The sequence below is a fragment of the Chlamydotis macqueenii genome, chromosome 1 (assembly GCF_036417535.1).
Source record: "Chlamydotis macqueenii isolate bChlMac1 chromosome 1, bChlMac1.mat, whole genome shotgun sequence".
Taxonomy (NCBI): Eukaryota; Metazoa; Chordata; class Aves; order Otidiformes; family Otididae; genus Chlamydotis; species Chlamydotis macqueenii.
Genome location: NC_141556.1, coordinates 203,659,659 through 203,803,837, shown reverse-complemented (window position 1 = coordinate 203,803,837; position 144,179 = coordinate 203,659,659). Strand labels below are relative to the sequence as shown.

Genomic DNA, 144,179 nt, shown 5'->3' with positions numbered 1-144,179 from the left:
AAGCTTTTGTGTGTAACCACAGATTCCCTAATTGTCATGACAGCTATTTCTTTTTCTGGAGGTTTTGATTACAAATAGCTACAAAATAAAGAAAATTAAATGGTGGATTTTTTATTGTATGTCAGATAGCCAGAAAACTCAGCTGTGTCATTCCAAAAATACTGGCACATCCAGAATGAGTCCATGGCAATCAATATTTGAGTGGAAGTCGGGCATTTCCTTATCAGTTGTGCCTTTGTAACTTTATTATCAGTGACAATACCACTATCCTCCCACACAGCAGGACTTGTCTGACAGTGCGCTCAGGGTTTGCTGTGACATTGCAGTGCAGGTCGCAGCCTGGCCCCAGCATCGTTTCTGCAACTAAATCAGCCTATAGGCGTTTCTCCACTGATCTGAGAAAAAACCCTAGGTTGGAAGGGGCCCCTGGAGATCTTCTGGCCCCACCTCCTGCCTGAAGTAGGGCTAGCCTGAGAGTTCAGACTGCTGTGCTCACATGGCAACCACTGAGATGCTTTAGATGGACTCCAAGAAAGAGACCACCAGTGTTTAAGCCAGGGGCAGACAACATATTGTATCGAGTTCTCTGGCTAGTGAGGAGATAGGCTGATGGGGAGGGAGCTGGGACTGGGGATAGGTCTCTATTCGTATTTCATGTATAAGTCACTCAAGGTAAATGCCTGTGGCAGCACTGAAGCTGTAAGCATCCAAGTGATGTCCAGAGCTGATATAGACAACCCAGTATATGGATGTATAGTCATGTCTCTTCCGTGCACATGGGAGGGAGATGTTAAAGCTGAGCATCTCCAAACAAGAGTTGACCCATTGAGCAGGGATTCAGGCAAGCAGCACTGCTGAGAAGTGGAGTGTCTCTGAAATCTCACCTTTCTCTTGGGTTCAGATTTGTTGGTGAGGCTGAGCCTTTTCACTTCCTACATCCCCTGTGATGGCACGGAGACAGGCACCTTTTGCAGCATGGGTTATGAAACACGCCCAGGAAGCAGCAGACGTGAACTCTAGGCTGCCTGGAGGCTTTGAACCCACAGCTCCCTCATCATATGGCATGCTCCAGCTGCTGGGGAGAGGAAACCTGGGGTGCTGGGGCCAGACTGGGATTAAATAAGAGGGAACCCAAGACTGTGGACCAGCCACAGACTAGAGAGAGGTGTCTCGAACATGGCAGACCATGCGTAGATAGTGAGGGTATTTTCAGGACATTACAGTAAATAAAGCCAAATTAAACTTATCCTACTCAGCAAAACTCCTTCTGTAAGCAGAAAAGGTTTACATGAGTCCTAATAGGACAACTGTTGAGCAAGTGATGAAACATGCTGACAGATATAGAGAATTTATCTGAAACATCTGTGACGAGAGCATCCTCATCCTAGGGCAAGCTGGGTCACCCTTCGCGTTATGTTCACTTCTAACGAGCTGTTACAGTTTTGGGTTTGTTTTTCTTTTCACAAAGACTAACAGATCAATAGGTTACCTACAGTAATGGCTTGCATCTACCTATAATACTATCTACAACCTGTGTAACACATTTAACATCTCCGTACATGTTTGTAACAGACATTAATCATCAGCTAAGGCTCTATAAACTATCTGTGCCCAGAGCCTTAATATAAACAGCAAACTGTTCAAGCACAGCGTAACTTGGAGTGCTGTGATCCATTTCAGTCGTGTTCACACTTCTCATGTGTTTCATCCATATCAGGGCTTCAGGGCTTCAGTCCTCATGAGGTTAAAAGACATGTCTAATTTTTTTTTTGAGGTTTTAAAGATTGTGTAAAGAGTCACCTTGGCTTCCCTGCAGAGACTGTATCCCATTATTCCTGTGTCTGTTTTGAGTTACCTTTCCTGTGCTCTAGGGAGGATCCCACACAAAGATAAATAGATTTGTATGAAATGACTATGCAGTGAAATTCAGGTGCATTTATTGGTAATGTTGTTGCAGCCTTGATAGTTTAAGGACTTAGACAAGACACTTCTTATAGGTAGAAGCAATATTTTTTATTAGGTCAAACTCCTGGTCTTTATGACTTTTTCTGTAGTTGAAAAAGCGGATTAGTTCACAGGCACACCAGCCCTTCTCCAGGTGCCTGTTTACACTGCTCCTCTGGGTCAGGGCACGTGCCGGGACGTGCTGCCAAGTGCCCGGGCACACGCTGCAGTCGTGCCTGAGCGTGGTGCAGCACAGCCTTGCTTTTCATCCACGCCTGCTCAGCAATTGCAGAAGGAACTGTCCTTGTGCTTCAAAAAAGGATATGGCAGAGTGTGCCCACTGAACGGCACCTCGACAGGCGAGGGCGGGTGAGCCGGGGGCTGAGAGTGATGGCGAGGGACAGGACAGTGCCCTCCTCAATGCGGTGCCATCCCGCAGCACCCAGCCAGAGGAGCAGAGCAGGGACGGGGATAGGGACCAGGGTCCGTTTACCACCCTGGAGAGAATGGGCAAGTCAAAAATAAGCATCAAGTGTAGCTTGAAGCACTACTGCCGTCCATGTGGTGAAGTCAGGGCGGCCTCAGCCCAGATCAGGTGTTACCGCAGTGCGGAGATGAGCACCCTCCCAGACACCCCACACAGCAGCCCCAGCCAGCATCTCCCAGTCAGGATGGAGGGCCTGTGCTGGGCACATCTTGTCCTCTGTAGGTCACAGTTTCCACATAGCCCAGGTCACAGGTGTCATCGTGTGGAGATCAAAGCTGAAAAGGCTCCTGAAGCGCTTCCAATGGTTTACAGATAAGTCGTTCTCAGAGAGGACTCAGGGAGACAACTGTGACTTGTACTACACAAGCCAGGAGCTGACTTGGTTTGAAGAAGTTTGTCAGTGGGTAACTTCCCACCACAGGCTGCCATCAGCTTGTGTAATGCTGAGTCTGATCATGCAGAGGTGCCTTGACAGGTCTGTGCAATGTTATTTTTCAACTCATTACTCAACGCCGCAGCTGAATCCTTCAAGCCAAAGGTGATTTTCCTGCCTTTTGGATAAGCAAGTCAGTGTTTATTCAAAAGGCAGGCTTTTCAGTACGGCTGCTATCAGCCCTTTCACTGAGTCAAACTCAGAAATTAAGTGTTTCTTCCCAGCAAATTGAAAAGGGCAAAGTCAGTATTTCCCCCGAGGACCCGGAGCTCAGCGCCGGCAGGTTGCTTCATTACGGTGTGGTGAGCAACTTCCAAGACACGCGTGTTCGTGTGTGTGTGCGTGCATGCCTGTATGCCCTCACACACAGAGCAAATGTTGCTTTTCTCCTTCCAATACGCTTGACAAACAAAATGAGTCTTTAGAAAACAATTCTTCTACAGTTTTTGAAAATTTTAGCCTGGCTACACAAAGTATCCAGCAAGTCAAAATACCTACCAGTTCTCCCCTCTTTGTTATATTAAGTGTTAAGGGTTCTCTTTGCCAGCTGCCAAAAGTAGCACTAATAATAATTTGCTGCCTTGTGGTCTAAGCTTTTGTTATTTTAGTTTGTTTTGTGCAAGCTTTTGTTATTTTAGTTTGTAAGAAAATGCCTTGAACAGTTGATGATCTAAAGAGAGAAAATAGGAATGAAAGTTCTCCTATTTTCCAGATGATCCGCTGTGGTTTAGATACACAGAAAGTGAAATCCTCTTTGTGCTGAAGTCAATGACCAAGCCTCAGTAGGACTGCAGGTTTTATCCCAGTTGCTTAAACAGGACATTAAAAAATCTTAAGGACTTCTAACCTTTCCTCCTGAAAAAGCTTGAAGGAAATCTGCACAGAGGCAGACAATGAACATGTTTCTCAGGTCCCATATTTGTATCTTAAACCACTGAGTATGTTTTAGTTTTTAACTCCAAATGCTAAAAAAATACAAGGCGCAAAAAAAGACTGGCTGTGATATTGAACTGAGCAGTGAAATGAAAAAAAGCTCCGTTGTTGGTTCGTTGAGAAACTGTTCTAAGCAAGTGCCTGGTCTTTATGAAGGAGAGTAGTACCTCATGCTGTGCGGCAATGAAATGTTCTCAAGAAGAACATAGGGCTGATGGTTTGAAATGAGATAGAAGTAAAGGAAGGATAAGATGAAGATGAAGGGGAAGGACCGGACTAAGCCATGACAAGATGCACAAGGCACCAACTGGACCTCTTCCAGCCCCCATTCTCTGCACATGAATATACACTATCTCACATGCACTTAATGAGTGCTCCTTCATATAAACCAGCTGCAAAGGTCTTGCCTGCTCTTGGATTATTTTCTGAGGGCTGTTTCAAAGGCAGGCTGCATGTGAAAGAGGGTGACTGGAAACGGTTTGGCCTTTCACCAGAGTTTAGCCTCAACACAGCCTGAAAGGACTGCCATTTGATGGCTGTCTCATTGTTTTCGGTAGATAGAATGAGACAAAATATGTCGGTAGTAAAAACGGGAAAAGCAGAGGAGAAGGTGCTTGCCAGCTGGACTAGGGAGAGGCAGCTTTTGGTTGCAAAATGGCTGCTTTGGGTCTGGAAATGCTTCGTCTTGCCAAACTTAGAGAGAAATCAAAGGGTGTGCAGGGAAAAGAGTCTCATACTTCAAATAATAAAATAGAAACTACTCTCAGGTTATGATCTTCTTTAAGGTGTGTTTTTGAAACTTTACAACCCGAGTACGCTACTTAAAAGTGGAAAGGTCAAATTAAAGCTTTCTCCAGAATGGTTCATGGCTGCTGATTTTTTGGTTGCATTAGCTTCAACACTGAAGCTGAGTGGTGGGATGACATAGATAAATCCATCAAAGTCCATCAATAAGATTATTTTTTACCTCAGATAGGCCTATTCCCAATCAGCCTCTTCAGTTTCCCAAACACGAGACTGGACTCCCAACTTTAAAATCCGTTACAGACTGACAGCCCAGCTCCTGCAAGTTTCTAGTTTAATCGAGCTTCAAATGACTCCAGCAACTACAGCAACATTCTCAATTCTAACTTTGAGATAAATTCAAAAGCCCCACTAAAAACCCAAACTGCAACTTAATCCCCCCAAAATTTTAAAAATTCAGTTCAAGTCCTACAGTAGAATGTGTCAAAGCCCTGAATAATATCCTGTTCCCAAAATCAAAACAACAAAAATAATAATCAAGCAGGACAATTTAATTTTTTCTTATGATGCTCACTGCTGGAGAAAATTTTTATCAGCAAATCTGTAGTATCCTAAATTCATTTTCACCACTCAAGTCCATAGTTTTTTATTGCATATGACATGCTGACTCAAGACATCTCACTGTTCAACATAAAGCTTGCTCTGTCTGATTAGCTACCCAGCCCATAGGGAAAGCATTCAGCTTGATGGACACCATGTGGCACAGAAATGTCTCAAATGAACAGAAACATCAGGAGGTGCATTCTTCTGCTCAGAATGAGTCTTAACAGCAGCTGTTCACAGTTTCAAGATAAACTTCTTCCAGTTTGGGGCAGTTATGGCAACCCCTTCCCCCCTCCACACACACGCTGTTGTCATGTTGTTATCTGTTGTTGCCTACTCAGAAGCTGAGAGTAATGATCTTGACGCAGTTTGTCTTTTTAAAATATATATTTGGTGGGAGCATGTATCGAATTAAAAACAACGTGACCTAGTTACTGATTTAGGGGGAAAAAAAAGAAAAAAAGTAAAAAGCACTCAAGCTTAAATACATCTTATCAGCAGATCAACCACGGTCAACCAAACCAAAATTCGACACAAGTCAGAAGGTCTTCACGTCAGGGTTGTAAAAGAAAACAATACCAGAGATAGGGATAATTTCTTTTGATCTTGGAGAGGAAATGTTTAATGTTTCTGTGCTGTGACATCTGCATTAGAGCCTTTGAGTGCTGTGTATTCCAGTAGGAGAGAATTTTTCACAATACAGTCTTAGTGAAAGACAACGCAGCCTTACCACCACCACCAGCTCCTGGACTCTCTGTTAGGCTCAGCTAAGGCAGCAGCGGTGCAGGCACTGTTCCTCTGGGTGCTGCTACCTGTTACCTCATAATATGTGAGCCAAAGGACATTAGTTGACTCTGTCAGCATAGACTTTAGTGAGAAACGTGCTGCTCGTTTCTGTGGCTCTCTACGATGCTATTAATTCTTCTGTCCTTGCATCAGTTCACTTAATATACAGATGGATTTGAAATACGTGCACTGAATGTGAAAGCAACGTTATTTTCAAATGAAGTACGGTAGTGAAGATATTTAAACAAGAACAGGCTGCTCTAAACAGAAAACATACTGAAAGAATCAGCTCTAAAACCAATATGAGACAGAAAAGTGTATCTTAATATAAAGAGACATTGTTTATAATTTGTATGGCTAAAAAGAGAATGCAGAGCAACATCTGTGTCCTCTTTGCTAATTTTCTTCTACAAATGTACTCCAGCAGCACAAACCACAAGAGGGTCTTATGGAGTAAGAACTGGTGCAGATTAAATAAAAAATAAGTAGACACCCTTCTGTAATTGCAAGGTATAAGGAAGGTAAATGGGTAAGTTCTTCCCTATGGATATCCCCAAAGCTTTCTGTCATTCCAACAATGCTATTTATTGTTGTTATACAGTATCGTGTTATTTACACAGAAAAAAATCCATGGCATCAGATATATTTTACAAGGGATGGTAAGGGCTGACTTGAATTTTACTAACACTGCTTCAGAGCAGCAGTACCTCCACTCAAGTGTGTGGACCTGCATGGATGGAAGTTAAGTTCAGGAGCTGTTCCTAGGATGGGCAAGGATCAGGATGATGGCATGGGGCCACCCTGCTTGGAAGGACCAGCTAGCCTGATGGTAGGGACCCAAGCTTCTCGGTTCTTGCTGGCATCAGACTGTGTTTAATGCCCCATTAAAGACATATTCCTGAAGAGAAGTAACAGAGGCTGTGGGAGGATTATCTTACTTTCCCAGATGGGAAAGCATCACAAAACAAGCAACATGAAAGCTTCAGGTGAGGATGCGCTGCTGGAAACCAGACAATATTTCACGGCCCATTTTTGGTGCTGAGCAGCCTGCACAGAGGCACTCACATGGGCAGCCAGTGGCAGAGCCAGTGTTATAGTGGGGGACCTCAGTTCCCTGTTCAGGTTACCCTGGCTCATCCTACTCCTTCATGATGGTGGCTTGGCATATCAGCAAGGGCCAGAAAAAAAAGGGAAAATTCAGATGAAATGGGGTGACAGCAGAGTTAAGCTGACCAGCCCCAACATCCAGTCACCTAATCCTAATCAGACACACCTACCCCACAATTAAACAAAAGATGATTCCCCTGTCTGACACCAGCCTTCAATTTCATGCTGTGATGTTGCATAGTTGAAGATGTCCCTACTCCTTGCAGAGGGGTTGGAGTAGATGACCTTTAAAGGTCCCTTCCAACCCTAACAATTCTATGAAAATCCAAGGAGAATGTAGGCCCCCTCCGGAAGGAAACTGGTGTCCTGGTTACCCAGGACATGGAGAAGGCTGAGGTAGTCAATGACTTTTTTGCCTCAGTCTTCGACCGATAAGGGCTCTTGTCTCACCACCCAAGCTGTAGAAGGCATAAGCAGGGACTGCGAGGATGAAGAACTGCCCACTGTACTCGAAAAGCAGGTTTGGGAACATCTGAGGAACTTGAAGGTGCACAAGTCCATGGGACCTGATGAGATCCATCTGCGGGTCCTGAGGGAACTAGCAGATGAAGTTGTCAAGTCACTGGCCATTGTATCTGAGAAGTCGTGGCGGTCTGGTGAGGTCCCCAATGACTGGAAGAGAGGGAATATAACCCCCATTTTAAAAAAGGGGAACAAGGAGGACCCAGGTAACTACAGGCCGGTCAGCCTCACCTCTGTGCCTGGCAAGGTCATGGAGCAGATTCTCCTGGAAACCATGCTAAGGCACATGGAGAGCAAGGAGGTGGTTGGTGACAGCCAACATGGCTTCACGAAGGGCAAATCGTGCCTGACCAATTTGGTGGCCTTCTATGACGGGGTGACACCATTGGTGGACAATGGATATCATCTACCTGGACTTGTGCAAAGCTTTTGACACTGTCCCACACAACATCCTTCTCTCTAAACTGGAGAGGCATGGGTTTGATGGACGGACCACTCAGTGGATAAGGAGTTGGCTGGATGGCCGAACTCAGAGAGTGGTGATCAACGGCTCAATGTTCCAAACCTGGAACAGTTACCTGTTAGCTTCCACTTTTTCTTTGTGGATCTTGCAGGTAGCCAACATACTTGTTTGCCCCTTTGTTCCCCTTGGGGAACCCCACTGTAAAGGTAGATTTACACCCTTTCTCTCCCAAACCCTAGCCCTTCTCCACGCCTCAGCCACAACACCTCCAGCCATCACGGACTCCGATAAACCCACCTCTTCAGCTCTGCTGGTGCCATACCCTTACTCTCCCCTGCTGACATACTCCAGAAACAAACATCTGCAGCCTCCCTAGTCCACTACCTCATCTAACCTTCATACTGCAAACACCAGCCGGAGACGTAGCCCACCGTGAGGCCCATGCCAGCGACTCTGCTGCTGACCCTGCGCGGTGACCTCACTGTGTCACTCTCCTGAGCCAGGCGATGGATGGGTATTGCAGTCTGCACAGAGAAATCTCCTACACTCTGCATCACAGGGAAGTTGAGTGCTGTGTCTGCATGTGTGTGCGCGAGCTCCATGAGCACAGAAGGAGATTTGAACACCATGATCCCCTTTATTGACTTCTCTTATACTTAAGACACGTTAGTAATGTGCTTAACTAGAAGCCAAAGAACTTCTTCCTCCCTCCTCCCCAATATCAACAAATAGCTCATGGCACTGAAGTTAAACAAAAGCTTTGCATTTGCTTTCTCTATTATTGCAGTAAATCATGCTGTTGCGTTGCCGTAGAAACAGCAGCGATCACAAACATCACTACATCATGGCATCGGACCAGCTCCAGCAGTCGGGTCTTCTGTTTTCATTCTGGGGCCAGTCCTCCTTCCCCTCACCCAGCCCCATGTTTCCAATGCTTTTACAACATGCTGCGATTTTTTTTAAATAAAAAAAATAGAAATTAAAGTTTCATTCTCGTGAGTGTAAAGTTTTATCAAAGAGAATTAATTGTAAGAAATGTACTTTTGTTAGCTCTGAAATACCTAGGCACAGTTGGACAACTTACTGTGGAGAGTCGGGACGTCAGGGATATAAATTGTTAAGTTTAGTCACATTTGAAAAAGACAGTGAAGAGCAAACAAATTCATCACAGCTTGGTTTGAAATAATTTGTAAACAGGTTTGGCAGAGAGGATAGAGTTTTTTTCCTCAAATACTTGTGAATCTAAAGATACAGATGGGTAGTGGGTGAGATTTTTAGGAGCCATGCTATGCTAGTTTATATTTACCAAGGATTTTGTTTGGAATTTTCTATAGCAGGACTGGAAAGCATTAGAACCTTCTCCTCCAATCCTCCACCTCTCCCTGGGACAACTATCCATTAATTTAATTGAAAACTTGATATAACATCATTGTTTATAGTTTATTTGGGCGATATCATAGTATTCCCAAATAAAGGGCATAGGAGCAGTGGTTTAACTAAAATGAGCAGACTGATGAGCATCTGATGGGATGGGCTTGAAATATTACCAGTTTTCACTCACAAGAAAGTTTTGCAGCCACATCAGCATGTGTTTCATGCAGTGAGTAGAAAAGAGAATTTAAACTTTTTTTTTTTCAGGGGCCAGTAACATAAGTTTTCAAAGACACTGGATTTTATTATTAAAATGCCTGTCTTCTATTTCATTTATTCTGCTTTTGTTAGCCACATAGTTAAAGTTAGGAAAACAAACAGCAGATACTTTCCAGTGAGGAGTGTTTATATTAGGTCTAGCTTATCTGTGCAAAGAATAATCTATGAACTCTCTCTGGCCTTTTGGATAAGCAAACATAAACCTCATTTCCCTTTATTGTCCACTCCACGTAATAACTAGCCTTCACAAAGGTCTTCCCAGAGGTTATTCACTCCAGGATGGCTCCTGGGGATTTCCTTTAATGACTAAAGGGATCACTGTATGCTTTATGGAGTAGTAATATTGGAGCTGTAACGGCTGAAGGATAAAGCAGGCAAGTTTGAAGGGAGAGGTGTCAGCTTGTATCAGACTAATCGATACAGCTGGAAAAAGAGAAGCCTTCAAGCATGAGTCCTCTCTCGCATCTCTGAAGGTAAGCTGATATGCTCCACAGGTTCATGCGTGCAACCACACAGTCCCATCTCTTTCTTCTGAGTATTAGTACAAAACCTTTCTGAGCTAATCCAGCTCAGTAAACTAACACAGAACTACTTCAGCTAAAACCAGTGGATTTTTTAGGGTGGGTCAGCAAGTTGATTTGGCCCCTTGCAGGGTCACGCTCAGGGTCACAGATGCCAGGAGCAAGGGAGAAGAAGAAGAGGAGAGCCAGGCTGCCCTTTTTGGTCACCACAAGATGCATTATTGTGCAGTTGTTTCATCTCATGGTGGCTCGGCTCTGTTTGGAGATTTCAAAGGGCTTCTTTATCTCTGCTCACAAGAGATGTGCCAGAAAACAGCAGTCAGCTGAACCATCATAAAGGTACACTTAAGCTCTCAATAGCAATCAAGAGGTGGACAATGCTGTTAACAAGGGCTTGCTCTTCTTGACAAGGAGGCACTGAGACCGCAACCTTCTCAAGGCACCCACGTGGCTGGTGCCACCACTAGGTTGGGTAAGATCCCTTGGTACTGACCGTGCCCTTTCTCTATAAAGACACTGAAGACGAAACAGCCTGAGCAATGTATGCTTCAAGGCCCTCTTCCCAAGCACACTGAAGGTACTGAAATTGCTCACGCTGGTTTCAGTGAGATTTGGAGCTAGTCTCACGCGGCTTGACAATTCAAAACATGCTGAGGAATCTTGTCCTGTTGCGGAGAACACGGGATGTAAAAGGCAAGGTAAAGCTACCGAGTCTGCGCTGCAGGCTAACACATGGCAAACGCCTTTATCTATACAGATTGTCCTGTAAATCTTTATTGGAGTAATTAGATAATTTATTTTAAGGAGATATAGAGTTCTGATGTGAAAATACAAGGACGAAGAATCTGCCACACTTCTTCATACTCAGTTAGTGACACAAACTGCAAAAAATGCAATATATTTTTTGCTTATATTTGTGCAGGCTAGTAATACATGTTTTAACAAAGCTAGTTAATAAATGTATGCTCTTAAGAAAAAATATCATTGAAGTAAAGATTAAAATATGAGCTGAGAGACTTGGAGTCCATGTGTAGTTCTAAAGGCTCCTGATCTTTTCATTCCATTAAACCCCAATGTATTTTACATCTCCCACATGAACGCAATATGTGCATGAGATGACTGGAGTGAAGTTGCTGACTGGGTTATGAACGTGAAATGCCTCACCCTTATCTCATTTTTGGCTGCTTTTACCTGCTGCAGACTTCATGGTAGTTCCTTTGAAATCTACTCTTTTCCAGTGACTCACTTGGAAATTATTGGTTTTCATGCCTAAGTGTCCTGTTATGAAAGACAGAAAAAGAAAGATGCTTCACTGTTCTCTCATTCAAGTAGATTTACGCAGTTACGATCAGGAACCAAGATTGTTTTTCAGTAAAGACGTGACTCCAGGGCTTTACCTTCATCTGTGTCCTTCAGAAATCTTCCAGAGAAATCACTTCCCTAGGAAATCTTTTTTTTGTCCACTCAGGTTTTCCATGTATTTCAGGTTTTCCCTTTTCCTCTGTTGTACTGCAGAGACTGCGCAAGGCATGGAAGGCTGCTGTCTTCCTGGGCAAGCAGAAGCTACTGAGGAGTTCAGCAATAAGTGGCGGCAGCCTGAGTTTCTCCCGTAGCCTGCGAACGGATAAGCCGTGCAGCCGGTTTTACTGAGCTCAGCCATGCGTGAGGGCTCTTGCACCTGTGTAATCACACGCCAACCCAACAGACCCGTCGATCACACATGCTGCTCCCACGCTGCAAGCCGTATGACACTTCTAACAAACTTCAGTCCTAGCAGAAGATCAAAAGCTGCCGCTATAACGGCCACAGGGAGGCAGCAGAAGAAATGACTGGCATGATCAATATCCTCTGTGCCTTTTGGGTTCATTACATAAAACTCAGGCCGGTCCTACAAAGTGAACCCTGCCCCACACTATGGAGAAAGGCAGCTCTTCTCCACCCGGTCATTGCCAATCTGAAAGAGAGAAAATTCCTGGTCCCAAATAATAATATTGGACAATTGGCTAAATGAGCAAAACCAGGCATCTGAGATAGAGCAAAACACCTGCACTTAAACACTGCACCAAACCATCACCTGTCTCCAGAGGAGGAAAACCCTGCTTCCTACTCTTTGTGCAGTCAAATTTTGTAATAGGAGAGTGAAAATATGCTCCTTGATCCTGCAAATGGTAAAGCAGAGGGTGTATATTAATTGTTGGGACTCGAGAACACACCCCTGATCAAATGAAAGGATAGACAAAGAGTAGACTTGGCTGTGAAGACAACACTTTAAGTACGTTCTTCACTCGTGCTAATGGGCACTTAATGTCAGAAAGTTTTTCTCAAGATTTGAGCAATTGGGCCATGAGAGTCAGATTTCTATCATCTTCCATGGGCTTTTTTTATCTCTTGACGTTAGGCTTCCTGCAACCACATAGCAGATGTTTTTTCTCCCAAGACACTTTTTCTTTGGAAGAAAGTGCATGTGTTTCTGATTATAATGGTTCCACCTTGGGGAACCACAATAGAATCATAGAATGATTTGGGTTGGAAGGGACCTTCAAAGGCCATCTAGTCTAATTGCCCTACAAGGAGCAGGATCATCTTCAACTAGATCAGGTTGCTCAGAGCCCCATCCAACCTGGCCATGAATGTTTGCAGGGATGGGGCATCCACCACCTTTCCAGTCAACCTGTTCCAGTGCTTAACCATCCTCATCGTAAAAAAAAAAAAGTCTTCCTTTTATCTAGTCTGAATCTACCCTCTTTTAGTTTAAAATCATTACCCCTTGTCCACCCACCTCTCTGGGCAACCTGTTCCAGTGTTCCACCACCCTCATTGTAAAAAATATTTTCCTTATGCCTAGTTTGAATCTGCTTCCTTCTATTTTAAGACCATTACACCTTGTCCTATTGCTGCAGGCCCTGCTAAAGAGTTTCTCTCCATCTTTCCTGTAGGCCCCTTTTAGGTACTGGAAGGTCACTAGAAGGTCTTCCCAGAGCCTTCTCTTCTCCAGTCTGAACAGCCCCAACTCTCTCAGCCTGTCTTCAAGGGCTTCACCATAAATGGCAACAACAGGGATGAAGACTTACAGGTGCCCAGAGTCAAACCAGGTTTATCAGGCATGCAAATTGGTTATCTTACCTTGGCCCCAACTCACTATCATACTCAGCTTTTCAGACCTCTCAGCTTTCTTCTGATGAAACCTGGAAGACTGAACCATATCGTGTCTTGGGGAAGGTCTGTGTTGGGTCAATGTTTTGGAAAGAGATCGTAGTACTAGGGTACTCTGTCCCTCCTAACGAAAAGTATGCACTTTTCCAACTTCAGTGAACCACCATCCCAATCTCTAATATAGGTCTCCCCAGCACTCCTAAATCTGAACAACATGGAGGAGGTTGAATGTCGCCTCAGAGGACCTCACAGAATTAGTGCTCTTGTCTTACAGAGTTTTTTAAAAACCTCATTTTCCTCGATTTAATGCTAAATCCTGCCTTTTGCTGAATTTTACAGTTTAGCCTTCCTTTGAACATCCTTTTCACCACTTCTGAGACTGTAAGCTGCTTAATTACCTCTGTTGAAAGACCTTTGCACTTAATTTCCTCACATTTCCTCACATTTTTTACAAAAATGTAATTTAAAGAAATTTAAGGGGAGAGTAATGGGTTCTAAGTAATAGAATACAGAAATCCAGTGGGGTTTTTTTTGCCCACAGATTCCCTTTGGGGTCTGCAGGCACTCATAATACCAAGAGACTCATTACATTGCCTTTCTTAAGTTGGTTATCAAGTATTGCCACCACTCCCATCACATCACTACACATTGCTCTAGGCAACCACCACCATGGAAAATTCTCCCTGGAAAATTACCTGCTTGGATTTGTAGACTGTGTTACAATGACATCGTTTCTTCTTTTTTAATCCTTCATTTGAGCTTTGCAATTGCTTGCCGTAGTTTTCATGCCCAGGGGATTCCTGTTTCAATCTGCTGTTCTGGGGGAAATTAATATTATCAGTGACACTGCACTACTTTTCTGCTACTGATTTCTTGCCCACGCACTGGGGAGAACATTGTCTCAGGATAAGCATTTTGCATATGCCATTCATTTAGAGAGTTGGTTGTTGGAGCAAAGATCAATGATGGACAAAAACAACCCTGTTCCTCTGCAGGGCACCGAAATGTGTAGTCTGAGCTACAGGAATGGTCCTGGGGACAGCTGTGGCATGAGGCTCTTCACACAGCCACAATTAATTCTTGCGTCTCCCCTGTCCCATGATGGTAGCAAGTAGCAGCGAGTCCGGACTTAAAGCAATTAGAGACTTGTTCATTATCACAGCTTTGTTCTGTGGGCTGATTCACAGGAGCAAGGGAGGAAGCATCACCAAGGCTGCTCATGCAGAAGCCAATTTAGCAGGAGCAGGGCCCAAGTTGAGATCCAGCTTCTCATCCAGAGCACGATACTCCCATCAGCTTAGCCCCACAGGTAACCCACGCAAAGGGAAAATGGGAAACCTTATCTCACTGTCTTCCCTCTCTAAGTGAGCAGATAAATTTAAATTCTCTCTTTCCATGCAGTCTCACAGGCTCACTTCTGATTTAAACACTGTCATTCTAAAAATCTTCGCTGGAATAAAATCTACACTTTAATTCATCTTGGATTGTGAATTTCTAAATAACTTGAGTCAGATTCTCCTCAGTTACACTGGTTTGGCACTGGCTGTACTGGAGTGATGTCCATCAACAAGGAAAAGTCATCTCACTTACTGTATTATTGCTCCATACTTGACTTTTTTTTTTCTCTCCAGTTTATCCCTTTGCAATAGTAAAGAGATCTTTCACATGATTGCTAGCTAGCATAACTAAGCTCCATAGCTATTCATCACTTAAATGTCCCTGCTCTGAAATTCCATGCACAAAAGAGAAAGCATAGCAAAAGCTTATTTGGAAAAGCAAATATTCCATGTCGGTGTGTTCATTAATGACTGTCTCATAGTCAAATTCTTGGCATATTACCATTGTATTTTTTCCCAGCAAGACACAGAAATTGCTTGGCAAAGCATTCATCAAAGAGCATAAGCATATGTCTTAAATAGATGCTTTAAGTTTGTCATATGGTGAAGTACTTTGCTAAACTGGGACCTGCGTGTTACATAGTGGCTGCTTCCAGAGATCTGGCCTTCTAAAAAGTGCAGACAGACAGACAAGACAGTGTACGGTTGACAAAAGGAAAGGCAAACTTGAAATTATATGATGACTACCTCTGCTCCAGATAATACACAGCCTTAGTGACATAATGAAGTGTGAATTTAAATAAAATAATGAAATTATTTTACCAGTCATGACTTGCACACAGCCTTGTCATCATCAGCCCATAAGTATGGAAGGACATCCATGAAAAACAGGCAGAGCCCACATGGATAGGAGAAGTGTAGGGAAAGGCGAAGGTGATTTTTGGGAGATAAGGACAAAGACATGTCAAAGCTGATGCCACTGGCAAACCATAAAGGATGGCTGCAGCAAGAAGATGAGAGGTATGGATGAAGCAGAAGTACAATACTGGAAGACGGAGAAGCTTTAAGTGACACAAAATTAAATAGTAAAGACCTAAGAACAATTAAACCACATGCCACACTTCTGATTTGACCTGCTATAAGCATGGCTTGACATAAATATCCTCTCTCCAGCCCATTCCACAGCTCATCGCTTCAACATAGAGGTGGTGGATGCCCCATCCCTGGAATCGTTCAAGGCCAGGCTGGATGGGGCTCTGAGCAACCTGATCTAGTCAGGGATGTCCCTGCTTCTTGCAGGGGGGTTGGACTAGATGACCGTTGAAGGTCCCTTCCAACTCTAACTATTCTATGATTCTATGATTCTATAATCACCTCTGCATTGTGAACACCTATGGATAGGCATTTTGCTCCATTTCCATACACATACATATTTTTAAATTCTATTCCTCTATCCATTGTTCAAAACTGTTTCTTTAGCCTACCAGCCTGAAATTCTATCATCACAACAGTTTTTTAAGTGTTGTCCAAATGAAAGGTAGGCACAGACATCTAAAAGCACTTTAAGGTCTGTAGTTCCATGAAACATGAAGTGTCCAGATAACAGAGCGATAAGGAACGGATCGGAAGATTCCTCTGCGCCTTCTGATAGGGAATAGGAGAAAGAAAGAAATTAGCTGTAAGAATCACAGAATCACAGAATTATCAAGATTGGAAAAGACCTAAAAGATCATCCAGTCCAACCATCACCAATACTTCTCAGCTAAATCATATCCCTCAACACAACATCCAAACGTTTCTTGAACACCCCCATGCTCGGTGACTCCACCACCTTCCTGGGCAGTGCATTCCAGTGCCTGACTACCCTTTCCGAGAAGTAATATTTCCTAATGTCCAGCCTGAATCTCCCCTGGCGCAGCTTGAAACCATTGCCTCTAGTTCTATCACTGTCTACACGAGAGAAAAGGCCGACCCCTAGCTCACTACAACCTCCCTTCGGGAAGTTATAGAGAGCTATAAGGTCTCCCCTGAGCCTCCTCTTCTCCAGACTGAACAATCCCAGCTCCCTCAGCCGCTCCTCATAAGGCCTGTGCTCCAGACCCCTCACCAGCTTCGTAGCCCTCCTCTGAACGTGTTCCAGGGCCTCAACGTCTTTCTCGCAGTGAGGGGCCCAAAACTGAACACAGTACTCGAGGTGCGGCCTCACCAGTGCCGAGTACAGGGGGACAATTACCTCCCTGTTCCTGCTAGTAACACTGTTTTTGATGCAAGCCAGGATGCCGTTGGCCTTCTTGGCCACCCGGGCACACTGTCGGCTCATGCTCAGCCGAGCATCAATCAGTACCCCCAGCTCCGTTTCCTCCACACAGTCCTCCAGCCACTCCGCCCCAAGCCTATAGCACTGCCTGGGGTTGTTGTGGCCGAAGTGCAGGACTCGGCATTCGGTCTTGTTGAACCTCATCCCATTGGCTTCAGCCCAGCTCTCCAGCCTGTCCAGATCCCTCAGTAGGGCCTCGCTACCCCCAGGCAGATCCACACTCCCAGCCAATTTGGTGTCATCTGCGAACTTACTGAGGGTGCACTCAATACCCTCATCCAGATCATCAATAAAGATATTGAAGAGGACAGGCCCCAGCACCGACCCCTGGGGAACACCACTTGTGACCGGTAGCCAGCTGGATTTAACTCCATTCACCACCACTCTCTGAGCCCAGCCCTCCAGCCAGCTCCTTACCCAGCCAAGAGTGTACCCATCCAAGCCATGGGCTGCCAGCTTCTGCAGGAGAATACCGTGGGAGACAGTGTCAAAGGCTTTGCTGAAGTCTAGGTAGACCACATCAACAGCCTTTCCCTCATCCAGCAGACGGGTCACTTGATCATAAAAGGAGATCAGGTTGGTCAAACAGGACCTGCCCTTCATGAACCCATGCTGGCTAGGCCTGATCCCCCGGCCATCCCGCACATGCCGCATGATCTCCCTCAAGACTATCTGTTCCATAACCTTCCCTGTAACCGAGGTCAGGCTAACAGGCCTGTAGTTCCCCGGATCCTCCTTACAACCTTTCTTGTAAATGGGAGTCACGTTGGCAATCCTCCAGTCTTCCGGGACCTCACCAGTCAACAAGGAGCGCTGATAGATGATGGAAAGCGGCTCGGCTACCACCTCCGCCAGTTCCCTCAGCACTCTTGGGTGGATCTCATCCGGCCCCATGGACTTGTGGCAGTCCAGTTGGAGTAGTAAGTCTCTGACCGTTTCTTCCAGAATCACAGGGGGGTTAGCGTGCTCCCCAGCCGAGACTACCAGGTCAGAGAGAGGAGTACCCTGAGGATAACTGGTCTGACCTTTAAAGACAGACGTAAAGAAGGCATTCAGAACCTCCGCCTTTTCCTTATCCTCAGTGGTCACATTCCCAGCCTCATCCAGCAAAGAGTGGATATTCTCCTTTGTCCTCCTCTTACTGTTAATGTATTTATAAAAGAGTTTCTTATTCCTTTTCACCCCAGTGGCCAGGTTAAATTCAAGCTGGGCTTTTGCCTTTCTGATTTCACCTCTACACATCCTAACGACTTCCTTGTATTCATTCTCAGTTGCCCGTCCCTCCTTCCACAGGCGGTAGATTCTCTTTTTCTCCCGGAGCCTCAAGAATAGCTCCCTATTCATCCACGCCGGTCTTCTTCCCCGCTGGCTCATTTTGCGGCTCAGGGGGACCGCCTGCTCCTGCGCCCTTAAGACTCCCTTCTTGAAGAGCAACCAGCTCTCTTGGACCCCTTTGTTCGCTAAGACTGAATGCCAGGGGACTCCCCCTACTAGTCTCTTGAACAATTCAAAGTCCGCCCTCCGGAAGTCCAAGGTAGCAGTTTTACTATTCGCCCTCCAAGCTCCACCATGAATTGAGAAATTTATCATTTCATGGTCACTCTGTCCAAGGCAGCCCCCAACCTCCACATCTCCCACCAGACCTTCCCTGTTTGCGAACAGCAGGTCTAGCGGGGCAGTTCCTCTCGTGGGCTCTCTGACCAACTGCATTAGGAAGGCATCCTCTATGCACTCCAAAAACCTCCTAGACTGCTTCTTCTGTGCTGTGCTGTACTCCCAGCATATGTCAGGGAAGTTGAAGTCCCCCATGAGGACAAGGGCTGACGACCGTGCAGCTCGTGCCAGCTGCTTGTAGAATACCTCATCTGTCTCTTCATCCTGGTTTGGCGGTCTATAACAGACGCCCACCAGGATGTCTGCCTTGTCAGCCCTTCCTCTGATCTTTACCCATAGGGATTCAATGTTATCATCCCCAGTCACAATCTCAGTAGCAGAAAAGGATTCCCTAACGTAGAGAGCCACACCACCACCCCTCCTTCCTTGCCTGTCCCTCCTGAAGAGTTTGTAGCCATCCATTGCAGCGCTCCAGTCATGGGAGCAATCCCACCACGTTTCTGTTATGGCAACTAGGTCATAGTTTGCCTGCCGCACTATGGCTTCCAACTCTTCTTGCTTGTTCCCCATGCTGCATGCATTAGTGTAGACACACCTCAGCTGAGCCCCTCGCCTCTCTCCTAATCCCAATACCACTTCCCCAGGCCGATCTCTAGCAGGCCTGGCTTTATCCCCTTCCCCCTTCCTATCTAGTTTAAAGCTCTCTCTATAAGTCCCGCCAGCTCCTGGGCAAGTATCCGTTTCCCTTTTGGAGACAGGCAATTCCCATCAGCCGACCTCAGGCCAGGTGCCGAGTAGACCGCCCCGTGATCAAAGAATCCAAAATTTTTGCGTTTGCACCAGCCTCTCAGCCATGCATTTATAAGATGGCTTTTTCTGCTTATCTCAGTGTTTGTCCCTGCCACCAAAGGAATACTGGCAAACACTACTTGTATGCCCGCTCCATCAACTAACTTCACCAGCCTCCTAAAATCATGTTTTATAATCCTCAGGCTTCTATCAGCAATCCCATCGCTGCCAGCCTGAACTATCAATAAAGGGTAATAATCAGAGGGGCGGATAAGGCTGGGGAGTTTTCTAGAAATATCCCTGACCCGGGCCGCAGGAAGGCAACACACCTCCCTATGGGTAGGGTCAGGCCGACATACTGGACCCTCTGTTCCTCTCAGAAGAGAGTCGCCCACAACTATCACCCTCCTTTCTTTCTTGGAGGAGGCAGTCTTCAAACGTGGAGCCGTCCGCCTCACCTTGGGCAAGCTTGGCGGCAGCGCTCCCATGTCATCATCACTCACCTCTCCCTCTGGTTTCAGGGCTTCATACCTGTTACAGAGAGGGATCAGGGGAACCGAGGTAGGTCGGGATGGGGGTTGCCTGCGACGCCGGGCTGAGACCTGCTGCCATTCCTCCTCTCCTCTCGAGCTGTCTCTCCCTGCTTGACTATGGTGAGAGAGAGGGCTAGCTTTTAATGTCAATGTACTTTTCCAAGAAAACAAACATCGTCTTCCACAAAGTTCAGGGTGTGCATGTTTGTAGTGGAAGTAAACTATTCATTACGATGCAAACAAAGTGCTCAGTCCCTATTGTGAGCTAATCACGCTATTTTACAGTGACAGCTATTATGGCTCCCCTGACAAAAATGTGTTATGAGAAAGAAATAAATTTGAGACAAATTATCACCTCTAAAAAACATAATAGCAAGCGTGAGGACTGCTTTTGTTCAAATGTGTTTTCTGTTTTGGGATGCATGAGTTGTTAATCATCACTGTACGGCGAAGCGACTTCTTCCACTCCAAGAAACGAAGACTAAAATTAAAACAAGGTAGGCCCAGACTCTTATCTTAAACACATGGAGTTAACAGGACAGTGTCTCCTCTACCTTCAGCACAGTCGCTCTGGATTTAAACAGGTATAAATCAGATAAGCACATGATAACCTTTCAGATACCCACAAGGAAAATACTCAAATAGCAAAACATAATTTCCAGACAGTTCCAGTAAGTGCATTATGCTAGTCATTTAATGACTAATTGCAAAATCTATTATCTTGGAGATGAAAAGATTTTGGAAGATTTAAGATCAGATTTCAAGTTCAAGAAAAGCAGGAAACAAAAAAGAATAATAAACTAAATACTGGAAAACACATGCATGACTCAAAGTCCTGCAATAGAAACTGCTGTAAGCTTTCATACACATTAATATGATTCAAAAAAATTACAAGGGATGTGGGAAAAGCTGAGCTCTGTATCGAATGCAGATTAGGAACTTTCAGAAAACCATCAAAAATGAAAAGTAAAGGACAAAGAAGCATGAACCTTGCATTGCCAAAACTGAACAGCAAATGACTGAGAGGCCAAAGCAGTGACACTTACCAGGCAAGACATCTGGACAAGCAACATCTGGACAAGGCTTCAGAGGCCACCATCTTCAAAGGCCAACCATTATAACTGCAGTTGTGTGAAGCGTCTGAGGCACTGAAATGTCTAAGGCAATGTATTCAGCAGCATACAGCTGATGGAGTACGGGGAACAACAGCCCAGGAGAACCTGGGGAGCAAACCGTTATCTTAGATGTGAAAGAGCTTAGAAATATTGTCACAGGGATCTGGCTGTGTGAGAGACTGATGGTTACACAGTCAGACAAAACCTTAGCTCTCATCGAGTAAAATTTACATCTGTAGAAAATGCTAATTTTAAAGACTCAAATGAAACATAAATAATGCAAAGGTCTTATGACGGCTCCTCTCAATGGACTGAATTTATCCTACTGTGCTTACTCTAATGACTAGAAGGAGGAAGAGAATATTGGAGGCAAGAAAAATAGAGCTGAGATAATCAAGGGTTTTTATGATTTTTCAAATAAGGTTCTGGGCCAGGGTTTCATGCACATTTTGGTAAGTTTTGGATTATTTTCCCTGTCTTTTACCTCAATGTCTGAAATGAAAATAATCTTCAATTTTCCAAACCGTACATAAGAGCTTCAAGTGCCCAGGAGGCATAGAAACACAAAAATCCTTGGCTTATCTGGGAAAAATAGAGTCCTTAGAGCAGTCACTGAAATGCTGGAAACTATGAGCCATTAGTGGTGTTGGAGTAGATACAGACAATGTAAACTGATAGCACGGACTCAAAACATTAGTACCCAAGAAAAATGAACTCCACACACTTGTACGTGCAAAGAAATGTCAAGGAACTGCTTTGCAAAGAGTGGTAAAAAATGATGCAAAGGAGAAAAGCAAATGACAAACCCTTTAAAGGAAATAAAAGTTGTGAGACTAACCTGTTGGTGCCTCCATTTTCTTCTGACATTGTTGACAGGCAAAAGCACGGCTTATCCCTTGCAATATATGGATGTGTTCACTTAAATAATGCCAGTGCTTTGGAATCAGGAAATCAAGGATGATGGCAGATCAGTTTTGCAGTAGTGATAGGCAAACAAAGGTTACACACCAGCCAACTCAAGAAGATCACAGAGGACTGGCACAAAGAAAGTACATCTGATTTGAAATGAAGTTAGCATACCCTTCTCCACTGGGACATGAACGAGATTCCCAAACTATTCTTTCTTACGTCACCACCAGAGGATGACAAACTTCAAGTAGTACCAACAATTACACATACACAGGCAATAAGAGCAGGAAGGATCTTCTGCACATGCAATTCCTACCTCTATACAATAGACTCCATGGTATGATGCCAGCCATCCTGTAGTAAACTCTAGTCACTCAGGTCTCTAACTAGACAAACCGTCAAAGCTGGGCCAACATGGCCTTTTAAGAAAATCAAACTGGGAAAGAGAATCATGGACGCAATCTCTCAACCATTCAGGTCACCCAGAGCCAGGGTGGGAGGCAGGAAGAAGGGCAGGAGCGAGGCTGTAGGACAGTGGTGCACTGAGAAATCTGTGTGCAGAAAGAGAACAGAGGACTTTCAACACCCCTTAGCCTCTCACTGCTATGAAGTTGCTGAAAGATTCTGAAAAGCACTGCTCCATTTCTTCCTTACACCCCAGGCCCTTCGTACCATCTGATCCCACCTCCATAGGACCCTCTGAGCTACACCTACTACTCTGCTCTCAGAGGCTTCTTGCAACCACCTCCTCACACATCCACCCTGGGCAAGGAGGGGATGAACATCCTCCTCTTACTATCCTCAAAGAATAGGAGAAAACCAGAAGGAAAAGGAGAACATGAAAAAGTGTGAGCATCTCTAGTCTAAACAGGCAAGGAAGACAAATGGAACACAGGAGAAAATAACCTGAATTCCACCTGTAGAAGGGGAACTAAAAGGAGGACAGATGAAGTCCAGAGAAGGTTGGCAGAAGAACCAGAAAAGCAATCCAGCTCTCCTAAAACTATTGCAGTATCAAGCTCAAATCTTCCTTCCATTACGTTGGATTTCATACCACAGAAAATAAGTACGTGTCTAACACCTGGCACTCAGCAGGTAGTGCAGCTAGGCTTTAAGGCAGCAAATATGTCTAAAAGCCTCCCTAATTTCCTACCTTCACCAGCAGCAATTAAGGCTAATCAGTATAATCTGAGCTTTGAAATTCCTTTTTTTTTTTTTTTTTTCTCTCTAAATACAGTGCAGGTGTTAAACATCAAAGTTGTAGATTTTGCTCCTGCTTTGTTGAATGGTTTTCCCCCATTGCAATGAAAGGAGAGTAATGTCAGATATTTACTGAGATCTATTTCTTTTCCTTCCTATGCTTCTCCGTCCATGTATCTACCAAGTCTAAGGACCTGTATTTTGCTAAAATAGCTGTGTTTACTGATTTTTTTCCCCAGTATCTTCTGTTCTCTCTGCCTCATCCATGTGCTTTTCTAGTCTCACTATGTGAAAATAAAAACAAAATTAGTGTCCGCGGACAAGTGAAATAGTGGTGCAATTCACAAAACCAAACCTAGAGAAGGATAACCAGAAACTGCCTCTGGTGTTGTCTCACATGGCATTCATTCCTCCCTTAATGCCTCTTATTCCCTTAGAATTCCTTTGTCCATTGATAATTTCTCAAAACAGCTCATTATTCCAGCCAGCTGATTATATTGTTGCTTTATAAAAAGCATTTATTCTTCGTCATCTTCAGAATTCTTTCTACAGCCTCAGTGTAGAGACAAGATGTTTTGCTCTTGTTCTTTCTGAACGGCTTGCATTTTAATCAACTCACAACATAATTACAGTGTTTTATATAAATATCAACATAAAATCTGGATCTTAACTACAATATTCTCTGTTAAGCCATTCAAGCACTTCTGCGTTCCCCATTACTTTAGTGTTTGACCATCTCACGTTACTTAATGTCTTTTCACAGGGCAGAGCTCTTTGCCTGGACAGAGAACCGAGGCAAGGCCAGAGGGTTTGTGCGTACGGCTTCACCAAAAGAGTAAACAGATCCAGATTTGCGTTGCTGACGGAGAGGCTGAGCCTGTCTCCCCGCGTGCCCAGCCGTGCGTGCCCTCAGGTTCCCTGGCGCAGGCACCGGCTCAGACACAGCGGTGCAGTCAGCCGCTGCGTTACACAGCTGCGTTGTCTCTGGGCATCAGGACCACCTACTTCTGCCTGATAAAACCTTTTGATGCCTAAAATGGCTTCTACAATGCTCTCTTATGAAGTGCTTGTAATTTGATAGGGAGTAATTTTTTTTCCACAGAATTTAATTCAACCTGCAGGATGCAGCACGCAGTAATACTCCTCCTCTAGAAGTCTGCAAGGTGCTCCTGAGGACACCTGCCAACTCTTCTTGGATCTTGGCAACAAGCTGGACCCTTCTCACAAAGCCAGGACATGGATCAAACAGGAGCAGCAAGCAGCCATAGACTTCCTCTTTGCCAGGAGCAGGTACTATAAATCCTTAATCAAGCTCCTAAACCTTTTCACACCGTTTGACCTAACCGATTGTGGACTTTGCTATTTCTTTTTCTTTTGCCAGAAGGGGGAAAGAAGGGTAAGATTACACAACAGTCATGTCACACAGTTCTCTCAGGATAGCCCAGGACAGCAGTTCTGCCTGTGTACCTGGCACGTCGGTCCTTTGCAAGCTCAACCCTGCAGGCATGGGGCTGGAAGAGTTTACACGGCAACATAGACTGAAATGTCAATGGTAGTTTGACTAGACGTATTTCCACAGGGTTTGTTTAGATCACTGTAAAGCGGCATGGATTGGAAGAATATGGGAGTGATTAAGAAGTAATTTAGGGGGAAAGAAGTTCTTCTAAAAAGCTCCTTGCCACCAAACTGGGAGGGAGAAAAGATCCTTAAATCCTTAAGATGGTCTGCAGCCTGATATTCTTCACTAGTCTGAGGTTTCCAAATCACTGTCATCATGGAAAAAATACCATGGCTATCAGTATCTGGTTCCTCTTCTGGGATCCTGTCTTGGCTAGAAGTGAGCTAAGTTTCCAAGACATGTTCTCCCTCCCCAAATACAACTAATTTTTGTTTGAAGGCTAACATTTCGTCCCTATTTCATTCCTGTTTCAGGATGAAACTGCTTCCCTAAGTACACCAACCTGGCATTCAGCTACATCCCACCATGTCCTGAAGGCTGATATCTGGAGAGAGAGAGGGGACCAAGGAGAGCTGTTTCTTCAGCTTCAGGTCTCTGGAGATCACTGACCCAAACAGCCTCTCCCTAAGTTAACAGTGGCTGCCGAGAGCTGGCACTGGCTGTTCTGGCTAAATGATCAAATGTCAGGGTAGGAGGAGGCTGACTTCTTTGGACAGAAGACTTGCCAAAAAACTTGAAACTTCATCACCAGAAGAAATCAAGATAGTCGTGACTCTCGTGCCTTCAGAGGTAGGCAAACCCTCCCCCCAGGCAACCACTTTGGAAAAAACAGATACATCGACAAGATAACAATGGACAACCAATTTGGTTTCCAGCTGGTGGCTGGCGGGGAGAGGCAAGTACACCTTTCAGTACTCCAAGATTTTGAGAAGTATTACCTGGGCACTAGCATGAGGGATCATATAAGACCCATATTAAAAATATAGGGGAAGTAAAAGTTATTACATTGTGTTGATTTAGAGTATTCCTGTGATTTTGGCTCTACCACTATTAAATTCACTACTTTTTTTCATACTAGTATGTTTTCATCTACTTGGCAAAACCGATGATAACAACAAAGCTTCTATCAAAATGCACTGGATCACATGAGAAAGTAAGTACTTACAATAACGGTTTGGTTAAGTTATCTCCTCTGGCCTCTTTGGAGGTAAATCTGGATTACTGGGCTCTAAGGTAGAAGAGGCTTTGTAGAATGCCATGCAGCTAAAAACATAATGAGCTTTACTGGAGGGGAGCATAATTCTAAAGTTCAGCAGAAGGTGTATGTTTGTATGCAGTGACTAAGCATATGCGAGTAGGAGGCAATTACAGATGGCTGGAAATATGCTACTACTGCAAAACACATCTGATGTTTTGTATCCCAGCGCAGAAAGCAGAAAATGCTCTCAAGTACACAAGCTGGGCTACTCGCTGATACAGTGATGCTGAATTTGGGTCATTTAGGACCACAGCATCACACTCAGCTGCTGCAGATCAGCAACAAAAGGTTGCTCACCTTTTTTTTTTTTTATTTAAATTTAAAAAAAAGTTAATACAATCATGGAGAATTTGCAGAGATAAGAGGAATGTACAAAGTGGAAAACAGTTCAGTAAGTTGCATCCAGTAGAAGCTCCATTAAAAACAAAGGTAGGAGTTAACTACGAGACAGCACGCTTGGGGCAGCTAGGAACAGAAATCTCTTACCTCCGTTTGCCAGCGTGGTCAGCCTGCCTTCCCTGCTCCATTTGGGGCTGCCTTATCTGCTTTTTGCCATCCTACAGTTCAGAGATTGGTTTGGGATTAATAAATACTTCTGGTGATTGTAAAATACCAATTTGAGGTGTATGAATTCTCTTCTGTAAACTTTACCTGTGTATTTTTCACTTTTATCTAAGCAGGCACCCATGCACTGAGAGACCAGCCCTCACAGCACTTACCAGTTTGCAGCTTAACTGGGGAGGTGTCCTGGAGGAGGCTTATCAAGGGGTCACTTTGGAAGTGTTGAGTGGGAACTGTCATGAACGTGAAGTTTGTTGGAGAGGCCAGGGAAATAACCAGGTCCCAGTCCCTCCCCGCCTATGGGGAGGAACAGAGGCATGTTTCTATTTGGAAAAGAGGTATTTACAAAAAAACCCACAACTTCCAAACCACTCTTCACTTCTTATTCCACCTATTTAGGTTTCAAACCAAGGAGCAGTCCTACTGATGTCTACCGACTGATCGGAGGTGAGCTGTGTGGGAAGAGCCACCCTGATTTTAAGAGAAAAGAAGTCTGCAAAGGACAGAATGCATGACCAGGACCCATGCTACTGATCCCACCAGCTTTGTATTGAATAAGAGAAAAGACAGGTAAACAGACATTTTATATAGATACACAAATATAGTTTATAATATATTAGTGTCTAATATTATAGTATTTTATATAATTTTTTTATAATTCATATATAAAGTATACATATTGTTTATATAAGTCAGAGGTACTCATTACTTTCCCCTCCTCCTTTAAGGTCTGTTATGCAGCCTTATTGTAGGGTCAGCAGGGCACAGAATTCTGCCTTTAAGCCTGGGAATCGCATCAATGAGTGCAATTGCATGTTGAAAGACTGGAAAAATAAAAAGAAACAAGGATTTCCTGCAGGAGTATAGACAGTAGTACACATTAGCATGCTCTGGCCAGAATTTACATGTGCAGCAAAGCTCTAAGAAATAAGTCAAACTGAGACCTCTTTTGGAAATGTTACTCTAAAAGAGTTCACACTTCGTCTGTTAGGAAACTAAGACCCATATACAACCATGCAAAATAGGCTTATCCAGAGGACAAATGTGATAATTCATTTTTTTACTCTAAATTGCTCACTAGAAGAATCTGGTAGCTTGACAGGAAGCCTAGGCTCTCCTCAGAGCCTTCTCTTCTCCAGGCTGAACAGTCCCAGCTCTCTCAGCCTGTCTCTCAAGCCAACATGTGGAGGCTTGATGTGTACAACCTTCACCGGCCTCTTGGAGAATGACCGTAGGTGGACATGGGCTGGACCTCAGCCAGCCCAGTGAGGTGGATGAACTGGAGAGCAGAGTCACTCCAGAGAGGGCCAGAACAGCTCCTTCACTAGCCCCAGCACCCAAAACTGGGCATTTTTACTGTTGGCAAAGAGCAGCACTAAAAGAAGAGTCAGGAAGATGATAGAGTATTCTACATTAAGGAGCTGAGGGTCCTTTTTTTTTTTCTTTCTTATGCACAGTGACTAACATATTGACTTCTGGAAGAACAAATCTTACTGCAAAGAGGAAAAGTCAGTGGTGCTAATTATCAACAAAGTAGTTTAATTAAACAAAAATGCTAGGAAAACCTCTGAATATGCTGATCTTGGAGGGCATAGTAACAGCTTTTAAATTCTAAGCCAATAAATGTACTACCTAAGAAAGAACCATCACAGAAATTGAGATAAAATTGATTAATTTATGGAACTTTTTGCACAATATGCAGCTGAGGTTACAATGTTAGTAAGATTGAAGAAACAGAAATTATGCTACAGAAAAACTTCCAATGTGCTTAAAAAGAAATCTTATCTGTCAAGAGGTTGTTTTGTACCAACTACCAAAAAAAACCTTTCACGTTCTACTGAAGCAGCTGAGATATTTTTAGACTAGATAAATTACTGTTTTTATAAGCTCTGCTACTATTCTGGTAAATAATATATCAATATCTGTGTTCCTAGCTATAGCTCAAGAACAGAAAACATGTTGTTTTGTTGTTTCGTGAAACATACTCATTTTTTGTTTTTATGAGATAAAACGTGTTTATCAGCCTGATAGCAATCTTGATAGCAGAACCAAGTTTATGAGCGCACTCTGAATCACCATGAAATTTCTATTTACTGCTCTTCAAAATGATCTGGATTAATTCTCTTTTTTTTTTCCCCACTATCAACTAGTTTACTCAACTTAAAATGTTAAGTATGACAGCATTATAAATGGATTAAGATGCCGTCTGGTTCTTGCTATGATTTCTGTTTGCCCGTATTTTCACTGAGCAATAATGTTCTGTGAGTTGCTGCAAAGATACGTTTCAGGAAAAAAAAAAAGCCTCTGTTAATGTCACAGCAACAAAACACAGGGAAAATTATGTTCCTCACTCAACTGCAGGACTCCCAACACAAGGAAAGAAGTAAGGAACTACTCCATACTGTGAGTTTGCTTTTTTAACTGAATGTATAGACTAAAAGTACATAATAATGTAAATATTGTGCTTAAATACATAACAAACCCCAACAGCGCCAAAATACTGCTTTTCTGACTCACATGACTTATTATTTTGATGCACATGCAAAATAAGTTTAAATTAATACGCAAGGCCTGATCCAAAACCTCTTTTAAGAAAATCAAAGTTGTCTTACAAGTACAGCGCTTGGGGCTTTACTGAAAACGGAGGACACACACCGGATGTGACACACAACTTTACTTCAACCTCTACGTTTAATAAAAGGTAAGACACGTGACTAGGGATAAAGGGAAAACAGCACTAAACTATACATATTCTTGATGTTCTGCACACTCCTGGGACCTTTGCTATTTTCAAACAGACTTCTTCCGATTGTGCGTAGTGTAAGAATCCTATCAGGCAACAGATTAACAGGAAAGAAAGAGATGGGAAGTTACTGCTCCCTGCTCTGTTTACTTGAAATATGCTACCAAAAATAGCTTGTAGAAGTGCTTCTTCATGCAAAAGTATTTATTTTACAAGCTCAGCAAACTGTCTTGATGATTATGTAACAATCATCCACCTCATTTTAAAAGTTTCACAAACACAGCGCTCTGCCAAACAGGTGAACTGCCGATACACAAACTGTGGAGGTTTTTTTCTGTTCTATTCAAATGAACTGGGTACAGTGGGGGAAAAACTGGAAACATCAAAACATTGCTTGTGTATTTTTTTCCTGAGAAAAGACTGTATTTTAATAGATGAAGGACAAGAGGTTTGCCCTGTTGAGGTTTCAGAGGCACAGGACAGGTGAGGTTGGAAAGCACCTCTTGAGATCATCTGGACCAACCCCTGCTCAAGCAGGGCCACGTCCAGACAGCTTGTGAATATCTCCAGGGATGGAGACTTCATCACCTCCCTGAGACACCTGTGCCAGCACTCCGTCACCCTCACAGTACAAAATTGTTTCCTGATGTTCAGACGGAACCTCCTGTGTTTCAATTTGTGCCTGTCACCTCTGCTCCTGGCACTGGGCACCACTGAAAAGGGCCTGGCTCCATCCTCTTTGCAGCCTCCCTTCAGGTATTTATAGACCTTGATGAGATCCCGCTGAGCCTGCTCTTCTCCAGGCTGAACAATTCCAGCTTTCTCAGCCTTTCCTCACAGGAGAGGTGCTCCTGTCCCTCTCACCATCCTTGTGGCCCCTCGCTGGGCTCTCTCCAGCATGTCCATGTCTCTCTGGTACTGAGGAGCTGACCAGTCAGTAGTTACCTGCGTCTTTGTCCTTAAGATCACTCATAGAATGTACAAATAGAACCCACAAAATGACTATAGAGTACAGGAATGAAAACACTTTTCCCCTCTCCTACAGTTACACCTTTGTGAATCCAAGACTTGTTAAGAAAAGCCAGATTTTTTAACTGGTGATGAAAACTCTCACTAGGAAGTCACAAGATTCCAAATACAACTACTAACAGAATCAGACTGGGAAAAAGCTGTATTAGAAGTGCATCAGACTCAGAGAAAGAGGAAAACACTTAAGTCTCAAACCTTGTTCCAAGTCAAAAGCACATTCTTCTCACCTTTGTATTGCTACCCATACTATGAATAAATCAGTTACACTGAACAATGGTTTCTAAGGTTCAGATGCTAAGCCAGCTAACTAACGCTACAGATTCATGACACATCTGTGGAGACTGAGACAACCTCAACTTATCCATGGCAGCTCATTCAAAGGAAAAAGATACTCTATCTCCACATTACTTGGGGAGTCCTGGAGTCTATTTTCAATTCTAACAATGTCTTCTGTGTGACAGCAGTCAAGCTGCATTATTCTGTGGGTCAGCCTCCTGACCTATAAAACGGAGATTTTTCTTTCTTAAGGTAAAGCAATCAGAGAAAACATAATATAGTTCCAAATAAATTTAACTATATTAAACATGCTTAATATTGTTATACTTGATTTTCCAATATATCTTTCAAATTTTCTGAAATATATGCCAAAGTACAACTATTTCAGTGTTTGGGATATTCACATTTTAGCATCAGTGTTGTATTTGAGCAGGAAGAGCTATGCACTGTGGATGCCAGACGGTGCGCAGAAAGCACTTGCACCCATCGGCTCCTCAGAAACTGTGTGGTTTAAGCAGCATCTAGTGGCTAAACTTATGTAGGCAGCCATTCCTATCTAGCTCTAGTTTCTCTTATTAAATTTAGCATTTAGGATGTAAGGGAAGAGGTTGCTCCCAGTACTTTTGTTAAACAAGATCCAAAGGTGTGTTTACTTTAAAAAAAATATTTATGTATCATTAACTTTAGTGCAAAACAAGCGAAAAAAGCACTATGGATTACTAATCTCACCCTGGAAACTGGAGCAGATTTATTACACAATAAAGACTGAAGTATCTTAGAGTCATAGAGTGATTTGGGTTGGAAGGGACCTTTAAATGTCATCTAGTCCAACGCCCCTGCAAGGAGCAGGGACATCTCCAACCAGATCAGGTTGCTCAGAGCCCCGTCCAACCTGGCCTTGAATGTTTCCAGGGATGGGGCCTCCACCACCTCTCTGGGCAACCTGGGCCAGTGTTCCACCACCCTCAGTGTAAAATATTTTTTTCCTGATGTCCAGTCTGAATCTACCTCCCTCTATTTTAAAACCATTACCACTCGTCCTATCACAACAGGTCCTGCTGAAGAGCTTCTCCCCATCTTTCCTGTAGGCCCCCTTAAGGTACTGGAGGGCCACTATAAGGTCTCCCTGGAGCCTCCTCTTCTCCAGGCTGAACAGCTCCAACTCTCTCAGCCTGTCCTCATAGGAGAGGTGCTCCAGCCCTCTGATCATCTTCGTGGCCTCCTCTGGACCCACTCCAACAATGGTGTATTATGCTGCAGTGGAATTTTGAGCATACAAATACAAGGGGAAATTAACACAGGTGATTCTGCAAGAAGTACATCAGTATGCAAAGAGTTGTTTAAAAAGTTTCCCAAGGAACATCTATGAATAAAACTGACCTTCGAGTTTTCCATAAAATGAAAAGACATGAGTTGAAGTGCCTGATGAAGGCTAAATTGTGAATGCACTACATCTTTTACTGAAACAAAGCAAAACACATTTTTCTGTTGATTCAAATAAGGGAAAACATCTTCAGGGTTTCATCATTCAGTTCAAAATAAATTGCTGGAAGTTACTAAAGGGGGGGGAGGGGGAATGTGTGTTTACAACTGGAGCTAAAAATCAACTTAGGCTGCAAATTCTAATACCTGCAGAAGCCATAGTAGGAATACATCACGTTCCTGTGACCCAACCTGTGATAAGATCACCACGGTCCAAAGCAACCCTGACCTATTTGTTGGTCCAATTGATTTTTGTTTGTCCGCAAACCTTCTGCAATCAAAACAAGTCACTATAAAAGCAGTCTTCCACTTATGCCTCCAGGACTGACCTTTTGTATGCAAAGATGATGCAGGTTTATCTTCAGCCTTTAGTTCTCTTCAGACGCTGGAAGGCTTCTTTTCAAACTGCCAATTAAAAATGAATGAACTTACCCAAGTACTCCAAGAGTCAGAAAGCCTTAGCAGAAGGAAAATTTATACTCTACAAACAAATCTTTGCTTTCACCTGGCTTGTTTAATACAACAGCATCTGTGGTATTTAAACCTCATTCAGTCAAAACACAAAATTGCCTTTACCCACCAGGAGAGATACTGAAGTGAAATTCCCAGGAGCAAGAAGGTCAGTCAGAGCAGTGCCAGTACACTGTAATGAGAATTTTTAAAGGTAAACGGGCAAATCCAGACTTGTTTTCTCTTTGAGTTAAAGCAAGGGGAAATGTCAATGGTTCACATGCTGGTGACTGACATCTTCAAAGATGATTTCTGTCTAATGAACAGACAGAAAGTTCAAGTCATATGATGAAACCTGCATCATTACCCAGCTGTGGCAACGGTATACAGTCCGCTGTTACAATTTCACCTATTTTTTTTCTAGGCATAAAGAGCATGACTAACTGCTTGTAAGATGGATTTTGCATTGTATATCTTTATATTTCAATTTAATCAAGCTGTTTGTTCTGTTTATTTCTCAAATTTGGACTCTAGTATCACTAAAACAAACAAAAAAAAACTCCCTTAAGCAATGCTGCATTTTACCTTAAATAATTGCCATTTTTGAACAGACACAGATAATATGTCTTGAAAAAAACCCAACCATGTGATTCAGCACATCACTTGAATGAGCAACATGGTATCTCAGAGGTTCCTCTTCCCCATTAGCCATTACACCTCCATTACTCTGCTTCATTCCGCAAGAGCACCTCAAACATCTCCTCTTTCCACCTCAATAATCCCCTTGCCTGACTCCTCCTGCTTCTTCTGTGGGAGTCAACAGAAGTCATTTTATATATTAATACATTTACCATGAGAAAAGCTAGGAATTGCACATAATACATGAGAAAATGTATCTTCTATTGCAGTATTTTCAATTGAACCAATATTTTAGTAACTCATTTGAAGGCACAAAAATGACATTAATTTGAAGGTTCAAAAAAATAATATGATAGCTTTTGCTCCATTTAAAAAACTTAGTTAACATTATAGTTTGCAAACAGAAACTTCAGTGTTTTAAAAAAAAAAAAAAAAAAATCAGTGTGGATTCAGAGCTTCTGAAGCCACTGGTACTGCCTAAGTGCCTACACACAGGTTGTATCAATTTAAATCTTCTTTAAGGAAAATGATGCAAATCTCTTCTGGGGAGTCGATCTGTTACATAGCCAGTTATACAAGTTTTGCATGCATCACGCAGAAGCCATATCTAAATTAGGTACCACACATGCTTTTGATTTGTTCTAAGCTTAAAAAAAATCAATGGCTTCAACAAAGCCATTACAAATTTGCATTAAAATGAAGCTAAGAACAAATCAATATTAGAATAGCACATTATTCGTCATTATACCTTACATGAAATACACACTGCTCTAAGAGAAGCGCTCTGAAACTCAGATTCTCCTCTTCTAGAAAACTGCCTTGACCTGAAAGCTACAGACTTATTCTTTTGTTGGTTTGAGATTTTTCTTAATTTCTTTTTCTTTCTGAACTTTAGTTCTTAAATGAGAAGTATCTGCTAGATTGTGGAAAGATAAAGATTGATCACTGAGAAAAACAAACTGAGATCTATAAATTGCAGCACAAAGTGCTCTGAACATCAGAAGCAACTGTGACTGACAGCATGTTGGTGTGGGCACCCAACTCCTCCTGACACAACAAAGGGAACAGACATGGAAATTATCAATGTCACTTCAAATCTCAGAATCAAACTTGTATGCAATGTATGTGAAGAAAGAACCACCTTATGGTTAACAGACTAAGACTGAAATTCAGGCACTTGTAAACATGAGCGCTGATGTTCATTAGAACATAAAAAACCTGTCAAAGGCTTTATTAAATGTCACTAGATTTCAGTTAAACTTTAAGGGTTTTTTTTTCTTCTTCTCTAAGAAAATATTTATCTGTATTATAATCCTGCTGCAGAAAACCAAAGTATTTTCTTCAGAGAAATTAATCTGAAGGTCTAATTTGTTATAATTTGTAGACAGGTCAAGGTGTCTAATCTTCCCTGAAATCTAAATACTAAATGCAAATATTAAATTCTGCCTCTTTTTTTGGCCACAGGCTTAGTGAGTCTCATAGTGTGATGGATTAACATGAAATATGACTTTCTGAATAATTTTAGAAGGACAGATGAATGTTTTGACAAGATTTTATTGTGAAACATTGGATTTAGAAAAGGTACAAAATGTCAACGGTCAGATGTGTGCCAGTACAGTATTCCAACAGTCTATACAGGTGGACAGCTGAATAGCTTCACTACAGAACGCGTACTTAGACATACTATCTAAAAAGGGGCTGCAATATTCACAGGCTTAAAATACATAAATAATTTCAGCCAAAATGGCCATGACTGGTTAATGCTAATCACCATCTGGAAACAGGCTAAAAACCACAATACAGTACAACAATCTCCTCGCAGATCCACGTTTAAAGAACATCAGTTTATTGTGTCAATAATCTACAGCTCCAGGACACTATTTTCAGACTGGGATTCAGTTGGCTAGCTTTAAAAAATTAATGTTAAAAATTAGATTATGGAAGAAAACCTGCAGGTATTTAGAACTAAGTACTGTGAAGTCCATAAAAATTTTTTCAGACTGGGATTTATAAAGGCAATTACTTCTAATACAGAACTTCAGTTTGTTCCTTTAAAACGTCCTCACTGCAGCTTGAACAGGTATCACTAAGTGATTTTAATTCAAACATTTAAATTTGATATGCTTTTCTGTGTCTTAAAGCTAATTTCAAACATGGGTTGCCATTCAACTGGAAAAAAAACCCAGTATCAAAATACTACTCTGAATTAATGAAAGTCTTAAGTTTGTAATATTTAAAAAAAAAAATCACAACATCCCCAAAGGATGGCAGCAGTCTCTACTCTAGTTTAGCAAGTTTAAAGAAGAGCATTTATAAACATTTATAAAAAGCATTTATAAAAATACACGTATACCATATGAAACAAGCTAGCTTGGTTTTTTCAAATTCTTCAGTAGTCTGTCACTGCTGGAACTTGTCTGAACTACTGAAAAGGAGTTCACAGTTCAGTACATGGGTGGACAGCCAAGGAACCTCAGATTTTAGCTCTTTAATTAAAAGGTGTGTAGCTTATTCTACACAGTTAAGCTTACTGAAATATAAGCAGTTACCTTGTGACCAACCAGTACCCAGAGCTGAACTAAACCTTTACTAATGTCAGTCTACTTCACTTCATGCTGATTTGTAACTTGCCTTCCTGAACAGAGACCTTGGGGTACACTCAATTATGTGTAACAGAAATTGCTAAATATCACTGAAGTCCATTAGGAGCAGAGCTAAACTTAAACTGATGTAATTTACAATCAAAATCTGCACAAAACATTAAAACAACCCACCCTTTAACATCACATAGACTCCTTTAATTAAATTTCAGGACTATTAATTTTGGCTACTCTTTTCCTCATTGTGTATCTTTACTAGGGGACAAGAATCTTGTAATTCATTAAGAATCACCTTAAGTTACAACGAAGTACATTAAATCAGACAAGGGGGAGTGCATTTTTTTAAAACTTTGAGTGTATATCACTAATTAAGGATGTAACATTGAGAGCACAATGTCTGCTATGGAATTAAAATTTGCGCTTTGCCAAGTGGGAAAAATAAACAAACCACTAAACTCCAGTGTGGCACAAAAGATTTCGTTTTTTGTCCAGGAAGCGTTTGGCATGAGGAGCACTAACAAAATTCTACACCTCACAGACACAAGCTACAAAGGTTATCTAAAGCCAATACTCACTGTCCATCAAGTAGCTAGCTCTTCATGCTGCTTCGAGCATCGCACCAGCCACTTTGATCTTTGTTTCAGATTCCTCTGTACACACATTTATATTTACATAAAACATTTATTAAACATTATTTTAAAACATAAAAACCTTATGTACAAAATACCAACATTCCTATAAATAAAGAGTTGGAGAAAGGCACTTGCAAGAAAAATCTACAGTAAATCTTACAAAAACCACACTGCCTCTGTTACTGTACAATAGATAATCTTTCGGTAGATCCCTATCACAAGAATGTAAAACACTGATTACTTGTTATTAACTAAGAATATAACCGTTACAGTTGTATTTACACATACATATATGTCTTTTTTTAGTTTCACTTGAGAGCACCATGATTTTCCATTCTAAATTTGTATCTTGATACAAAGTAAAAGAACAGTTGCCAGAAACCAGTGTTCAGTGTCACTGCAGATTCATAAACTTTTGGCTGACATCAGTGTAGTTTAAAACACTCAGTTGCTGCTTTGTAAAAAGTACACCTAGTTTGTTATTGCATGTTGTCCTTTTAGAGAGAGCACTGCTATGTTCTCTATGCAATTGTTTAATACTATTGCTGGCAAAAAGTTTCCAATATCAAAAAAATAAAAACATTCTTCAAGCCAGTTGAAGTATTTCATCTGAACAGTAACTAAAAAAAGCTGCACATTAATTATAAAAACGTGTAGGAAACATGCCAACTCATCTGGTGTGCAAAAATATTTTTTCCACGACACAGGATTTTAAGGGCTTCACAGAATTACTCAAACCTACGTAGAGTAGCAAACCCCATGGACAACCAGTTCCTCAAGGAGATGTCAGTATACTCCCGCTTTTATCAAACTTTTTACCCTTTGACAATGCTGCAACCTGTTTGAGCAGTTCTCTGTTTTTGGCCTGCAACACAGATAAGAAAGTTTCATGAATTACTGAAACGTCTCAGATAGTAGCGCCATGTGCTCATTTCCCATTGCATTTATGAAACAAATTCTCAAAATGTACCTGCTGAGAACATTCAAAGAAGACAATGATTACTTTTCAAAGATTTTGTACATGCTTTTTGATATGCGTGTTCCATCTTCAACAGAAAATATAACCGCACCTCCTGATTGCAAAATTTATTATCTGAGGTATTGCACTGACTATCTGCTCAGTCTGTGATTTACAAGGCAATGAATTCAGGCTTTCTTCCCAATAAAGAATGCTTTCACAAGAGACATTCAACTGTCAATTGCGTTACGATGAGCCGTTAAATCAGATCAATAGCACACTGACAACTGATTAAATAATAAATACAAATATATAAAATAAAAATAAATAAAAAATAACATAACATTTGAGAAAGCATGTGAGGTAAGTATTTATCTCAAAGTTAGAAAGCAATTCTTACAGTGAGTCTAATTCACATGGAGATTGTATGGTGACTGCAGAACCGCTGTACAAGGCATCCGAAATTAAACGCAGTAATGACCATTCAAGAACCCCGTACTGTTTCATTGCTGGATGAACAGCCTGAACACATAATTCCATCTGAAGTATTTCTCAAGTACTGATAAGCAATTGCTCACCTGCAACTGTTCCACAGTTTCCTTGTGAGCTTTCTCCATACTGTTCATCTTTGTCCTCAAGTTTGACTCCTGGTACTGGAAGTCCGCCTTCAGTTCTGTCAACTGAAAAAAACAAATTCTATGAAGATTTCTTGGACTGCTACAGTATAGATCATCTAATCATCTGTGAAATCTTTATGGAAGCCTCAGGAAACACTGTATTTATTTACTACTGTAGTATTGACAGATCAGCACTTGAGAAGTAGCTGGAAAAGTAAGTATGTCTAGTTATTCAACAATATTGCTCACTCAGGATTTGGTATAAAGAAGGTTAATCACCCCCCCCTCCAATCAAATAAAGGACTAATAATTTCTAATCTTAGCTGTTCTTTCAGGTGGGAGAAACTTATCACAATCTTCAGGTATTTCTCTTCAGTTACATGATACGGCAATATATGCCAAATCTTCCATACAAAGACAAGAGAAAGGATTCCTTTGTGTCCTGTTACAATACAATTCATCCTAAACTTAAGTGTACATTCCAGAGTTTCACTGCTTCTCGATCCACCACAATAGTGAATTAAACTGTGTTACTAGAAAGGCATTAATTAAAATGACTTATGATTTAATTCAGAGTGTATGGTGCAGTATTGCTGCCACTGGCTCTCTCTGGAGCCAGGCAGAGATCCAGATGACACACGCCAAGGCAGGTGTTTCTAAATTGTGATAGATCTCTCTGTCCAAAGAGTTGAATGCTTCTTCTGGAAGCACATGCAGCTAAGCAAACTATTAACAGTTTGTTGTATACGGACCCAGAAGTTTTAGGAACCACTTCTTTAAAAAATTTTAGTTCCTCAAAGCATCCCAAATTCACCTGTCTATTTTGAACCTCTCTGGTCAATCGGGATTTATCAGGAAATGAAGCCTCTCTGCTAGCAAATAAGCCTGCTATAACAAACCAGAGCATACATTCCTAAAATGACTACCAAGGCTGCTATTACAAACCTTAGCATGTGTCAAATCACACAGTGAAACAAAGTATTCAAAGGAACTGTCAGTCAAATGGTCCTAAATAAAGTGCAGGTACCTTGACACAAGGACATAAACCTCACTGTACACTGCTCAAGATGTGTACTTCGGGCTGTGCACGGGGGCTGTGTACTTCAGGCTGTACTTCGGGTGTGTACAGGGGATCCAGTACAAAACCACATACCACAAACTAAACATCAAAAAAACCTAGTGACAGTATTGCACCACAGTGAAGTATGCCACAAGGTGAGCAAACGCACTACCTGTGAACATTCAACAAATTGTGCTCCCTTCCTAATGATCAAGTCTCAGGGTCCCACGACAATGTCTTGGTGTCTCAGTAATATTTTGTCCAGAAAGCCAAATAAGGCTATTACTGCAAACAGTAAGCACTGGTAATCACACGGCTGAGATCTTGACTCATAACAAAAAATGATGAATGAGAATTGTCTGTAAAGCTGGTGTACCGAGTTGTTTTTGTGCCACACATTATACATTTCAGAAGTTTTTCTTCCAGAGCACTCCAAACTGCTCAAATGCTGTCCCTACACAAACCTTGGGATAAGATCTTAATAGGAATCTCCCACACATCTGGCTCAGGCTTTTATCCCAGTACATGACTTTACATTTACTATCTCACAGTAAAAAAAGAAAGCTGCAGTATATTCATTTGTTGTAAATTTTTGAGCTATGCAAACACTACGATCTGTTCAGCTTTTCTCACCCCCCGCAGCAGCTGAAGAAAGTAAGTGACACTCTGAAAGTGAGTAATTCCTGCCTGAAGGAGTCTTAAGTTCAAAGAACTCTGAGGTTAAATAGTTTTCGCAGTGGGGATATTAAATTTATTAGATGCTTTCCCTATGGAAAGAGCACAACAAGTTACTGCAGTGGTTACGCAGAAGCAGGTGACATGTCCTTACCTAACCCTTTTGTTAGCTTTGCCAGTAGATCAAATATAAAAAGAGATAAGTGAATTTCCTACTGATTCATGATCTTCTACTCGCTTTGTAAGAGAGACATCAGGGCCTTAATGTCTGACCTTTGAAGAAAATACCTAAAGAGAATCCATGACAGGCTCTTCAGCTCTTTCACATTAACTGCTTAAAGGCTTGAAATAGCAAGTACTTCCAACACTAGGTGTATTAGAACAGTTATATAAACGAAAAAAAGGGTCAATATCCCTTACACAACACATTTAAGTGTAGAAACGAAGATAGTGAACTATGGTTTAAAAGTGGAAGCATTTTCCTTTCAGGATCAATGAGCCTTTCTTAACCACTGATGTTTTGATAGGCCACCATGCATCTATAATAAAAATTTTACTTGAAAATACAGTAAATTTATTTTAAATACAATTCCAAAACCTACTCAATCCTGAACATACACTCTAGAGCCACCGTCTTAAAAACATCTAGTTAATCAGATGGCAGAGAAATAGGTTCTAATAAAGGAAGAGCAAAGTACATATTTGTACTTCTTTCTCTTCTCTTGTTAGTCATTCGGCTGTTTGAAGGGTGAATCTCTTGCATGAGTTTCACTGCAGCCACTTGGGCCTGAATGCTTTGCTTAACTTTTGTTGACTGCCAGGCACCTAATCCAAGCTTCTCTTCTAGTCTCTGACCACACAAAAGACTTGATAACCTACACTACACAAATGCTACCAACCTTCTAAAATCAAAACATTTCATTTTCATAGAGTGCACATGTAAATTTGGACATCAACTCATTAATTACAGCTATAGTTGCTTTAGTTTAAAGCTAAACAAAAACTATGCTAAACTCTTATTGTCCTCTAATCTCGTGTGCCCATCAGCCTATGCAGGATCTTTACCGTGACTCCAGTTTAGAACACATAAAACATATAAACCACTGTCTGGCATTTTATCCATCACCTGTGTCATGCAGCCTGAGTAACAGTGAACCAGATGGCTGAATGCAAGGTAAGATGAATCCCTCTTTGACTTAGAACCAAAATATATTCATGATACAAAAGTTCCAAACTTGTCCTTTAAATGGCAAGATCTTATTAGTTGCTATATATATAAAAAAAAAAAGTATCTGATTCTTATCTCACCATTTTGACACTGTTACCAGTCTACAAAATAGAAAACAAAATTACAAAGTTCTTATTAAGCAGGTGCAACTTTTACCTTTTTATCTTTTTCTAAAATAGTCTGATCTCTTTGCTGCAGAAGACGTTTAAGTGACATTACTTCTTCTTTCAGCTGACTTATGAGGACAAAGTTGTCAGTTCCTCCACTGTCTGCTGACTGATTTATTGAGCTACTAAAAATGAAATAAAAAAACCAATAGTTACTTGCAACATCAATAGGAAAAAACAGTAATTTTGTAAAAAGTTCAAATTGGAGACTTAATAATTCCACAAACATCCTTAAGGACCAATGCAAAAAAAGTATGTACCTGACAGCAATGGATGCAACTGGCAAATTACCTTACTAATGGCACACATTACATACACCTGCAGAAATATAATTAAGTATTAGCTTTGAGGGGGACAAATACCTTTTGACTGAAGCAGCCACTTTTACTTTTACACCAACTGTTTGGCCAGAGACAGAATAAACATAATGTCTCACACATTATGGCCCAAAAGACCTCTCTAGGTACTAGAAAGGCTTAAAGCAGCAGGTTCAACCCTGCAGCTCATCGACAAAACACCCATGTCACAGAATACTGCTTTGTTGATACCTGTTGCCTTATACGTAAGCTTTATTTACTTTTGCCCCAAACAGCTTAAAAGCAGGAATGCAGTGTCAGTTTTCTGCTAATAAAGTCATTTAGCTGACTGACAGCACTAAGATGCCACCCAATAATCTGCCTGGTTGGACAACAGTTTCACCTCCCTCATTCTTCAGATTGTAAAGGAAAAAAAAAAAAAAAAGAAAAGAAGCAAATGGCCACAAATCACTGCTCTATTTTGTTGAAATGGCTCAGCTTTACAAAAATATAACTTTACCTATCTCCATTTGATGGCTTGGATTCCAGTTTGGGTTTTTTCTTTGGAGTTTCATTCTGAATAGCTGCAGAGGATTTATGGCTGAAATCAAACAAAATGTAAACCTAAAGCCTCATACTATATAACTCTCTAGTATCACCACTTGGTACATGTGAAACAACTAACTCATGCTCCTAGCTGGAATGCTAGAGACTAGGCAGAAATGCATGAAAAAAAAAGTCCTTTAAATGAAAACTGCAAGACAAATTAAAAGGAAATTAATAAATAGTATTATATTTACCTCTGTTTCCATAGTCCCTGATCTTGTTCTGGACTCAGACTGCTGATTCTGAAATATGTGAAATGTATTTGGTAACCGACCAAACATGCCATTGTTTCTAAGTTTATGTGAATGGTATCTGCACTTGAGAAAAATCCACCCCCCTTTTTTTTTGTAAAGAAAATTACCAATTATGAATCTTCAGTTGGAGAGTTGTACTATCTGTCAGATTCATGATCACTCTTTTCTATGTCAGGATGCTATAAAAATATTTCTTAGCGAAATATTTATACTTCTGTAAGACACATGGGGTAGACTTCAAGACCAACAGCTAAATCTTTTTGTTGGTATCTCTCAAGTTTTGTGAGCCTTATATTGCTAATCTTGTACTCAGCAAGCTGGTCTAAAGCAGCATTCCTGGGATTCCCATACTGCAATACGAACATTGCCTAAAGTGGTGCTTATCTGGTGGCATAAGAGCAAAGTGAAGTTTTGGATCCCTGAAAATAACTGTTTCTCAGGTCTAAACATTTGTTTTCAATAATTTAAAAAGCAACTAATAAACACCATTGATAGAGGAATGGTAGTACATAGAACATTACACTGAATTAAATATTTCAGTGAATCTGTATTTCTACCTCGCTGTCTCACCTTAACACCAACTGAAATGGACAGGGAAACAGAGGGGTATTTATTGGGCCAGAAGCAAGGGACCAGTGGCAGCCTATAGAAAAAAGATGCCAAACCAGGAACACTGTGATCTGTATACAGATATGCCTACTTCTACAACTCCTGAGTATATTAGAAGCTCTATGCTGTAGTAAAGAGCTAACTTTTTTTTTATTTAATCCTTACTATATCTCTGCCAAATGCATTAAATTAGATTTAGCTTGCTGTAACTCAATTTTCAGCAGAGACTTGAGAGAACAGGAACAGTACAATAACTCTCTGCATGCCAAGAATAATTTTCTTCCTCAAATTCCTAAAAAATAACCTTATTTTTCTATTTTTTTTTAGGTGAAAGGATGTGCATTTCTCTTCTCCTCATTTCCAATACCATTCCAGCTTATTTTGCTTGTATCTTTAAGTCACGCTTAGTCAGGCAAGTTTCAGTCAAAATAGAAAATTATAAGCACTAGAAAAGTGAAGCTTAGAATTAAAGTCTTTCTGTCTCTAGAGTCAGGGCCATTACCACTGCAGCTGTAGTATTCACTATCCAACACCAAAATAAAAATAATAAGTAGTTCTAAAGTTGTGCTGCCATAAGCCTACCAATGAAAATAAGAACCATGACTACTATTATACTGGCATAAACCCCAAATCACTTCTGAGATTTATGACTAGATAAACTGGATATGTGTGTTAAGGTTGGTACTCTGAGTATGCCGTGGCCAGGGCTGGCATGCTGGGAAGAACTGCAGCAGATGGGACAAAGTGGTGTGAACTGTTATCAAGAGCGCCAGCAACTGAACCGCCAGTGTTCTTTCCCATGTCTGTACCACAGCCGCTCACAAACGGCCTATTTCAGCAGGATGTCATTATAAAAACTGTCACAGAGATACAAAGTGGTCCAAGACCGAGGGCGACGCCACACTGTTGCTTCTGCTTCTCCATTTAACTGCAAGTACACGCACGCAAGTGAGGATGAAGTTAGGGTGAGGATTCTGACTGAAGTAGCTGCTCTGTCCCGGCCCAGGGCAGGGGGGTTGGACTAGATGACCTTTAAGGTCACTTCCAACTCAAACCATTTTATCAGTCTATGCTGCTCTCACCACTTTTTAACCCAAATAGAGTAACAGTTATCACACAGCAGTTACTGCTTAGAAAGCCAAATTCAAGTTTATTCATAAGTAACTTGCTCTGTAGCCATTCTGTGGGTTTCTTTTCTAGACTCGCTACCACTTCTAACATCAATTCTTTTGATGATCACCAAGAATTTCTGCTTTTTGCTGACTTCCCTTCATTCAAACTGTAAGAATTCAGGGATTTTGACAGACCATGGAAGAACAACATTCTGCTACCGCTTTTGATGTGATATTGTAAACAGTATTTCTTATTTCCTTTGATTTGATCTCAGTACTAAGAGAACACTGAAAAAGAGGTACCAAGGGCTAGTTTAATTTTTTAAATACGTACTTATGATGACTGCTGCTGTGACGATGATGGTGGTGGTGGTGGTGTTTTGAATGATGCTGGTCTTTCTCAGTAAGAGATGAGGATGAGGAGTTAGAGTGTGAAGATCCTAGGCTCTTCCTCTGTTCTTTTGTCTTCTGTAGCACTCTCTTGTAGGACAGTGTGCAGAGCCAACACAACAATTTCCCATCAACCTTTTGGGAAAGAATTCATAGCAGGGTTTTTTTCCAAGTATATATGCACTAGAAAGATGTACTTCAATATTCACAAGAAATGTTTTGTTTCACTTCATTTGTTATATTTGGGAAAAATCCAGACATCTCTTTGGTATGAAACAGCACTACTGTATCACCAACATATGCATGTTATCTTTTAGTAAAGTGCCATTTCTTTGTGTCATTTAAAGTTATGCTAGAAAGCAGTATCAGCAAATGTTAGACTCGCTCTATATCACAGAAGTGACAATATTTGTCATTTAAAGTTACGCTAGAAAGCAGCCTTAGCAAACGTTGGACTTGCTCTACATCAGAGAAGTGACAATAACTTTTTAAAGGGACAAATCATTTTTAGTTTAGACACCATGTACCCTCTCTCAACCCATCGTATTCCAGGCAGAATCAAGAAGTCCAGCCAACTTGTTACTTGTACCAAGTAAATTCTTCTGTAAAAACAGCACTATTCTTGGGTTCAGGCAAGAGGCTTTTGAGGTCATTTCCTCAGCACCTTCTGGAATGAGAAAGTGGCACTCACCAAAGCTATTTAAGAAAACAGAACACAAAGGGCTGTTGAGAGCAATCCACCTCTCTGGTGCTGTACTTTAAGGCAAGGCAGGCAAATTGGAAGAGGTAAAGCGATAGATTCAAGTTACACACATACGTAAGATCCAACAGATGGGGGAAAAAAATAATTAAGAAATTAAAGCACCAGGAACTATTCAGCTCCTTAACCTTGGGTCCCCAGCTACGACTGTCAGCTTACACTCAAGCTTATTTTTAAAAGGAGAGATTTAATTTAAGGTAAGTTAGCTCAGTAGCTAACATAACAATTGCAAGTTGCAAATTTAATTCAAATATCGTAAAACACAGCGACTTTAATCTAATAGTAGTGAAGTCAAGATATACTTCTGTTAACCTTTCTCTTGTGAAGGAGGAACATTCTCTGCTGTCAGCCTAAGCCATTACAGCTGTGGAAGAAAGCTTACCTTCCTTCTTCCCTCCTCTTTTCGATCAAAAGCACACTGCTGTTTGCACTGTTCACACGTCTGAGGTGGGCCGTACTTCTTCTCCGAGTTGGTGCAACGCTGACATTTTGTGCCAATAAATGCTGCAATAATGTTACAATATTGACAAGGCTTGGGCTGAAAAATAGATAAGTTGAACTGAAGTTAATACATTTACAGTTTCTGTAATGAACACCGGTATTTCAAATCACACAATGATGCTTCTAAACTACTGGGGCTTTATACAACCTATCTTAAAGAACCTTTTCTCTTACCATTTCTATCCTCAGTACTAAACCCTACCTCTGAAATGATGCTACTTCAGTTGTCAAAAATTGTCTGGACTTTCCATGACAACCCAGGAACATTTTCAATGCAAGAAATACATACAATGTGTAACTGCTTACCACTACCTCTGCCTCTTTTTTTCATTTTTTTAAATATGATTTTTTTTTTCTGTCTTACTACATTACTAAAGAAATCACTTAAAACCTTTAAAAGAAGAGTAATTAAGTCATTTTTTAGACTTTGGAAGTTTCTGAAAACATCCCTCTCCCTTGCACTACTCAAGTATTCGATAACCCTACAGCTCTAAGACAGTATTCCGATTCCTGCAATTCTGCAGGAAACTTAAACCCCAAACCCTTCAGATACCATAATGTCAGATTATCAGCTTTTTATCCTATGCTCAACTGGAATAATACACTGCTGGAAAATAAAATTGCTGTCAGTTTTCATAGGTCAAAATTTGGCTGATTGTCTTCAATGCAGTTGCTTTTTTTTTTTATGAACTACTGATAAAAACATTGTTGCATCTGTCTTGCACTTCATTTTGCTACATTTTCAGCTTCTGAAAGAACGTTCTTTGTTCAGTTCACATTTACATTCACAAAATGCCTGACTACATACCAACAGTTGTTCTGTTTCTCAAATGAGCTGAATTTTATCTAATATGCATTATGTCAAGTACATAGAAGTTACACACTTTTGTTTCACAACAAGGTTATCTTGATACCTTCTATAAATTAGTATCTGCAGGGCACTCAGAAACAATGTGCATATTCATATATTAAAAAAAAAAATAATTTTTCTAATAGAACTGAAGCTGGAATTCAGCTTAATGAGAAAATGCAACGTAACATGCATACGGCTAACATCCGTAACATCTTTTCTACTTAACAGTTTAACGTGATTAACATGCATGTAAAAATTTTATGACTTACGTAACATAAAGTACTTGGTATTATTAGATTTTCACATTTACCGTTCATTAAGAACACAGACAGCTTACAGTCTTTCTGCTGTCAAGTATGTGTTTATGAAAATATGCAAATAATTACATGCACGAAGTGAAATAAGCCTGTTTTGACTATGAATAACTACACTGCAGTTAACTGTAACTGTTAAGCTACATGTAACGACAACAGATTTCAATTTGAAAAAAGGAACTGTAAGCCACAAAGCAAATCAAGAGCTGCCAGTAACTTTCATCACCTTTCTGAAAGGTAAACTACTCTTTTTTTTTTTTTCTTTCCCCTGAAGAAAACACTAAGCTTAGCAACAAGAGAACTTGTTTTCAATTTAAATCATGAATGACCTGAACTTCAGTGTTTAAAACTAAGAGTTTACTCACCGTTCCAAACTGCTTCACGTTTTGGGCACACTTCTTGCATATCGTGTTAGTTTTGCTAAAGACAAAATTGCATAATGTTGAATTCAGCGACAAACACGCACCTTCACATTCTTTCCCACGCAACGACTGGAAAACCCACACGCAAACACGCGCTGCGGTAAGCGGTTAACGGCAAGCGAACAAATCTAACGCCGTGCTGCGTTCCAGCGACACACCGGTGCCGACAGAGCGGGCAGGCCGGTTTATTTCCCTGCGGTTCTGCCCTCCTTCCCGTCGCAGGGGTGTGAATTTCTGCCGCTACCGGCGGCTCTGCCTGCGGGACCGCCGCTCCTCCCGCGGGTGGGCCGGCGGCAGGGCTCCGGCGGGCGGCGGCACCCTCCCGTACCTCTCCTGCTGGAACTCCGAGCGGCAGTAGGTGCATTTCACGATGGGGTGGGCGATCCGGCACTCCTGGGGAGAGAAGAGCGGCGTTACCCCACCTTTTCTAGGGCCACCAAACCCTCACACCCCGCCGGGCTACCGGCTGCCTCCTGCGCCAGGGCCGAGCCCCCCCCCCGCCCCTCCCGGGAAGCCAGGGGCTGTGAGAGCCCCGGCCCCGTCCCGGCGAGCGCTGCCCCGCGCCTCAGCCCCCCGCACCTTGCACAGCTGCTGGCCCTGGGAGAGCTCTTCGAAGGGGTAGCGCTGGTTGCACTTGGTGCAGGCATAAAGAGCCGGGGCAGCCGCCGCCGCCATCCGCGCCGCGGCCGGCGGGGCGGACACGGGCGGGCCGAGGGAGGGGAAGAGGGAGGTGCCGGGGCGAGGGCCGGAGCGGCCGCCTGGGCCGCCGAGGAGCCGCCGCCGCCGCCGCCGCCCCCCCCCCGCCTCCCGCCTTCCGCCGCCGCGCCTGGGAGCGCGCCCCGCCGCCGCCCTAGGCCCCGCGCCCAGCCCGCGCCGCCGCGCCGCGTCCCCCTTGTGTCGGTGTCAGCATCGGCGTCACCCCGCGCCCCCCGCCCTTCCCTCCGCCCCGGGCTCGGGCTCCGGCGGCAGCCAATCACCGCCTCGCGCCAAACCTGCCTTCAAAACTCGTCGCCCAATCGCCGCCCCCGCTGCTCCCCCTCCCCGCCAATCCCGCCGCGGGCGCTCTGCCCTGCGCGGGGCGCTGATTGGGTGGTCTCGCAGCCGCGGCGCTGATTGGGCCGCACCGAGCCACTTCTGCTTCTCGATTGGTTGACGTGCGGGGGCTCACTTTGACAAAGACCATCCTCTTCCGCCGCCTGCCCTCCGCGCGTGCGCGGCAGGCGCCGTGTGCCGCACACGAATCCCGCGGCCGCTCGCTCCTCCCCGCTCAAGCGATTGGCCACAGGAGACCGCATCGCCTCTCTTGCCTTGTCCCCTTCGATTGGATGAGAGGGGCCCTTGTTGTTCTTTTATTGCATAGCTCATGTGTCACTCAAATCTGAGTCGATGGAGGGCGCTTTTACGCCTTCGGGGTGAGGCTTACCCCTCGTTTCTCCCTTTCCATTGGCAAGCTGGGCTGTCAGTCAAGCGGGACTTGATGGGCGCGAACGGCGACGCCGCCGCACGGGTGTCGCGCCTTAAAGGGACACGCACGCGCGTGGGGCCAGCCCGGCGGACATGGCGGCGGCGCGGAGCCAGCAGCGCGTGGTGAGGCTCGGTGGCCGCCTCTGGGGGGGGGGGGGCGGCGGCTCCGGGGGGATGGGCCGGCCCCGGGGCCTTCGCCCCGCCGGCAGCCGCGGTGAGGAGAGGGGCGGACGAGCCGGCGGCGCGGGCGTGGGTGGGGCCGGGGCCGGGGCCGGGGCCGGGGCTGTGGCGGGCTCCGGGGGCAGCGGCCGACAGGGAACAGCGGGCCGACAGCGCCCCGGCCCGCAGGGAACAGCGGGGCCGATGGTGAGAGCTGTCTGGTCTTTTAAGTGATACATAAGTATGTGTATATATATAGTAAGCACCACCGTATGTGCACGTGTATTTTATAAAAGCGGCAGAGAAGGAGAAAGATACTCCACTCTTTAAACCGGCTCTCTTACTGTCTGCCAGTGCCTGGAGAGAGTGTTTGTAAGCGAATGGGAGTAAATGCGATGTAATTCGGTTTGTTTTCAGAAGTAATTTGGGGTCACGACTTCGGAAATGTCTCTTCCAAAGCCAGAAGAGGCTCAGTTAAGCACTGGATGGTGCGACTCTGGATCAGCCACGCTAGCTCAGCCGGCTGCCGCTTCCCTTTCCATTTGTAAGCTTAAAATGTTACCTTAAACCTCGGTGTGACCTTGGTATGTACCCCTATCCCTCGCGTGTGCGTGGGCACCTGGCTGGTTCGGAGCTAATTTGGTGATTGCACACAAGGGCCCTGAGTTTCCCCACCCGCCTTCCTCTCGCGGTGCGTAGAGAAGCAGTGCGACCCGTGTCTCAGCTTTTGGCAGGTGGAACGAAGACACGGAGGCTTGGCTGGAGCAAGCACAGTGAGCTGTGCTGAGCTGGGTGCCTGCCTCCACCAGATCATCACCTGAAACAGAAGTTTCCGGTCGGGTTTCTTGTTCGACGTTTTGTCTGGATGCTCATAGTTCTCTGAAGTCAAGTGGGGTTTTTTTTTGGTTGTTTATTTCCTTTTTTAGTGGCTATGTCTTATGTAATACTTTGGAGGCATAGAGTCAGCGAAAAGGGTGCAGAGTGATGGTGTGCGAGGTAGGTCTTGTGAGGATTTGTGGTTTAGGGTCTCAATAGCTGCATGGTGAGCACCCAGCTCGGTGTTCTCTATGTGTCTCGTTTTCCTCTATTTACACCTGTACCAGTAAGAGTGGCGACAGAATAATTTGAGGGCTCCTATATCCCTCCTGATTTGGTATTTTTTTTCTAGCATGCATGGAGAAGGATGTCAGAAAACTAGTTTTAGTCTTAAGTAGATTAATGTAGGCTGTTTAGTTAGTAAAAAAAAAACTTTTAGGAAAAATGCTCCTCACTGAAGACTTTTTGTATGTGTTGAAAAAAAAGGAAAACAGAAAACTTCACACTTAATGAACTTTGAAAATACTTGCTTTTAATACTTCTGGCACACTATAGCAAAACCAACAAAAAGTACTACGTTATCCCAACTTTTTTTTTCCCCGATTTGATGTAATGGCTTGACTAAGTTAACTTTTTAATGTCTGCCCTTAACTAGAGATGCTGTTTAAATTTAGAGCAGCCCTGAGTCAGTCTGTATCAGGGAGGCACAGACAGCACTTAGGTTGGCCTCTGGGTGATAGGGGCTGTTCTTTCCTCCGCACTTTCCCAGTGATGCAGTACCGAGAGACAAGAGCAGGCTGCTAATTGAGATTGTCCCTCCAAAATGGCTCTTGCGAAAGTTTAAATAACTGAGTACTTGCATATTTTATGCTTAGTGATCTCAAAACCTGGTTATTCTGTTTTATCACAGTCGCTACATAATTTTCCCCTATTTCTGCTTTTTGGTTGGGTTTTTTTTTTGGTTGGTTTTTTTTTTTTTTTTGTCCAAGTGTGAGGACTACAGTGTGTTATTTCGAGCATTACCAAGCATCAATTTTTTCTTTTTTTTTTTTTTTTTTTCTATCCTGAACACCCCTATAAGGATTTTCAATACACCCACTCTAATCTACTCCCTCTTCCCAGTGCCAAAGTGCTGGTACCAAAGGCGTTGACTTGGTGCCTTCATCCTTTCCTGCTGCAGTTGTTGCCTGAGAGATTTTCTGCAGTTTTCTGCCTCTTTGGTTCTACAGTTTGTTTCCAAATCATTGTCGTTTTCACTATCTAGTGATCTGTCGAAATTCTGCATGATAATAAGAAAAATATACAGCTTTTTGTTCCTTTTTCTTACTGAAAACATGGGTATACCACTGAGATTAGTAGCTGTCTGTAAAGTTTTCCATGGTGTGTCCTAGTTCTTTGCTGCAACAGAGCAGTAACCATGTTACAGTGGGCCATTTTTACCATCTACACAAGGTTCTTGATTTGAAAAGTGTCCTTCTGCCTCAAGTTGCTGATTCTTATTTTAAAACTTTACATATGAGGCTGTGTCTCCTTTTTTTTTTTTTTTTTTTTTTTTTTTTTCCCCCCACCCACCTGTGTTTTAGTCTTGGGAACTTCAGGAGGTCACCATGTGCTACTGGCGTGTGAAGCTACCGCTGCTCTGTGTTTTTAATGTTTCCTTTTGGATGTTTGAGTAGGCAGGTGACAGGCAGTGGTAGCAGCAATGGATTTTGGACGGTAGCGTCCTCAGACCTGTGAAGGTTGAATGTGCTCAGCTCACTACCATTAGATAATGCTGGTGCTCTTAGCTGCTTGTGGGACTGTTAAGCTGCTTCGGTTACTATGATGAGGCTTTAGCATGGCTCAAGGAAGGAAAGACTATAGGGAGTACTCAGAAAGAGAGGAGGCTTAGCAAATGTGGCCTTGTTGAGATTCAGAAAAAATACATAGAGTTCCCTGATTTTCATATTTTTTAATTGGGTTTTTGTTTGGTTGGTTTTTTTCAGGATTTTTCTGAGCATCACAGCATGATGCTCCCTCTGAGAATTTCCAAGAGCAGAAACAGACTTAAATAATTCTGAATGACTTGAGGGCAACTGAGGAGAGGAGTAGAGAATTGATGTGGTATTTGAGTCTGAGATTTGTGATGGGAAGTTCCTTGATACTGTTTCATAAACTTTTCAAGTCTTTCACTTGGGTCACTTAGAAGTTGCTATTTGTCGAACAGAATATAAACCAGTCTTTAACATATGAGGAAAATATACTTGGTAGCAAGTTATTATTGAAACTGAATCAAAGAACTATTGCCTACAAAATAGACAGGATTTCAGCACATTTCTTTCCAGTATTTATTTCAGGCAGATATCTGTACTGTCTATTACACTTTTCAAGTTAGTGCCCGTACCCTGCACCCCGGTGAAATTTAGAAGACATGCAACTCCTCGAAAGCCTTTTTGTTTTGCTTTGTGGAACGTGGTGTTCAAGTGTTTGAGTATGCTAGCTTTTTCTTTGTTAGTCTCCTGTCAGCTCGAAAAATGTTACTTATGCCACTGAAAACAAATAGCTGTAGTTTGGGTTTTTTACGTAGCTATTTTTAGCTCACAGAGGAGAGTTTACAGGTGAAACATAGACATCTAGGAAAGTTGTTGTATTGGCAGCCCTGTTTTGATTTCAAACTGATTCGCCTTTTCTTTTGACTGTTTCATGGGATACCTTTGATTTGAATCAATAGCAGGTAATATATTGATATTTTAATCAACAGTTACTGTTGTTTGGGTTGTTGAGGCTTACATTGTTGCTGTTATTCTGTTACCTGCTGCATAAAGTACTGTGTTTGCTTGGTTCATTTTTACTTAATTATTTGGTCTTGTTCATTATTCTGTGTTCAACAGTTCAACACTCTGCAACGCCGATGGTATTTTTGCAGGAGTGAGGTTAGGTTGTGATGTTAGCACCTAACAGGCTTTCGTTTGGTTTTAATTTCACACGTTTTAGTTAGATCATTATGGCTGCTGAGCATAAAATAGTGTGCATACACATGCATTCAAAAAACTCATTCAAAATATTTTTATTAATTTATTCTTAATTGAGGATTAGTGTTTTAATTGGGTTTCTGTGGTAGGAAGAGTTCTTGTGCAAATGCAGTTATTCCAAGAAACGCAATTATGTTGTGTAGGAAAATGTTATAAATACAAAATGCAAAGCGTTCATAAAACTGCTTAGAAACACTAATAGATATATTCAGAGTGCTTAGGGTCCTAATTTTCATGTCCACAATGAATCGCTTCACTTATAAGAGGAAATTAGCTATGTATGGGCTTTAAATAACTTAGAAATTTTCTTGAATTTTCTTCCTTATATTATTTTTCTTCCTCATAATGTGTTTTGAGCTGTTGTCTAATATGCTATGAGATACTTACATTAAAACTTTCTGTGTTTTACTTTAGGTCACAATATGCTCCCAGTAACTGGTATTTGCAAAAGCTTAAATACCCTGCCAAGATGAGCGGTTGCTCAGCTGACATATTAGCAGAGTAAATGCTCTGTGGAAAGCTGTAGGAGCATTGCACCTGCCTGCAGCCCACTTCTCTCTTACGTTGCCTTTGAACTCTTGTTATTGAAATGGGTAGTGGTGGGTACAGTTGCACATTACATATAAGCATTCATATTTATTGGAAATATGCTTTTCAAATCAGAAAGCTTAGGCCAGGTGACCAGTTTTTGAGTCCAAACTGTAAAAACAGTGTACTAAGTGTCTTGGCCCTTTTGCTTAGAAGAATCTTGTTAGAAAGCACATGGTTTAATGGTGTTCTGACTGCATGGCATGTTCACAGCTAGGTGCTTCCTTCTGGTCATCTCAACATCTGAAACAGAGCAAATATTTGGAAAGTTGATGTGCTGGGAAATCTGTGGTCTCTGTGGCTGTGTTTTTGAGAACGGTCTCAAGCTGATATAACAGCATGTTGCTGCTCAGAGGCAGCTTCCTCTGCTGCGGCTTTTCTTGTGCTGATACCACTAATGAGGTGTAGCTTAGTCATCTAGATGTGTCTGCTGGTGAGGTTCGATCTATTCATGGAAGGATAGGGAAGATGAAGCCAGTGGAAAAAGAAGGCTTGGGACTATGCAGCTGGGAGGGTGAGGTGAGGAGAAAGTGTCTCTTCTGCCCAGTCTTCAGTCAATGAGCTGTTAGATGAGTGGATGTAGAACTGTGGTCCTGGCTGTGCTTTATCAGGTTTGGCCACCTTAGTAGAGTATCCCATGTGCAGTAAGTATAATCAGTAGTTAAGAAGGCAGCTAATGTCCAACGGACTGGTGTGTTACCTTCTCACAATAAGCAAGAGAGAGTATAAGTAAGTAGAAAACAAAAGTGAAAATTGGAAACTAGTATAGAAAAGACATTTTCTTTTTGATACTGTTTTTAGTGGAAGGGAGTTGGATGTAAAAATGACACAGCGTAAGGCTGTAAGGAAGGAAATGCAGCTTTTGAGGTATTGCAATCTTCTGCAGCAATACTTCTAGGCATCATCTAATTGGATTCTACGGTTGGTTTTTTTTTTTTTTTTTTTTTGCTGTGACAGAAGCAAATGTGCTGAATAACAGCTTTGTTTTGTTTTCAGGATGATCTGCACAAAACTCATAATTCTACATCAGCCACAGATGGACTTTCTGCAACTTCATTTATAGAATATCCAAAGTACAAGCCATTTATTAATTCAGATTTGCTGCGCTCCCCACGGAAACCAGTAATTCCATATCCTGAAAGCAACAGCAGAGGTAATAGTTCAGTGAAGTTATTTTCTTACCTGTTTCCAAGTCATGTGGTGAAATACTATATGTTTACATTTACAAATGTTTGCAGTCTTTTTATCCTTTTATCGCTTCCCAGTGATCATAGAATCATTAAGGTTGGAAAAGACCTCTAAGATCATCAAGTCCAACCAAAAACCCCACACCACCATGTCCTGAAGTGCCACGTCTACATGTTTTTTGAACATCTTCAGGGATGGTGACTCCACTTCCCTTTTGGGCTTATTCCAGTGCTTGACCCCTCTTTCACTGAAGAAATTTTGCCTAATATCCAATCTGATATGCAAGTCACTTGTTTTGTAGGTCCTTTGCACTTCTCTTTCTGAAGAATACCTAACAAAAATAGTCATCTTAGAGCTGGAGAAAGATGCTTCTCTTCAGTAGTAGAGAGCTGTAAAATTGGCTGAGTACTTTGTAAACTTGTCGTGTCACATTTTCTTTGCCCCTTCTCCAGTCCTCCTCTCCCTCAGTCTTTCCTCTCCTGAGTTCACAGCTGAGTTTGAAATAAGGAGGCGTTAGTCCCCAGAATGGTTTGGAGCAAAAGAGGAGGTTTGACGCTGTTGAAATGGGAAGGTTTGTCGTGGACAAAGGGTGTGGCGAGAATATTTATCATATCAGTGAAGACTTAGAGGATACAGAAAAGAGTTCAGCGTGGTGCTGAACTGAGAGCTAACAGCACCCAAAAGGGAGGTGATTTTACACCCATTTATTCTTCCTTGTTTCTAGGCTATTCCTGCTCCCTCCTGTCCCACTCTGGTCCTGGTGTTCATCTCCAGATAAACAGATGTGTCTTGCCTCACCTGACATAAACAAAAACATTCTTGGTTAGTTTTCTGTTATTTTAGTGAACTGACTTCTCACGCAGTGAGATGTACTCCGTAGCTGCCTTGGGTTAAGTACAGGAGGCAGCATGGGGAGTTGGAAGGCCAGAGCAGGACCGAGCCTTTGCTGTGAGCTGTTTGGCTCGGGGTCATTGCAAAAATACTCCCTTTAAGACTGGAGTTGCTTGGAGACTCAAGGGTATGAAAACCTTGATATTTTTTCCTTACAGGCAGAAAAGTGAGAAAGATTTAGGATGAATCCTAGTGTTATTCAAACTAAATAAAAAATCAGCATGCTAGACTCAAGTCCCTGTTGCAAGAATATAATTCATGTCTGAATTGCTAGAGTTTTATGTTAATGACTTAGTAGATAAAATCTCAGTTCTTGAAGTGCTATTTAAAATGCAGTGTATGTTCTCGTATGCTCCATGCCATCAGTTCTGAGAGTGCTGTTAACATAAAACTAAAGAATCTTTGTGACAGATAAAAAAATTGGATGTGCAGGAAAGAGCTTCCTTAGGACTTACTAATGCAGGCGTATTTTTGCAGATTGTGTTGTGTTAGTGGCAAACTTTTGACTTCCATGTTTTCATTTGGCAACTTTTTTCAAGCAGGGAATCTGCCAACTGAAAGAAGTACGGGGGAGGGAGATAATTTGAGAAATTATATCCCTTTTTAAAAAAAATATGAAATGCCTTTATTTTCAAAAAGTGTTTAAGTAAATATGAATATATACTGAAAATTAAATCCAGCAGGCAGGTGATCCAGTATGTTACTCATTTTCCATAGCTTTTAAAAATGCAGAAATATTCTGGAGTGTATATTTTAGTAAGTTTAAGGGTGTGGAGTTACCTTCAGATGGGTAAATAGACTGGATTATTCTTGTGGCTCTATACTGCTCCTCCAACCCCCCAGTTTAGAAAAAATATATTGAAAAATCCTGACATTGAGTATAGTAAATTCTGCTTATTTTTATTTAATTTGCATTGTATGTGTGTATGTCCCAGCATACACAGTTGGTTTTAATATGCTAATATGGATGACAAATGATACTTGGCATCATGTTGGGTTTCACCTTCATCCATTCATTGCTTGAATTGCTTCATTGCTGTATTTTCTAGTCATTATTGCAAATAGAGATTTCAATTTAAGGATAACAGTAACAAAGCTGTTGATGGTTTCAGCTATGCCCATGTCAGCTGAATCCTGGTAACAGTAACATAAATAAAGAGAAGAGGGTACAGTTGGTGATTCGGATCCTGCAAACAGGGCCAGGCTATCTATAACTTCTCCTTAACTGTGACTGCTGTCACTCACTTCTTGTGTACTTAACAAGTACCTTAAAGCAGGTAGTTTGTATCGATACAATACTCTAATGTGCTATTCTGCATTTCAAGATTTGATGAGTTTTTACTCTGGAGAACTGTGATAATTATTACATTCTGTAATAAAGGTTCGTTCTGTCTTTACAGTGAGTTTAAGCACAAAGGAGTGGGCTAATGTCACCGCACAGATTAGTCTGGTATATGAGCTGTCTGTACAGGTGCCCCTGTGTTTAACAGGACTGTATAGGGGGAAGGGCTTATCATTATGTTTCCCTTTGCAGAATTAAACAGTGCAGCCAAGTGACGTAATTCATCAGATTACCAGCAGATGGTCTAATTGCAAGGTGATGAGTTGTATTACAACTGCTTTTCTTTTTGTGGTGATGAATATATAAAGGTTTTTTGAGTAATTGTTAAAGCAGGAAATGGAGCAGAAAGAGGGAAAGTTGTTTGGCGCAAAGGAGATACGTGTCTGGGGGAAAGGAGAGAACACAAGTGCAAAAACAGAAGAATCGAGAAAGAGCTGTCAATTAGAGAAATACTGTTTTTATAGCCTGTCTAATAACTAACCTTTATTCTGCTCTGGGCCCATTAATGGGAATGTTGTGTTTGTGTACTTGTTGTGCTAGCATGTAGAGGAATAATAATGTACAGAAATGCCGCTGTTTGAACTATCCTGTTGTGACCTTTCATTTCTTCTTGGCAAAGGGTCGGAAGAGGCACTATTTGCACTTAATCTACAGAATATTTACATGCCTTGTTCTGGGAAACAGATGCATCTTTCCCAAATGTTTTAGATGAGGGTGTGTACCAAGGGCATCTATTTGTTTGAGACTGGTTTTAGAATCAGTTGTGGTTTAAAGGGAAGCAGGTCTTAATTCTTGGAAGGAGTCTTGGATGCTGCTAAGGAACACTGACTTTCTTACATAACATGCTTTTATAAACATTTTTCAAGTTCAATGTTATCTTGAAGTGGTGATTTCATGGTATCTAACAAAAGGTACTTGTTCAATTACAGCAATATTTTCTGCTCTGAAGAATCTCCAGGAAAAAATTCATCGATTGGAGTTGGAACGGCTTCAGGCAGAGGAGAATGTAAAACACCTCAGCAGAGAAACAGCAGACTACAAAAAAGTACTAAGTGAACAAATGCAACACAAAGAGCATGACAAGACTGAAGTGTCGAAGAAAAATCAAGGTTATTTGCAAACTTTGTACAGATATTGCAGAACACTGATGTGGATGAAATTTGAGTTTTGTCAATGCATAAAACTTCTGGTTTACTTTGTTAGGCATGTTTTACTTTGCAGTAGAACATGGAGTTATGAAGAAATATTTCTAAAAGCATACTTTGTTTTAGGGATTTGCATGCATACAGAAGTTCATTAGGCTTAATTAGTGGGTTTCTTTAGATGGTCTCTTTCTTGTTTGTTTTGGAACTGGCTTGAAAACATTTAAAAAAAAAATCCCAGGAGCAGGCAGTGCATAATTTCACTTTGCTATCTTCTGTTGTCTTCAGAACTGGCTTCTCAGCTGGCAGCTGCTGAGTCTCGGTGCAGCCTTTTGGAGAAACAGCTGGACTACATGAGAAAAATGATCCAGCATGCAGAAAATGAGAAGTCACATCTCTTGGAGAAACAGGTATGTTCTCAAGATTGTCTCTGGTAAATTATAAAAACCGTGAACCATGTCATGATTTTTCGTAGTTACTGTGATTCTAATATCTTTAAGTTTCAGCTGGCCTTTATATACTTAGGTGTGAATAATTTCCCTACTTAAATTTCCCGGTCTTATCAGGATGCTGCTATTTTCTGCCTTTGTGCACCTGTCTCTAAGGCAATATCATAGGCTCCAATATTAAGAAGAATTGTTTGCTTCTGTAGTAGCTCGTCTTTATCCCTCAGTGTGGGGTCTCATGTGCCACTAGGGGAAAAAAAAACCCTTCCCTTTTGTGTTACACTCTTCACATCTTTGGGGATTTTCTTTACTAGTACTGCTTTTAGTAAACTGGAGTTGAAATACTGATTCTGTAGAAATAGTAGTAAGACTTTTGGTTCCCACCATCAGTGACTGTGGAAATTTGCCTTTTATCTAAAATGAGCTCGAATTTTGTTTTACACAAGTACGGATCACCTAGAGCTCTCTGTTCATTGGTCTCTGTGACTGTCCTCTTTCAGTCTGTTAAATATTTACTGAAGGAAAAAAAAAATATGAAGAGAGCTGTCTCTTAGCTGAGTAATGAGGGTTTTTTTTTTTTTTTTTACTATGTTGGATTCAGGGAGAGGAGAAACTGCAGAACTCTCTCATCTGAATCTGGCTGAATGTGAGGTTCCCAGCATTGATAGACCAGTGGCACAGTTGCTCCCTAATCATAGCACCATCTAAAACTGCACAGAGGGAGGAGTAGTTCCTCTGGACTGTTTATGGGCCTCCTTTGTGCTGCAGACACAAGGCTTACTGAAGATGGTTTTGTTTTATTGTGCTCATAATTGTTTTGCTTTTCACTTCTCCCCTTCAAGGGTTCGTTGGAGAGAGATCGCCTTCTTGATCAATCACATGTTCAGTCTAAATTGGAAAAGCTGGATATGCTGGAAAAAGAGTACAGCAGACTCACTACAATGCAGTCCGTAGCAGAGGTCTGTCACTTGCACTGGATATTGTCTCAGATTTATCTTGTTTATTGCAATCGGCGGTTTATAGCTATATGTCAATAATAGACCTGAGCAAAACTTGATGCTGTAGAGAAAGACAGCCACTAAACATCCTTTTAAAGCTGAAGCATTGTAAAAACTTGCAGTTACTGCTGGAAGTCTACATGGCCAGGTAGGCTTTTGGTCACCGCACTTTGTTTAGCCTTAAAGGTGTCTGTTGGTGTTCCTTTTTTGTGGTGAGCTGGTGCATAAGCATGTAGGATTGTGGGCATTCCCGAGTTCCCAACTGCTGAGTTGCCTTGCATGTTACTGAGTGCTAGCAATTACGTTCTGTTATGACCCAGATTTGACTTGACTTGTGTGGGTTTGATGTGTTTGTTTGTTCTTTTAGCCATCTGCCCTTCACCTTAAGAAACACAATTATTACGAGTTATTTTCTGTGCAGAGTTCTGGAGCCTAGTATTGCTAGGCCTCTGGTGCTGGCTGGCTGTCAGTGGGTTTGAATCAGTCTGTCTCTTCAAGATTCCTTTGAATTTGGTAGCTTTTAAAAGTTCAACGTGACTGTGTTTGGTCAGGTTCTTTCTGTGTACCGTCTGTGGTTTTGGCTTCTGAAGTCTGGTCCACATCCCACCTCTTTCTGCTGCTGTAGAGAGACCACAAGACTCCCAAGCATGGGAACTACAGTGGGCTTAACCAGGGAGAGGCTTCCACCTGCAAATTTCTCCCCTGCCTCCCTGTGTTTCTAAGGCTCTGTTTCTACGTGAGCATTCATGTGCCAAGTGTTACCTTGAAATCTTGCAAGGATGACCGCACACTTTGCTCAAAACAGTTGCATCTGTTGCCTTTTCAATTTCTGCTTTAGTTGTGGCAAGACCACGAGAACATTTGCAAGTTTAATATGAAGCATGAAATAGGTAAAGCTATTTCTATATGTCATGGTGTGCTGAAATGGATGGGAAGTGGTGAAATGACTGCTCTTGAGCAAGCAACGATTAAACTACCTCTGATTTCAGACACTCTGCCAGAGTGCAATTTGTGTGTGGGTCTTACTGAGAGCATTTAATCTCTACAGAGACGCTACCTGGCCCTATAAGTATTGCCTTCAAGCAATTTGCCAATGTTAGTATTGCCTGTGAAAATGAAATGCTGAGGTTCTTATTCATGTGAAGGACTCCTAACTGGGGTACTTGCCTCAAAAGCTTTTTCTGGTGTATGTTTATTGCTGCTGTAGTCCTGCAGTGCAGTCTCTGGATAGCTGAGTGAGAGAGTCTGAGCATGTTTAGCTCTGAGGATGGAGTTAGGGGATGGGTTTGTACCCTAAAAGTGTGGTTTGGGCTCTGGTCTTGTGTGCCCAGATGGCCAGAATTTGAATGTATGTGTAGATGACAGTTTTGAAAAACTGTTGTTGGTAGTAATCAAACTGTTCTTAATGCTAACAATGAGACTTAAAAAAATCTCCCACCAATCTGTGATCAAAAGAAGCAATGAATCCTCACATCCTGTTGTGGCTGTGTGCTAACTACACCTCTAGTTTTTCCTCTGATCTGTGATTGCCAGGTGGTGAGAAGCAGCACCTGCCCTGTTCCAGCTGGGTATACACTGACTGCTCAGCTGTCAAGCAGGTGTTAATTTGCAAGTTAGTGAAGCACAGAGATAAAAGCTGTCTTCACACTGAAGACATTTCCTCTTTGGTGGAACTAATCTGGATGCTTATCCCAGCAGCCAACTTTTAGGAAATTTAGGTATTCTGTGTCTTTTGAGGTCTCATACCTTTCTGTGTTATTTGGTAAAAGTTGTCTTGAGGGATGGAGTGCCACCCAGACAGACCTCGGTAAGCTTGAGAAGTGGGCCCATGTGAACTTCATGAGGTTCAACAAGGCCAAGTGCAAGGTCCTGCACTTGAGTCAAGGCAGCCCCTGGTATCAGTACAGGCTAGGGGACAAAAGAATGGAGAGCGGGTCTGTGGAGAAGGACTTGTGGGTACTGGTGCATGAAAAGCTGGACATGAGCCAGCAATGTGTACTTGCAGCCCAGAAAGCCAACTGCATCCTGGGCCACATCAAAAGAAGCGTGGCCAGCAGGTTGAGGGAGGAGGGGTGACTCTACTTGGAGTACTGCATCCAGCTCTGGAGCCCTCAGCATAAGGATGTAGAACAGTTGGAGAGAGTCCAGAGGAGGGTCATGAAGATGATCAGAAGGCTGGAGCACCTCTCTTATGAGGACAGGCTAAGAGAGTTGGTGTTGTTCAGCATGGAGAAGAGAAAGCACGAGGGAAACCTTATAAAGCGGCCTTCCGGTACCTAAAGGAGGCCTACAGGAAAGACGGGGAGAAACTCTTTAGCAGAGCCTGTTGTGAAAGGATGAGTGGTAATGGTTTTACAATATAGAGAGGTAGGTTCAGACTGGGTATTAGGAAAAAAATGTTCACAACGAGGGTGGCGGAACACTGGCCCAGGTTGCCCAGAGAGGTGGTAGATGCCCCATCCCTGGAAACGTTCAAGGCCAGGTTGGACGGGGCTCTGAGCAACCTGATCTGGTTGGAGATGTCCCTGCTCCTTGCAGGCGGGTTGCTAGATGGCCTTTAAAGGTCCCTTCCAACCCAAACCATTCTATGATTCTGTGATACTTTTGCTGTGCAGTTTGAGCTGCGCACTGCAGCTAAATACCTGGCTGCAATAATACTCTTTCAGTAATAAAAGCGTTGGCTGAGCTTCATGTCAATCTTCAATTCAAACAGAATATTTGCTTCAGTATTTTCATATTAAGAATTCCATCAGACTTAACAGATTAAACAAAGATCTTTGTGAGACTGACCACTGAAAAATCAAGTATTGTGCCACAGGCTGTAAAGGGCAGAAAATTATTTTAAGTTACCTGGAATATATCTGATTTGAATGAAAAAGAAGTAGTCAAAAGGGTTTTTTATTCAACAGGAAAAGTTGACTCTTTTATATAGTGCCTTTGTCCTCAATGTTTATCCAGGGTGTTGCCTTTAACACTTTTGTGTAACAGCTGGTTACATGAATCTTGCAGTTGATGCTTAAGTAGAGCAGAATTGAAATATTTACTGCCTCAGGGTAGTGAGTTTATAAACAAACAGAAGTGTACAAATATAACTGGTACCTTCAATTGCATGCTTTTCTAACAAGTTTGATTAGTGGCTCTGAATAATCAGTCTTTGAGGGAAGAGAAAGGAAGTTGGTTTGGGTCCTCAGGCTCTCAGTTGTTTTTTTTTTTCACTGTGCTGTATAAAATCAGACAGTTATTTGGTAACTTTCACAATGGGAGTTGAAGTGTATCCTGCTTAAACAGGGCTTTAATCTTGTTGGAGGGTTTACAAAGAAGTGTGTGCCTTTGCCCTTCACTCTTTTCTTTGAAGAGGGCTTTCAAAAGAGTTCTTACAGATTTTTAACCATAAGAAGAAATCACTTCAGTTTTGCTTAAGCATATCTCAGAGGCATCATATAAACTTTCCCCTCTCTTCTTCAGTAAGAAAACGGCTAGATGTTCAAAAATCTGTCTCTTCTAACAGTTTAAGTTATAGATATTAGCAAACATACTTTTAGTGGTCTAAATAAAGCAGCTCTTCTCTCGGCTTATGATGATACATGATATACTGCTAATAGCCCTTTTGTAGTACAAAATTTGTCAGGATAATGTACACTAAACAACCTGTTTTCTAGGGTCTTTTTACAACCCAAGAGAAAGACAGCCCTGTATATTGCTCTCCCTGTAGTCTGCAACTTGAATTCAGGTACCAGTTGCGGAAGTAAAAATAGAGAAATCAATTAAGTTTTGAGCATAAGCATTTGACTGCTGTATTTATGCCTACGCCAGTCAAAATGTCAACAATTATTCTAATGCTGGAGTCTTTGCTTTGCTTTAGGTCATAATTTGAACTGATATACTTTAGCTCATGCTCTTAGTATTTATTGTGGGATTTAGGAAAAAAAAGAATTGTTTAATTAGTAATGTTGTTATTCAACTTTGACTAGAAAAAAATGAAAGAGCTGGAACACAAGCTTCAAGAGGAAGAACACGCGAGGAAGCTTGTTCAGGAAAAAGCAGCTGAGGTAACCAACAGGAAATGTATTTTGTACCGGAATGCATTGTAATTAGTTCTTCCTTTCCATCAACTTTTCAACTAAACTTGCTGGAAGTGCCTCCTGTTTAAAGAGCAATGAAAGCCTTTTTTGGGGGGAGGGGGTTCCTCCTGTCTGAAGTGTGAAATGTTCTGAAGTTCTCTGAGCTTTTTGGAAACCTTTTTCTAACATCACCTGTGCACTGAAGCTTGATTTCTTCAATAAAAGAAGCTAGTTGGAAAAGAGGAGTAGAAGTTCAGACTAATTCCTGGTTGAGGATGTACAATGATCTCTGCTTGAAATAGATCAAGATCAGCAAGTGTGCTCCCTTGTTCATGATTTAACTAGAAATATTATAGAGGGAGGCAAAAAAAAAGGCAATATACTATTGGTTATAAGTCCATAAGGACACTGGTGTTCTCCTAACCTTGAAGTGTTGTGTTCATTAAATATTAATTGTGTGCTGAAGAAGTATGTAGGTAATGTGTTAGGCTCAAGCATTAATCTTTGCCTTTGGACTTTGCCTTTGGAGGAGAAGAGTGTCTCAAATTCGTTATGAATAATTATTCTGTGAATGCTTCTAGTTGAGATTGGTTAGGAGATGATTTCTAAGCCATGCCATAGCTTCCTCTTGAAAGGAACAACAAAGTGTATAGAGCTCACTGTTGACAGTGAGAATCCTAATCTTAACTCCTACAATAGATTGTTTGGGTTTTTTTTTTTACTGACAAATTTAATAGAACAGAAAGAATAGTTGCCTGTTAACTATATGCCCCAGGATCAATCAAGCAGCGTTGGGTGGCTTGACTTCCCTAATATTTTGTCCAGTGTAAAGCACAGCTGATGTTTTGGCACTTGCCTGCATGGGAGTAATGCAGTAAGGCTAATTCTCTAACTTAGCAAGGTTAGTGATCAGTAGTGCTAGCGGTGGAAGTATTCTTAATGTTTAAATTGACCTTGGACTGAAGAAACATGCTAAAAACATTCAGCTCTTGCTTTCAGTGAGTGTGTATTTTAAAAATTGTTGTTTTGCAGTTCTCAGCTTACTTTGCCTCTGATTATCTATTAATATAGCTCCCCTTATTCTTTCAATTAAAGCTTCAGACAGGCCTGGAAACCAACAGACTACTCATTCAAGCAGCATCACCATTGATTTCTCCAAAAGCAAGAAAATACAGGAAGAAAACTAAGCAGCCGCAGAAGGTAACATGGGGGAAAGAGAAGGGCAGTTACTGAGGAGTAAAATAAGGGTGCGTGCATGCAATCAGGAAAGTAGATTGCCTCTTTTATTGCATAGCAAATGGGTTTGCTGTAGTGTCACGTTTGATAAACTTTTCTCTTCTTTCCTTCCAGAAATGTGCTTTTACACGTCATCTCACTCCGCAGCCCCATTACAGACTGTGTCTGGACGATGTACCTTTTGTAGCTGGGAAGGTGAGCTGCTTAATCCCAAAGCTTAATGCTCAGTAGCTGCAGTTCCTGAAGTGGCTTTGGCTTGGTGCACTCCTGACACCCAGTGGTCAGATCATCTCATGTTCTTCTGACTCATGTCTTCCAGTTTGTCTTCAGAAGGCTTGTTGAATATTGATAACTTGTTGAACTGGCATTTCCAAAAATGGTTCTTCTCTGTGCTGCTTGTCAAGCCGCTCCTGTTAGTGCATATTCATTCAAACAACAAATACGTTCTTGGCAGCAAATAAAAACTGATTGTTTTTATATGTTCTCTACTGTTATCAAGGAGGTTGTCGACAGTGCCGTTTAAAATAAGTGTCTCTTACTTTTCCTCCCAGTCTACCAGTCCCAGTCATTCAGTTGGCGCCAACGTGCAACATGTTCTGCACCTGATGAAACAACACACGAAAGCTTTGTGTAACAGTCGTGTGGTAAATGATGCTCCAATAGCAAAACCCATCAGTACTGGTCATCCTGCCAGCAAAAGCAGAAAGTCATCTCTGCCAAAGGACTCCTCTTCATCCCAGGAGGAGCTCTCAGAAGTGCTGCTGACTTTACAAGATGAATTTGGACAGATGAGTTTGTGAGTCTGGCATATTCTCCATTGCAGATTATGAATGTAGATGCTTTATATTTTTGCCTTTTGCTTTAAAGTGGAAGGCTTTGTCTGAGAAAGGAGTTAGTTTTAGGAAGTCTCTAGCATATTATCTCTTGTTCTACTGGCTGCAGAGGCTATCACTTCTCCTTGCAGTTAGATTCTGATGAACAATCTGGACTCCGTATCTGTGTTTATATGCGACAGTATTGAATTTGTAAGAGGTAGAGGAGGAGTGTGGTAACAGCCCTCCGTTAAAGGACAGCTTTACTAGTCATTTGGCTTGTCCTGGTTAACAGAACATGTATTGTTATCCAATTGCACAGCTGCAGTAGATACAGATTCACAAAATAGTTAACTGAATGAGTGCTGAGATCATGCCCTCAAGGGGTTATTTGGTCACTTTGAATGCGTGATTTGAAGTTTGAAGACTCTTATGTAATTGAGATTTAATGTTGCAGCAGCCTGCCACCAGGATGTGCTACTGAAACTAATAACGCTGCTAACCAGCAGAACTGTTCTTACTGGTTCCTTACAGTGTGTTGAACATGTTTGGCTGCTGATGCCATGGCTTCCTAGAAGTGTTATTTCTGAACTGGGTGTACAAGCACTAGAAGCCAAGCGAGCCTGATGCAAGCTTTGTTCTGTCTGAATTCCATGCTAGTGATCACCAGCAGCTGTCCAAGCTTGTCGAGGAAGCCCCAACCATTGCAGTGAGAGAAGATCTGGAGAGGGAACTCGAGGCACTGGTGGGAAAGATGGAAGCAAAGGCAGACCAGATCAGCAAAGTCCGGAGGCATCGATTGCAGGTGAGCTACTTTTGATTATGTTCATGCTTCTGTAGAGTATCTATCTTAAAGGATTTTATTTTGTTATATCCTAATCTAGCAGCAATTGGATAAAGCAGAAATAACTGTTGTAGAGCAGGAGTGCCTAGCTTTAGCGTTGATGTCCCGAAGTTAGTCTGTAGAAGTATCCTTTGTCTTCCATGTCACCCTTGTGCCCGCTCTTCATCCTGTCCTGGGCAGAGCTTTCATATCTGTTCTTGCATTGCATTTTACACTCCTCTCATCCCCAAAATAGGGAAGAGATTGTCTACTGTATGATAGCAAACCCCACAGCTGTTGAACTCTGTAAACACCGCGTAAGCTGGTTGGGCAGTACATGAGCTGAGAAACAGCTATGGCGCTGAAAGGTGAGAGTCTACTTCCTGGGCCCCCAGCGCTCTGCCTGGGAGGTATTTCTGGTCAGGTATCTGATGTATCTGGAGAGACACCTGTATGCTGATCTGTCACAGTCACCCCTGGCACGCATCAGACAGCTGTGCTGAACCAAAGCAACCGCTTTGCGTGAGGTTCGTAATGACAACTGGCTGCACTGGCTTCACTGGGGTGAAGCCCTTGTGAAACACTGTTCTTCATGCTGAGCTTAGAGTAATACAAACTGTATTTAAAGAGATACCTAGACTGCCAAGGGCTTGCACCGTTGAGATGAATCTTCTAACAGTTCTCCTTTGCTTGGAGTAAATGACCTATTTATGTTTTGATTTGCCTTCTATGAAACCTGAAATAGCTGTTTCAGTTTAAAACAACTTACAAAATGTTTTGAATAGTGTAGCCTGTTCATTCAAAGCTGTAAAACCTACTGATTCCCTGTTTTCTCTAATCTTCATTCATTTTAGTTAAATTCTTTCAAAGAGCTTAACCTAAGTTGTTTAATCTGGCTCAGTTCATATGAACCAAGAAGATTCACCCTCATCTGGCGTAACTCATATGCAAAATATGCTCTGCTGCTGACATCCAAAATGGACATGTGAAATGTTTTCACTTAGAAACATTACTCACCTTTTGATCTATTACAATCTGCAGAGGAACTCTTGCAGAGAAACAGATGCGTAGCAGTTCCCAGTAGTAATGATTCTGCATGTACTGAGGCTTCTGTACTAAGGCTTCTTTACCCCACCTGCAGTACTGCATCCAGCTCTGGAGCCCCCAACATAAGAAGGACATGGACCAGTTGGAGCAAGTCCAGAAGAGGCCACAAAGATGATGAGAGGGCTGGAGCACCTTTCCTATGAGGACAGGCTGAGGGACTTGGGGCTGTTCAGCCTGGACAAGAGAAGGCTCCAGGGAGACCTGATAGTGGCCTTCCAGTACCAAAAGGGGGCCCACAGGAAAGACGGGGAGACACTCTTCAGTAGGGCCTGTTGTGACAGGACAAGGGGTAACGGTTTCAAAATAGAAGGAAGGTAGATTTAGATTAGATACTAGGAAAAAATATTTTACAGTGAGGGTAGTGGAACACTGGCACAGGTTGCCCAGAGAGGTGGTGGATGCCCCATCCCTGGAAACATTCAAGGCCAGGTTGGATGGGGCTCTGAGCAACCTGATCTGGTTGGAGATGACCCTGCTTCTTGCAGGGGGGTTGGACTAGATGGCCTTTGAAGGTCCCTTCCAACCCAAACCATTCTGTGATTCTATGATTCTGACTAGCTATTGACAGAAGTTGTAAGAGTCAGGATTTAGGAAAACTGCTGCATGCTATAAACTAGGAGGAGGGAGCACCACTACCTGAAGAGAGGGGAACTGTGGAAGCCACCCATTGTGTGGTCTGAGAGTGTGAATGTCTGCACCTTGGACTGTCCGGTTCCTTGTTCAGGCTTACGCCAGCTCAGCCTCTGTTGCTGAGTACTGAGTCTTACAAGCTGGGATTTACGGTGCTCTGTGGGGATACCAGCTCTTCACCTCCACAGAGTTTTGGCATTCTTAAAGCTACATCTCTGACAGCAACTACCTATTGAAATCGCTAGTATGTATGTAGAAAAACTTGTTTCCTGTTTAGTTTTTTTAATCACTGGATGGTAACAGTAACAAATCAACTTTTTGTCCTCTGTAACTTTTTTTGATTACATTCATAATGGAGATGCTCCACCATAATGAACTTGTCATTTTTTAAAGAGATAACCCAGTAGTTCAGACTAGAAGCTGAACACCATTCTAAAGATGTGAGTATAGCCATGCTGTGAGAGGAAAATAAAATATTTATTATTCAAGGTGACTTGGAAGCATCCATTTGCTTAGTTGGGTGACATGAATGGTGAGATATTTCGGCTGTCTGGAAGAATTGCCCAACATAAACTGAAACAAGGTCACTGCTTAATGTTTTCTTTTGTGTTTCTCTTACAGCTAGAGCTACTTAAGAAAGAATGCAAGTCCAAAAAGACTTCTGCTAAACAAATAAAAGACAAGTTCCCTGTTAGTGAGGTTAAAGTAACAACTACAGTAACCACAAAAGGAAAGAACGCTGGTCCCATCAAAGTGAAACCTGGAGAGAAGAGTCGGAAGAATCTTCAGTTGTTGAGAGACATGCAGACCATACAGACTTCACTACAGAAAGATGATATCAGCTGGGACTACTGACTGTTCTGCAGGAGATGTTCTTGAACCATCAAACTTCCTCACGTTCTGGATATAAAGCAGCTGCCTTTCTTGCTATGTGGAAAAGACTACTGTATGCTAAGTGCACTTTTGAAATGGGCCCTTAGTTCTCCATCCCTGAGTTTGATTGTATATATTATGGTCTAGCTTAAAACATATTCCATTTTTAAGGTACCCAGCCACTGAATCTAACCAGGTTAGGTCGCCACCCCATTCCTTTCGTGTTACAGTTCCAGCAGTCCCTCCATTTTCTTTCAGCACACAAAGGCTGCACATTTATGTGGGCTGGTGTGTGTGAAATACCAGTGTGACATCCCGCTGTTGTTGAACTGTGCATTGGGTGGCTTCTCAAGATGCATCTCGTTTGAAAATGACACTGCAACCCTCAGTCTTCAGGGCTTTTGTCAGTTCTGTTCTGTGTGCAGCTGCAGTCACTCAAACTGCGAGTGTCCAGGGAAGAACAGGTGAACCCTTTCAAAGGTGTTCTGTGGAGCTCTCCTCAAAAAGCTTTCCTAGTTCTTGTTCTGCTGCGTTGCATTAGTCAGCATTAATGGCAATGGATGAATGAGGAAGCAAAATAACTATTCTGAATTATTTTGCTTAATGATTGATTTAATCCAAGTCTGAAGAGTGAAATTTTTCTACAGCAATCCTACTTTATGAAAAAGCTATAGGATAGAGGATAATATCCCATCTCCTAGTCCACAGCTTTGGGTGGTAAAGGAGTGAGATAAACCGGAAATGTTTTAAACTGCAAGTGCCTCAATTATGCCATTCAGTCCTGGCATCTTGCTTTTAACTTGAAATGTGTGCTTTGAGCTATCTACTTTGGTAGTGGTGTGATTCATTTTGCACTCTGACTTGCACAGCTGAGTAAATGTTATTTATTATGTTAATAATGTAAAGAATTTCCTATTAATGGAATGTATAGAAGACCCAGATTATCCCTTTATACAGTTGAAAAATAATAAAGCCAGCTTGCCTGTTGAATGAATTGTGGGAAAGCTGCACTCCCTCTAAAAACTCAGTGTTTACTGCAGCCCTGTGCCCCGTCCAGTGTGCTCTTTGTGGTGGTGAGACATCTCCCTGGGCAGGGAGGTGACTGAGCTGCTAGAAAACTGCTGGTAAGGTGAGAGGCAGAGCTGTCCGCCCTTGCCTGTAGCTGAACAGGCAGAGAACTCCGTAGGGTCAACGCAGGCAGAAGGGATGGGAGTTTTAGTTCTCTGTAGGCGATCCACCCTGCTTGCCTCCTTGCATCTGAGGCACAGCAGGTCTTAGCTGTGAGGAGGGAAGTCAGAAGCTGTTAATCAGGCCTGGAGCCATCCCCCTTCATCTGCGTTAGGGACACGGGCTCCAGGTAGCTGGAGTAACCACTTGGGGAGCAGTTCATCCTGGAGGTTCCTAAAGATCTGTAGCTGAAACTAGACTCGGGAGTTTTGCTTGGGAAGGAACCTCTGTGGATCAGCTTGCACAAACACAAGTTAACTTCAGCGTGACCTCAGGCTGTCTTAGATGAGTTGAAAGTGCTGCTCCTTACAAATGGAGGGGCTCAGGAGCATCTTGGGCTCCATAGGCGCTGCGTGCAGTGAATGAGGTGCCTGGGTTGGAATTAAGCCTACGGGGGGAGAGCGTCAGGGAGTGGGCATTGAGATCATCCCAAATCATCCCAGTGAATCTGGGCTTAATGCAAGTTACATGGAAAAATGTGAATCGTGCTTTTACACAGAAGCTATTCTACTAATGCACTGTAAAGTACAGAAAGTGTTTTGATTTTTAATTGTGAAAGTATTTTTGTAATATTGAGCAGCTAAGAACTGTATCTGTATTAATGTTGGTCTGTATAGGATAAGAGAAACTTGTCCAAAAATGCATTTTGTCTTCCTGTCATGCTAAACTTCAGCGTTTGAACATTAGTATCTTGCAAGACCATCGGCAGAAGAATGAGGGCAAGCTTGGGCTATGACATAGTAAATTTTTAGTGTTTTTTTTTTTTTTTTTTTATTAATGTCCTGCCCTCCTTTGGAGAAAGTAAGAGCACAGGAGCCTCACCCATTTATCAATTTTATTAGTGTTAAGGAAACCAAACAGCTTTCATCAAGAAACCAAACATACACACATAGTCAATTTGCTAATAGAGAATAATGCTGTCAACCATCTTCTAGTGATTGTACGTAAGCGCAGATCTGCCCTTTTTCCTTAAAGCAAATACAAGTCCTTCAGAAGGTGTGAAGTCCTTCAGAAGGTGTTTTGTGTGGATTCTTTGCAGTACTGAACCATAATGTCTCAGGCCACCCTGTAACAAAGGTGATGCAGTGATGCCTGTTGCTCACTGTCAGAAGGTGGCTGTGGATTTCTCTGTCAGTAGAAACATTAATTGCAGCAGAGCAGGCAGAAATGGAGACTGCAGGAGGAAATTATTGTTACTGCCTCCAAAGGAATGTGGCTTTTGAAAGGCAATTTCTAATGTGTAAACTGGTCCACTCTTGGACTCTCAGAAAATACTTCTCTCTTGCGGAAGAGAGGCTGGCTGATGGGTGTATTAAACTGATGACCACATTATGGGATCCTACAATAAAAAAGCAGCACAGGAACCTGGACCAAGCAGTGCCCCTCTTCAGATGGAGATGAAAAGCAGCCTGGAGTAAAGATCCTTGCATGCTCATAACTTCCTTTGCTGTAAGCCCTATCTTCTGCAAAACTGCACTTAGCTGTTTGGAAGAGCACAGGGACACGCATGGTTTCACCAAGTGTGGTTTTTTTTTTTATCTCCCCTTCTACAGTAAAATTTTGTATTAAAATTTACTTTTGACTTAAGTTTAGTCAGGTGACACTCATTCTTGAAGTATGCTATGAGGAAAAAGACCTAAACATTGGGCTCAGGAACTGGCTAAGTGGTTTCTTAAGGAGCAGTTACAATACAGGCAGAAAGGCTTCTTTGGTTGATACACAGTTGCTTCCATTAGTTAATGAAAACTGAAATATCTCAACTATGCCACTATGATCCTGCCACAGAAGCATTAAAATCACTGACTATGCTTACCCAAGCAAAATGAAATGACTGATCCCAGCAGTTCACATGTGCCCCTTGGTATTCCACTACCTTTCCCCTGATGAGTATGAGGCACTGGAGGACCGAGGAGCTGCAGAAAGCCTGGGGAGCCACCCTCTGCTTCCCCAGCTCAGAAATATAAGGGTGCTTAAGTAAATTGCATCCTGGCACACCCAATGTAAACCATAAGTGAGACTCTAAAGTTGCAGAGATGGGAGTAAACTTTGTCCTACAAAGAAGTTAAGTCATGTAGGTTGCTCCTCTACCACCATGTTTTACTGGTAGAAGCTGCCTGTTCTTTAAATAAGGCATCATTGACATGGCTTCCTATGGTCTAGATCAAAGTGAAGGGAAAAGCAACAACAGTGATATGTTTCAGATGCTATCGCTGCTCATCTCCAAGTATGCTGGCAAATGCTCTCGTTAACGCTGCTATGCAGACATTAAGAGCAGAGGGTTTCATGACTTGGTTGCCCAGGAAGGTGGTGGAGGCCCCATCCCTGGAAACATTCAAGGCCAGGCTGGACGGGGCTCTGAGCAACCTGATCTGGTTGGAGATGTCCCTGGTCCTTGCAGGGGGGTTGGACTAGATGGCCTTTGAAGGTCCCTTCCAACCCAAACCATTCTGTGTTTCTATGACTTTACAGTTGAATTCTAGGTTCCACTACAATGTCAGAGTCAGTATTTCCTTTTAGCGAAGGGGAGGGTAGATGTTTTTCCTTCACAGTACTTCATGCTAGTGCACAGTCTCTCTGTAAAGCCAAGTGATTTCCAGCATGTAAGTGAGCAAAGAGAGAGCTCTAGGTTTCTTTTAGGTGGCAAGTGCAATTAGCTTGTATTATAATCTAGCCACTGAGAAGGTTAATTGCATAGGGGGCCTCGTTTGTTTGTTTTTGCTTAAGCTTCCTCTAGTGCTACAGTACTAATAAATTACCCTGGAGAGAAATAAATAAATAGGTTGGCATCTCCCAGACACCACGCTGGAAATCCAGAGGGTTTCAGAAAAGCTGCCCCCATGGTCCTGGGAAGGTACTTAGCAAAAAAAAAAGTTCGTATTATACAACTGTCTGTACAGGAGCAACGCACTGTGCGGGAGAGCCAGCTCTCTCCGAGGATGAGGTGGAACGGTTGGTGATTTCCCTCTGCAGTTCCTCCACTTTCTTCTGCAGTTCAGCCCGCTTGGCAAGAAGCTCCTTGTAGCGATTGTGGACAGGTTCCTGCAAGAAAACATAGCTGAGCGCTGGGCGGCAGCATGGAAGGGGAAGCCTGAACCACAAAACGTTGCTGCTGACGTGGTGCACGGCTATGAGGGGAGGAGGGGTGGTAGGCAGGTTATGTCATTGTCTCCAGTCCAGGGGTGAGTGAGTAGCTGCTCTGGCTTTGGGATACTCAGTTTTATCCAACATGCACAGTGCAATGACGGCTAAACAAAACTTCATGTGTATTCTGAAAGATGACCATTGCAAAACTCTAATCGCTGACATTTCTGGGGGACACTGGCCTTGGCATCTCAGCCTGGCCATAATTTCAGGGCTTTGGGGAAAAAACCCAATACAGATTTATCTAAATATTTTCACATAGTCCTGACTGTTGAACAGTCAGTACTGGAAAGCATCTGTTGGGTTCCTGTATCTAATGCCCCAGATCTGCAAAACTGTTAACTGCAGTTGGAGACTAAGGCAATCCAGGAATTTTTGTCCCTTCCCATTAAAAAATGATTTCAGCGTTTAGGGCCATGTCCAGACCACTTGTCTCAGGTGCCTGCCCTGGGCAAGGCAGCTTCCCTGCTGTCAGGGCTCAAGAGCGTAACAAGGGTTACGCAACAGGTTCCTATTGCTGGTAATCCAAATACAGCCCTAAAACTCCCATCTAGAATTCCACATCCAAAGAAGTCTGAGGTTTTTAGGGTCTTCTGTAAAGAAGAGAGAATTTAGATGATTTTCCCCATATTCTAAGTGAGAAATTTTCCAAATTGTGAGTATCTTCAGTTCCAGCAGATTCCACAAGGCGGTGACCTCCAGCTGAGCACCTGCACCAGCCAGCTCTAGGTGCTGCACTTTCATTTGCTCACATTTGAATTTAGGATTTTGCCTTTAGATTAAAGCAGTGACAGCTTAAGTTTGTACATGAACTCTTATGCTTCAAAGGCCTTGAGCTCCAAAATGACAGGATTAGTACTAACAGAGAGGGAAATAAAAGCAGGATTTTCCGAAGAGATGTACCTGCGGTTTCATCCTGGGGTTCCAGCGGATGTAGTAGCCAACCCAGAGCTCGAGATGGCGCATGCTGGCCACGGGATACAGGACATGGTTGGAGTAGCTCACGTACAAGGGGTTCGTGAAGTCTTCCAGTTGGCTGTTGATGTAAGACCAAAGCGACACGGTCTTTTTTGGAAGGCTCTGTAAGGGAAGGGGGTGGAGGCGGCTTTATTTCCCATACGAATACCAGCATTTATCTACAAAGTATAACAGCATATACATATGCTTGTCATTAATACAGAGCTGTTGCCTTTTTGTAGCTTAAAAAAAAAAAAGTTCTTTTGATGTGGTTATTGTAATCGAAGCACATGGAGGCAGGCAGCACATGCACCCTGGCACGGAAACATCCGCTCTTACCCACCCAGCTGCCAACTCAGACCAGGAATCGTCATCGGCACAGCAAGGGGACACTGGCATGTGAACTCTCCACGCTTTAGTTAAACTTCACCTCTTTTAAGTGCTCCTGGAGGACTTCCTGGAGCATTTAATTGCAAAAAAACCCAAGAAAATATTTTACTTAGGCCCTGATCTAGTGCAATAATTAGGCCTGTGAATTGTCCCAGTGAAACCAGTGTTGAAGTGCTTTCAAGATGAAGTACTTCTCTATGCTGAGGCCTTAAAAAAAACCAACCCCAAAACCCACGTGCAAACAGCATGCAGGTTTTCTTCACTGGAAGTCACAATTGTTCTGTTGCTGTGCACTCCAGAGAAACAGCGACCCTGATTTCACTGCAGTACAATGCTATCACTTCTGTATTACCATGATTTTTTATTATTGTGACTTTTACTCTCTAACTGATGCGCTGTCAAATATAATCACATCAGGTCCACACAGCACTCTCCTCAACGTATCTCTGTGACGTTAGGCTGCAACCTTTTGGTGACAGAAGGCTTCAGCTTTAGCTAGGTGAGACAGAATGAGTGTTACTGCTTTTCCTTCTGATTGCACACTGGGTCTGAATAGGGCAGTGTTTGAGTGGTCTGAATGTACACATCTATACGCTCCTCCTTTGGCAAGCAGGGCAGAGCTGGCTGGTGACAGCACCTAGAGGCATGTCCTTCCTCATACCAGCAGCTCAGTCCTCTCCTGGAAAAATGCAAGCACAGCAAGAACACACGTTGAGACGAGTTACTTGCAACGTTGTACACATGCAACCTATGTGTACAGAATGACAGCACACACTTGGTTGTTCAAATCAACCTAGCAGGACCACTGCAAAGAAAAGGGAGGGCAAAAAGGTACCGGTTTCCACACAGAAGGTGACATTAAATTGGAGATCAAAGAAAAACTGCATTTCCAACTACTGGGGAGACACCAGGTGCTATGCAACTGTCCAGAGGGAAATGGCATTGCTCTGAAATGTGAAGTCTCCTACAGACAGCAGTTTAAGCCGTTAAGAAAGGGGCTTGGTATTACCCAGACCCGCATCTACCACTGTCTGAGTGCTGAAACAATGTCTCTGGCAATACCCGGCCAGCTAAAGCAATCACGGTCCCATGCCTCCACCCAGAGAGAAGCCGCCTTACCTCCTTCACTCTCTGCTGCTCGCTGCTGCACAGGAACGTCCCAAACAAACAGCTGTACAGGTGATCCAGGATGGTTATCAGGAAGTACTCATTGAACTCAAATGCTGTGGGAAACTTCAGACAGAAGCAGAAAATTAGGCTGGGATTTTAGAACAGGAATTGCAAATAAACTTTCTCCCACTTTGTGGTCTTGTTAAGGAGCTGGCCTCTCTTTACTTCTAAAATAGGATTTGTCCCTGTTCCCTGCCTGGCTCGATATTCAAGATCATATTTGCTCCTTTCAGAAGCAAGAGTTTCTCTCTTGGAAAGCTGTTCTACATGTGCAGAGAAGAATTTTGAGCAAAAGCCAGAGGTCTGAAGGGTTTGACCACTGTGTTTATAAACACTCAGTGCTGCTTCAAGTTGAAGCTTGCTCTGCTACGCCTGCCCCTCACAACAGACCATGCAACAAGACTGCGAACAAAAGGCTGACGCACATGTGAAATAATGCATTAGAAGAAATGGAAATTTCCTGCGGCCAAATGGAACTAACTTGTGTGTGTAACACAGCACTTCCCAGAGGGAACAGCAGGGAGGCATCCTGCAATGCAGGTCAGCGGGAGGAACAGGTGTACGAACAGGGGCTGTGTTTGCTGTTGCGTTCCACGCAGAAACAAGCAGGCCCGAGACAGGGAGAACTGAAGCTCCACAAAGGGTCAGTAAGGATACACGCACCGAACTGCAAAGACATGCGGAAGCAATGGAGGAGAGCAGGAGGCCTCACAAACCACCCTCCTCTTCCCAGGCTGCCCCAGTTGCAACATCCTGACCTCACCAGCTGCAGGTCAGGATGTCTGCTTGTAGGAGCAATCCAAGGACAGCATGATGAGAGTGACTTTGATGATGGTAAAGCCCCTCTCTCTGCTTGGATATGGTACGGCTTCGTATATAGTAGCATCCTTCTTTTCCATTTCACCTGTTTTAATCCGTGAGGAGCCTAATTTTTTCAGTGAACTGTGTGACCATGGCTGACATTTGCCATGTGACACATTTTGTGTCACAGCAAATACAAAAAACCTTCCAGGTCCGACATGCCCAAGGAAAAACCTCCCAACCATAAGGGATCTCTCTTGAACTGCGTCTCTGCCATGCCCGCTCTGAAGTGAGGAACTCAGCTCTGTACGTCACAGATGAACCAGGAGCAGTATATTTGCTTTCCTAGGAAGTTAAAATAGAGCACCTGCACGTCTTGCTGCAGGTTTGGTTACAGGGTCAGCCTGAGCAGAGGCAACAGGGATCTGTCTGCACCCGCCACGCTAGAGACTGACATTAGCAGCTCAAGTCCCTTACACTTCTGAAGGCACAGCGGGCTACAGAGGATGGCTTGGGTGTCTGTTCCTGCCCATGGCAAATGTGAGGCAGCTCAGGGTAAGGGAAACTTCTCAAAAGCTCACATTTATTAGAGCAGCACGTAGGTGAGCAGCACCCACTAACGAGCTAATCAGATGCAAGCCAACATCACGACCTTCCCTCTGCCCTTGGGCATTCAGGCTCTTTGCTAAACAGACTCCCAGGAAACTTGTTGCCAGAGTCAAAACATCATCAAAATATGCAGAAGAGTAGAAGCCCAGGACGGAGAGTCTGTGCAGGTCAGCTTGGAAATTATTCCTGTGGCCAGACACTGTGCCGTGCCTTGGTATGCTGGCTTTGTGGACACGTGTGCCACCCAGCAATTTACCTGTCTTGTCATTTGCCAGACACAGTCGATGAACTGCAGGAAGACAGGAGAGCGATCTGCGTCTGCGTGATTCTTATCTCCATGGCCAACTCTCTGCAACAGACCAGGACAAAGAACATGAGTCGCACAGGACTTCAGGGGAAAACTGCACAGGACTTCAGTCACCCCAGCCTTTACCAACAGCTTTAAGAAGGTTCAAATGAGTCCTGATTTTGCTTTGTCTGTATCAGTGGGTAAAGGAGTAAAGGACAGCTACTTTCTTTGTCTTTGAAGTGAAATTTCTTTACGGGGATATTTTCATGCTAAATTAAAACAAGAGTTGTTTGAGTAGAGGCTCCAGATGCTATGCTGGCACTGATTTCAGTTAATAGCTAAAGTTCAGAAGGAAAAAAAATGAGAATGCTTTTTGCTTCAGCTGCAGCTGTCGTCCTGGCTACTTCAGTAGTACAGTGAGCTAGATCTAAACACTACCTACAGGCACGACATGTGGCGATAACCGTCACACAACACCTCGCAGCTTCCAAGCGCTGTACAAACACTAACCCAGCCCATCTCCTGCCACCTCAAGAGAGGCAGTGATGAACGTGTCCCCAGAAGCAGGCCTCCAACCCTGACCGTGCTGTGTGGCCAAGACATGTGAGGCCTCATTCCTTAGAACCAGGAGAGCACGCCATGGTTACGTATCACCCAGGAGCCCTAAGTACCGTACAAAGACAGAACAAGAACATATAACAGAGATCCCTACCTCTTCTGTTCTCCCCTCACCAAAGGAAATCAATATCATTATCTTCTTTGTAGACAGGGAAGACAGAATACCCATTGTTCAAACACCAGGTAACAGTTTTGCTGTAGCAGAACCTCCGTTGCTTAGTGCCTCGGTTTCCTCGGAGCATTTGACCATGCAACCTACCACTGTATGTGCTGTAAACAGACCTTGTTCTAGCTCTTCCCAGAATTAAATGACCACAAGAGAACAGCTACGATCAAAACAATAGGAACAAAGACTGAAAGGACACTGCTGAAAGGCTCTCTCAATTCCCATCAGGGCAAACCCTAGCAAACTGCTCTGTCACAAGTCCACAAAGCTGCCTCTCTGCCGACTCTAGGGACACAACCACGAGCAGTTTGGTCCAGTCTCAAGCTGCTGCTCTTTTACCTAAACAAGTAAAAGCCTCCCCCAAAATAAAATGTGCCTGAAGAAAACGTGAGGTCAAGGCCATAATAAAATTCCCCAGCCTCTTCAATACCAAGGCATTTGTTAGGTTATAGCTTCCAAGCAGTTTCAGAAAATGGACTGAACTGGGAAGAGTTACAAAAAATACCCCAGTTGTCTCTGCCAATTCCTGACAGAAACACCTATCCTGAACCCAAAGCACACTGTTAATTTAAACCTAAGCAGGGGAACATAACACGTCAGTCAGGAGACTGAAAAGATTTAATACCACCTGTTCCTCGTATCTAACCACTACTATCTCCAAGAATGTTGAGAGATGACTGGAATTACAGGCAAAAAACAACAGCAGCAGCATTCACCTTTCTTCTGCGAGTTCAGCTGGGAGACTTCTCACAGGAAAGGCTAAACTCCTCTGAAATCCTTCAAGGTGGACAATAACTTTCTGTTCAGTGCCTTCCAAGGGCTAGTGACTCACCAGCTGAAATCTGTGGCCGAAGCTCAGCCACTCCTTCTCCACTAGCACTTCAAAGCCCCTGATAGTTCGGTAGTAGCCATCTAACATGAGCAGAGAGAGAGAGGTGAGCTGGGCTGTCCGGTCCCAGCCGTCACTGCAGTGTACAACCACAGACGTCTTTCCTGACTCCACCTTGTCAGCAATCCGAAGGGCTCCAGCGAGAATGAGCTAGGACAAGGAAAAAAAAAAAAATCACAAAATCTCTTTGGAACAGAAACTATAAATGAAAAATGGCTAGTGACAACACAGGACAAACCAAGGGCTCTGTCTGCCTCAAGGAGAATGGCAAATCAGTTCCAACTACTTTATAACTAGGACAGCAAATTGGTGAACACATTTTTTTCTTCCAACAAGATGACAACACCCCTAAACTGTAGTGTAGGCACAACTGTAGAGGAGCCCTTGCACCAAGCTCTGTCCTTTGACGGGTCAGGATTTAAATGGAGGATCATTCTGTATCTGAACTCAAATACAAATGACCATTGCCTTGCAACTGCCCCAGGTGCAGATTTCCCCCTGTCTGTATTAGCAGGTCAACAATGTAAGCTGGGCATTTTTAGGAGAGAAAAAGCTTAATCTGAAGGGACTCCTGTGCTCTGACCAGGGCTTTCACATTTACACATTATCCAAGAACACACTTCACTTCCAAAACATGACCTTTCAGTATTTCAACCCCCCTCTCTTGTCCCTCTTCCAACCTCCTCAAAATTCCCCATTCCATGAAACCATGGTTTCAGTTGTTTTTAAACTGAAAATGAATTGTAAGTCTTTAAATTTCTCATGAATTGAAAATCTAGTACTGGAATTAGCTCTGGATACATTTCCCAGGGAACAGACTGGTATGGACTTGTCGCTACTCAGCCACATCCAGTGGATGAGGACATGCATACCTTGATATGCTCTAGCCAGTGAGTTGACTCTAAATTAGACAGCCAGTGAGTCTCCTCAATATTGGGATACACAATTTCTTTCAGTTTTCTCAGCGACTCTCTCATAACATGAATATTGTGAATGTCCAGGAACACTAATTCTGCATTCTGATAGGCATCCTCACTCTCATAGCCCCCTCCTTTAGCCTGAAGAACAAAATCCACACAAAAATAATTAAGTAAAAACATATTTTATATTTTATCCCTAGCATTTGTCCTGAGCAAATATCAGCTGACAAAATAACACAGTGATTGTGCTATCTAAAGCTGGCAGAAAATATTGGATTTATCTTACAATTGGGAAAAAAGACATACATACATACACTCTTTGTGTCTCTTTCCTGCAACGGTAATGAATGCTATAATTTTTACCAAAGAATAGCACATTACAAGCCTTCTTTTTCTCTGTAATTATCATTTATCCCCTTCAAGCTGCTAGCTCATTAGATTCACTATTCTGTCATTTACAAATTTACCATACTATTATAGAGAAGTATATCCCACACACTAATTGCCTTTCCTAAGTAGTGGGAAAGACAGATTAAAAAAAAAGAAAAAACACCCCAGCTTTAGTGCAACAAAGCAGTTCTACCATTAAACCAGGGCTTAGAGGGATGGCATGAGACACAACAGCCAGAAGAACACAGCAACATTCCCAGACATTGAAGATCCTCAGCTTATATTTTGAAATTAAAGCTCATGATGCCTGATTTTTGGAAGTGCTGAGTAACTCCTGCTCCCATCAAGGTTAACAGGGACAGAGTTCTGGTGCTGTTAGAGGAAGCAGTCTTTCAACAATGTGAAGTGAAAAATGGCGATACACAAGATCCAGGGTGCTAGAGTTTGACATCAGTACTACTTTGATATATTTCCCCTTCCAATCTCACTTCCCATTGTAGATAAATCCAAACGGACCTTCAGTAGTCACTCTGGTATCTTACAGATACCACTGCAGATGTAACAGTTTGTCTAGAGAATCAAATGATTGCATATGATTCCCTGCACAGTGGAAAACCCTTTGTGAACGTCAGGAAAAATTTGAAATGGTGGTAGGAAATGTGCTCTAAATTATTACATTCCCAGCTTTAGATAGAGGAAAAAGCACCTGACCTTATTGGCTACAGCATTCACACTAGGTCTTGCATCAAATATGAATATTTTATGAGACTGAGCATTAGAATCCATGATGGCTTGAAGGTACTTCTCATCTTCCTTGCTTCGCTTGCCGCTCACTCCCACCATTGGCTGGCTACAGCGAGTGATCGTTGCTTGACTTTCTGGGTGAATCCATGACAACACCTTTGGAAACAAATGAGAGAGAAATGAAGGAACAATGGGATTCATTACACTAGTGAAGTGTTTTACCTGTAATGGCTTGCTCTGGGACGTACATGTATTAGCTGGTTCCAGAAGGCTGGATTCTATTAAATCACGAATGAAGGAAAGAAAAAACCCTTCTGTCCTTACTCATTCACTCTGGTGGCGTTCCCAAAGTTTGAACAAACAAGAGGTGACTGAATAGGTTTAAGTCTGACTTTTAAATATGATGCAGACTGTTTTCTCACTGTTGTGTGAGTCACAAACACACTTGCTCGCTCTGCAGTCACTGGGATATGTCTTACTCTACGTTACACCACGTAAAAGTTAAGCACTTTAGGAACAGATTTAATTTTCTATAGACTCGAGAAGTAAAACAGTACATTTTCAGTTACTGCTGAAATAATAATCATAATTATATGTTCTGTCTTTATTTCATTTAATAAACATCTTCATCAGGAGTATCACTAAGTATTTCTCTGTCCTGGAAGTCAGAGTAGGCCAGACAATTGTAAACAACCAAACAGGGCTGCTCTGCATTTCCCAGGAACTGAACAGAGATTCTCCTTGGGATGTGCTGTTATCTTATCTTCTCATTTTGGTTTAGTCTACATCTCTTTCACAACAGTAGTTCCAGCAGACAATGTTGCTTTCTAACTCCTCAAACATGTCACTGTCACTTTTATTATCCACTGACCATTTATTTGCTCCCTGGAATCCACTCAGCCTGATCTTGGTATTATTTATGGCCCAAAGGTACGTAACAACACTACATCAAAGTGGTTTCTTTTGTCACACTCACTGGTATGCGTCCTCTTGATCTGAATGATGCTACTCTCTTTAATTCTTCATCAGGAATGTTTACGGGCACAGCTAGAACAGCAGGGTATGTATCACACAGCTCATAGCGCTCATTAATCTTGGTCAACCTCCAGCTTTCATTGGGAATTCCCTAAAGAGGAAACAACAGCAGGTTAGCAAATGAGTTACTCTAAGACCTCAGCACAGTCCAATCCCTAGATTTGAAATTCAAGGCAATTTTTGTTAATGAAGGACATTTAGGGCTGGAGCCTGGAACTGCATTATGTTGGTAACCTGCATTTCGTGGCTCTTCCCACAGAGGTGTATATTTTGCTCAGGTCACTGAAGAACAGGAAAACTAGAAGACTGCAGGTGGGCTCACTTATGGCAAAGGAACTGTGGAGGCTACAGATGTGGCAACACAGGTGATCCCACCGAGAGCATCTTTAAGAGACCTCCTGGTCTCATCATGGTGCTTACAGAAGAGCCAGGAGCAGGACAGAATTGGAGACCAACAGTCCTCACTCCTCTCTCACCACTTAGCCGAAATGTGGTGAGTGGAAACCAGGGATGGAAAGTGGAGCTACTAGACAGGATGGAGGAGAATAAAGAAGGAATAGGCAGCAGAACACCCCCAAAAAATCAATCTGTTTTGGGCCTTGATCAGTGTTTGCTGCACAGCTGTGCAGTCTCCTAAAACCACCAGAAACCTAATAATGGTGTATCTCTGGCTGCGTGACTGCGTGTGATCTGGACAGCAATGTGCAACTCCCCTGTTCCTCTCACACTAAGCTCTCTGGTTGTACTAGTCTGACTTGGGCTGGGAGAGCAGGGAATCTACACACACACCCCACAACGTTCAGTGCGCTCTGATGGGGATGCAGCTCTACAGCTGCTCTACAGCTTCCCAGCCAACAACCTCCAGGTAGCACCGGAAGCACAATGGGGATGGGTCCTGACAACCTGCAGACGTAGTTTGGCTGAGGCTGGGAGTTAACGGTCTGGTTCCTGCTGCGTGCCTGCAAGGCGAGATTTAAACAGACGTGTGCTGCAGCAGGGGTGAGCGCTGGCCCAAAACATCTCTGTGGGGAGGACAGATCTACTGCAGTGAACATGGCCAGACTGTTAAGCAGAGAGTCTGATTTAGAGGAACATCAACTCTTAAAACAATACTGTTCTGTTCTAATAAACAGTACTTCATTTTAAGGAGGGTGGTGGGACACTGATTATCATCGCGGCTCCCATTGGAAAGAAATGACCAATCTAACACAAGTCAGACGAGCTGTGGTAATTATGGCTGACCCACACAGACTGCAGCCAGTCCTCCGTCAGAGCGATGAGTCATGCTGTCAGAACAGGTCATGGTTACAGACCTGAGGAGAGGACAGACCTTCTGTCTAATACCGGTCACACCCTGCTTGTGAACTACCCCTGGTCCTGCGGCCCTCCCTGGGAAGGAAATGTTGCTACAAGGAAGCAGCAGAGCTGCCAGGATCATGAGTACCCCAAAACTCTAAAGGAATGCTATTTTTGACACTGCCTGAAGCCAAAGAAGTGGCAGAAACAGGCATCAAACAGTGTATATACATAGTTCAAGCTTACTGATGGGTAAAACGTGCTCAGAGGTCTACCTGCTGTACACAGCAAGGATGGGATCTCCTGGGTCCCCCAGCTCTGCTGTCAATCAGGGAATAGCAGAACTCCTGCTCTTAGATGTCCATCAGCTGTGATCAAACTGGTTACTATCTGGAAATGAACTAAGGCAAATGACTACATTGTTCTCAGTCCTGTCCTAGTAAGCACACCAGTGCACTGCAACGGATCCATCAGCAATGCTTGGAAATTTCACCTCCCCCAAATCTGAATTAAAACTATGCTGCTGGCATACTCTTGGCAAGAAAAATGGGAGCTGACGAGCAGTTACATGGAAGAAAAGCTCCTTTCCTTCTACCCTGCAACTCTGGCAGTGCTCACTGAGAAGATCAAGCAGTCACTGGCACTGTAAAGCACCCTCTTCACAGCACTGGGCAGAGCGGCTTCAGCACCCACTGCTCAATCCAGAACCGACACCTCCAAAGCTCTAAGTCCTTCATCTGCTACTCTGACAAATTTGAACGAAATCTTTACTTGCAACAGCCCCGACCAGGAAAATCCATGGCAATCTCTCAAAGAAAGAAGAGATGCTGTGTGTCAGCATTCAAATTTCCTTTGAATCACAAGGAATGTCTGCTTTCCCCTGGCACAGGAGCCTTGAGCCACAGCACTACCCAGAGAGGGCTCTGGATTCAGATCACGACTCGAAGCAAGGAGAAATAAGCAAAGCAGGCTAGAGCTGAATTTCCATCTTCCCAGGACATTTGCCATGATGCAGTATAGGTTTGTGCATTTATTCATACTCCTTCAGATCTGCACTTTCTCCAACTGTAATCAATAGAAAAAGCTGGACATGATATAAAGCATATTGCTATTTCCTCATATAAGATGCATTTCACTGCTTCCTGGAAAGTTGTAAGCACCCAAAAGCTTACTATCAAACCAACCCAAGCTGTTACAGATGTAAGTCAAGAAGCCCCTGCAGGCTCAGGACCAGCTCAGGAGCTGCCTGCCTGTGCACCTGCGGAAGGAACCCAGGCTGTGCTCTGAACTGTGCCCAGGTTTGGCAGCAGGCAAGCTGGCTTTACAGCCCTCCCTCCTCTCTACTCCACAAGGACCCAACAGCCTGTTAAGGTCCCAGCTCTGACGTGGCCCAGCTGCACAACCACAGCTCAGACTGCCTAGGACGCCGCAAAGTGATGTGAAAGAGCTTGTGTGAAAATCCACAGAAAGGCAAGAAATGTAAAACTGCAGACAGAGGAGGAGGACTGTTGAGATGGGGGTCACTGGTAGCTCAAGGTTTCAAGGGAAAACAACGCCATGACATGGCATAAAATCCCAAAGGAAAAATTGCAAGTCTAGTAGGCAGTCACTGGGTGAGGGCCAACAGCTGGGTCATCTGTGTAGTGGTCACGTTCCTGGTGGAAGATGGCAACAACAGCCGAACTGAGGGAGGAGCAGACAGTGATCCTTCTCCTCTCACTAGTCTTGCCTGGCCAGGAAAGTCTCTTCAGACACCTTCTCTGAGGTGGTGAGTACTAATGTTCAGCCTAGTAGCTAGTTAAGGCCCTGCCATCTTTTTACTCACTGGTCCTGTGTTAGCCAGTACACAACTGCTTTACACTTTCGACCTGTGTATACCCTGCTGGCAGAGTGTCTCCATGCACGGCTAAAGCTGCTCAAACACACTCCCTCAAAAGAGCGACAGTAACAGCCTGGTACTTGCGATGAAGGTTCCCCAGTGCTGAGGAACACTGCTTACAACTGTATAATCCAACCACAGAGACGCAGACTTCGTGTCATCTCCACACACAAACCAGTCTTGGTGTCCCATTGGACAGTCATTCATGTCTTACTTTAATGACCTGTGGTCAGTTATCGCTTGACCTACTCATGTTGTAGAAGATGGAGTTTCTTCATTTGCAGGGAAAAACTGTGGAAGTCACACCAGCATGGCACTGCAACCAGCATCTTGCAAAGCATATGTTTGAGCTTAAGCACATGCGGATCTTTCACCGACAGGAAAATATAATTTCCTTGCTGGAATTACACAGTCACATCTCTCTTCTGGAGACAGTAGACTGATTGTGAGCCTAGCCATGCAGGTACACCCTGAGCTGCAGTGGGCAAGGCAAGGAGGGTCCTGAGTTATACATCAGCAGCACCTCTCTCAAACTTGTTTTGAGCCACAAGACACCAAGAGGCTGCGCACATGAGCTCAGGTGCATCCCTACACCGACACAGGATACAGCTGCCAGAGCCAAGCTGGTCCCTCTGCCGTGTACTCAGCTCAGATTGTCTCCACTCGCAAGACAGCTGTGATCCATTCTGCAGTAGAGATATATGCAGCATAAGCAGGATCTCAGTTAAACTATGGGACATTTACCAATTTAATTTTAATTTTCCTCAAAGTTACATCCAACATTCATACACAGGATGCTGTTCTCATGCTCTACCTTTCCCACTCTGGTTGTATACTAATGCTGGGCACTTCTTTTGTCCTCAAAACAGGTCAGCTCCTTTTCTGAATTATTTTCTGTATGTTTTCTCTGAAAGCAGCAACCACAGCCCTACGCTGTGGCTCCCTGGTACGTATGACCAGTGGATTGGATTAGATGAGCATGACTTCTGTAGGGAAACATCACACATTTCCAGCTTCACAACCCTTTGTAATATTTTCCAAATGCTCCCCACCTTATTAAGGAAAATGAAAGCTTTAAGTTACTCCAAAGGCATCTCAAGGCCTTTTGGTTTCAACTGAGTCTTATTCACTTTGCAATTCTGTTTTATACTCTGCCAGCCCGCGTGTAATAAAAATCAGGGAGCAATTTCAGTTTTAAATTTCATTTGCCACATGTGATTCCATTTACCAACTAAATCTCAAACCTCTCTGAGTTTCTTTTGTTCTCTACAGGTTGTTTATTACTCCCCATAGTTTTACACAATCACAGATTTTTAATAAATTACATATTTCCATCTTACTCAAGAATGCTAGCAGAGAAGTCAAGGATTTATGGAATATCTTTCCTAATTGCTACAATCTCCATCACATCAACACAGTTATATTAATCTGAAAAAAATGTATAATAAATAAATCATACCACATGCAAACTCGCCATGTACACCAGTGTAGACATAAATCCTACCACGGATCCTACTTTAAAAGGCAGTTGGCTTTTATTTTTGCTCTGCTCCCCTCTCTCTGCGTCCCTGCTCCCACGGGGAAATGACTGACCTGGCCTAAGACACTCCAAGTTAATGCCTGGCCATACTGCTGGGCGGTTTGTGCCCTATGCCAGCTCTTCTCTAACAGTTTTTAAACCAGTTCCAAAAGATCCTACAGATAGCACGTATGTCCTGCTTTTCTATTTCTGATCACAATTCATACAGTCAGAGACAGGGAATCCCACTATCTGATTCGATGATGCTAGTTTTGTTTTACTGTTAACGAATCCCTGCTGCCATTTCAGGACATAATCCTGATTTACTGTAGTACTTGTTATTGCCGGTTGGATTAAGAAAAAAGGCTAAGACATTCACACAGATAAATTGAACATTCACAGTTATAAATGCTGAAATTAAATAAACAGACTGAAATACCTAAAAGTTTTGGAGGGGACAAAGCTTCACACTGCAGGACCTAAATCAGCTCTAATGAAAGGGATGAAATTCTCCTCCCGGCCAGATCACAACATAAACATCTCCTGCAGTACGGTTTGCCTCTTCTTCAGCAGCTGGTGCTGGTCACTTTTGGAGATAAGCTACTGGAACAGATGGATTGCGTGATCTGGAACAGAATGACTGTGGCCCATCATGGGTAAAATTCAGATAGGTCACGGCCGCAAAAAATCCTGGTTTGGATTCATTTTTGCAGTTACCAATGTAAGCAAATGACCGGGGGCTTCAGCACAGGACATCAGTTTGGTTTCTTGACATAAAAGCAGTCAGGCTGTTTTTCCTGTCTGCTCAAAAATTATAAAAAAAAGCAGGGCATAACAGAAGTACATGCTGCAGCAATGTCTCAGTTGTGACATGCCTTACACACAACAGGGCTACCTCGTAGGACCAGAAATAACAAAACCACTGCCCAGAGTCCCATTTTCTTTACAGGAAGGCCATGAAGAGCTGCACATCCCATGCACGTAAATCTATATGTCCTTTCACTGTGTAACCAAGCTCTTGCCAAATTTAAGGTACAGCCAATTACAATATAAACTAATATGGACAGAAAAGCTTCTAAAACCAGACGTGCCGGGATTAAGAAATTGGAATAATTTTCCTTTAAATTCTCAAGGGTCACTCTTCCTTCTTTCTAGGTATTGTAAGAATGTCTTTTGTACTTCATCTGTTCTAACTGAAGCTTGGCTAAGTGAATGCTGTGCTCTTCAATGGAGATTATTTTGATAGCACAGGTACTCTTTAGGCTTTACTCCAAAGTTCTCAGTTCTGTAAAGAAGCATCTTTCCCATACAGCGGGCTGCAGATCCATCTTTATAAACAGATCTTTTCTTAAAATAACTCCCAAGAAAGAGGTAAACTCTAAACAAAGCAATAAGTGCTGCGTTATCTGGTCTTATTAGTCAAAGTTGACCTTAGCTACAGTGTGTGTTGTTGATTACAAAGGACTAGAGTTTGTCTCTGCTAGGATTTTAGATTGTGGTATCTCACTGCAAACACACTCTTTTTTGCAATGAAGTTGGTGGAGGTAAGATATATCTCACTTTCCATTAGTATTATAGAAGCCAGCGATCTATCTCAGGCAGCTATTTTAGGAGGGAACAAATCACTCCCAATAGTGAAGCTCTCTCTTCCCATCTGTTAATGATAGGCTGAGATAACCAATTTAGAAGGCTTTTAGAAGACTAAAGCTAGGAAAATGAATCCCTTCCTCAGGTTTTGGTCATCATTCCTTAGATGAACATCTAGGCTAGGACAGATATCTTGTTTTGTTTTGCTTCATGGGCAAGACTCAAATAAATCTGTAAATTACATGGCTGTAAGTTTCTTAATTTTACAAAGGAAAATTGGTTTTATCCTGGCAGATCTGGAGGAGACAAAAGTTTACTGTGTCCAGGGAAAAACTGTCACCAAATTGTGCTGCTTCCTCAACTTGAGAATTTTATGATAAGAGTGATTTAATTATAAAAACAAAATTCCCACACCTTTTCCCCCTGGGAGTACCACTCAAGTTTTTACCACAGTATTTCTAACTGACAGCCTGTCACTTCATGATCATTATCACCTTTGACCAGTCTACTCTGACACACTACTTGGGTGGAACTGTCGGTTCCAAGCTAAGGTTAATCACAACACTCTCTAGGGTGATGCCTGTGCTGATTCCCCAAGAAAATGAAGGCATTCTACATTTAATTTTTTTTCTTTCCAAGGTCCTGTTTGAGATATCTTACAGAAAACTGGAAAGAATTAAAACTGACAAAAGCAAGAGCTGAGGTGTGAAACTCAACAATGGGATGTCTGTACCTGCAAAATGCATCCTCCCTTCCTCACTGCCAGCAGTGGCTGATGACTAAGCCAGAGCAATTATTTTTTTCTACCAAAGCCTAAAGTCCGCTCTCTCCAGCCTGAGTAAGCTCCATCAGTGGATGCTACTATCTCTAAAGCTGTAGTGCTGCCATCGATCACTGCAGTGTGGACAACAATGTCCTAACCCAGTCTGCACGACACTTGTCAGCAGGATTATTCCCCGTTCCATGCAACCTGTAATTCTATTGCGGCCCAGAGCCTCACTTCTGAATAGTGGAGAGGATGAGGAAGGACTTGGCACAATACTCACCTGTCTTCTGTACTCCCAAGTAGGGTCATACACCTTCCATCCATTTTCTGGGAAAACCTCTTTGTACTCAAATGCAAAAAGTGGCTGAAAAAAAAAATTACCATTAAGAGCCCACTCAGAGCCCATTTCCAAGATGTTTGATATTTCAAGTAATAACTCATGACTGGTCCTTCTTTTTTCCCACTGCACTACTTGTCTTAGGGCTTGGTGAAAAAGATTAACATGCTTGCTGCAGCAGGTAATTAGTACAACAATGCGCTTTCCTCTCTACCCCTGATCTTGCTTGTCTATTACCTGGTACTTCATGGACAAAAGGAGTTAATTATTAAAGAGAGAAAGATAAGACTACTTGGGTAAGAATGCTCTCACATATTAAGAACTAGATTCTCAACCTGTATTTTAAGCAACAATTGCAGTGTCATAACACGACAGAGCAGATGAACTGCATTCCAGATTTGGGGCAGCGCAGTCACCATTAGCTGTAAAACCCTGATGGATGTCACTGTGCTTTGAATATTTCCCCTCTGTTACGATGATGTATCAGTAAGTCATTCTCCCTGCATGAAGGAATCCAGCCCCATGGTAGCACACTTCCTGTTTTCTATACAGCCTAAACTCCTACGGAATTAATACTAAAACAGATTTAAAACCCAGCCTCTCTCCTCCTTCAACAAAATGCACCCCAAGTGAACACTGTAACAAGTAGATGGGACTGAGTAAAACAGGTTACTGCCGCTCTGTGTTTTGAAGAAAAATAGAAGAAAAACTTACCAGATTATTTGAAACTGGGAATGCATATTTCATTAGGTTCTCAAATATGGATCGTCTAGTTCTCCCTTCAGGCTTATGAGCAAATCGCAAGTTTCGAATATCCTAAGAAAATAGAGGGACATCAAATTGCAGATTTCTGAATCATTTCAAAATTCAAAGAAAATCCAAAAGCCAGCATTCAAAATAGGGTCACATCACGATGCTCTTTCTAGCACTGATTTAATATTGTACTTTGAACACCGTTGTACTGCAACTCTGGGCTTGGGTCAGCGGTTGTCTGCAGCCTTCAACAAAGCCTGCCACAACTGCAGTGGAGCAGAGGGAGTGCGCGGGTGCACCTGATCGCAGCGTCTTGCCTTCACCTGAGGCTCTCTACCTGCTGAAAGCCTACGGCAGAGCCTCACTCAAGGACCGTCAGGACTTGGTGAGACAGACCTCCTGGCTCTTACTGGGCTCTCAGGCGGAGCTGTGCCAGCAGGCAGCTGGAAGGGACTGTCTCACAGAGTACCTCCACAGAGCTTCTGCACACAGGGAGCCCGAGTCCAGCCAGTCTGGTGCAAAGCACCCAGTGCCATCTCCCTTTAAAGCTTCTGTCTCTCAGAGCACTAGAGAGGATGGCTGAAACTGGCAAGTCCTCCACTTTGCACAGCAGCAGCAGCAGTTTCCACTAACAGCAGTAACCCAAGACCCCCTTTCCACACGTATCTACAAAATCAAATTCAGAAATTAAATAACCTCTAAAATGCCAAGACTTTCCAGCCAAGCCTACAACACTTGCAGTAAACACTCTAAAAGGCACCAGCAGGAAATGAGCTATCAAGTTCAAACATATGAAGATGGTACAGCAAGTCAGAGAATGAGATAAACAGCTAAAGACACAGCTGACTCACAAGACTGAGATTAGATAATTGATCTCAGACAGAGAACACTTCAGGATGCATAAGCTGGATCTGCCCTGCACTGTTATTGCACTAAACTGTTCTGCATATCCTGGGCCAAGCAGACTGTATAGGGCTAAGATACCTATCATATTGGGGCCGTGCCCAGCGGGTGGTGGTTAATGGAGTCAAGTCCAGCTGGCAGCCTGTTACAAGTGGTGTCCCCCAGGGGTCGGTACTTGGGCCCATCTTGTTCAATATCTTTATTGATGACCTAGACGAGGGGATTGAGTGTACCCTCAGTAAGTTTGCAGATGACACCAAGTTGGGTGGCGGTGTTGATCTGCCTGAGGGTAGGGAGGCCCTTCAGAGGGATCTGGATAGGCTGGATCACTGGGCTGAGCTGAATGGCATGAGGTTCAACAAGGCCAAGTGTCGGGTCCTGCACTTTGGCCACAATAACCCCATGCAGCGCTATAGGCTCGGAGCTGAGTGGCTGGAGGACTGTGAAGAGGAAAGGGACCTGGGGGTGTTGGTTGATGCTCAGCTGAACATGAGCCGACAGTGTGCCCAGGTGGCCAAGAGGGCCAACGGCATCCTGGCCTGCATTAGAAATAGTGTGGCCAGCAGGAGCAGGGAGGTAATCATCCCCCTGTATTCGGCACTGGTGAGGCCGCACCTTGAGTATTGTGTTCAGTTTTGGGCCCCTCACTACAAGAAAGACATTGAAGCCCTGGAACGTGTCCAGAGAAGGGCAACAAAGCTGGTGAGGGGTCTGGAGCACAAGTCTTATGAGGAGCGGCTGAGAGAGTTGGGATTGTTTAGTCTGAAGAAGAGGAGGCTCAGGGGAGACCTCATTGCACTCTATAGCTGCCTGAAGGCAGGTTGTGATGAACAGGGGTTTGGCCTCTTCTTCCAGGCAACAAGCAGGACCCGAGGAAATGGCCACAAGTTGTACCAGAGGAGGTTTAGATTGGACTTGAGGAAAAACTTTTTCTCTCAAAGAGTGGTAAGGCACTGGAACGGCCTGCCCAGGGAGGTGGTGGAGTCTCCGTCCCTGGCAGTGTTCAAGAGGCGGCTTGATGAGAAACTACAGGATATGGTTTAGTAGCTGTGGCAGCAATGGTAGTGGGAAGACGGTTGGACTAGATGATCTTATAGGTCCCATCCAACCATGTGATTCTATGATTCTATGATCATACAGTTTGTGCCTGGGTTTCCCACCCAGGGAAACAATGTAGCTCACTCCAAACTTGACCGTGTGTGCATACTTGCATAGAGGCAAAACGGCTGAGGACTAGGAACCCAGATCAAACCAGGGGACAAATTAGCTTGCCAGCAGAAGCACCCCTACGTTAGCCACAGAAGATCACGACTGCAATAGGATGAGGGGGCAGCTGGGTGATTTGGTACAGACTACATCAACTGCTCTTGACTCAGCACATCCACAGCTTGGGAGTCTGCTTAGCTTCCTGGTGCATCAAAATCACAGCAGTGACCGGTGCAGTCTGGGACTCCTTCTCATTCCTCCATCTGTCCTTATCCAGAAAGTGGCATCCTTTCAGCCACGAGAGCTCTAAGCAGCCTAGGACCTACAAGGTCCAGAATCCAGCTCTCCCCACATGGCCACAGAGGGAAGCAGAGGGGCTATGCCCTGGTGAACAGTGGAGGTACGGATTTAGGACTGGAGAATGTGGCTTTATCTACTTTGTAGGTCTACAGTAAGTAGACATTTAAAATATATGTTCCCCTTCCCCCACAGTAAAACACAGACAAAAGTTTACCTTGCATACAATCTCCAGCCCGTATGAATTCTCACCGCGACTGGAAGCACCTCCAATTTTCTCCACTCTGTTGATTACACCTAAAGATGCATCTAGGACAAAAGGAGGGTCCTGTAGACAGTTGAAATTTGTGAGTTTAAAAAGGGGAGGGGGAAAAAGTCCCCAGCTGCTGCTCCCTTATGTCTATATTCCCAAACATATAGCTATGAGTCACACAGAATTACTCTCAAAGAACACTTAGGTCTAAAGATTGAATAGCCAACAAAAGCAGATGGTTTCAAAAGCTTACCCGTTCCATGCTTTTAAAATACAGTCTATAATTGGTAACAGTAAGGGTTCCTCTAATCGCTCCAGTGAAGGGGCAGATATAAGTAACATCCTTAGCTTAAAAAAAAAAGAAAAAAAAAGTTGTTAATTTCATGGTTAATTTATAGGAGTAAAATTACGACAGCAACAATATTTGGGGGACTCTTCTTTTCAGATGAAGGAATAAAAATCAGTTTAATCTGGGGTTCTAGCCTAGAACTAACGTGCCAGTTTCAGTCCCGCGGAGAAGGTAAGAGTTCAGGTATAAACTGAACTCCAAGCAAGTACCATCACCTAGAATCCTACGTTTGCACAGAACTGCTGCCCCTGTAAAACAGCCAATATTCAGCTGTAAACTCTTCACTCTTACTGAGTCATGCATTGCCAGCAGCTGAGAATAGCATGCACAAAAAGAGAAGACAATTCCTGCCTGGATGATACATTTGAAGCTGACAACAATTTGCATAAAAGCTAAGGATCGCCAGTAAGCTGGTTTGTGCCACCAAGGACGGGAGAAGGCAGTTCTCCTACATGTGGTTTTTAGGATGCTTGGGTCCTTCTGCACACCTGTGCACGCAGAGTCAGCCCTGGGATGAAGGCCCTCATGCTAAAAGCCAGTGGAGCTACAGCGATTTCCAGCAGCCAGGAATCTTAGTAGCACCCAACTGTCGGTGATTTTCAGTCTGAAGTCAGTGATCAAGTTACTCTGCAACAATTCCATTATTTTTGAGCATGAGTGATGGTGACTCAAAACAGTCCCCTTCTTAAAAGGCCTCAAACATTTTTCACTTGTCCCAGAAAAAAAAAGCAAGAGGTGCTGCTGGTTTTCCACAGCAAACACCTCCCGTAACTGCCCATCTGGTTTACATTAAATTAAAAATGCCAACACTGAAGCCATTCTCTCCCCCCACTGCCACCCAGTAGTGACTCATCACATCTTCTGCCACTGAAGCAGTTGGCTGGCTGTGCTGTGGCAATGGTTTACGCTATCACCGACAAGTAATGACACCCCTCAAACACACAGAGATCTTTCCAGGAGACCCACTGACCAGAGCTGCCGGATCCATGAAAGAACCCCCCGCACCATCTTAATAACCTCAAGACTCCAAACCCTAATGGATCTATTTTGGCAGGGCTGTGTGAAGTCAGGAGGACAGCTCGCCTCCCAACCAGGTGACAGCCACCACACACAAGAGGTGTGATGCTGCTGAGCTGTCAGGATGGGGACCTGAATTTCTTCTACCTTTATCCCATGAGATTTAGCCTGGGGAGAGAGGAGAAGAGAGACTGCCTTACTCTAGGGCACTACCAACTCATATAACTAAATTATCTTCACGTCAGCTCTACTTCTGCATAGTCTTCACTGACTCTTGAGATCTGGATATGCAGAAGGATCCTTAAAAAAATCAGGAGTGACTAATTCAGAGTAAAATACGTAGCACAGAACTTTTGGTTAAAAATGTATATACACACACCAACGCTAGCAATTTCATTACTTACATATTTATTTTAATTTACATGTCTTTGTTGGAAGGACAATTAAACATAAAATGCTTCTAGCCTGTTCTATTTAAACCAAGTGTTTCATTATTGGCTGATTGTTAATCACTTATTTTCAAAGTCTAGTTTGACAGAGGTTTGAAAGCAGACTTATGAAGCATAATAAGGGTGAGGGCAGCCTGCCTGGTTTTTCCACAAGAGTTCCCATTATTCAAAATGTAATTGCAAAATGTTTAAAAAAACCAAAACAAAACCTAAAACAAAATAAGAGAAGTGTGCATTTACATCTGAAAAGGAACAGGACTTCTGGGTAAAGAGGAAAGGCACTAGAAAAATGTTTTCCAGGTAAGGAATCCCAGGCATGATCTCAAACACTGGCTTTGCCAGCTTGTAAGCCACATCACCTTTCACATTTGCATTTTATTAGCTTGGTTTCTTAAGGGAACAATTTTACTTAATTACACTGCACATGTACACATGTACCTACACACATGGCTTGTCTGACCCTAACCCTACCACAGCTGTATGATTCCAACAGTCTCTATCTGATAAACAGGGATCTCCACGGCATTAAAATGCTTCGCTGTTTGTGAGAACGGATGCCAGGTATAATAGGGAGGTTGTGCTACTACCAAGGGGAAGTCTAATAAGCTCAGTCTTTGGCAGGTATAAGAGAATCCATATGGGAGAAAGATACTGGAAACCAGGATTTACTAATTTCCCTGCTTATGGAATTCCTGTCTTTTATAGGGCCAATCTTACCCTAGATTACTGAGCTGGCTGAAATAATTTTTCTTCCCTTCCCTGTAAAATACAAAGATAATTACATTGCCTTTCTTGATACTTTTAACAGGAAATAATTATTGCTGATGAATAATAATGATTTCCTTTTTGCTACCTTTAACTTCTTGCTGGACTGTCTGGCCTACTCCAAGAGCCACCCAGTCTTACAGACTACGTGGCTCATCACATCATTTGCTAACAGCTAAAGTACTCAAATTTCTTAAACCATTCCTGAGCATTCAAGTGGGATTTTTTGATTTTTGTTTTAGCTTTTTTTTGTTGTTGTTGTTGTTGTTGTTGTTGGGTGTTGCGGTTTTTTTAGGACTGAAGTAGCTTTCTTCCATATAGTTTTAAGATGAAGTCAATGTGTTAAACTAGCAAATGCAAATATCTTTCACAGAAAATTAATCAAGAGGCTTACTGAAAATTTCAGACTAGAGACCACCAGCAAACTTGATGCACATCAGAAAGTCTGGATGGAAAAAAAAAACAGAAAAAAGCCCCATCCCCATATCACAGCAAGTTCTCTGCAACAGCACTATCCTCTCCCGCAGTTTGTCACAGAAATTCGACACACAATTGTGCTGTGTCAACCTGTGAAGTTACCCTGTAGCAAGCACAACTTGAAACAGCTGATCCATGTTCTCTCAGGGGGCAGCAAATGTAAAGCTGTACAACAGATCTCAACATGTGTGCTAAGATATTTTGAATTGCCTTGTATTTGCCACATGCTAAGGGGAGACATACAGTTACCTTGGCTCACGTGATGTGCAATAACTCGATTAATGAAACATGGTTCTCAAAACATCAGCAATTTGCTGTTGTTGGTCACTGATCACCAAGACATTTTCCTCTATGGATATTCTATCTGGTCAGTAAACAATAAGAAACTCCCTCTTCACATACCCATGTCTTTAATGGTTTCTCCTGGTAGCAAAGGTGGCTCTTCCATTTCAGCCAATTTATTATTCTCCCTCAGGACCTAGGCAAAAGATAGAGGTAGAAAAAGAAATTCATTATGTTTTCATAAACCAAGAAGTTTACACCTACCTGCAACAAGTCAACAGCATCAAGGACAACAAATATTCAAAGATCTTGAAGTACAGCCTAACTGTACTAACGTCTCAGCCTCTGAAAGGTCAAAACAAAGCACGTGAGAGACCTCGGTGCCGCCCTCGAGCACACCCCTGGGCCACGCAGAAGTGTTTAAAGCAGGGATGTCTGCGATGGAGAGGCTGTGCCAAGCAGGCTGTCTGCTCTGGCAGCACACTTCCCAGGTGGCTGCCTTTCATGCTCCAACCTTCTCCTCCCCAGCCCATCATCACAAGTCAAACTCTCTCACAGTTGCATACGGAACCAAAGGGATCAGTTCCTTTCCCAGCTGTAGTGCTCACCTATTACCATGACACTATCAACTATTAAGTAGAGCAACTTCTAGTTTACACTGAGGAAAACTTAAAAGGACACCTTGCCACACCATTGTCTTCAACGAGAGTCCGACAACTGCAAAAATCCCCATTTGGTTCAGTAGCAGTGACTTGTGACAAAGGCTGTATTTTGATAGGTATGTATAGGAGGCTTAGTTTCGATTTTTTTTTTTGGCTGCCAAATGAGCCCTCCTCCGCTTTCCCTTGAGTTAAGCTTTTACTACAGGGCATTAGTTTTCACAGATACGATTGCATTTACACAAGAGTTTTCACAAGAACAGCTGCTATCACGAGCAGGTGGACATTTCAGGAAAGCATGGCTGTAACTATGAAACATAACCTGAAGTCTAAACAGTAAGAACTAGGGAGAAGAGCACATGTAAGTGACCAAGACTAAGGCTAAGCCTATGTGGCCAATATACAGGTGGATTTAATATTATTTCCCTTGCATCAAACTGGCCAAACAACCACAACCATAAGCACAACATTTGCCCAAACCAGTAACACAGACGGAGAGTGGGGGAGTTAGTCCAGACTCTGCCTCATGCTGTAGCAACCACAAAACTTTGGGTTTAAAGTTGGTGAGCATCCCACGTGGTGGAGACAGGCAGGGAGAGCTCATGTCTGCTCACACCTGAATGCGCAGGCTCACCCAAAATGTTTTCTTTACCTTAATGTGAGGAACAAGAAATAATTGTTTTCATTTTATATCAGGAAATCGTTGCAAAGAAAATTCAAAGACATGGCCTAAAGTGGCACTCTAGAACCTGACACATCTGTGGTCAACTTTCATGTAGGATCAAGCCAGAGGGAAAGCCTTGGGGAAGAAATATTCTCTGAACTATGCAAAAAAAATAAAAACAAAACCCAAAGAAACCTCATGCCACAATAAGCGCACATTCCAGCATTTTCACACAACAGATTGACGTATAGATGAAAAGATTAACAAGATCAAAGCCTTCTTGAGAACAAGATGTACACTTAAAAAAAAAAAGCTTTCAAAAGACTCCTAAAAAAAAAAATAATAAAAGCAAGCACAGTCCTGGCTTCCTAACAGGAACCTCACAACTGCACTCACTTAGGCCAGCTCTCACCAGGGAGGCTGCCAGAGCAGCCAGACTGGGGTCTACAAGATGGGTAAAGGCAGGTCACCATCAACGGACCTCACACTGGCAGCGATTTGCAGAAAAGTTTCTCCTCCCCCATGTCAGCGATACCAGTAAAAACAAGGTTTTGCTGGTACAACTCGCAGAAGTCTATGCTGAGGACTTCTTGTCAGCACAGCTGTATTGGCTGAAGATCACATACCCCATCAAAGCCCTGACTGATGGCCTCCTCGATGAAAGCCTGTGATGGAGACCCGCTCTCAACTCCTGTGTGTCGATTTTTGCACTTGAGTAACAGCCTTGAAATTAGCAGGAAAACATCTGGATTATGCCAAATGAGACACAGGCTTCTGGCTAATTAGTCCGTAAATGGTGGTCATCTTTGTGGCCTTTTATCTTGGAAGGATGTTATTAAAAACACACTCTGCGTTCAGGACACCACCACAACTTCTTTGAGAAGGTGCGTATCCCAAACGGGCAGCAGCTGCTGCTCGGATCACTTCAGTCAGCAGCTGGACTCGCCGCTCTCCTGCAGATGTCAGCCAGAGCACGTCCAGTGGTAAACATTTGGGAGACTGGGATACATCTTAAGCCAAAACAAATATGAGGTAAGATACACAGAAAGCATTCGGTTTTGACAAGCAGCTGCCGTGATGACTGGGTGGGAAGTGCTCAGGTGGGTTTAAACACTGTACTGCAGGTGGGGGAGAGGGAGGGAAGAGGCAAGCAGTATGAAAGACAAAGACCTCCATGTCAACACCATTCTGTAAAGTCAAGGTTGAAAGCTTTTTCAGTTTAAAAACTGGCTCTTTTAGTAAAATCCATCTGCTCACTCATATTCTCCAAAATGCGGAGTCCCCGGGGTTAGAGGAAAGGGTTAGCGATCCAAACCTGCACGCACTTCAACAAAGGGCAGCAGACGGATGGCTTCCTGGAAACGCAGCACTTCAAGGTCGACAGCTTCGGCTCCCTTGCCTCCCTCCCCCTCCCTTTTTTTAGTGTCCTTTTTTTTTTTAAATAGAGTTGAGCACTAGACTCATTTTCACCATCCCTCAAGTGAGCTCAGCCACACGACCTACCTCAGGTAACACAACACCAACTGCCTTCATGATGATTTCAAAGTCAGTGCAAGCACATCACCCCTGGATAAGTCATCCTTCCCAAGAGGCTGAGACAGACACGGTCAGAAAGCCCAGGACAAACACTTCTCCAGTGTGCCGGTCTTCGCAGCGTCTGCCCAGCTCTAGACCTTGAATGAGCCTTCTAGTTGGAATGTGAACGCTTGAAACCCATACTGACAGAAACCGAGAAATGAAGGTTAGGCATTTTCTTGAAATCCACCTCCATCAACGGCTCCTTAAAACTGATTCAGGGAAATGTAATCTGTGTGCAGCTGACAATGCAGGCAGCAGGCACACGAGAAGACATCTGGTGCAGCACTGAAGCATAGAGGGTGGCAGGAGGGAGGAAGTGGGTGGACAAGGAAATAAGTTTTGGAAACACATCAAGGAGGAAGGATGGGACGGGACAATATGCACATAGAGTTCTGGGAGGATGCTAACAGCATAAATGGACCCTCTGCCCCTTAAATGACTAAGGACATTACATTAAAAGTCCCTCCATCTTACTGCCATTATCCTCTCTCCCCCTCAAATCCAAAATGGTTCATTAAACTGTCAAAACCACCTTTTTTTGTACATTAGCCTATTTTCAAACCTCTAAAAATAAGACTCCTGGGCCCAGATTTAGCACTCTGCAAATCCTGCAAAACAAAATTAAGAGCTCCAGTGAGGCAAGGAAGCAGGCAAGGGAGCCAGGGACACAACTGCAGCAGCCCAGCTGCAGAAGAGTGACAGCTGGCTACTGATGCACTAATGCTACTGAGGCAGGTACCATGTACATCTGTAACTGAAATATTTCACCTCTGTGTGCCTCAGGTTTTCAAATCGTTCAGTGGTTACAAACAGAGCTTTGAGATCTGCAGTGAAGGTCACAGCCAGAGCTGGGCAGAACTCATTGCTTATGAATGGGACCACGTTGACGTAGAGCCACACACTGGCCGTATGTCACAAACATCACTAAGGCGGTTTCTGAAAGAAACAAATACAACCACCAAAAATCAGTAGACTACTTTGCCTTGCCTCCAACCCAAACAAGGTCTTCCTTACCTTTTCCCCACATAAAGTATACTTGGTAACTAAATCTCCGAGGAAACTAGGAGTTTCATTACACATCAGAATAACCTTTAATTCTGTCTTCTTTTACCGAGTAACACAATCAACCCATTCCACCCACCAGCAGCTCTCCCTCCAGATAAAACAGCTCTCTGGGATACAGAGATGGGAGGGATGGAAGTACCTTAGCAGCTAAACACAAGTCCTGCCTCAGCTCAGAGAGGCTGTGAGGACTCCATGCCCACACCTACCTTTGTTCTCTGCTCAAGCAGTGACTTGGCAGAACAAACCCACGCTTGCCACATTTAACAACTGCTTCTCTCACTCCAGGATCCCACCTTGTGTTAGCTTGAGCCCACTTACCATGGCTGAAGGTGCAGAGCTCTCTGATGCCCTCCCACCTACAGCACCCAAGGCAGGAAAACCCCAGTGAAACTCTGTATTCAGGGTTTGCTTTTGCCTGTGAGCACGACTGACATGTTTTCCTCTTGTATTGCCTGGGGCGCGTTTGCCTACCAGCAGAGCTGCACAGCCAGGACGACAGCACGCGTCCTGCGCAGGCTGAGGCCGAGCCAGGATTGCCTCCTCCTACCCAATCTGCCAGCATTGTAACTGCTCCCGTATCGAGTTCAGACAAGACGCCAGGGTTAGCTTAATGGCTTTTTTAATGGTTGTTTTTCCGTAACCTGGATCATTTTGCCAGGACTGGCTTGGGGCGCGACTACACGAGCAACTCAGGGTGTAAACCCAGGGTGAGGGAGGGAGAGCAACCGGACTGACTAGGGAGAGTGACCTTGTCCCTGGACACTGCCATCCACAGCACAAGCCTCCAGGTAACAAAGATGCATGAAGAGAGCACCTGAGGTACCCTCCCAGCCATTTTCCAGTTACTCTTTTCTACTCTTTCTCCTGAATATTTGAGCCCTGAAACAGAAAAAGGTCAGGTTTTTTTTGGCTCCATGCAGCTTCAAAGGAGACAACAGGTTTGCGTTACTGAATTGCTATGTAATAGTTTCCCAAGTCTGCACAGATTCTCCTATCCTGAATCACAATCAGAATGAACAAAAAGAATCTTTTTTGGCTTAGACAAAATTAAAATGTACTCTTTTTGTGATTCCCCCCCCCACCCCCCGAGTTAATCTCTCCTTGGTAACCTCCTACACACTCCACCTTAATTTGTACATTTTGAACAGATTTGTTATTCATAAAGCCACAGTGCTGCTGTGACATGCATGACATGACGCTGTGACCTCTTGCTCCTGCATTATTCCTTTCCCCAAAATCAGGTCTCCACCATCTACAGGTGGACAAGGGACAAGCAACGGATATCATCTACCTGTACTTGTGCAAGGCATTTGACACTGTCCCACACAACATCCTTCTCTCTAAACTGGAGAAACACGGGTTTGATGGATGGACCACTTGGTGGATAAGGAATTGGCTGTATGGCTGCACTCAGAGAGTGGTGGTCAACGGCTCGATGTCCAAGCGGAGACCGATGACAAGAGGTGGGCCCAGCCCTGTTTAACACCTTTGTTGGTGACACGAACAGTGGGATAGAGTGCACCCTCAGCAAGTTAGCTGATAACATCAAGCTGTGTGGTACTGTCAACATGCTGGAAGGGAGGGATGCCATCCAGAGGGACCTTGACAGACTGAAGAGGTGGGCCCATGCAAACCCCATGAAGTTCAGCCAGGCCAAATGCAAGGTCCTGCACGTGGGTTATGGTAATCCCAAGCACAAACACAGGCTGGAGAACGGATCAAGACCAGCCCTGAGGAGAAGGACTCGGGTGTGCTGGTGGATGAAAAGCTCAACGTGAGCAGGCATTGAGCCCTTGCAGCCCAGAAAGCCAACTGCATCCGGGGCTGCATCAAGAGGAGTGTGGCCAGCAGGTCGAGGGAGGTGATTCCGCCCCTCTACTCCGCTCTGGTGAGACCCCACCTGGAGTACTGTGTCCAGTTCTGGAGCCCCCAACATAAGAAGGACATGGACCAGTTGGAGAAAGTCCAAAGGAGGGTCACAAAGACTATGAGAAGGCTGGAGCACCTCTCCTATGAGGACAGGCTGAGAGAGTTGGGGCTGTTCAGCCTGGAGAAGAGGAGGCTCCGGGGAAACCTTATAGCGTGTTCCAGTACCTAAAGGGGGCCTATAGGAAAGACGGGGAGAGACTGTTCAGTAGGGCCTGTTGCAATAGGACAAGGGGTAATAGTTTTAAAATAGAGCGAGATAGATTTAGATTAGATATTAGGAAAAATTTTTTTACACTGAGGGTGGTGGAACACTGGAACAGGTTGCCCAGAGAGGTGGTGGATGCCCCATCCCTGGAAACATTCAAGGCCAGGTTGGACGGGGCTCTGAGCAACCTGATCTGGTTGGAGATGTCCCTGCTCCTTGCAGGGGGGTTGCACGAGATGACCTTTGAAGGTCCCTTCCAACCCAAACCATTCTATGCTTCTATGATTCTGTGAGAACAATCCCTTGATAAGCCTCCTCCAGGACACCTCCCCAGTTAAGCTGCAAATTGGTAAGTGCTGTGAGGGCTGTTCTCTCAATGCATGGGTGACTGCTTAGATAAAAACGAAAAATACACATGTAAAGTATTCAAGGTCAGGTTGAACGGGGTTGTGAGCAACCTGATCTGGTTGGAGATGTCCCTGCTCCTTGCAGGAGGGTTGCATGAGATGACCTTTGAAGGTCCCTTCCAAACCTAACCATTCTATGATTCTATTCAAAAGATGAGCTCTCCAAGCTCAGAGCAGCTTTTGTTCCAGCTACAGACAGTCCTCTTCTGTGTTTCCTAGAGCAGGAAGCTGGTCTCCTAATTGGTCCCTTGACATAAAAACATATAACCTGTCTGTACAGACCAACATTATACACACACACACAAAATTCCTTTGCATCTGCAGCCCCTAAACGCACACGTCTGGCACATCTACCTCATGAGCATGCATTGGTCAGCAGTAACAGCCGGGACATACGCTGTGGGAACAAGAATGCGTGTGTTGTGCATGCGTGTGTGCAAGAATATATGCATAGAATTAGTATATTTTAAAAATACGTAGCTTTTCAAATTAGAGGTGAAATACAGATTTGAAACTCAACAGCCAAGTGAAAGGTTTCATCTTTTACAGGAAAACATTTGTCTGATACTTCACATATCAAAGGACTATTGAGGAATATTCTGCTTGTAGTTAATGTATCTATAAGCTTTCCTCTCCCCTCTGCATTTTTTTTTTAATGTCTTTCTCTCAAGGACTGGCACAGGATTAAATGCCCTCCTGAATCAGCACTCTTGCCACTCTGCAGGCAGGGCAGTCAGTAAACTGCAGAAATATCCATTCCATCTAAAACTGGAGACACATGTCAGAGCTAGTCACCCTAGGTGCTCTGTTCCCTCAGTGGAAAGCAGGAGACCTAGGAGATTCACCTTTAGGATGAGTGCCTTTCTTCCCACTGAAGGCTGAGAACAAGGGTAAGTAACTCCAGTGCAGATCTGGCAGGGTGAATCCCATCTCTCGTGCTTCACTGCAGCCAGTGCAGCAGTGCCTGATCTCCTGGACATCCCGATAAAATTGAGTAGTCTCAACCTGTACTTTGCAGAGAGGCTCAAACTTTGTGCAGAGAGGCAGCAGACGAGCCAGGCCAGATCCAAAAACTGCATGAACTTCATTAAAACAGGGATGACTCCGCAGCTTGTAGGATAGGTCTGAGTTACCAGACAGATTTTGCACCAGAGCTGGCTCCTTTCTGCTCCTTCAGAGAACGACAGGAGGGAAGTCAGCCTTTCTGCAAAAGGCTTAGACATAGGATTATTTTTACGTGCTTGATTATTTATTTATTTATTTTGTAAATCAAGAGCAAAATATATACACTTATGTAAACAATATTCTTCTCCTTTCAAATGCCTTCTGGTAGTCTCAGACCATGTTCACCTACTCCTTTCCCTGAACTGCCCTCCCACTCCATCCCTTTCCTCTTTCATGGCTGTTGCCATAGAAGTCAATCAACAAAGGACAGTGCCACTACGCAAGTGTATCAAGATTTATCATCACCCCAATGATGGTCTAAAAATCTCTGAAACAAAACAGATACAGAAGCTCTTTCCATTCACCTCAGAAAAAAACATGGAGGTCTAATTCTGCCCAGCTGATGTTGACAGAAGCTGCAGAACTGACACAAGTATGTGCAGAACAAAGACCCCATATGCTTATTTAGGATAATTTTGCATAGGTGCATTGGTTTCTTTTCTAAACGAAACATTTCTTACAACAGGAAAAAGGGTACATTTTTTCCAGCATTTTGCTGCTTAAATGCTTCTGTCTTCTCCGTGCTCAGTTAGAAGGACCGCAAAACAGTAGCCGTGCGTACTTGACAAATCGCCCTGCAGACTGCAAACACTGTGTTACTTCGCAGAGATTTTCAGCTGCCATTTATGGCCATTTCAAGGGTACTTTGAGAAGATTTATGTGCTATGTATCCTACTGGAAATGTAATAAAACACACATCAAGCAAGTAAATGGACTTTGTTGATTATTTTTGAATCATTAAGAATACCACAGCAGAATGACTACGGGAAAGAAGAGCAATATGTGTGCATGACTGAGGTATGGGGACTTTTCTGAGGATTATGACCAGATGGTTGTCTGATGTTAGAGACATTCAGACCAGCAAGACATTAATTGCACAGAAATGGTTTGTGTCTTCTTTTTGGATATTAGAAGTTCAAAGGGGAAAAGAGAAAACACCATGGACCCATGGGTCATTTCAGAATTGTATCAAGAATCAAATATACTGTCCAAAGATCACATCAAGCCCATTCAGCTCCTAAGAGCACTCAGCCAAAGAAGGCTTGTTAGCTTGGTTAAAAAAACAACACAAGAGGCATTTAAGTTACCAACAAAATGTTCTGACCACAGACCATCTATCAGACTGCTCTAAAGACAATAATCACATACAACTGCCTTTTAACCATGCTTTCCTAGTCTCAAAAAAAATCACTGACTCAACCGAAAAAAAAAATTACAAACTGATTTCTACCTACTATGCATTCTTTGAGAAAGTATAAAAAGGCTTGAGAAATCACTTGCTTACTTACCACCGTCTTGAAAGTCTACAAAGTAGCTGAAGTGTATTTAAAGAAAAAAAAAAAAAAAAAGGAATACAGTCACCACGGTAACACAAAGGAACTCCTCTGGAGGAGGAAGTAGCTACTATGCAGTGTTTCCCCGGGGTTTTCTGCTTTTTTTTTGCCACGATGTACTTCTCCACTCAGACCTGAATGTCCAGTGACGAAGAACAGCCTCTCTGGGCTGGTGAATCTCCTGGGCCCTTGCTGCACAAGCACAAGGCAAAGCTCAGAAGCTCAAAAGAACACATTGTTGAGGGCCACTTGTTCAACCACGGCTGGCTTGTCTCTTCAAGTTTGTATGGCTTGGTGCCTCAAGACAATTCCCTCATTAGGCTCTGACAGAAAGTCGTCATTGACTCAACACAGCAACATTCCCTGGCACAGAAGGTTGCAGATATTATCTATTCAGACAAGTCCAACATTTTTTAATACAGAACCTTCTCCAGTGCCAAGGGTTCCACATATGTCTCAAACGACAATGGCTCTGTTCTCCACTAGCTGCTCAAAAACTTTGTACAGCATGTTAGCCTGACTATCCTTTCTTTATTTTGACCATATTTTGTTTAGCAAACAACTTATACAGGAAAAGAAATTAAAATTTTCAAGGAAAGCGTTAAACAAGTCCAGTGACGTTCATATCACCAGCATTAAGTAACAGAAAAACACTCTGACCAAGCAGAGAGTTACAAATTCTACTAACTAAAATAAGTCACGGAAAAGTGGCTCTGTTACCAAGAATTTCACTTTGGAGTTTAGCGATAAATAAGGTATAGATTCAAGATACAAGTAATTACAATGAGTAAACAATCCTACAGAGGGGAACAAAGATGCTTCATTCGGTGCAAAAACATTCACAGAAAATCAAATCTTGGCAGGTACTGCATGCAATCACAAATATGCGTGCTCCTTTTAGATTCCGTGCTTGTTCATTCCTGCCTGATTTGTGCTTCAGTCTACAAAACTGTAACTGGGGGTGGGGACGGGGGAAGGAAGGAAGGGGGGAAAAAAGCCACCTCTTACCCAGTTTAACTCAGCAAAAGGAGAATTCTCGCACTTTGTAGCTAGGAGAAATACGGCAGTCGATTAGGAAGAGATGAAAATATTTTTGAGGAACATCTGAAGGCCATTTGCTTATTCTTCTTAGCTTTCCATTCCTAATAGATGGCAATCTTAAATGCTTCCAGAGATTTCCTTCACTGTGCATTACTTCATATTCAAACATTCAGGTACTTCTATGTAAGAAAAATTAGCGATGCTAGCTGTCTTTGCTGTCTTCCAACTAGATGAGCACTTAGGGAGTATTATTTCCATGTAAAGGAGACAGAAAACTGACTGCATGTGGCTTTTCCCCTCATCTAATTTGCATGAAATCAATATTTTGCAACCCAGAGGTTGGCTACTCTGTGTTTTTGTTTCCTTTAAAGGGGGAGGTGCAGAAAAGAACTTACTGGGGAGAGATGCAGGGAGGGGACCAAGATTTTTCCATCTCTTAAAAAGAAAAAAAATATTGTAATTCTCATGAAATATATAGCATTTGCAGTCCTGGAAACTGGAGTCCTAGAAAAACACGGCAACAGCAGGGGCTAAACTCCAGTCACTCATGGGGCTGTCCTGGAATGACCACACTTAGGGACAAGAGCATCATTCATTCTCCAGAACCAGTCTTTTGTGCCTTCATTCATCTTCAGCTTAATGCTCCAGAGAAGAAAGGGAAACGATTTCCCAAGGGCACACACAACTCATATGGCCAAAATCAGAATTTTGAGACCGTTAAAATATTTTCCCTGTAAGATTTTCCTACTTCTCTGCTGCTCTTTAAGTCCCTCTACTTGATACCTTCAGTAATGTAAAGCATCACCCATTCTTGGATTTGTTTTTGATTTCAGCCCTGTGTGCAAAGGGACCCATGGAAACACCACACACAGACCAGGTAAGGACTACCACTGCCTGCATGGCTTCTGCTCCTGTGCACGCACAAAAACGTGAGGTGCACCTCCGTGTGAGAACATGACTGAACCCAGAGTGATGATATCGAGAAACACATATGGTCAAGTCTTCACAGAGCGACAGTAAAAAGATGAACTGTTTATTTAATTTCACTGCTGTATCACCGGCTCACATCCAGCCAAGGCTTTTGTGACTACAGGTCAATTACCTTCACCATCTGCTGGCTGGTGCAACATGGTCTGTAATTTAATAGCAGCTGCAGTCCAGTGCACTGGGAAGGAAAGCTCACATCACAGAAGCCATCTTTGCATTTGCTATGAACTAGTCTTCTTACGGGCAGTCCCATGCAAAGAGTCAAGGGCCAGTCCCAAACAGGAATATTTATCCCCAAACATTGTTAAGCGAGGATGGAGCTGACTGGCAGGGCAGAGTCTACTCTGGAGGTGCTTCGGCAGAGGTTTTTTTCTTGATTTAGTGCTTCCAAACTAGCATTGAAAAATCCCTTAAAAGTCAAAGTAAAAAACATTGCTTAAACAAGTGCTTAAAGTTTAAAAAGCTATGCTGCTCTCTAAACCCAGCTCTTGTTGAACATGTGTTACACATCACCAAAGCCTGACACACTTCCTGCGTTGGCAGGGAGATAGCAATGGAAAAGCTCATTGAGGCTACTTTTAGTGATTTACAGCAAAGGATGGGAGGGAAGAAAAAAAAAATCACATCTTTCTTCAATATGTTTTTCTACTACCAATATATATGTTCTACATAAAACCAGTGTAAGCCACTTCGCACTAAAGCCAGAATAAAGTAACAAAAAGGTGGCAAAGTCAGTGACTGGCATATCAGTTAATCCTGCCCAATAACACCTGAAGATTTACCTCCATTTTAGAGGTTTACATCTGGAGAAATTACCCGGAACTCTCTTCATATTCACAGGAGAAACCCAGTAGGTTTTCAAATGAGACAAAACTACACCTTTACTGGAGCACAGCTAAAGCTGGGATTCAGTCTGAGAAACCAGTTGCTGCCCCTCAAATACTGTTCACAACATCCTGGAGTGATGACTTCTCTAGCTCAGCTACATGATGTTCTCACCTAGTGTGGGCATTTTCCTGAAAGCAGAGATAAATCAGATGGTAAATGACGTATTTCTTTCCATCGATCGCAAAGGAATTGTGGTTGGTTAGCTTGAATGCAGACTTGCTCAGACTGATTTCATCCAGAAAACCTAAGGAGACAGCAATTGCATCCATTCACTGTCTTGGAAGGAGAAGGCTCCTTCATGTACCTTTTGTCACGCATCACTTACATATCTTATAAAATAAACCACATGGGCTTGTCTACAGTCTCAAACCATACACACAAAGGATAACAAATTAAGGGTACGCAAGCAGCCCTGTTTCTTCTCTTTTCCAGTCTTCGAGTCCTGAGCATGCTACAATAATGCTTTTACATCCCATATATAAACCCCCTGCAAATCCACTGATTCCGCATGTATTAAAGGAGAAAATTATTACGGAGGGAGCAAACAAGCACGGAGGTTGGGACACATGCTTTTACAATATTTTGCTAGACCTCAAAGCAATATCAGGAATTGTGGATCTTACTGCTGCCCTCAAAGAGGAGAATTATTCAGTGACCACAAACAGCAATGCCAAGAACAAAGATCTGAATCACTTTTTCTGAAGGCTGCACAGCTAAGCAGGTGATGTATGGGTCTGCTGCACTGGTTTCCTCTGTCCACAGAACGGACTAGAAGCAAGAAGCAACATAAGAAAGCCAACACATGAGTTTCCATTCTCTGGTTCAGGTTTTTGCCATATACAGTCCAAAACCAAGCACAACAGACCTTAGCAAATTTTCAGGCAAAGGTACTGTTCTGAAGGGAAGGGGCAACAGGCTCCGCTCCATAGCCACTGCTTCTCAGCTGCAGATGGAAGGGATCCCACCCTTTACGACAGCTTCTCCAAAGTGCTGAATGCAGTGAACTTCAGGCATTATCCTATAAATCAACAGCTAACTCAAAATTAAAGTCCTCACCAATAAAAGCTAGAGCATTAGCAAGAAGACTTCAAAGTAGTACTATAAACTGCACGAGACATCTCTGCCCACAGGCGCAAGAGAAAATACCACCTATAGGACTTAGGAGCAAATATCTCACTGTACTTTAGTAACCACCAACTCCTAGATCTGTAAGAGATATTTATGCACCTCAATCCCTTTGGCAATGTTGGCTTTAAGGTATTTTTAAAATATCATCCCAAATTACAAAGCATCTATGAATTTCCAGCTCATTTTCACTTTCAACTACTTCAACTCTCTCCTTGCCTGATCTATAACTTATGTTAAAACATATGGCAGCGTACTTGCTAAAAATTCCCTGAAAAAGTGCATTCCCTAAATCAATTCTAAACAGCTTCAGATTTGAGATCAGGAAGGGGGTGGAGGGGAGAACCTAATACTGCTTTGTTGTTTTTCTGTGCAAGTTTGGGGTTTTTTTACTTCTTTTTTTTTTCTTATGGATCTAACTGAAGCAGCCAAAACTTATTTAGAGTTAGTTTATGAAGTGAAAATTCTATAAATTGTAGTGGTAAAGCAATTTAATCTTAGTTCCAGATACTGAAATGCTCAATATACATTTAAAAAAAAAGCCAAAACTTCATAAAGGTTATTGTTAAATAGTTTGGAGAAAGATTTAGGAAAAATACTGCACATGCACTCATCAGGAATCCCCAGTGGTTGTCTCATTTACCTCATTACACACATGTGCGCGCACACACACAGAGTGTTAATTGCACTCCAAAAGAAAACTGCAGGCACAGACTGCAAGAAATTACATGAGTCCTCTCCCTGGTTCCCTCCTCCCAATGGACGCCTACTATTCTTCTAAAAATTCCCCACAGAAAAAGAGAGTGCTAATTGTAGCTATTACAAAGTGTTTTTCCATCATCAGAGAAATTTAATTCCTAAATTTGAGTCAATGCACACGCGGAGGCAGACACCAAGTAGAGGTAGGAGTGATGATGGATCCACGTAGCTATTCATTCTAGCAAGGAAAATTTAAATACACATCAAGAGCATAATCCCATAATTGGCAGATCCACTTCAAAATCTTGAAAAGCTTATTTTCAGCCTCTTAAAGCTAACTGATGCAACACCTTCCTGTGAGAACACCATGTAGCCCAGGCACTTGTCTCCCATACCACAGAGTTACCACAAAATGCATTAGTTCCCACTTCTGGGCTTATTCTCTTTTCCAGGAACAATGTGGGATTTCTTTTGGTCTTCAGAAGAAATAAGGTGCTTAGCTCAAATCTCAGTACCTGCTAAGAGGTGGAAGTTTGTGCTGTCTTGCACCAAAGTTGCACAAGATGCTCAGGCGTGTAAGGAAAGGGCTAGAACAGAGAACACTCATGCAACTGTATCAGTTAACGGTATGATGTAATCTGCAATATCAAAGGCAAGGTCACATCTCAGAAAGATCAAACAAAGTAGTAAGAACAATCAGGACCTTGAAAAAAATCCCTCACAGAACTGACTTTAAAAAGAACCTTGCCAAAACGTCATGATAGAGACGTTAATTTGGAGAAAACTGGACAAAGAATGATAAACGCAGAGAGATGAGTTCTCCTCAAGACCTGAAAGAAATCACTGTTAGCTGACCAACACTCAGAATACATCTTTCATTTAGGAGCTAGCACTAGGCTTCAAGAACAAGCCCAGGGAGCAAACAGGAATGCACTAGCACCGACAGCGATTAATCGTGGGACTGCGGTTGCACTGGCAATACCAACACAAGAGGCTGTCCACAGGTAGAGAACAGGTCTCCATCCCACCTCCCAGGCTTGTTCTCCAGCATCAAACACTCAGGAATAAAGAGAAAAATGGTTAATGCATTAATTCCTCCAGAAAAGCTAAAGTCAACCTGTACTAGTGGAAACTGTCCCTTTCTCACTATACCCTAACACAAGCAGGACCATGGGAACACATTTTCTGCAGGCCAATCAGCAGGAGCTTTAAAGGCATGTCTGCAGAGTGATCCAAAGGGGATTTTGGATCCCCCTTGTTGCCTACCATCAACAAGCAGCCACTCAACCGTAAAGGGAAGAAGCAGCTTTATGTCTACACATGACAGCATCCCAGCCACCCACAGCACCTCCTGCAAGAGCAAGCTTCAGGTGCAGCGTGGCAGGCTTATGCTGAATCCATGCCCCACAGAGCTGATGCCGGTTAAGAGCAAGAAGCATTTCGCAAGCCGAGGCAGAACCTTAGTTTGCTTAGAAATAAAAAAAGAAGAAGGCAAGCTGCGAAGAAGTCACTCTGCAAATTACAGGAACTGTGGCACAAAGAAGTGGGCTTCTCATGGCCTCCAGAGTAAACACTACATAAGCATCTTGTGCCTGAAAAATGTATCATGCAGCTAAGTGAACGTTCTTCCGCAGACATTATTTTTGACTGAGGTACAGAGGCCCTGTTGGACAGGGAACCAGACAAATCCAGGGGAGCAGAAATCCCTGCCCAGACAGCTTACAATTCACACAGACAAAGTGACAAAAGAAGGGAAAGAGTTACAAGATGCAATCAGGGTTACAAGGAAAATATATTGAGCCAACTTAACCAGCAGGAAGGCAAGACAACCTTGATTCTAGAAAATAAATGTTGCGTTGTTCTCTCCTTGTAAAGGTAATGATCTCAAGTGCTGAAAAAACTGTGAAAAGGCAGTTGAGTTGTGCATTGGAACTGGAAAAAGAAACCCACTTATGCAAACTTCAGTAAAAAAGTTAAATAAGAAAATAAGTTTGTGTAAAATTTATTTTTATATTATACAGTTACAGTTGCAGCAGTATTTGCAATCATATGTACATTTGTATCGATGAATCACTTAGCCTCAGCCTAAAAACTGTGTTTTCTGTACACTGGAGTAACTTAACACCCCAACTTCATGGGGGAAAAACTTCAGACCTAATACATACTACTTTACCTAGATGTGTTCTGAAGATTTTTTGTATCCACAGATAAAATGTGTAAACTATCAGCAGATTACACATGAACTATTGATTCCTTTTCAAATCTTAGCTTAATACTGGCTAATAAGCTGCCTTCAGAAAGAAACATTCACGTTCTTGCCACTTACAAACAGGCTGACTTTCTGTTATTAATTACAGACTACTGAGACAACACTCCCAGGACAAAAAAAAAGTTACAATGGTTGTCAAAGGAATTACTGTTGCATTTAGAAGATTTTATGCAATTTTTCTGTATTAAGATTTTACCAAGATGTGCAACCACAGCTGAGAAATGCTAAAAGTCATTACTAGAACATACCAATATCAACAGTTTTACACTCAGGGATGTTTTTTTTTATAGCAAGGGTGTATCAGCAAACCCCTTAGTTTCATAAGGGGAACACACAGATAGCTTTTGAAACTCCTGGGACACTGTACTAGAACTTTCGATTTCTAATTAACAAATCTAATAACAGACTTAAAAGAGTCTTGTTTGAACCTTTTTATGTCAGAGCAGTTTATTGTGATGGAAGATTATTTTATCAGCTTGGAGACAGCAATCTTTCTCTGAAAGAAGATACTTCCAAGGACTCAGTGTTTACAAACAAGCAGGAGTTTTCAAGAGGGAACATCTCATATACACACACAACAGGAAAAAAAAAAGGATATACAACTGTCAGGTTGAGGATTTCACTCACTTAAAGCACTTGAAAGAAAATGGAGTTCCTCTGAAAATTCATCTCTAAGTGTGGGTGCAGAATCAGCTGCACAACTTCATGAAAAAAAGAAATAATATGGTAGAGATTAAACTTAAATTTCTATTTCACCTGTTTGACTTTGGGTCCTTTCATGCTGTGGTTACATAAAATTTGGTATTAATCCGAAAGCTGAAAACATTGTACCATATCCAAACTCACAGGAGCAAGAAATGTCCTCTGAAGAAGGCCACAATAGATGTATTTTTTTCTTTCTTAAGACAAAACATACATACCCTTAAATCTGGAGAGAAGTTGTCTGCTGAGGTGGAGACGGAGTCAGATGATACAGCAGAAGCAGATTTGGTGTGAGTGGAATGGTCCGAGTGAGAAGTGGAAGCGCTGTAAAGAGAAACACCACAGTGTATCAAAACCCTGCTCAAGAACGCTCAAAAGCTGACGAGTACGACCACTCGCTGCAGTCATATCGGGCATTTTCCACCACTTCCACCCTTCCCATTCTCAGTTATCCAGCCCTCAGCAGTGGTCTAAGAGAACCTGTTTTACCTGCTGTTGCCATGGATTACCAAAGCGTACACAATTCGTTACCAAATCTCCGCTCAGACTGAGCCAACATTATCATGATCACAAGCTTGATCAAATCTTAAATCAGAGAAACCAAGGGCCCCCATTTAGGGCTTTCAGATGGGAGATATTAGTGCGCTGCAAGGGGATGGAAACAGACGGACTCCTGAACGCACGCCAGCACAACTCCAACCACAGCTTTACAGCAGTGGAAGAAATTCAGAATACAAACTTTTTCCATCACACATAACTTCCCTCCTTCAGGTATAAGTACAACCCTCAGGAGAATTAAAAAGACTCTCCTAGCATACCCCTCTCATGGTAGAAAGTGTGATTTGCTAAATAACAAAGCAAAACAATTTTTTTTTTTTATTTTTCTACACAGTTTTCCTAGTATAGCTGTAAGCAATTAAAATAAGATTATTTTATAGTATATTTATGCTGCAGCCTCTCCTAGAACCATAATTGCTTAAAATTAGCGTTCAATAATAATGCTTTTAAAACCCCAGATGACTGTAAGAAAGATCCTCCATGGTACGGCGTTACTCCCTGAAGCCACAGGTCAGCAGCAAACACTACCTGTGCTAATTAATTCCCACACTTCTACCGACCCCAGAAAGGTTTTACCTGCGTGTAAAGCCACTCTTACAGATCAGCTATAGGGCTTGCAAGCCTAGCCTTGGCCAAAGCAGAATACCAGCAGGAATATTACTGTTACCAGCTGTATTAATTAGACACATGACAACCTAGAAAGAGCTATACCTGAGCTTCCAAAGAACCTGGAGATCCGTTAATTGTCTGAAAACTGTTTTGCTGCTGGTAAACAGTCATCAAAAGGCCATAATGTTCCCTTTTTATTTCTATTCTTCATAATTTGGCGAAGTACTACACAGGCAGCGTTAAAAACATGAAGGACTACAGCAAAATTCAGCTCTTGCTGGGAGTCAGTTCTTTCTCTCCAAGGATTAAAGAGCATTGGCAACTCTTCCATTGCACAAAGTAGAAATTTAGAAATGGAACCTTTGGGAACAGTAAAAAATTATTTAAAATAAATTATATTGGTGTGCCAATTGAACAGCACAATTCCACTGAATCCATCTGTTGTACACGGCTCAATAGCTAATCACTCAGCTTTCCAACTTGCTCAACTCTTGCAGGGTTGCCAGGTAAACTCACGTAATTTTGGATGGACAGTGGCACTTGTGCACACAGTGCTGCTCACACTGCAACAGCCCCAGAGTCTCCGTCCCCGGCAGAAAATAATCTTGCACTAAAATAAGAAGAATTGAATCTACAAAGCCTCCCACTCTTCCAGATCAAAGGGCCTCACACATACACGGAATTTGTACAGTGTCACATTACGACAAAATTGATATAAAGTGTACACTGCTGCTGAACGGGCTGCTCATGTTCCACTCTCTTCCTCCTTCTCTCAATCTGGGCTGCACACCGCTGCCATCTCCAGTGCGCTGGACAAGCATCAGGGGATGCACGGTTCAATTTGCTGATCTGCCGGGGCAGTAAACTATTAATAAACATGAAGAGAGTCTTCTGCTGGATAATAGGGCTGATTGGATTCATTACATGGCTGTATAAATCACCAGATGCAGTGCACGGAGAGGGAGGGAATCTGTATCTGGAGATGATGAGGAAGGCTGAGAGCACTTCTGCGCACAGCAGCCTGCAGGCATGCTAAATTAGGCTTAGCACTAAACCACATTTGTACATTAGTTTACTTAAAGGAGCTCAGACTTCTGAGTGTGTTCCCTTGAAACTCCTTTCAGTCTGGTTTCTTCATGGTCAGCCTTCCTCTTCCAAGCATTCCCCCTTGTGTTTGCAACTGTTTAATTAATTTGATTTTAAAAGCATGTTAAAAAAAAAAAAATCAGACTTAATCATTCCACAAAGCAGCATCAGTTTACTACAGCAACCCAGAAGAAGGTGGTACTTAAAGTTATCAATGAAGAGCAAGCAGATCCTACAGATGCATTTGTCACGGGTGACAACTCTGACTCTCGTCCCTGCATCCCCACTGCGCCTTCTCCCACGCCAGCTCCAGCCAGGGGAGCCAGAGGTGCAGAGTAAGCTTCCAGAAGCCATGCCTTATAGCACCTTCCCCTTTCAGGGCCCAGAAGTTTGTGTATTCTGCTGAGTTTACAGGTCATTTAGCACAGGTATAAAGAACTAAGCAAGGGACACAGCAGCAGCTAACCTGGCCTCTGTGCATCACGCGGACTGCTTACTCACTGAGTGACCATCGCTAAACCACTGAGCACAGTAATAGAAGCATTTGCATCAAGAATTTCACATCCTTTAGTCACAGAAAAGGGAGCTGGAAAGCCTGGAAAAGTTTAATGGACTATGCAGTCTCTCCGTCCAAGCCAGGACAAGCTACACCCAAACAACTCCAGAGACCTGTCTGTCTAACTTGCTCTTAACAGCTCCCACGCAGGGAAAGTGCTAACAAAAGGATCAAAATTTCACCATTTTCTCTGCTTACACAATTCATCTGCGCTTGTACATTCTCAGTGTCTACCTAATATACAAGCAACGATTATCTAATAATTGTTGACCAAAGATTTTTATTAAATAGTTAATTAATTTCACCTCAGCAGGCTGAGAGACAAGCTGCTTTATGCAGGAAGAAGAAGAAAAAAAAAAAAAAAAAGGAGAACCATAATCCACAGCATGTCTGAGTTGTGAAAGCGTTTTGTGTTTGTTGATCACGCTTGGCTTCAAGTGAGTTTTAATGAAGGAAAGCATTTGCATTTTAGAAGTGCATTTTCAAAAGCTCCCCGCACCAGCGCCCCTCCGCTCCCACAGAAGCCGTCAGTGAAGCCTCCCTCCAGCAACAGCAGTGTGAGCTTTTGGGAAGCACCGCCTGCACACAGTGAACAATACCGCTTGGATTATGCGGTTCTGCGCAGGATGCATAGGTTGCACATGTTTGGCTTGCCGCCTCTGTTCTCCTCATCCATCATTTATAGGGAGCCGAGATGGAATGAAGGAGTAGACAACCAAAACGCTGCTGGCTTGCGGCTCCCTCCTCTTATCATTTTCAGGCAGTTGCACAACTCCAGCTCCGCTGCTTTGCGAACTAATTAACCTGATGTCCCTGCACGCACATGAGAAGTTTATTAGCTTCAGTGGTCTAGTCAATCTCGAGCTCTCCTCTGCTGCCAGTGCAAAAGGAAAGATCTCAAACCACACGGTTTCGTATGTCTTTGCATGGGGGAGAGTATCCGGAGGCCCACACACAACCAGAGCTCTGTCCATGCTTTGCCATCAGCCCTTCTGCATCATCTTGGGCAAACCATTTACTCCTGCTTCTGACACAGCTTCTGCACATTATCCCGGCTTTTGCCAATGTAAAGTTAAAGCTGCCTCGTACCATACTTTTGGCAGCATGATGAGGGACTGCTGGTAACAGCCTAAAATGCTGAAGACCCCACCACGGATGCTCTGCTCTCAGAGGGACAAATTCTCAACAGCAGTAAGGCGACACAGAGCAAATGCGAGTGATGGCAAGGGCACGATGGGCAGACGTAACTGCTGGGTTCGGGGACACGTGACAAACACTTGAGAACACAGGCCGGTCCGGCCAGATTTCAGCAAGTTTTAACAATCACTGGAGCTGTGCCAGTCACTGCCAGCTGAAGATCTGGTTCAATAAACTTAATATTTAATATTATTATATTGATATTATACTTAATATTAACAATATTATCCCTTGGAAACAACATATCACAAAATACTTTGAGCTCTTCCTACAGGAAAGACAGCGAGCGCAGACGTTCCTGTGAGGAACCTGTGAAGACCAAGGACCTCCTCCTCTTCCCATCCTTCAGGCCCAGACAGTCCCGCATCACCCTTGCTATCGGATGTCTGTGTTAAGTGCCAAAAGAGACCCCTAAAATAATTCAAAAGCATCTCCAGGGAAAGTGCAGTCATTACTCCTGCGACTGCCATCCCCATTTACTCCTCTCCTTCCTCTCTCCCCATGCAGAAGTGGGAAACAGGTTTAGGATGCAATTAACACTGATACACGTCTTTCATCTTAGTAATTATTTTTATTATTTAAATATATTTCTTATGGGCAGATTTTGAATGATAAATGAGTCCAAATGAGGGCTGTCGGCACAATGGTCTTGTACAGTATGTGCACGCAGTATTATCCCCTTGGCTATATGGAATACATACATGCAACCTATAAAAGAATTACAATGGAAACGAAGCACAATGACTCAACTCCTGATAAAGTATTCATTGTTATTATTAAGATTATCCCACAACATGCCAGATGGTTTTCAAACATATTTCAGACTCAGACAGATGCCCTCTGGTGATTCTTGTTCAGGCAATTGAAAGGTATTACTGCATCCGTAGCAGAATTGAAAGTATGCCAGTGTGCTCAGCTTAAACTGTCCACAAAAATGCAAAGAAGCTGCAAACAGAAGCGTCTGATACACACAAACTTATCCTGTTTAACTATGAAGGTGCAGGGGAAATATTTTGGGGGAAAGCAGCGATAAAGTCTTAGGCCACTTCAAAAAGTGCCATTAAATGGCATCTGTCAAAGCCACCCGAGGCAATCTCTACTCTCAGACTCTTGCAACCTAAAAAGCATGGTGTGTAAGAAAGCCAAGGAAAATAAATAAAAACCTGTAGATATCATTTGTTTTACCAGCTGTTACAGAAAGAGTTTGAATATGAAGTTATTGCTTTCCTAGAGCAGATAAGCAGCAGTATTCCCTGGCAGGAGAAAGCACAAGTGCAGCTTCTGAAGACGGCAATTTTAGCACAGAAGGGTTCAAGTACAACACAGTGAACTCAGGTCAGGTAGAAGACAAGCAAGAAGATGCAAAGGAAGCACCCAAATCGAACTGTGAAGCCCCACAACTTTAACCTGATGCAGACAAAAGCACCAATTAAGGAGGAGTGAGTTCTCCTCCCTGTATCCTTACCCCTACTGTAGGAAATTTAATACAACGTTCTTTGTACTCCAAAAAGAGGATATTTCTCTTCTCTGTCCCCACCCTCCACAGGAAGGAAAACTCCTAAGCAATCTCTACAAAGAGCGTTCTGTGAACATCAGCCTAAGGACAACCACACTATACAACTCTTATCTTAGAAGAAAGTCATGACAATCGATTTCACATACCACACAAAACTTTCACAACAACTTCCAGCAAAACTTGAGTCAAAGGTCATGACATTAAGGGATGGTCCAGTTAAATAATCCTAGCTTGTAACTGCTGGGAACAGTCATTTCCAAGCAAGAATCTTAAAGGTGTGCCTCTTTCTGTTTGGCAAGAACATTAAAAATATACACATATATTCCTTCTGCTGCACTTCCTTCAGCAAGAACATTAAGAGTATAGACATATATGCCTTCCTAAAGATAAGAAAAAAGTCCTACGCAGAAGGGGATCGGCTACAATGAAAGCGGTGACGCACAGGTTGCCCAGAGAAGCTGTGGATGCCCCATCACTGGAAGTGTTCCAGGTCAGGCTGGATGTGGCTTTGAGCAACCTGGTCTGGTGAAAAATGTCCATGCCCATGGCAGGGGGGTTGGACCAGATGATCTTTCAAGGTCCCTTCCAACCCAAACCACTCTGTAATTCTATGGGTAGCAACTCCCTAAGAAACTATTGTCAATTTCTGAAGACACTTGTTCAGACTTTGAAAAGTGAGGAAGAGACTTTTGTCCTGCTCAATTAAAAAAAGACAAAAAGGGAAAAAAAATTTGAAAAATAAATATCCATGACTTGTGTCTGAGTTTAGCACCCAGAACTCTGTGAAAAACTGATGGGAAAGGAGGAAAATATATCTGTGGAAAATATGCCATTTTTATTCGCAGCATACAGATAGGGCTCGAGGACACCACCTTGTACGAACATCTTAAAACACTGACCTGGCTCACTCCTATAAATAACACAAGCAAAATGCAGTCAGTGATGACAAAGTCAGCTCTCCAGCACCTTCTTTATGAATATTCCTTCCCTGCCAGTACAAGTACATTGCTTGCAGAGGTGTGCCAATTACTCAGACACGAATCGGCATGAGCTGCTCGCACCACTTCTTCTGTTCCAAACTGAACTTTTTGTTTCAGTAGTCACCGAACTGACACGGAAAACAGGTGATAAAATGCACCACCGGGCAATACAGTTTCAGTCACAGAGGTCATAAATGAGAAAAACACTGCAGAGGGCAAATTTCCATTTCCTCTCTTCCTGTTTTTGCAAAAGTTTCTCATTATGTACGTTCCTAATTAAACAAGGTGAAAACTGCAAATTAATAATGACGAGTGGCAAATACAATTTAATTCAGAAGTTTCAGATGCCAAGACAGCAGGATCCAACTGGTTCAAATTTACAACAGGGTCATGAATAGGAGCACCTGCAGCACTTGGGCACTTCTCTTAAAAGTATAGTGCCACAGAGGTATTGAGCTCCCTTCCCAAACTCAAGCCAACAACTCTCCTTCCTCAATATTTTCAACACTCCTGTTTCTTTCAGAGAAGCAAAAATACTGGAAAAAAAATTTGGGTCACATCAGAGCAGAGGGAAACAAACCAGTGCTTGTTCCCTATGAATATGACTTTGTCCTGGCTAGCACTGGCTGAACTGGCCTGGGAAATCCAGCTGCTGCCCACATCAGGATCTGCTACTTACAGCAGCTGTCTGTGGATGTGCGCTAAGTGGTCCCCATAGTCCTTATCTGTATATATCCATACACCTAAGGGTACTCAGAAGCTGCTCGTACATCCCTCTTTCAGCAAGCACTTGAAAGCACAGCCGGCATCTGACCGAACCAAGGCCTTGCAGCAGGAGCTGGGCACTCCGTGCTGGCTTCCCCTCCGCCACAGGGTCTTAACAGGCTCTGGCGCTGTAAATTAAATTTTAATGTCTTAACACCACCTCTCCCAAGCCAAGAATTCCGCAGGGCTCGGTGCTGCGCATGCCCACAATAACAGGTAACCCCTCTCCTGAAAAGCTTACATGGATGGACAAAGGAGTAGTATCTCCAGCGAGGAGTGACTTAATTCTTCACTGCGAAACAGAAAATCAAAACAGGATTATTCTACTTAGACAACAAGCACCGAAAGAAACTACTTACACCATACATGGGACACACCCTTACCCTCCCAGAACACCCAGTACCCTTGTTTTAAGCATGCGCAGGACAGACAAAAATGCAACATTTCAGAAGTACATGGAACTCACAATTTTTCTAAACATTTAAAGATCCCACTTTAACCTCTGCTTGACCTGTAACAATCTGGGAGGGGTGGGGCAGGCATAAACAAAACTGCTTTTGAAGGCAAGAAAACCACCAACTGGCAGGTTCCCCTGTCGTTCAGAGGAGGCAGACAGTTATAGAATATAACGTACCCTCTCCATTAAAAAGGGCTGGCAATGTCAGAGCTTAACAACATCCTAAAAAGAAGCCATTTCAGCAAACAAATCATTGTGCATGTGTACAGCCGACCCCCACGCCACTTGCCTGAATGAAAAAGATTCACTTCTGTAGCCAAGAAAAGCCGGCTCTCAGTCCGACGTCAATGTTCCACAGGAGGAAAATGTCATTTTAAAAAAGTTGATCCTTTTAAGTAGCATCCCGAGCTGAATATGTAGTACATGTTTTCCCATGAGCCATAAAGACAATGTCCTATATTTTGACCGTGAACAGGCTTTTCTAGGAATGCAAATTTTGCTCTCCATAGTTACACAATGGACTACAGTGTCACAAGCACCGTTCGTGCTCCATTAGTCATTCTTTTATTTTTTTTTTTAAACAGAAATTCACAAAAGGCCTACAGTGTGTGTAGAGCACTTGCTAAACAATAGGCTGACTGTTTAAAATATTTGCAAGATTCTGAGAATAAAAAGCCAACACCCAAAGACAAACTAATATGCAGCATGTAATTAATAACAGCAAGCAGCCCACAGGATCATGCTTTCATGAGTCAAACAACCCAGAAAGTAAAAAACAGGAAGAAGAGCAGCTACCACAGGCCTGAACCGATATCCTCTGATCAGCACGTGGAAGATAACTCCAAAATGATCTGTATTCATGAAAGGAACAAAAGGGGAGTTAGGTTTCTAACAAGCTCCAGGCTGGGGTGGGACGGTGCTCCAAGCTACAAGGAAGAAAAGAGAAGAAAAGAAAAATATGTATTTTTCAAAAAAGTTGTTAGATTTCTGCTGGAAACTGACATTTTACCGCTGTTTCATCAACTAAATTTCAGCCCATATTTGGAGTCCAAAGTTAGTTACTACCTCCTGAAAGCAAGTTGATAACCCAGTACTTCGGTCTGATTCTAGTTCCTAATGGAAGTGTTTGGCTTGCAAAATCCACCACTAGCAGTTAGGGCTGTGAGTGGTGGACAAAGCAAGCAACCCACCTCCTCCAGGTGAGACACGATGGAAAGGCAGCCCAGTTGTCCTGGCTCTGCCCTAGTACTTGGGAGAACGGTTTGACAGACTTCCCAGAGATGGTGGGCATGTCTGGGTCTGTGCTGCAAAGCTTTGGGGATTACAATCACCAGGACAGACCCTCAGCATTGAAAATAAATTCAGACTATAAGGTGAAGAGGGGTTCAAAACACAACCTTGCTTAATGTCAATGTAAACATGGTTGCCTGCTAGAACAGAGCTCCCACTCATTCCTCACCGTCCTACACATTAGGTTATGCTATGCTTTTTGGGATCATTTCTCATTCACAAGGAGCTAGAGCTTTTGTTTTCAAATATAAGATGCTGTGACAGGCAGGACTGAACTAAAAATGAAGACTATCCCCCCGAGAAAACACTATTTCTACATCAAAAAAATATGGCTGAGGCAGAGAAGTTCCAGCACTTCAGGCTTCAGATGGCTGAAGAAGTGCTGCACAGGGAGGGAGAAAAATCCCCTAGGAAGATCACTGATTGATGGGATGTCTGGCAAGTGATCTCTCCAGCCCTGACGAATCAGGACATGACCTGACTTGTAGCTTTCTCCCCGAAACAGCCCGGGCAGCTGCCTGGGCAGACCAGAGCCAATGGGCTCTCCATGCAGCATGACTGCCTTTAGCAAAAATGAAACTCAAGAATCCAAATCCAAGTGTTTCCTGGTGCTACAAAACCACCTGTGTCTCTTAGCTCTACCTGTGGAAGAAGCCAATTCCAGGGCTCAGGACATTTTGTGGCAGAGAAGTAAGAGTTGTGGGTGGTGCTGCTATCTCCTACATCAGAGCAACTTCAGATTTACCACTGCATCCACAGAAGAAGGAGGCTCGGCAACATCTAACTGTCTCCATGGGTGCTCCGACTGCAGACACAAGTCATTACAGAAATCCTGCATACAGTCCAAAACCACTCTTGCCATTTATCAATATTTATATTTACTTTATAAACTTCCACCACCTTCCTGTAAAATTGTACTAAGCCAGAGAAAAATATACAAGTACAAAATTATCAGGATCTTGATGCAAATTCAGACAGTCCCATGATAAGTTACAATAATAACTCCAGAGCCTAAGAGCAAGGAGAAGCGGAATAAATGGAAACCAACTCAGGATATCAAATCTTTCATCTGTTTGTTAATTCTTTTTTTTTTTTTAAAGAAAAAACCTATTCCCTTGATCAAGGAAAGAAATATAAATAATACCTACATTAGCTAAGTACTCACCTCAGGACAGAAGGAGAACTGGATAAAAAGACAGACAGAACTTCTCCTTTACTATTTGTATTCTGGCAGTGCCTTAATTTCTAGCAACATACTAAGAAGCAGTTATGTATAGTTTAACCAAATGTATGTATCCTTCCCACAGTTCATGTGCTGTCTCCATTTTTCTTGAGATTTCTACCTATTTCCCCATTTAAAAAAAACCACCATAGTCAGAACGTAACACATATTGTTAAATGTTCTGATTTTCTTTCAAACACACACCACACAACCCCCTCACCCCAAACACCCACAGGAATTAAAAATACCAGCAATTTTCTCATCAATGACATTACTTGTTCCATCTTCAGAAAAATCAAGAGGAGGAGGAAAGAATATATAAATACAGCCAATCTGGAGAGTCTTGTATCACCTAGCAAAACTGATGTGGTGTAACACCTTGATAAGCTTTCACAGAAACTGCGTGCTCTGCCAGACTCTGCTCAAAAAAGGACTGGGAACAACTACATTCTGTTGGCAGCCCAGCCCCTGCATGAAATTGGTCCCTAGCAGAGCCTCAAGGCTAAAGGCAAGTGTTCAGTAATTTGGGGGCTTTCTTTACAGAAACTCAAGCTAAGACAACACAAGATGTTTTCAGAAACAATGAGTACTTGTATCTTGTCACAAGATCCAGAGAGCCCAGTATCTTTGAAGATTGTGGTCCATCGGTCAAAGTCTCCAGGTTCAACACTAATACCCGGGACCAGGTTTCCCCACAAACTCAGTCCTGTTTATTGTCTAAATACAAAGCCCAGTTTCCAAAGTGCTCAGCAGCCATTGATTTCTATATGGGCCAGATTTGCCAAAAAACTCTGCGCACTCATGCACCCCACTGGTCAGTTGTAGGGTACATGTCGAAAAGAAAGGTCTTTCAGATTCTTCCACCTTACAAGGAAATGAGGCACACAAAGTCTGCAAGCTCATCTGAAGATTTTCTGTACATCAATTCTCATGTGTCCAAAATGAGGCTAATCTTCTAAGATCACCTACAGCCACTTCATAGAATCATAGAACAGTTTGGGTTGGAAGGGACCTTTAAAGGTCATCTAGGCCAACCCCCCTGCACGGAGCAGGGACATCTCCAACTACATCAGGTTGCTCAGAGCACTTCCTCTGAAACTTCTGTTTCCTCAAGCAGAAATCAGTGTATGCAAAAAACAAAGTAACTCGAAGAGGAGCAGGATCAATGAGGTCTGGATGGTTCTGCTCCTGATGGTAGATACCACAGGTGTCTATGCTCCCACTTACGTCAATGGAAACACAGGCAACGGAGTTTAGATGACAATTCAGCTCTCCCAGAGTGGACACTTTCTTCAATTTAATTACTTGTGGAGTGTATTCACTCTGCTGAGGGTAGTGATGTTTTAAATACCTACTTCACATGGAGATATGGCAAGCTGAAGTAGATCCTGCCCTGGTTTCCAGAAGATGAGTGTCTTGTGGCAGAGAAGTTTGTGTTTGCTTTTTGTTTTCAACTGAACACAGCCTTTTGTAGACACCAGAGCAAATACAAAGAAAGAAGGAAATGCAAAAATGAAAGAATATAATGTATGTCTCCAACTTGAGAGAAGCCTTGTCCAAGAGAACCTGCACACATCTCTGGCATCTTTCTCATCTAGGTCTTCCCTTATGTTGAAAAAGAAACACGCTTTTCCTGTAATGGAAAAACTGACATGGCCTCCCTTCCCATCTCCATCTTTGTTTAAATGCAAAACTTGTCCTAAGTTATTACTTTCACTCCTCTGTCAAAGTCAAACAAGGTTAAAGTTGTCCAAATGTTACCAAAACTATTAATGGACAAACTAGACAGATATATATACATACATGAAGAAATGGAGCTTAGAAAAATCAGACTACAAGTATCTGCTCTCTCCTAAGTTGCGAACAGATTTAGTTAATGTGTAAAAAAGAGGAATGACACGAGTTAAAAAAAAATAGCTCCTTCCTTTTTTGGAGTGGAGAGCAACCCAAACTCAATGGACTTTTTGCCCCTACCACAACAATGAGGAGGGAGTTCTGTGTAGGTGGTCACATCTGAATTACTCACTGTAGGCTTCCTTACAGTCACCAAGGAGAAACTGAGATGACTCACTCTTCCCCATTGACTACAAAAAGAAACCCAGAGACTAGCAGAGATCTGCATTAGTCCAGTGAGACGAGACAAATCTCATCCAGGGTGCCTGTATGCTTCTTTATGCAAGGTGGAAGCAGAAAGTGGAAGCAGAAGGTGGAATCTAGAATCAGAACATGTTTTAGCAAAAAAAAAAAAAGAGATGAAAGATATCCTTCCATGGTGCTGGGGGTAGCAGTGATCAGGAGAAGCTGTACCCCATGCCAGCAGATGGTAACAAGTGAAGGGCCAGGACTACTCTGCTGGCACAAGTCCTGCCTGAGCACACCCATAAACAGGCCCATCACATTATTCTTCTCACACTCCGGCATTTAATGACCATTCTGGTAGAATACTTCTTCACCTTCAAGGAAAAAGTCTTGGGAATTCCTTCTCATGAGATATGGGGGCTCATTTTCAGTGTAGAAGTGGGATGTCCATTCTTAGACTAGAGAACAGAGCCTGAATCTTCAAGAACAGCCTACTTCAAAAGTCAACTTGACTAAAATGCGAGCAGAATATCCCACATTGTTCATTTCTTTATCAGAAATGTTCCACTTACAAATGAGATGCTGATCAGTTTTGATACGTTAAAGGTATCCCATCTGCTGGTTAAACCAACCTGTACTCTGATGACTGATTTTGACAGTCATCCTTTAGCAGCTCATCTCTGGTCTACAGGCTTCAGTGATCTGCCCCTACCTTCAGCATCTGCTCTCCACAGCAGCCCCACAGCCCCTATAATCTTCCATATGTAACCAACTCGTTCGCAGGCTCCAGCTCTTTCATGGGTAGATTTAGCTGAAACAGTTGATGAGGCTTGTCCTACTACCTATCTGTGCAGTCTTTCTCTTTGAGAAGACCACCATCTTATAGCAGTCATAGCAGCTGAAATCAACAACAGGATTTATTAACAGAGCAATAAAAACAGCACAAATGTTTTATTTTCACTAAAGGCAGGAGGTGTGAATGAGGCTCTAGTTCAGCAGCTCAGTAATTCAGACATTAATGCTTTTTTGTGTCAGGGGAAAAAAAAAAATAAAACAAAGAAGTGACCAAAACTTTGTTCACAAAACACTAAGCGATGGTTGTATGTATACTCACTCCACCAGTTAATTTTTTTTTCAGAAAAATATAGCTAGGTTAACCTTTAGCCCTGTCATTCAGTATTGCCATTGCTCTTCAGAGGCCATAAGCTTTGTAGTGAATTTTTAAGACCCGAGGACCAAGGTCTGTTACTCTTGCTTTGCCTGAACTGTTCTTGACCTGTCCACAGCTTTGTTTTGCTTGGTTTAGTGGTGACTGCAATTTCTGTAATTGTCCAGGTGTCCATATCTACTTTGCTTTGTTTTTGTTTGCATGCGACACAACCACAGTTTTGCACAGCTAGCAGTAACAAGCAGATATCCTATAGAGAAGGTGATATTTACCGCTAAAGTAATGGCTTTCTGTACAGAACAGTAACAGCCTGGTATGATAACAGAGGCCTGGAGAAATGGAGACACTGGGTGTGGCATAGAGGAGTACAGGCACAGGATGAAAAGACATGGGGCACAGACTTGGCAGACCTGGAGCTGGTCAAAACTGGTTTTAGAGGTAACAAAGAGGACAAAGAAATAGTATCTCCTACCCATAAAAGCATACCATCTACAGCAAAAATCAGATGTAATGTGAAATTGCAGACCAACGAAGAAAGAGACAGGTGTAAAGTTGTTTCAACAAACACACTAAAATGATCCCAGGTGGATCCTAGAGCAAGGAAGGAAAAAACCATCAACACAAACCTCATACTTCTCCCCGTAACGGACTCCAGATGCTGACAACTCGCTGTAATGCCCACCACCACCAGAATAAAACAGCAGCCTTGGAACTCAGAGGAGTAGGGAAGGGGTGAGCGTAACACTGGGAAGACAGTTAAAAACCAAGAACTGTATGTATGACAGTTTTAAGAGCATTATTATTCTTTATTTTCCTGTAATAATTGCATCTGGACTAATTATGATTAGACTTTCAAAGTTTCAGTTACACTAACAATAAATTCTTTGCTATAAAAAATGTGCTGCCTTTTTGCCTGTGAACAAGATTTTGAGTGTAACTTCGTAGTCTCTTTACTTCACAGTAAATAAATCCAGATAAAAATGATGTTTTATTCTAAACAGGTGTTGCTCATCTTCCCAGAACAAAAAAAAAAAAAAAACAACAAACCACAAAAACCCAGAAACTCATGTTTTTCTAGCTAGTTCAGCAGAAATATGATCACATACCCACACCTGACCCAGATCAAATTTGAAACACTGGGTGACCTAACATTTATGATTCTGGAGCCATGGACAGAAGACTACAGAAAGGCCAGATCTGTAAAGTGGGAGCATTTGTACAGAGCTCTATGACTAGAACACCACTTTGAAGGGGTTATGGACTAGAAAACTGCTAACACTTTCTCTTCATCAAATATACCGGAGTTTAGAAAGCAATGGAGAAGAATTTGTGGAGCACAGAGGCAAAAGAGAAGCAAGGAAAAGTTACCTTGAAATTACTGGAAAATTACTGAGTGAAAACATTATCTGGCAAAAAAAAACTACAGATGGTAGGAAAAGGAAAAACAAATACTTAAAAAGTTCCACTGTTTTTTTTTTTTTGTTGCTTTCACTGATTTTTTTTCTTCAATTAGCTCCTAGTCACTGGGGCTACAAAAGAGACATCTTTTATTTAAAAATTAAGACAAGGGAGATGATAAAACATCAGAAAGAGATAACAGAATATGTTTGAGACAAGTGTTAATCTATAACTGAAGCCATAGCAGGAGTACAATCACGTAACAGATAGGAATTGCGTAATTTGACATCATCAGGTCATCCTCAATCGCAAAATTCAGGTTCTGGAATAGTGTCTCTATTTTAAATAGCCTGTAGTTAAGGAACTATGTGTACAACTCAAAACTGTCCAGCAAACAGACTGTTAGTCAGCATAACATTACCATTTCTCTTCAGAAAAGGCAGTGCTTGATGGGACCCAAGAGAGTCATGTTCAGAGCACAGCTTTACTCCTCATCAGCTCTCAGATCTTGCCTCCTCGCTTCACAGCAGTTTTTCATCTCATCCTTAGACTTTCTTGCTCTTCACGCAATCTCTCAGCAAGGAGTCTCTCACCACTCGACTGCACATCCAAGAACTTAGTAAAATTACCCGTCAGGCATTAGTAAAAATAGAGTAGTTCTGGCTGAGGCACATTTAAATAGTTGGTCCCTGGTTTTTCAATGCAGAAATCATTGCCTTCTCCACCAGCTAGAAACATGACACCCGACATGCCTGTCAGACAGAGAGAAACTTCTAAGACTGAAAGTCTCACACTCCAAGAGAAGTAGGAATGGTTTCTGCTGAAGGCAGGAGCAGAAACATACACGCCAAAGATTGCTACTAAAAAGAGTTCCTGAGTTCTTCAAAGGTAATGGTTTCTCTTCACAAGTTGTCATAGTTCAGCCCCGATCGGGACCAGACTACGCAGTCTCTCTCTCACTCCCCCCACCCTCCAAGAGAAAAGGGAGAGATAATATCAGAAAAACGGCTCGAGGTTTGAGATAAGGACAAGGAGAAAATCCTTAAAGTTACCGTCACGGGCAAAACAGACTCAAATTGAGGAAAACTATTCATTTATTACTACAAACAGCAGGATAATGAGACAGAGAATGAGATAATCTCCCCCACCCCTCCCTCTTCCCAAGCTTGACATTATCTCTACCACCTTCCCCAACCCGAGCAGCACAGGGGGGAAGAGGGAATGGGGGTTGTGGTCAGATCATCACGCGTTGTTTCACGCCGCTGCTTCATGGTTGAGGGAAGAACTCCTCGCATTCCTCCCCTGCTTTGTTGTGGGGTCCCACCCATACGCCACAGTCCTTCGTGAAACTGCTTCGGCGTGGGTCATTTCTTCCATGGGGTGCAGTCCCTCTAGAACAGCTGCTCCAGTGCAGGCCCTCCACGGGCCACAGCCTCCTTCAGGCCTCCACCTGCTCCGGCGTGGGGTCCTCCACGGGCTGCAGGTGGATCTCTGCCCCTCCATGGACCTCCATGGGCTGCAGGGGGACAACCCGCTCCACCATGGTCTTCACCACAGGCTGCAGGGAAATTCTGGCCAGGAGCTGCATTACTCCTCCCCCTCCTTCACTGACCTTGGCATCTGCAGCCGTTTCTCTCACAAGAAAAGTTCTCCACAACAGGCCGGCAGACGCTTCTCAGAATCTCTTCACATCATCCAGCTCCTCTCCACTTCTTGCAGCCAGGCTGGGCCAAGTCAGGCCCAGTTGGCTGCCTGGCGAGAGGCCAGAGGGTGAGGCCTGCAAGGCCCATGAGGCCTGCGCCTCCCATTCTGCACCTCTGCCCCCGCTCAGCTTCTTCACATCTTCTCTTCTTTTTTTTTTTTTTCCTGTTTTCCCCTTCTTAAATACGTTATCGCAGAGGCATTATCACGGGACATTCTGCTACCAATCGGCTCGGCCTTGGCCAGCAGCAGGTCCGCCTTAGGCCCGGCCAAGTCCACTAAACAAAGGGGAGCGACTTCTAGCAGTTTCCTACAGAAGCTACCACCTTAGCGCCCCCCCCCCCCAAACAAACAAAACCACAACACAAGTGCATTGCATAAATTAAAAGCTCTAAAGTCTTTTCACCTGAATTTTATTTTCATTCATTGCAAACGTATGTGCAAGCAAAACTGTTCTTTATTGTCATAATATACAGTACACACACACAAAAAAAATCCATCGCAGAATGGACTTTAGTTGCAAATAAGCGTTATACATTATCACTCACATATTAAAATTAATGATAATGAGCCCAGCTGGAGTTGCTAATTGGTTCTAGGGACAGTGTTAAGTTTCTCAGATGCAAAAAATCAGTTCATTATCAACACTCAGTCAGCAACATACTTGCCTTTAACGGTAACAACTCTTGAGAAATCCTGCTTCGCACATACAAGAAATCAAATACAAGAAGTGCTCTCAAAGCCCATGAGGAAAATGACAGCTACTCACATTTCACTGAACACCAGGAACTGGCAAAATTCTTCCCTTTCAAACTCAAACTTCAGTGACTCATCACAAAGCAACTCAATCAGCAAAGCTCCTACATCTGGTAACAATGTGGTGCTAGCAAGCCCTCCTCAGCCAACAGCTTACAGACCTAACTCCTTCCAGCATCACTCTCACCCGCGGGGAAAGAATTCCTTCAATGTAGCCTTAAATCAGACCAGGTATTGACAAGACCTTATTTGAGACGAAGGGGGGAGTTCATACCTCGTGGAGCTATTGCTTCAACAGACCTTGGTGCACTGATTTACAGAGTTTATGTTTTCAGAGTTATCCCTGCAAACATAAAGACAAGGAGCATGATTATTCTCATATGCTTCAGTAAAGGCGCAATACACAGGATCCTCTGTATCTGCAACCTCTGTGGATGATAATCACCAGGAGAGAGGTAGTAACAAGCAACCAGAAAGTGGTAACATCAAACACTGCTACAGTCATGCTGGCAGGAAACATCTGCTCACTGCCTTATCTCTGCCTCTCATTTTATACTGAGGTTGAAATATCACTGACATTTCCTACAGCAGTTTATTTACAGTACAATCACCTCCATGCTTCTGCACAGGCAATACAAATCTACCTTCAGCAGATCTAACAAAGTCTCTTAGATATCTTACTGGATTGTTGTTCAGATTGGACTGTAATACACCTTTTCAGATGACATTTCAAAGGAATATAAAGAGATATACATTCATTCAGAAAATACAGCATATAATCCACAGATTGCATGAACAAAATGCCGAATTGCTTTTAATGAAAAGTAAATATCTGAAGCCTGACATCATCTTTTTCCTAAAGTCATGTGTTCTGCTAAAGTCATACATAGCTCTATCTGGCTTTCCTTTCACAAAAGGAAAGATTATGGTAGAATTTTGTTGGCTGTTACTTTGAATTCCAAAGGTCAGAGGGTCCATATGCAACATTAAATTTAAAAGAAAAACAAAACAAAAAACCCACCCACCCACAACTCTACCTACAAATTCATTTTAAGAGGGGTCTTTGAAGAAGTCTGATTAACTAGCACAGCAGAAATGTGTTTATCACTCACCCACCCAGGATCCCCAGGCCATGTTATAGATTTAAAAGCAGTCCATAACACTGAGTAAAGCTTGTTGTTCTGGACGTAACAGTACTGTAACTCATCAAACATTAGAATCAGTGTTTTACCTTGCTCCTTTTTCTGTTTCACGGGTTGCTCCTGGCCTGACACTCCAGACGAGCAAGCGCTCCTTGCAAGCTGCTGGTTAAATACCACCACAGCTCTTTATGAGTAGTTGGCTCGTGGTCACCTGTCTTCCACAGGAACAGGATGCAAGGGTAAAGTCCATCCTAAATACTGACCTTTGGAAAGCACAGGGAGCTGCACAACCCAGTGCTGTGCCACCCAAAGCTAGCACTGGGTGAGACAGCTTAGACTTGAAAAGCAGAATAGCTGCTTCAGCACAACTATGAAGGCAGCTGAGTTAATTAGCTGTGACCTGCTCATTTGAAACTAACTCACTGTTTCCACATACAGCTGGGGATTTTTCACCACGTACGAATAGCTATACCGTGAGTCTCGTAAAGAGTTTTTCAAACATTTTTCTGCTTGGGACAGAAAGTAGGTAACATCTGTTCAGTTATTCCCGTATCTTACTCAGGGACCACTAGTACTGCACATTACTAAAGTCTATTAAAATATCAAAGCAACTTTCACCGCTAAATGTTATTATTGCCATATCTCATGCATTATTAAGAGACAGATAAAAATATATATGTTCTTTAGGCACTTATTAATGTGAGTAGTATTAGTAAACTCTATCAAGCATGTCTTCTTGAGGAGTTAGATCTTAAGTATCTCTAGAAATACAACACTTCCGAGCTGGAGCTGAGAAAATCCAAATAACGCCTTGTTATATATATTTAATGCTAGCAGTTTTCCAGTTTTTCTAAATCTTGCATAAAACAATTCAGTCAACTACAACTCAGTAAAGCTTCACATTGCTAGGTAACTGTGAATCTGGGACGAGCGACTTCTACTCTTTTTTTGGTTGTTGTTCCTTTTTAAAAAAACAGATTATAAAAACTGATGACAGCACCCTCGTGATTCATTGTCCTCCTCACATTATCCCAAAAGCTAATTTTTTCTTTTTAAACAAAACCACGTAGTGAAAATGTGTCATATCTCTGAAGTCATACATTAACAAGTCAAAGTTGGTCTAGCTATTAGACCACAATCACAGGGGTGAAAATAAGTATGTCTCAGTGCATACAAATAGTTCTCTTAGCTTCAGAGGGATTGTTCTGTTGCATAAAATCAGACTGCAGTGCAGGTTTAATGAAAAAAAAATCTTAAAAAACCCACTGAAAATGGATCTATAGTCCAATTCATAGGAAAATTATTTATTAGTGCATAAGTATTTGCAGGGGAAGCTGGTGACAAACATTTTGAAGGTCACCAGGCATCTCTCATTACAACAACCTTATTTTACTTTCTTATAATTTTGCCCTAATCTTAGCAATTTCAACTAAAAAGCTTCACAGCATATACCAACTCAAGATGAGGGATTTTTATTAATAACTGCAGATTAAAACCATTTATCTATACCCAACACCTGGCTAGAGAAAAATGTATTTTGTTTGGAATACATTTTTAAAAATGGCCGTCATTCTTCTGCGAGTTCTCGATGTTGGAGGAGAGACTTGAAATTCTGAAAGCTTTCAGATAAGCTTTTCTATATGCTAAGAAATCTGTTCAAGTCTGGGCCTTTTCAGGGCTTGGAGGACATAGCCTTGTGCATGCTCAACAGAAACAGATTTATCATCTCAATTTCCCAACAGTTCCATCTGTGCAGGGCATGCTGCTGAGAAGCTGAACAGGAGTTTCCTTGTAGCCACTGGTTCTTACTGACCTCCAGATGGGTCCAAACTGCCCAAGCTGATGCAAAGGGAAAAATAAGAGTATACTGGGTGACTGAGGCAAGGGGGAAAGAGGCTTGCAGTCATCTGGCAGGGCACAGGTAAACTGCACAAGGAAACCAATACAGAGAGCAGAGAACAGAACAATTTGACGAAGGAGGGTGAAATGAGGATGAGGAGGCAAGAAGGACTCAATAAGGAAGAAACCTGAGCGCAAACTGGGCACTGCCTGTCTGAGGAGCAGTTCTGTGGGAAAGGCTTTGGGGGTCCTGCTGGGGAAAAATAAAGCATGGGAGTACAGAGATGCTGGCAGCAAAGAGGCCACTGGCACCCCGGGCTGCAAGAACACAGGGAGAGCCAGGAGATCCAGGGAAGGATCCCCGTCTACTCAGCACTCATTGGAGTGCTTATGGAATATCGCATCCAGTTTTCAGCCCCTCAGTGTAGGAAAGACATTGATGAGCTAGCGGGAGTTCAGGAAAGGAGGAGGACCTGCCTGTGAGGAGGGTCTGCAGAAGCCTGGAGTAGAGATTGCTTCAGGGAACCAAAAAAATAGCCCTAGTTATCCAGGAGATGGCAATGGGCTGCCCAGAGAGGTTGCGCAGTCTCCATCTTTGCAGGTTTTCAAGACCAGACTGGGTAAAAGCCACAACCAGACTGGTGTGATCTCAGAGCTGTCCCTGCTGTGAGCACGTGGCTGGACTGAGGGACGCTGAGATCCCTTCAGCCTGAGTTACCTTGTGATCCACCAACCTGGGCATGGCAAGGGCAGCCAGAATGGGACAGAACAACCTTCATCCAGGTCATCCTGCCTCCCAGACCCTGCCATGAAACCCAGGGCCTCCTGTGCCACCACCCCTGTCCATCAGCCAACATCCTCCCTTGCAACCCTACCACGCTCTCCTGCATCAACCTCACAATGCCAGGTGAGACGCGCTTTTGAGTCACACAATTCAAACTTCAGTGATAGCCTGTGGAGCGTGGGAGGAACAGTCTCCCTTCAGCTTCTGTGGCTTAAAGACCTTGGAAATTACCCATGTGGCATCAAAAGTCATTCAGACTGCGAAGTCAAGCTCTCAGAAAAAGCTGTGAGGACAAAAACACAAATGCTCAACGCACCCAAGGACAGTGGTTTCTGGAAAAGCACAGAATAAGGCCTCACTTGGGAACAGCAGTGTCCAGGCAGGCAGCTAACATACCTGGTGCCCTCCCAGCTCACCTGAATTTCCTGAACCCATTCACTCCCCGTACCAAAGGCAGGTAGCACGGCTCTGGTGATGTACAGAGCCTTTATCTGCAGGCTGGTGGGGGTGCCACCTCCTTCTCTGACTAAACGCGTGTCAGAGAAACCGGCTTGACCGCGGTGGAGCGGACGTGTCAAGCCCACGCTTGACAGCCCGCACCGTCACCCCGAAGCCATCCCAAGCGCCGGGACACCCCGGCGGGCAACACCCGGCGGCGGGGAGAAGCCAGAGCCAGCTGCCCACGGAAGGAGAAAATGGCACCGGCTCCATCCCCTCGGTTTCCCTTTCCCTGCCGGCCCCTCTTCGCCCTCTTCCTCTCCCCCGACGCCCCGCCATGGCTCTTGACTGACTAGGGGTCTCTCAAGCCGCCGAGCCCCGCGGCGGCCCGGTCCGGCCCCGGTCCCCCGCGGGGGGCGATGGCGGGGGGACGCGATGGCGCGGCGGCCGTTACCTGGAGAGGGAGTCGCCGCTGGGCGGCCGCGCCGCCGCCGCCCGCCCGGCGCCGAGGCTCTCGCAGCTGGAGCTCTCCTCCATGCCGGGCGGCGGGGCGGCCCCGGAGCGGGCGGCAGTCTGTCAGCCGTGCGGCGGGCGCCCGACGGGGCGGGAAGCGGCCATGTTGGCCCGGCGTGCCGCGCGGGGGAAGGCGGGCTGAGGCGGGGCGGCGGGAGGGGGCTGGGCCCGAGGCTGCGGGGAAGGGCGCGGTGGCGGCTATGCCTATGCGTGTGCTTGTGCCTGGTTCTGCCCCTGCCCGGGCTCCCTTCCCCTCGGTCCCGGCAGCCAAGGCGAGGGCGCCATGCGGCCCATTCCCCCCGTCGGCCTGAGGGACGCGGAGGAGGGGGCGGGGCCGCTCTGAGGGAGGGGAAGGGCAAGGGCGTTGTGCCCGGCCTGCCCTCGGCACACCCCCGCCTCCCTGCCCGCAGCGGGAGCCTGGCTGGGGTCCGGAGCTTCATATCCTTCCAGCCTAGGGGGCCAGAAGGGGGTGAGAGGCGGGGGGAGCTAGCCGGCGAGCGGGGATGCGTGTTCTTGCGGGCGCAGAATTGGCCACGATCTCCCTTTTTGGCCTCTTCAAAAAGGCGGCAGCTCCCGGGTTCCCTCCCTAGGGCATCCGGGAACGGAGACCCATTCCTAACAGCAAGAAAATGGTCGGTCTCAAAGATCCCCCTGAAGTCACCTTATTTGTGTTAGCCTACCCTACTGGGAGCTCTTCTTGCGCTGGGTTGGTACCCGTAATAAAAAACAGTCATGCTCCTGAAATTTGTAATCACCCGTATCTGCTCAAGAATCCCCTTTGAGTTTATCCCTGAACCGGGTGGGGCAGGAGCTGTGGAACATGGCAGGCCAAAGTCAGGCGAATTTGCAGGGTGCCAGCACGGATCCTGTGCGCTGGCAGGGAGAGAAGTTACCGGACTGGCGGTTCCTGTGGATACGTGACGGTTTGTGCTCTGCAGTCACAGCTCACTATCAAATGTTCTGCAGGAAACACCATGGTACCTTCAGTTCCTTGGCACAATTCACCGAGCAAGAGAAAAGCTCTTGGCATTGCTCACGAAGACCAGGGAACTGCATCTTAAGGCTCCCATACACAGCACAAAGGTGCCTTCAAAATGCACAGCTGTTTTGGCAAAAATCCCATGAGGCAAAGAAACTGAAATGCTGGGGACGTGTTAGTAGACAGGCAGGTTTCCAGTAAGTCCTGCTTGTTGGTAAAGAGAGCACCCAATGCCATAAACGTCAGTCCAAATGGACCTCCTCATTTGAAAAACTACCTCAAAACAGCATAAACCTTTTATCTTCTAAACACCTGAATACTCCGTGGCTGTAAAATGCTTACTGAAACACCATTCCTCTTTGTACTCCAAGGAGTAAATGTATTGATTTATTTCTTTCTGTTGTTTCCTATTTTGTGCCTGTCATCGAAGTGTAACTCCAGAGCAGTTTAAATCATGCAGAAGCCCGTGAACACGAGCAGGATGCTGAAGTGCAGTTGCAGCAGCCCTGCCTGCGACTGCACGAAGCAGCTGTGAAATTGCCTCTGTCTCTCTTTCATTTAATATCTATTGCCTGCTGTTGAGCAAGCTTGAAGCTGGTTTAAACTTGAAGACACAGCTTTGTTGAAGCAATTTTCTGTATTCTTCTACTTAATCTTCTGAAAGAAAATTTTATAAATTGGCAAATGAATTTATCTAGTGGTTTGGTTTTGTTCCCAGTCTAGAAAATTGAGCTTCTGTAGGCTTTTCCAAAATGAAAACTCTGTTTTCTGGTTAGAAGTAAGATTTTTGTTGAATTCCTAGTGTTTTGTTAGAGTGTTAAAATCAGAACAGAATGCTTCGACATTATTAAAATAAAAAGATCAATAGACTTGTGCTGATTTTGTTCCAGCTGTATTTTTTTAATTTTTTTTCCTGTAGTTACAGGCAAGAAACATTTCAGAGGTACTATTTATTAATGGAAAATGAGGTACTAATGAGATACTATTCCCCCCTACCCCAGCTTCTGTTTAGCTTTCCATCCACACCTACATCTTGGCGAGCAGACGGTATCCTCTTCGGTGTCCTCTTTGGAGACAAGCGGGCAGGGGGTGCTGTGGCAGCAGTAGTTTTGCATCTTTGGTAAGCACTCATGCAGTTCCTGGTAGCCTTTTCCCACTGGTACGCTCTTTTCCCAGCCTTTCGGAGGATGGAGTTCCTGATGGTCGTAACCCTTGGGAGAGGAGGTCAGCGTTGTAGAACTAGCACAGAGCAGTGCGTGTCCCCCGTTCAAATCTTATCAAATAGCCTCGTGGTGAGTTGGTGTTGCTTCTGTTTCCTCTGCTAAGCATAGTTTGATAGAGGTGCAGTTGTTTAAAAATAAAGTCAAGTAGGAATAAAACCAAAATATAAACCTTCTTTGCGATGTGAAAGTATTAGAGTGCCTTCCTTTCTTCCTAATGTGCTCTTGATGTGGCATCTCTAAGTAGTTTATTGATGAAGTGCTCTGTTTGCTTTTCACTGCCCTGTTTTGTTCTTGGCCTTATCCCCAGGGCCTGTGAAACCCTTTAGAAATTCCCACTGGTGCTTTGTAAATGAGAACAAAGCTAATCACCTCCTGGATCTCTCCTGCTGCTGCAAGAAACTAGCAGTCTGCTCAGTGAATCTTTCAGCTCAACAATACCACATTTTCAAAGTCAGTCAGAATGTTCTCTCTGTGAAGCGAGTTACCTCAGTGCTCTTACAAGTGATGGAGAATAAAATAAAGGCTCTGACATAACCAAAACCAATTAAGGACAATTCACAAGACTGTTTATAACTGATGCAAAATAAGCGTAGTTCAGTCTGTTAACCTACTTTTTTTTTGCCACATCCCTTACCATTATCTTACAAGTGTCATCACTTTTTTTTTATAAATAAGAGAATGTTCTGCCATTTTGTGATTTGAACACAGGAAACAGTAAAAGAAAATTAACATCATAGATAAGTAATAAAATTATCAGTGTTCATCTTCAATGCCATGTAGCTGACACAACTGAGTTAAATGATATCCTGAAAGAGAAAATGACAAGGATGTTTCTTGAGTCAAAAGTGTGAAAGGTTATGTCCAAGCAAAGGACAAGCAGGCAATACTTTCTGTACATGATTGTAACTTGTTTATAGCACTAAGAAGTGTAAAATATATAGCCTGGCTTTCTTAGGTGTTTAGAGGCTGTCAAAGCTGTGGTGACTACAGCACAAAGAGGATAATTTTATGTATGGTGTAAAATAGGATTAAGTGAGGGGAAGTAAAACTTTTGCCTCAGTCCTTCAGTGTGAAAGAGAGACAGCATTTGTCTCCATGGTATTTAAACCACATGTCTGTTGAGTAAGGGGCTTTCTAGCTCTGTGTATTGTAGTCCATACCTCTGGTACATGATAGATGAACATACCAGATGTTGCAAATCCAGATGTTCCCATCTCTGGAACTCCCCGGCTTTGCTGCAGCACGGTCAAACACAGGCCTGTCATGTCTCACACTGTGAGCACGGTGCTCCCCAAAGCTAGGGGCAGTCACACATCCCAGACATCCTGGCACAACCTCACCCTGCCTCCGTGCTCGTAGGGATCTTGTGCGGATCTTTGGTTGTGGTCTGTGACTCCTTGTCTAAATGTACCTGGAGCATGAGGTGCCACAGCAGAGGAGGAATCATGTTTCTACAGTGGTCAAAGGGTGGACCATGAAGCAGAACCACGTGCTCAAGTGATTCTCTCAAAGAAAGCATGCTCCCTTGGCGCAGTCTTTCTCATAACCTGCCCTTACATGGTACAGCTCATCAGACATTCCCTTCCCTCCCCTCTTCCCCATCACACAGCCCAACAAGGGAGCAAGAGCCCTAATCCGTTCTGAAAATGATCACTTTGTCTCCTTCACTCCAGCCCCAACATTAAAGTCATACCCATCCAAAAACTAACTCTCCTTGCTGGAGCTCTGTGGATCTCCCATATTTTCTCCACTATACTCATGCATTCCTGTCCCCTGTTAGCCAGTGCACTAAATAATTCATGGCAATGACAGCTTCACACACTGTGCCTTCCTCTCCAGTAGTCCACAAATTTTCAGCATGACTCAGTCTCATAATTGTTCTGCAAACCACACAACCAGAGACACCCTCATCTCTCCCTTTGATTCGCGAAAATGGTTCTCAGATTTATTTCGTTTTCTCATCTCCTTGATGTACAGCTTAAGGGCAGTGGGCAGCCAATAAAAGATTGTTAGCGCCTTGGGAAGGGTGGATTGTCACTGGCAGGATCCCACTGTGATGTATGATCATCAGATCACACTGGAGGTAGCATGTGGTCTTTTTGTCAAGCTCCATCAGCTGATAAAGTATGAGGTCAGAAACAGCGAGAGCTTTGGCACACACAGAGAGGCTGATGCAGAGCAACGTGCTGTGGCTGTGATTTGGAGCTAGAGCTGCTTGTGGCTGGAAGAACATCTGTTACAAGATGGTCATGGGGCACATGCACGGATTTGGTCCTGCTGATGCTTTGATGCCTGTGCCGTTGAAGCTGGAAACTAGTCAAAACCAAGAGAGAGACTTATGGCTACACTTCAGTTGTCACTGTGTCTCCAGGATTACTGTACTTGAGGTTGACCTGATCAGAGTGGCCACCTTAGCTAACCCATGATGTGGTTCTGTACTGGCTGTGATGGCACTCTGACAGTGCTTTTGTCTTGCACACCCATGTTCTGACAGAAGCAGAAGTTAACGATCAATGGGCCTCTGACACTTTTTTTGTCACTGGATTGGGATGGTTTTTATGCAGTCCTGCACATTTTGGTGTAATCTGTTACAGATGTGGAGCTCTGGACACAACCTGGACCATGCTATGGCTTGCTGGCTGTTTACAAAGCACTTTTGATGGGCAGAATATTTATTCTGCTTGCTGTTCTGCCTGTGTAGTGATTTTTGGTCCTCACTCCCACTACCAGCTTGTGGCTGCTCGCAGAGCAGTGAGGTGTTAAATATCAGACAGGCTAATAAGTATGTCAGAATCTGTCCCCACGTGTGCTGAGTGTGTACAGACCGCTGCCTGGAGTCAGGCATCTCACCCAGCTTTTCATTGCCTTATGCTTTTAATGTTTAATGGCCTCTGCAGATACTGATTTATTGCAATGTACAGCTATAAGCTTTTGCTTATAGCTCAGCAATGACAGCAGTGCAGCCCAGAGCTGCCGGGGTGAGCACGTTAGTGCCGTAGCAGACCGAAGGTGCAGGCACCCTGTTCTGGAGAGCGCGTGGCTGCCTCACCCGCTGTGCGCTCCATTCCTCAGGCTTTAGCGGCAGGACCTCCATTGCATGCTGCAAAACATATTGCAGTTTTAGAAGATCAATTTTTAGTGTCACTTCAAATAAAGCAGTGTAGTATCCTTCCTCCTGAAGGATTAAATACATAACAGCAGCTGCCTGGCTGTCTACAGGTTTGGACTGCAACACTTCAGCAGCTCCTTGCCATCTGTGTAACGGTCTCCGATTTGGCAAACATGAAGTAAGAATTACTCACAGGAGTTAAATTTGAAAGTTCTGGTGCTCGTTAAACCACCGCTGCTGGAAAGAAATGCATTTCCAGGCCTTGTAGGGTGATCAGGCAGGAAGGAAGCTGGGGCATGAATTGTTTTTGATGTTGCCAGCCATTAGGAGGGAGGTTCTTCTGAGATCCCAGCACTTGTGCTGAGCAATCTCATTAAGATCGACAGGGATAGGTGTTCATATGGAGGGTAAGAGTCGCTGTACCTCTTGGATCTCAACATCTTTATTTTACAGTCCTGATCTCTACACCAATTTTCAAGCAAACAGTGATTTTAAATATAGGTAATGTTATGTCTAAATTGTTTGGAATAGTATTATCTTTATCTGTCTTTAGATTATGTATGTGTGCACAGACTTCTTAAAGTGAGATCTTAATCTACAGCTGGTGTATTAAATAGCTACAATTAGGGAAATGTTTAAGAATACTTGATTTTATCTAATTTATGCTTCTTTTCCTATTAAGGAATATGTGCATTTGTGGTAATGTTTTCATAAAACTCAGTAAAATGATGATTGTAAGATCTGGAGGTGATACTAAAAATGAGAAGGACACATCTAGAATATAAAATACAGTAAGAATTTTTTCCTTTTGGTTTCCCTTTTATTTAGCTTGATCACTCATATTTCCATGTGGAAGGCTCATACAGTTGTCTGACCTTCTTTTAGAAGCAACAGGGTGTTCAGCTCTAGTGATGAAAGGGCTGGGGAGTTGCAGACTTAACAGTGAGTGCAATAAAAATGAAGTATTTGAGAGATGTTTGATTATCTGCTCTGTGTGAGTAACCTATCTGCAGTGGGTGAGCAGTGGAAAATTCAGGAAGCTGCTGAAGACACATTACGCCCCTGGATACAATAAGGGAGGAAGCTTACTGCCGTGTCCAATAATACCGTAATTTGGAGATGGCAGATCCCAGGGTTGTCAGTAATGCCAAATGAGAGGCACAAGGAGCAAATTTAAGTGCTGAAGCCTTGATTAATTGCACTACTTAATTGTTAGCTTTCCATCTAGGGTGGGGAGACTGCTTCAATCTGCTGCCTTCAAGCCACCCACATTGCCTTTTTGGATTTACCACTGGCTGAACGATCTTTGAGAGGGAGCTTGCCCCAGTTGTGGCTCTCAGAAGGCGGTGTGGGATGGCACTGTGTCAAATTGGGCTCCCTGCACCCTACGCAGCCTCTGGCACAGTGACAGCAAGCTCTGCCTTTTCAAACAGCCCTGTGCTCTCCTGACACATGTCCAGATGTGCAAGGCATACGTGTCCTGTCCTGCCATGAAAATACCTGCCTGGTGGATCTCCCTCTGTAGCAGACATGCTGATTTGAAATAACCTCCAAAATAAAAATGACATCTTAGTGCCACGTTGGGGCCAGAGGGGAACCAGGCTCATTGTAGCGTGGATGTGGCCAGACTGCTCCAGAAAGAAGTGGGCCTAGAGTGAGCAGAAGCCAATTTGCCCCACCTGGCCTCATGGCCAGCATCTCTCCCTGACCACTTTGTATTTAGCAGTGTGGACCTACCCAGGGAGTGGTTTCTCATTGCCTGCAAGGCCATTACACACCCTGTATGGGAACGCTCGTCAATGCTTCTAGGAGCACCAGACAGCTGGAAAGGGGAGTGTGTGCTTCTCCCAGAAAGGTGGTAGTGAGTGACTGGTCAGGGAACTGCACGGCTGCAGGAGCGTGCAGTGTCCTGCAACCGGTCTCAGACTCTTAGAAGTTTGACTGAAAGGACTGATTACTGTTGCTGTTCTCGTAAAGTGAACAAGACGTCCCTCCTCTTTAAGCTAATTTTAGATCATGAAAGAAGCAGCCAGCTTGTGCCTATCCTGCCACTTGTTTTGTTTGGTGGCAAAGTCTAGGTTGCGTTCAACAAATGAAAGCATGAAAGAAACATTTAGGCTGCAATGCCGTGTGTACCAAAACTTAGGAAATACCTGGTTTAAATTTCCACATGTAACATGAATAGATCCTTTTCAGACATCCCATCTGTGTGCTGGATGCAGTGAAGGTTCAGGGCAAAAAGCATGATGAGACCATGTAATTAAAAATCATTTTAATGCCTGCATGTAAGTGTGGCTGAACTCAGGTTTCACAAGCAACTCCAAATATGCCATTCCTGGCCATATTCCAGCATTTGGATGTCAACTGCTTCTACCCCACATAGCAAGACTCTGATGCACTGCTGATGTATAAACTACTGCAATTTGTGAAGGCCAAAACTAAGCATTAATTATCTTACGTGAGTGTAATAACTCACCTTACCATCATCTGCAGTGAATGACCCCTGAGCCTTCGGTACTGTAACTCAGAGACTGTGATGGTCCTGATGCCCTCATTCCTCTGCATGTCTGTGTGTTTTGGGTCTGGGAGGTTTGAGAAGGATCACTGTCTCATGTGTTTGGCTCAAAAGATGAGGAGGAGGAGTACAATCCAGTATCCTCCTTCCTGAGGAAAGGCTTCATGTTCCTGCAATTTGTCTGAGAGACTGAGAGGGACATACGCTGCTGTTGGGGGGTTTATGGGTGGAAGATGATAGCCCTCGTTTCTCAGCTCTCAGTTCTTAGGGAGATTCCTGCTTCTGGTGAGGAAGGGGAAGGAGGAGAAGTAAGTTTTAGTGCTGAATCTGATGGCCCTACTGTGGAGGGAGAGGAAAGACGCATAAGGTAACCTTTCTTTTTTTTCCTACCTGGTGATGGCACCCTTCCATTCCTCATGGGCGCCCCAGAGTGGTGTGATGGGACGGTGCTGTGAAGCACAGTCCTCCACTGTCTCCCAGCTGCAGCTGTTCTGGCAGCGCAGCAATGTCTCCAGGCAATATCTGCTGCAGCTCTGCCAACAGGTTCAGCCCATCCTCAGGATGCTGATAGATGAGCTCCGGTGGTTCCTGAGCAGAAACAGGTTGTAGGCTGCTGCTTTGGCTGGGACACTTTTGCTTTGGCCAACTCTGCTACAAGAGCAACTGCAGAGAGCAGAGGTGCTTGTGGGGCTGGCAGTGCCTGAAGCTAGCAGGAATTCAGAATGAGCCCTGGCTTGAAGCATCAGCATGTGCCTCAGCTCCCTCGGGTGCTTCAGTCATGCTGGAGTGTTGCCAATGTGCTTTCCAGCCTAAGGAAACTAAGAGAAGTGGAAGAACAGAGGTTTAACATTAAATATCTCAACCAAAGCAGAATGGAATTTCCTAGGGCAAAGATACTTCTTTACCTCAGGGGCATTCCCCTTGCAGAGCATCAAATATCTGCTTCCAAAATTTGGAGGTATGATACCTTCCCAGAGAAGGGTCATGAGAACTCCTTGTTAAGGCAAGGGTTAAGTAACATTAATGTAGGATGGATCGGCATCCCCAGTAAGAGATATTAATTCACTTTTAGAAAGGAAAAGAGGGAAAGGAGAGAATTGTCCTTGTTCTGCTCAAGCATTTCTTCATGGACAAGATTTGAAGCCTTTGGCTGTGTGAATGTGTTGCTCAATATCTGTTAGCTCAGTGCCCATTGTAAAAATGATTGGATAATATTCTATAGAGCACATTCCCGCTCTGATTAAACCCAACACAAAACTGAACACATTTCACATTTATGCTGTGTGATGCAGTGAAGGTGAACAAAATTATGTCCTTCACTGTTGGGCCTGTGAAGTCCCAAGT

General features: G+C 43.3%; 3 protein-coding genes across 13 annotated transcripts; 1 reads left to right on the top strand and 2 right to left on the bottom strand.

Annotated features, from left to right (window-relative positions):
* Positions 1-34,593: 34,593 nt before the first annotated feature.
* Positions 34,594-47,913, bottom strand: FAM76B (family with sequence similarity 76 member B). Of its 7 annotated transcripts, none has more exons than XM_086739615.1 (10): positions 47,691-47,913; positions 47,440-47,504; positions 47,055-47,109; positions 45,404-45,559; positions 44,206-44,396; positions 42,091-42,138; positions 41,811-41,891; positions 40,984-41,119; positions 37,826-37,927; positions 34,594-37,154 (listed from the first exon to the last, which is right to left on the bottom strand). In XM_086739615.1, exons 1-10 carry the CDS (start codon positions 47,784-47,786, stop codon positions 37,065-37,067), a joined length of 1,020 nt encoding a protein of 339 aa, XP_086595741.1. In that variant the 5' UTR covers positions 47,787-47,913; the 3' UTR covers positions 34,594-37,064. The 7 variants fall into 7 exon arrangements, with proteins under 7 accessions (XP_086595741.1, XP_086595742.1, XP_086595746.1 ...); XM_086739616.1 differs by having other exon boundaries at positions 40,984-41,116; XM_086739620.1 differs by lacking the exon at positions 41,811-41,891.
* Positions 47,914-48,602: 689 nt separating this feature from the next.
* CEP57 (centrosomal protein 57) lies at positions 48,603-77,395 on the top strand. Of its 4 annotated transcripts, XR_015257504.1 has the most exons (13): positions 48,603-48,698; positions 54,146-54,302; positions 57,500-57,679; positions 58,001-58,122; positions 59,001-59,117; positions 63,128-63,205; positions 64,313-64,417; positions 64,568-64,648; positions 65,005-65,249; positions 65,926-66,070; positions 68,447-68,771; positions 76,770-77,160; positions 77,269-77,395. XR_015257504.1 is itself a non-coding variant. In XM_086739613.1 (11 exons), exons 1-11 carry the CDS (start codon positions 48,669-48,671, stop codon positions 68,678-68,680), a joined length of 1,494 nt encoding a protein of 497 aa, XP_086595739.1. In that variant the 5' UTR covers positions 48,603-48,668; the 3' UTR covers positions 68,681-70,569. The 4 variants fall into 4 exon arrangements, 2 of the variants coding, with proteins under 2 accessions (XP_086595739.1, XP_086595740.1); XR_015257503.1 differs by lacking the exon at positions 76,770-77,160 and having other exon boundaries at positions 77,269-77,393; XM_086739613.1 differs by lacking the exons at positions 76,770-77,160; positions 77,269-77,395 and having other exon boundaries at positions 68,447-70,569.
* MTMR2 (myotubularin related protein 2) lies at positions 70,741-135,119 on the bottom strand. Of its 2 annotated transcripts, XM_086739612.1 has the most exons (16): positions 134,951-135,078; positions 130,568-130,636; positions 113,174-113,279; positions 96,300-96,375; positions 93,094-93,188; positions 92,805-92,915; positions 90,143-90,244; positions 89,372-89,455; positions 81,986-82,135; positions 80,977-81,165; positions 79,828-80,013; positions 78,899-79,105; positions 77,250-77,342; positions 75,533-75,646; positions 73,970-74,146; positions 70,741-72,964 (listed from the first exon to the last, which is right to left on the bottom strand). In XM_086739612.1, exons 4-16 carry the CDS (start codon positions 96,343-96,345, stop codon positions 72,803-72,805), a joined length of 1,716 nt encoding a protein of 571 aa, XP_086595738.1. In that variant the 5' UTR covers positions 96,346-96,375; positions 113,174-113,279; positions 130,568-130,636; positions 134,951-135,078; the 3' UTR covers positions 70,741-72,802. The 2 variants fall into 2 exon arrangements, with proteins under 2 accessions (XP_086595738.1, XP_086595737.1); XM_086739611.1 differs by lacking the exon at positions 130,568-130,636 and having other exon boundaries at positions 134,951-135,119.
* Between the last annotated feature and the right edge of the window lie 9,060 nt (positions 135,120-144,179).

Excerpts from the sequence above, each read along its gene's own strand:
- CEP57 (XM_086739613.1), top strand. The coding sequence starts at position 48,669 with ATGGCGGCGGCGCGGAGCCAGCAGCGCGTG. Across the intron at positions 54,303-57,499 it reads TCCTGAAAGCAACAGCAGAG|CAATATTTTCTGCTCTGAAG; the intron begins GTAATAGTTCAG and ends GTTCAATTACAG. Across the intron at positions 59,118-63,127 it reads CAATGCAGTCCGTAGCAGAG|AAAAAAATGAAAGAGCTGGA; the intron begins GTCTGTCACTTG and ends AACTTTGACTAG.
- FAM76B (XM_086739615.1), bottom strand. The coding sequence starts at position 47,786 with ATGGCGGCGGCGGCTGCCCCGGCTCTTTATGCCTGCACCAAGTGCAAC. Across the intron at positions 45,560-47,054 it reads ACGTGAAGCAGTTTGGAACG|CCCAAGCCTTGTCAATATTG; the intron begins GTGAGTAAACTC and ends TCTATTTTTCAG. Across the intron at positions 37,928-40,983 it reads TTTTAGAAAAAGATAAAAAG|TTGACAGAACTGAAGGCGGA; the intron begins GTAAAAGTTGCA and ends TGTTTTTTTCAG.
- MTMR2 (XM_086739611.1), bottom strand. The coding sequence starts at position 135,033 with ATGGAGGAGAGCTCCAGCTGCGAGAGCCTCGGCGCCGGGCGGGCGGCG. Across the intron at positions 93,189-96,299 it reads AGAAACCATTAAAGACATGG|CTAAGGATGTTACTTATATC; the intron begins GTATGTGAAGAG and ends TTTTTTTTTAAG. Across the intron at positions 81,166-81,985 it reads GATCAAGAGGACGCATACCA|GTGTTGTCATGGATTCACCC; the intron begins GTGAGTGTGACA and ends TTGTTTCCAAAG.